Here is a 144,179-nt window from a genome sequence, read left to right on the forward strand (position 1 = left end):
GGAACTACTGATACACTGAACCCCCCCCCCAACACGGTAACTATGTTACACTGAACCCCTCAACACGGTAACTAGTACACTGAACCTAAAATAACGAAAAAAAATGTTAAGAACCCCACCCCAACACGGTAACTACTTTATACTGAACCCTCTCACTCAACACGTAACTATGTTAACGAAACCCCCTCACCTCAACAGGTAACTAGTTACACTGAACCCTCCTCACCTCAACACGGTAACTATGTTACACTGAACCCTCCTCACCTCAACACGAACTATGTTAACTGAACCCTCTCACTCAACACGGTAACTATTTACACTGAACCCTCCCCTCAACACGGAATATGTTACAGAACCCAACAGGATTACACGAACTCCTCTCACCTCAACACGGTAACTATGTACACTGAACCCCTCACTCAACACGGAACTACTGTTACACTGAACCCTCTCATCAACACGGTAACTACTGTTAAGAACCCTCCACAACAGAACTAACACTCGAACCTCACTCAACACGGTAACTACTGTTACACTGAACCCTCTCACTCAACACGGTAACACGTTACACTGAACCCCCTCACTCAACACGGAACTACTGTTAACTGAACCCCCCTCACCTCAACACAGTAACTACGGTTACACTGAACCCCCCACCTCAACACTAACTACGTTACACTGAACCCCTCCACCTCAACACGGTAACTACGTTACACTGAACCCTCCACTCAACACGGTAACTACTGTTACACGAACCCCCTCACCTCAACACGGTAAAGTACACTGAACCCTCTCACCAACAAGTAACATGTTACACGAACCCTCCACTCAACACAGAAACTACGTTACACTGAACCTCCTCTCACCAACACTAACTACGGTTACACTGAACCCCTCACTCAACACGGTAACTACTGTTACACTGAACCCCCTCACCTCAACACGGTAACTACTGTTACACGAATCCCTCCTCACTCAAAGGCAACATGTAATTGAACCCCACCAAAGAACCATGTTACACTGAACCCCTCAACACGCAACACTGTTACACTGAACCCCCTCCTCAACACGTAACTACTGTTACACGAACCCTCCTCAACACGTAAACTGTTACACTGAACCCTCTCACCTCAACACGGTAACTCATTTACACTGAACCCTCATCAACACGGAACAGTTACACTGAACCCTCCTCACTCAACACGGTAACTACGTTACACTGAACCCTCTCATCAACACGGTAACTACGGTTACACGAACCCTCTCACCTCAACACGGTAACTAGGTTACACTGAACCCCTCACCCAACACAGAACACGTTACACTGAACCCCTCACCTCAACACGTAACAGTACACTGAACCCCCTCAACACGGTAACACGTTACAGAACCCCACTCAACACGTAACTACCGTTACAGAACCCCCTCACCTCAACACGGTAACTACTGTTACACTGAACCCCTCCTCAACACGGTAACTACTTACACGAACCCTCCACTCAACAGGTAACAGTACACTGAACCCTCTCACCTCAACACGGTAACACGGTTACACTGAACCCTCAACACGGAACTATGTTACACGAACCCCATCAACAGAACTACTGTTACAGAACCCACTCAACACGGTAACACGTTACACTGAACCCCTCACTCAACACGGAACTACTGTTACACTGAACCCCCAACCTCAACACGGAAACTACAGAACCCTCTCACCTCAACACGGAAAATGACACTGAACCCCTCACTCAACACGGTAACTACGTTACACGAACCCCTCACCTCAACACGGTAACTACTGTTACACTGAACCCTCCTCACCTCAACACGGTAAATAAAAATGAACCCAACACAACATGTTACACTGAACCCCCACCTCAACACGGAACTACTGTTACACTGAACCCCCTCAACACGGTAACTACTGTTACACGAACCCCTCAACACGGTAACTACGGTTACACTGAACCCCTCACCTCAACACGGTAACTACTGTTACACTGAACCCTCTCACCTCAACAGGTAATATGTTACACGAACCCCCTCAACACGGAACTACGTTACACCGGAACCCTCTCAACACGGAACTACGTTACACTGAACTCTCACCAACACGAATACTGTTAACTGAAACCTCTCACTCAACACGGAACTACGTTACACTGAACCCTCTCACCAACAACCTGTACACTGAACCCCTCCACTCAACACCAACTATGTTACACGAACCCCCCTCACCTCAACACGGTAACTACTGTTACACTGAACCCCCCCTCACTCAACACGGAATACTGTTACACTGAACCCCCAATCAACACGGTAACTACTGTTACACTGAACCCTCTCACTCAACACGGTAACCACTGTTACACTGAACCCTCCACTCAACACGAACTACTGTTACACGAACCCCTCACTCAACACGTAACTACTGTTACACTGAACCCCTCACTCAACACGGTAAATACGGTTACACTGAATCCCTCTCACCTCAACACGGTAACTACTGTTACACTGAACCCCCTCACCTCAACACGGTAAACGTTACACTGAACCCCCTCACTCAACACGGTAACTACTGTTACACTGAACCCCTCCTCAACAGGAACTACCGTTACACGAACACAACAGAATACTGTTACACTGAACCCTCACCCAACACGAACTATGTTACACTGAACCCTCACACTCAACACGGTAACTACTGTTACACTGAACCCCCCTCAACACGGTAATTACGGTTACACGAACCCCCCTCACACAGGAACTACTGTTAAGAACCCCCACCTCAACACGGAACTACGTTACACTGAACCCTCTCACTCAACACGGTAACTACTGTTACACTGAACCCTCTCACCTCAACACGGTAACACCGTTACACGAACCCCTCTCACCTCAACACGGTAACTACTGTTACACGAACCCCTCTCACCTCAACACGGAACTACTGTTACACTGAACCCTCTCACCAACACGGAAACACTGTACACTGAACCCTCACCTCAACACGGTAACTACTGTTACACTGAACCCTCCTCACCTCAACACGGTAATACGGTTACACGAACCCCCTCACCTCAACACGGTAACTACTGTTACACTGAACCCCTCACCTCAACACGGTAACTACCGTTACACTGAACCCTCCTCAACACGGTAACTACGGTTACACTGAACCCTCTCACTCAACAGGTAACTACTGTTACACTGAACCCCCTCACCTCAACACGGAACTACGGTTACACTGAACCCTCTCACCTCAACACGGAACTACGTTACACTGAACCCTCAACACAGTAACTACTGTTACACTGAACCCCTCACTCAACACGGTAACTACTGTTACACTGAACCCCCTCAACACGGTAACTATGTTACACTGAACCCCTCACCGCAACACGGTAATACTGTTACACTGGAACCCTCCTCACCTCAACACGGTAACTACCGTTACACTGAACCCTCACTCAACACGGTAACTACTGTTACACTGAACCCCTCACCTCAACACGAATAGTTACACTGAACCCCCTCACTCAACACGGTAAATGTTACACGAACCCTCACCTCAACACGGTAACTACTGTTACACTGAACCCCCTCAACACGGTAACTACTGTTACACTGAACCCCCCACCTCAACACGGTAATACGTTACACTGAACCCCTCCTCACCTCAACACGGTAACTAGGTTACACTGAACCCTCTCACTCAACACGGTAACTACTGTTACACTGAACCCCTCACTCAACACGGCAACTACGTTACACTGAACCCCCCTCACCAACACGGTAACTATGTTACACTGAACCCCTCATCAACACGGTAACTACTGTTACACTGAACCCCCTCACCTCAACACGGTAAAGTTACACTGAACCCCCTCAACACGGTAACTACGTTACACTGAACCCCTCACCTCAACACGGTAACTACTGTTACACTGAACCCCTCCTCCTCAACACGGTAACTACGGTTACACTGAACCCTCTCACTCAACACGGTAACTACTGTTACACTGAACCCTCTACTCAACACGGTAACTACGGTTACACGAACCCCATCAACACGAATTACTGTTACACTGAACTCCCCCTCACCTCAACACGGAACTATGTTACACTGAACCCCTCACCTCAACACGGAACACTGTTACATGAACCCCCTCACCCAACACGGCAGTGTTACACGAACCCCCCTCACCTCAACACGGTAACTACTGTTACACTGGAACCCTCACAACACGGTAACTACTGTTACACTGAACCCTCCTCACCTCAACACGGTAACTACTGTTACACTGAACCCTCTCACAACAGGTAACTACTTTACACGAACCCCCTCACCTCAACACGGAACAGTTACACTGAACCCCCACCTCAACACGGAACCAGGTTACACGAACCCTCCAACAGGAACTACTGTTACACTGAACCCTCTCCTCAACACGGAACTACTGTTACACTGAACCCTCCACTCAACACAGTAACTACTGTTACACGAACCCCATCAACACGGTAACTACTGTTACACTGAACCCCGCACCAACACGGCAACTACTGTTACACTGAACCCCCACCTCAACACAGTAACTACTGTTACACTGAACCCTCTCACCTCAACACGGTAACTACGGTTACACTGAACCCTCTCACCTCAACACGGTAACTACTGTTACACTGAACCCCTCACCTCAACACGGTAACTACGGTTACACTGAACCCTCTCACCCCAACACGGTAACTACGTTACACTGAACCCCCTCAACACGGTAACTACTGTTACACTGAACCCCTCTCACCTCAACACGGTAACTACTGTTACACTGAACCCCTCACTCAACACGGTAACTAGTTACACTGAACCCCTCTCACCTCAACACGGTAACTACCGTTACACTGAACCCTCTCACTCAACACGGTAACTACTGTTACACTGAAACCCTCCTCACTCAACACGTAACTACGTTACATGAACCCCTCACTCAACACGGTAACTACAGTTACACGAACCCCCATCAACACGGTAACTACTGTTAAGAACCCCACTCAACACGGTAACTACTGTTACACTGAACCCCTCACCAACACGGTAACTACGGTTACACTGAACCCCTCTCACCTCAACACGGTAACTACGTTACACTGAACCCTCTCACCTCAACACGGTAACTACTGTTACACTGAACCCCTCACCTCAACACGGTAACACTGTTACACTGAACCCTCTCACCAACACGGTAACTACTGTTACACTGAACCCCCTCACCAACACGGAAACTACTGTTACACTGAACCCTCTCACTCAACACGGTAACTATGTTACACGAACCCTCCTCACCTCAACACGGTAACTACTGTTACACGAACCCTCTCATCAACACGGTAATACGTTACACTAACCCTCTCACTCAACACAAAACTACTGTTACACTGAACCCTCCTCACCTCAACACGGAACACTGTTACACTGAACCCTCCTCACCTCAACACGGAACTAGTTACAGAAGCCCCACTCAACACGGTAACCACGGTTACACTGAACCCCCACCTCAACACGGTAACACTGTTACACTGAACCCCTCACTCAACACGGTAACTATGTTACACTGAACCCCTCACCTCAACACGGTAACTACTGTTACACTGAACCCTCCACCAACACGGTAACTACTGTTACACTGAACCCCTCACTCAACACGGTAACTACTGTTACACTGAACCCTCACCTCAACACGGTAACTACGTTACACTGAACCCTCTCACTCAACACGGTAACTACTGTTACACTGAACCCTCTCCAACACGGAAACTACGGTTACACTGAACCCTCACTCAACACGGTAACTACTGTTACACTGAACCCTCTCACCTCAACACGGTAACTACTGTTACACTGAACCCCTCACTCAACACGGTAACAGTTACACTGAACCCCTCACCTCAACACGGTAACTACTGTTACACTGAACCCTCATCAACACGGTAACTACGTTACACTGAACCCCTCTCACCTCAACACGGTAACTACTGTTACACTGAACCCCTCTCACCCAACACGGTAACTACTGTTACACTGAACCCCTCTCACTCAACACGGTAATACTGTTACACTGAACCCCTCTCAACACGGTAACTACTGTTACACTGAACCCTCTCACTCAACACGGTAACTACTGTTACACTGAACCCCTCACCTCAACACGGTAACTACTGTTACACTGAACCCCCTCACCCAACACGGTAACTACTGTTACACGAACCCCTCACCTCAACACGGTAACTACGTTACACTGAACCCCTCTCACCTCAACACGGTAACTACTGTTACACTGAACCCTCCTCACCTCAACACGGTAACTACTGTTACACTGAACCCCTCTCACTCTCAACACGGTAACTACTGTTACACTGAACCCCCTCACTCAACACGGTAACTACTGTTACACTGAACCCCTCACCTCAACACGGTAACACTGTTACACTGAACCCTCTCTCAACACAGTAACTACTGTTACACTGAACCCCCCTCACCTCAACACGGTAACTACTGTTACACGAACCCCTCTCACCTCAACACGGTAACACTGTTACACTGAACCCTCCACCTCAACACGGTAACTACTGTTACACTGAACCCCCCTCACCTCAACACGATAACTACTGTTACACTGAACCCCCCTCAACACGTAACTACGGTTACACTGAACCCCCCTCACCTCAACACGGTAACTACTGTTACACTGAACCCCTCACTCAACACGGTAACTACGTTACACTAGAACCCCCCAACTCAACACGGTAACTACTGTTACACTGAACCCCTCTCAACACGGTAACTACTGTTACACTGAACCCCTCCACTCAACACGGTAACTACTGTTACACTGAACCCCTCACCTCAACACGGTAACTACTGTTACACTGAACCCCCTCACCTCAACAGGAAAGCAACAACCCTCACCCAACACGGAACTACTGTTACACTGAACCCCCCCCTCAACACGGTAACTACTGTTACACTGAACCCTCTCACCTCAACACGGTAACTATGTTACACTGAACCCCTCACCCAACACGGAACCACTGTTACACTGAACCCCCCTCACCCAACACGGTAACACTGTTACACGAACCCTCTCACTCAACACGGTAACTACTGTTACACTGAACCCCTCTCACCTCAACACGGTAACTACTGTTACACTGAACCCCTCACCTCAACACGGTAACTACTGTTACACTGAACCCCTCTCACCTCAACAGGTAACTACTGTTACATGAACCCTCTCACCTCAACACGGTAACTACTGTTACACTGAACCCTCCTCAACACGGTAACACTGTACACTGAACCCTCCAACACGGAACACTGTTACACTGAACCCCTCTCACCTCAACACGGTAATACGGTTACACTGAACCCCTCCTCACCTCAACACGGTAACTACTATTACACTGAACCCCTCATCAACACGGTAACTACTGTTACACTGAACCCCCTCACTCTCAACACGGTAACTACTGTTACACTGAACCCCTCACCTCAACACGGTAAACTACCGTTACACTGAACCCTACCCAACACGGTAACTACTGTTACACTGAACCCTCCTCACCACAACACGGTAACTACTGTTACACTGAACCCCCTCACCTCAACACGGTAAACTACTGTTACACGAACCCTCTCTCAACACGGAACTACTGTTACACTGAACCCCCTCACCTCAACACGGTAACTACTGTTACACTGAACCCTCCTCACTCAACACGGTAACTACTGTTACACGAACCCTCAACACGGTAACAGACACTGAACCCCTCACCTCAACACGGTAACTACTGTTACACTGAACCCCACTCAACACGGTAACTACTGTTACACTGAACCTCTCATCAACACGGTAACTACTGTTACACTGAACCCCCCTCACTCAACACGGTAACTACTGTTACACTGAACCCCTCACCTCAACACGGTAACTACGGTTACACTGAACCCCCTCACTCAACACGGTAACTACTGTTACACTGAACCCTCTCACCCAACACGGTAACTACTGTTACACTGAACCCCTCACCCTCAACACGGAAACTACGGTTACACTGAACCCCTCTCTCAACACGGTAACTACTGTTACACTGAACCCCTCCCTCAACACGAACTACGTTACACTGAACCCTCTCACTCAACACGGTAAACTACGGTTACACTGAACCCTCTCACTCTCAACACGGTAACTACTGTTACACTGAACCCTCATCAACACGGTAACTACTGTTACACTGAACCCTCTCACCTCAACACGGCAACTACTGTTACACTGAACCCCCTCACCCAACACGGTAACTACTGTTACACTGAACCCCTCACCTCAACACGGTAACTATGTTACACTGAACCCTCACCTCAACACGGTAACTACTGTTACACGAACCTCTCACTCAACACGGTAACTACTGTTACACTGAACCCCTCTCACCTCAACACGGTAACTACTGTTACACTGAACCCCCTCACCTCAACACGGTAACTACTGTTACACTGAACCCCTCACTCAACACGGCACACGTTACACTGAACCCTCTCACTCAACACGGTAACTATGTTACACTGAACCCCCCACTCTCAACACGGTAACTACTGTTACACTGAACCCTCATCAACACGGTAACTACTGTTACACTGAACCCCTCTCACCTCAACACAGTAACTACTGTTACACTGAACCCTCTCACCTCAACACGGAACCACTGTTACACTGAACCCCCCACTCAACACGGTAACTACTGTTACACTGAACCCTCCTCACTCAACACGGTAACTACTGTTACACTGAACCCTCTCACTCAACAGTAACTAGTTACACTGAACCGCCTTCAACACGGTAACTACGGTTACACTGAACCCTCCTCAACACGGTAACTACGTTACACTGAACCCCCCCACTCAACACGGTAACTACTGTTACACTGAACCCCCACCTCAACACGGTAACTACTGTTACACTGAACCCCTCACCTCAACACGGTAACTACTGTTACACTGAACCCCCTCACCTCAACACGGTAACTACTGTTACACTGAACCCTCCTCACCTCAACACGGCAACTATGTTACACTGAACCCTCACCAACACAACTACTGTTACACTGAACCCCTCACCTCAACACGGTAAACGTACACGAACCCCTCACTCAACACGGTAACTACTGTTACACTGAACTCACCTCAACACGGTAACTACTGTTACACGAACCCCTCACCTCAACACGGTAACTACGTTACACTGAACCCTCTCACTCAACACAGTAACTACTGTTACACGAACCCTCTCACCTCAACACGGTAACCACTGTTACACTGAACCCCCTCACCTCAACACGGTAACTACTGTTACACTGAACCCCTCACTCAACACGGTAACTACTGTTACACGAACCCTCTCACTCAACACGGTAACTACTGTTACACTGAACCCTCTCACCTCAACACGGTAACTACAGTTACACTGAACCCTCCTCACTCAACACGGTAACTACTGTTACACTGAACCTCCTCCCTCAACACGGTAACTACGTTACACTGAACCCCTCTCACTCAACACGGTAACTACTGTTACACTGAACCCCTCTCACTCAACACGGTAACTACTGTTACACTGAACCCTCCTCACCTCAACACGGTAACTACGGTTACACGAACCCCCCTCACCTCAACACGGAACTACTGTTACACTGAACCCCTCACTCAACACGGTAACTACTGTTACACTGAACCCTCTCACCTCAACACGGTAACTACTGTTACACTGAACTCCTCAACACGGTAACTACTGTTACACTGAACCCCTCAACACGGAACAACGTTACACTGAACCCTCCTCACCTCAACACGGTAACTACTGTTACACTGAACCCTCTCACCTCAACACGGTAACTACTGTTACACTGAACCCTCTCACCAACACGGCAACTACTGTTACACTGAACCCCTCACCTCAACACGGTAACTACTGTTACACTGAACCCCCTCACCTCAACACGGTAACTACTGTTACACTGAACCCCCACCCAACACGGTAACTACGTTACACTGGAACCCCTCTCACTCAACACGGTAACTACTGTTACACTGAACCCTCATCAACACGGTAACTACTGTTACACTGAACCCCCTATCAACACGGTAACTATGTTACACTGAACCCCTCACCTCAACACAACTACGGTTACACTGAAACCCCCCTCACCTCAACACGAATACGTTACACTGAACCCTCTCACCTCAACACGGTAACTACTATTACACCGAACTCCTCACTCAACACGGTAACTACTGTTACACTGAACCCTCCTCACCTCAACACGGTAACTACTGTTACACTGAACCCCCTCACTCAACACGGTAACTACTGTTACACTGAACCCCCCTCACTCAACACGGTAACTACTGTTACACTGAACCCCTCACCTCAACACGGAACTACGGTTACACGGAACCCCCCTCACCTCAACACGGTAACTACGTTACACTGAACCCTCCTCACCTCAACACGGTAACTACTGTTACACTGAACCCCTCACCTCAACACGGTAACTACTGTTACACTGAACCCCTCATCAACACGGTAACTATGTTACACTGAACCCCCTCACCTCAACACGGTAACTACTGTTACACTGAACCCCCTCACCCAACACGGAAACACGTTACACTGAACCCCCATCAACACGGTAACTACTGTTACACTGAACCCCCTCACCTCAACACGGTAACTACTGTTACACTGAACCCCCTCACCTCAACACGGTAACTACTGTTACACTGAACCCCTCCCACCTCAACACGGTAACTACGGTTACACTGAACCCCCTCACCTCAACACGGTAACTACTGTTACACTGAACCCTCCTCCCTCAACACGGTAACTACGGTTACACTGAACCCCCCTCACCTCAACACGGTAACTACTGTTACACTGAACCCCCCTCAACACGGTAACTACTGTTACACTGAACCCCCCCTCACCTCAACACGGTAACTACTGTTACACTGAACCCCCCCACCTCAACACGGTAACTACGGTTACACGAACCCCTCACTCAACACGGTAACTACTGTTACACTGAACCCCCCTCACTCAACACGGTAACTACTGTTACACTGAACCCCCTCACTCAACACGGTAAACTACTGTTACACTGAACCCCCTCACCTCAACACGGTAACATTGTTACACTGAACCCCCTCACCTCAACACGGTAACTACTGTTACAAGAACCCCTCACTCAACACGGTAACTACTGTTACACTGAACCCTCACCTCAACACGGTAACTACTGTTACACTGAACCCCCTCACCTCAACACGGTAACTAGGTTACACTGAACCCTCTCACCTCAACACGGTAACTACGGTTACACTGAACCCCCACCAACACGGCTACGTTACACGAACCCCCACCTCAACACGGAACTACGTTACACTGAACCCCTCATCAACACGGTAACTACGTTACACTGAACCCTCCTCACCTCAACACGGTAACTACTGTTACACTGAACCCCTCACCTCAACACGGTAACTACTGTTACACTGAACCCTCCTCACTCAACACGGTAACTACTGTTACACTGAACCACCTCAACACGGTAACTACGGTTACACTGAACCCTCTCACTCAACACGGTAACTACTGTTACACTGAACCCTCTCACCCAACACGGTAACTACTGTTACACTGAACCCTCTCACTCAACACGTAACTACTGTTACACTGAACCCTCCTACTCAACACGGTAACTACTGTTACACTGAACCCCCATCAACACGGTAACTACGTTACACGAACCCCTCACCTCAACACGGTAACTACTGTTACACTGAACCCTCTCACCTCAACACGGTAAACTACTGTTACACTGAACCCCCTCACCTCAACACGGTAACTACTGTTACACTGAACCCCCTCAACACGGTAACTACTGTTACACTGAACCCCCACCTCAACACGGTAACTACTGTTACACTGAACCCTCTCACCTCAACACGGTAACTACTGTTACACTGAACCCTCTCACCTCAACACGGTAACTACTGTTACACTGAACCCCTCTCACCTCAACACGGTAACTACTGTTACACTGAACCCCTCTCACAACACGGTAACTACGTTACACTGAACCCCTCACTCAACACGGTAACTACTGTTACACTGAACCCCCACCTCAACACGGTAACTACTGTTACACTGAACCCTCTCACCTCAACACGGTAACTACTGTTACACTGAACCCCCACCTCAACACGGAACTACGGTTACACTGAACCCTCTCACCTCAACACGGTAACTACTGTTACACTGAACCCCTCTCACCTCAACACGGTAACTACTGTTACACTGAACCCTCCTCACCTCAACACGGTAACTACTGTTACACTGAACCCTCTCACTCAACACGGTAAACTACGGTTACACTGAACCCCTCCTCACCTCAACACGGTAACTACTGTTACACTGAACCTCCCAACACGGCACACTGTTACACTGAACCCTCATCAACACGGTAACTACTGTTACACTGAACCCCTATCAACACGAACTACGTTACACTGAACCCCCTCACTCAACACGGTAACTACGTTACACTGAACCCCCCTCACCTCAACACGGTAACTACTGTTACACTGAACCCTCCTCACCTCAACACGGTAACTAGTTACACGAACCCCTCACTCAACACGGAACTACGTTACACTGAACCCTCTCACTCAACACGGTAACTACTGTTACACTGAACCCCCTCACCTCAACACGGAAACCACGCTACACTGAACCCTCTCACCACAACACGGTAACTATGTTACACTGAACCCTCCTCACCTCAACACGGTAACTAGGTTACACTGAACCCTCATCAACACGGTAACTACTGTTACACTGAACCCCCCTCACTCAACACGGTAACTACTGTTACACTGAACCCCCACCTCAACACGGTAACTACTGTTACACGAACCCTCCTCACCTCAACACGGTAACTACTGTTACACTGAACCCTCCTCACCTCAACACGGTAACTACTGTTACACTGAACCCCCCTCACCTCAACACGGTAACTACTGTTACACGAACCCTCTCACCTCAACACGGTAACTATGTTACACTGAACCCCTCACTCAACACGGTAACTACTGTTACACTGAACCCCCTCACCTCAACACGGTAACTACGTTACACTAACCCTCACTCAACACGGTAACTACTGTTACACTGAACCCTCCTCACCTCAACACGGTAACTACTGTTACACTGAACCCCCCTCACCTCAACACGGTAATACTGTTACACTGAACCCCCACCAACACGGCAACTACGTTACACTGAACCCCCCTCACCTCAACACGGTAACTATGTTACACTGAACCCCCTCTCACCTCAACACGGTAACACTGTTACACTGAACCCCTCTCACCTCAACACGGTAACTACTGTTACACTGAACCCCCCCACCTCAACACGGCAACTACTGTTACACTGAACCCTCTCACTCAACACGGTAACTACTGTTACACTGAACCCTCTCACCTCAACACGGTAACTACTGTTACACTGAACCCCTCACCTCAACACGGTAAACTACTGTTACACTGAACCCTCATCAACACGGTAACTACTGTTACACTGAACCCCCCATCAACACGGTAAACTACGTTACACGAACCCCTCACCTCAACACGGTAACTACTGTTACACTGAACCCCCTCACCTCAACACGGAACTACTGTTACACTGAACCCTCCACCAACACGGTAACTACTGTTACACTGAACCCCTCTCACTCAACACGGTAACTACGTTACCGAACCCTCACTCAACACGGTAACTACTGTTACACTGAACCCCTCTCACCTCAACACGGTAACTACGGTTACACTGAACCCCCTCACCTCAACACGGTAACTACTGTTACACTGGAACCCTCTCACCTCAACACGGAAACTACTGTTACACTGAACCCCTCTCACCTCAACACGGTAACTACTGTTACACTGAACCCCCCACCTCAACACGGTAACTACGTTACACTGAACCCTCCTCACCTCAACACGGGTAACTACTGTTACACTGAACCCCCCTCACTCAACACGGTAACTACAGTTACACTGAACCCTCCTCAACACGGCAACACGTTACACTGAACCCCTCTCACTCAACACGGTAACTACTGTTACACTGAACCCCTCACTCAACACGGTAACTATGTTACACTGAACCCCTCTCACCTCAACACGGTAACTACTGTTACACTGAACCCCTCCTCACCTCAACACGGTAACTACGGTTACACTGAACCCCCCCTCAACACGGTAACTACTGTTACACTGAACCCCTCACCTCAACACGGTAACTACTGTTACACTGAACCCCCTCATCAACACGGTAACTACTGTTACACTGAACCCTCTCACCCCAACACGGTAACTACTGTTACACTGAACCCCTCACCTCAACACGGTAACTATGTTACACTGAACCCTCTCACTCAACACGGTAACTACTGTTACACTGAACCCTCATCAACACGGTAACTACTGTTACACTGAACCCCCCAACACGAACTACTGTTACACTGAACCCCCCAACACGGTAACTACGTTACACTGAACCCTCTCACCTCAACACGGTAACTACTGTTACACGAACCCCCTCACTCAACACGGTAACTACGGTTACACTGAACCCTCTCACCTCAACACGGTAACTACTGTTACACTGAACCCCCCTCACTCAACACGGTAACTACTGTTACACTGAACCCTCTCACCTCAACACGGTAACTACTGTTACACTGAACCCCTCCTCACCTCAACACGGTAACTACTGTTACACTGAACCCTCTCACCTCAACACGGTAACTACGGTTACACTGAACCCTCCTCAACACGGTAATACGTTACACTGAACCCCCCCTCAACACGGTAACTACTGTTACACTGAACCCTCTCACCTCAACACGGTAACTACGTTACACTGAACCCTCCTCACCTCAACACGGTAACTACGGTTACACTGAACCCTCCTCACCTCAACACGGTAACTACCGTTACACTGAACCCCTCACCTCAACACGGTAACTACTGTTACACTGAACCCCCTCACCTCAACACGGTAACTACTGTTACACTGAACCCCCTCACCTCAACACGGTAACTACTGTTACACTGAACCCCCCTCACTCAACACGGTAACTACTGTTACACTGAACCCTCTCACTCAACACGGTAACTACTGTTACACTGAACCCTCTCACCTCAACACGGTAACTACTGTTACACGAACCCTCTCACCAACACGGTAACTACTGTTACACTGAACCCCCTCACCTCAACACGGCAACTACTGTTACACTGAACCCTCTCAACACGAACTACTGTTACACTGAACCCCCCCTCAACACGGTAACTACTGTTACACTGAACCCCCTCACCTCAACACAGTAACTACTGTTACACTGAACCCTCTCACCTCAACACGGTAACTACTGTTACACTGAACCCTCTCACCTCAACACGGTAACTACGGTTACACTGAACCCCTCTCACCTCAACACGGTAACTACTGTTACACTGAACCCCTCTCACCTCAACACGGTAACTACTGTTACACTGAACCCTCCTCAACACGGTAACTACTGTTACACGGAACCCCCCAACACGGTAACTACTGTTACACTGAACCCTCTCATCAACACGGTAACTACTGTTACACTGAACCCCTCTCACCTCAACACGGTAACTACCGTTACACTGAACCCTCTCACCTCAACACGGTAACTACCGTTACACTGAACCCCTCACTCAACACGGTAACTACTGTTACACTGAACCCTCTCACCTCAACACGGCAACTACTGTTACACCGAACCCTCACCAACACGGTAAACTAGTTACACTGAACCCTCTCACTCAACACGGTAACTACTGTTACACTGAACCCTCACTCAACACGGAAACTACTGTTACACTGAACCCCTCTCATCAACACGGTAACTACTGTTACACTGAATCCCTCCTCACCTCAACACGGTAACTACGGTTACACTGAACCCCCTCACCTCAACACGGTAACTACTGTTACACTGAACCCTCACCAACACGGAAACAGTTACATGAACCCCTCATCAACACGGTAACTACTGTTACACGAACCCTCCTCAACACGGTAACTACTGTTACACTGAACCCTCTCAACACGGTAACTACTGTTACACTGAACCCTCTCACCTCAACACGGTAAACTACGGTTACACTGAACCCCTCACCTCAACACGGTAACTACTGTTACACTGAACCCCTCACCTCAACACGGTAACTACTGTTACACTGAACCCCCCTCACCTCAACACGGTAACTACTGTTACACGAACCCTCCCACCTCAACACGGTAACTACGTTACACTGAACCCTCATCAACACGGTAACTACTGTTACACTGAACCCTCCTCACCTCAACACGGTAACTACGGTTACACTGAACCCCTCTCACTCAACACGGTAACTACTGTTACACTGAACCCTCTCACTCAACACGGTAACTACAGTTACACTGAACCCTCTCACCTCAACACGGTAACTACGTTACACTGAACCCTCCTCACCTCAACACGGTAACTACTGTTACACTGAACCCCTCACCTCAACACGGTAACTACTGTTACACTGAACCCCCTCACCTCAACACGGTAACTACTGTTACACTGAACCCCCCCTCACCTCAACACGGTAACTACTGTTACACTGAACCCCTCACCTCAACACGGCAACACAGTTACACGAAACCCCTCTCACTCAACACGGTAACTACCGTTACACTGAACCCCCTCCTCAACACGGTAACTACTGTTACACTGAACCCCTCTCACCTCAACACGGTAACTACTGTTACACTGAACCCCCTCACCTCAACACGAACTACTGTTACACTGAACCTCTCACCTCAACACGGTAACTACTGTTACACTGAACCCCTCTCACCTCAACACGGTAACTACTGTTACACTGAACCCCTCACTCAACACGGTAACTACTGTTACACTGAACCCTCTCCTCAACACGGTAACTACTGTTACACTGAACCCCTCTCACCAACACGGTAACTACTGTTACACTGAAACCCTCACTCAACACGGTAACTACTGTTACACTGAACCCCCTCACCTCAACACGGAAACTACTGTTACACTGAACCCCTCACCTCAACACGGTAACTACTGTTACACTGAACCCCCTCACCTCAACACGGTAACTACTGTTACACTGAACCCCCTCCCTCAACACGGTAACTACGGTTACACTGAACCCCTCTCACCTCAACACGGAACTACTGTTACACTGAACCCCTCACCTCAACACGGTAACTACTGTTACACTGAACCCCCTCACTCAACACGGTAACTACCGTTACACTGAACCCCTCCTCACCTCAACACGGTAACCACTGTTACACTGAACCCTCTCAACACGGTAACTACTGTTACACTGAACCCCCTCACTCAACACGGTAACTACTGTTACACTGAACCCCCTCACCTCAACACGGTAACTACGTTACACTGAACCCCTCACCTCAACACGGTAACTACTGTTACACTGAACCCTCTCACCTCAACACGGAAACTACTGTTACACTGAACCCTCTCACCTCAACACGGTAACTACTGTTACACTGAACCCTCTCACCTCAACACGGTAACTACTGTTACACTGAACCCTCCTCAACACGGTAACTACTGTTACACTGAACCCTCTCACCTCAACACGGTAACTACTGTTACACTGAACCCTCTCACCAACACGGTAACTACTGTTACACTGAACCCCCTCACTCAACACGGTAACTACTGTTACACTGAACCCTCCTCACCTCAACACGGTAACTACTGTTACACTGAACCCTCACTCAACACGGTAACTACTGTTACACTGAACCCCTCTCACTCAACACGGTAACTACTGTTACACTGAACCCTCCTCACTCAACACGGTAACACTACGGTTACACGAACCCCCTCCTCAACACGGTAACTACTGTTACACTGAACCCCTCCTCACCCTCAACACGGTAACTACTGTTACACTGAACCCCCTCACCTCAACACGGTAACTACGGTTACACTGAACCCTCTCACCTCAACACGGTAACCACTGTTACACTGAACCCCTCTCAACACGGTAACTACTGTTACACTGAACCCCCACTCAACACGGTAACTACGGTTACACTGAACCCCCCTCACCTCAACACGGTAACTACTGTTACACTGAACCCTCCTCACCTCAACACGGTAACTACTGTTACACTGAACCCCCCTCACCTCAACACGGTAACTACTGTTACACTGAACCCCTCTCACTCAACACGGTAACTACTGTTACACGAACCCCTCACCTCAACACGGTAACTACTGTTACACTGAACCCTCTACCAACACGGCAACTACTGTTACACTGAACCCTCCTCACCTCAACACGGTAACTATGTTACACTGAACCCCTCACCTCAACACGGTAACTACTGTTACACTGAACCCCTCACTCAACACGGTAACTACTGTTACACTGAACCCCTACCTCAACACGGTAACTACTGTTACACTGAACCCCCCTCACCTCAACACGGTAACTACTGTTACACTGAACCCCTCACCTCAACACGGTAACTACTGTTACACTGAACCCCCCCTCAACACGGTAACTACTGTTACACTGAACCCTCTCACTCAACACGGTAACTACGGTTACACTGAACCCCCCTCACCAACACGGTAACTACTGTTACACTGAACCCCCACCTCAACACGGTAACTACGGTTACACTGAACCCTCTCACTCAACACGGTAACAGTTACAGAACCCCTCACCCAACAGGAACTACTGTTACACTGAACCCCTCACTCAACACGGTAACTACTGTTACACTGAACCCTCTCACCTCAACACGGTAACTACTGTTACACTGAACCCTCTCACCTCAACACGGTAACTACTTACACTGAACCCTCTCACCTCAACACGGTAACTACTGTTACACTGAACCCTCCTCACCTCAACACGGTAACTACTGTTACACTGAACCCTCCTCACCTCAACACGGTAACTACGTTACAACTGAACCCCTCACCAACACGGTAACTACTGTTACACTGAACCCCTCCTCACCTCAACACGGTAACTACTGTTACACTGAACCCTCTCACCTCAACACGGTAACTACTGTTACACTGAACCCTCCTCACCTCAACACGGTAACTACTGTTACACTGAACCCTCTCACCCAACACGGTAACCACTGTTACACTGAACCCCTCTCAAACACCACGGTTACACTGAACCCCCTCACCTCAACACGGTAACTACTGTTACACTGAACCCCTCTCACCTCAACACGGTAACTACTGTTACACTGAACCCTCTCACCTCAACACGGAAACTACTGTTAACACTGAACCCCCTCACCTCAACACGGTAACTACTGTTACACTGAACCCCTCACCTCAACACGGTAACTACTGTTACACTGAACCCTCTCACCTCAACACGGTAACTACGGTTACACTGAACCCCTCACCTCAACACGGTAAACCGTTACACTGAACCCTCACCTCAACACGGTAACTACTGTTACACTGAACCCTCCACCTCAACACGGTAACTACTGTTACACTGAACCCCCAACAACACGTAACTACTGTTACACTGAACCCCTCACCTCAACACGGTAACTACTGTTACACTGAACCCTCTCACCTCAACACGGAAACTACTGTTACACTGAACCCCTCTCACCTCAACACGGAAACTACTGTTACACTGAACCCTCTCACAACACGGAACTACGTTACACTGAACCCTTCAACACGGTAAGTTACACTGAACCCCCTCACCTCAACACGGTAACTACTGTTACACTGAACCCCTCACCTCAACACGGTAACTACTGTTACACTGAACCCCTCACCTCAACACGGTAACTACTGTTACACTGAACCCCTCTCACCTCAACACGGTAACTACGGTTACACTGAACCCCTCACCTCAACACGGTAACTACTGTTACACTGAACCCCTCACCTCAACACGGCAACACGTTACACTGAACCCACTCAACAGGTAACTACTGTTACACTGAACCCTCTCACCTCAACACGGTAAAACTACTGTTACACTGAACCTCCTCACCTCAACACGGTAACTACTGTTACACTGAACCCCTCACTCAACACGGTAACTACGTTACACTGAACCCTCTCACCCCAACACGGTAACTACTGTTACACTGAACCCCTCACCTCAACACGGTAACTACTGTTACACTGAACCCCCTCATCAACACGGTAACTACGTTACACTGAACCCCTCACCTCAACACGGTAACTACTGTTACACTGAACCCCCCTCACCTCAACACGGTAACTACTGTTACACTGAACCCCTCCTCAACACGGTAACTACCGTTACACTGAACCTCCTCATCAACACGGTAACTACTGTTACACTGAACCCCTCACCTCAACACGGTAACTACTGTTACACTGAACCCCTCACCTCAACACGGCAACTACTGTTACACTGAACCCCCCTCACCTCAACACGGTAACTACTGTTACACTGGAACCCCTCTCACTCAACACGGTAACTACTGTTACACTGAACCCTCCTCACTCAACACGGTAACTACTGTTACACTGAACCCCCCACCTCAACACGGTAACTACTGTTACACTGAACTCCCTCTCAACACGGTAACTACTGTTACACTGAACCCTCTCACCTCAACACGGAAACTACTGTTACACTGAACCCTCCTCACCTCAACACGGTAACTACTGTTACACTGAACCCCTCTCACCCTCAACACGGTAACTACTGTTACACTGAACCCCCCCCTCACCTCAACACGGTAACTACTGTTACACTGAACCCTCACCTCAACACGGTAACTACTGTTACACTGAACCCCTCTCACCTCAACACGGTAACTACTGTTACACTGAACCCCTCTCACCTCAACACGGTAACTACTGTTACACTGAACCCCCCTCAACACGGTAACTACTGTTACACGAACCCTCTCACCTCAACACGGTAACTACTGTTACACTGAACCCCTCTCACCTCAACACGGTAACTACTGTTACACTGAACCCCCTCACTCAACACGGTAACTACTGTTACACTGAACCCTCACTTCAACACGGTAACTACTGTTACACTGAACCCCCTCACCTCAACACGGTAACTACTGTTACACTGAACCCCCTCACCTCAACACGGTAACTACTGTTACACTGAACCCTCCTCACCTCAACACGGTAACTACGGTTACACTGAACCCTCCTCACCTCAACACGGTAACTACTGTTACACTGAACCCTCCCTCAACACGGTAACTACTGTTACACTGAACCCCTCTCACCTCAACACGGTAACTACTGTTACACTGAACCCCTCACCTCAACACGGTAACTACTGTTACACTGAACCCTCTCACCTCAACACGGTAACTACTGTTACACTGAACCCCCTCACCTCAACACGGTAACTACTGTTACACTGAACCCTCTCATCAACACGGAAACTACTGTTACACCGAACCCCCTCACCTCAACACGGTAACTACGGTTACACCGAACCCCTCACCTCAACACGGTAACTACTGTTACACTGAACCCCTCACCTCAACACGGTAACTACTGTTACACTGAACCCTCTCACTCAACACGGTAACTACTGTTACACTGAACCCCCCCCCTCTCAACACGGAACTACTGTTACACTGAACCCCTCTCACTCAACACGGTAAACTACGTTACACTGAACCCCTCTCAACACGGTAACTACTGTTACACTGAACCCCTCACCTCAACACGGTAACTACTGTTACACTGAACCCCCCCTCACCTCAACACGGTAACTACTGTTACACTGAACCCCTCCTCACCTCAACACGGCAACTACTGTTACACTGAACCCCCTCACCCAACACGGTAACTACTGTTACACTGAACCCCTCTCACCTCAACACGGTAACTACTGTTACACTGAACCCCCACTCAACACGGTAACTACCGTTACACTGAACCCTCTCACCTCAACACGGTAACTACGTTACACTGAACCCCCTCACCTCAACACGGTAACTACTGTTACACTGAACCCCCTCATCAACACGGTAACCACGGTTACACTGAACCCTCTCACCTCAACACGGTAACTACTGTTACACTGAACCCCCCCTCACCTCAACACGGTAACTACTGTTACACTGAACCCCTCTCACCTCAACACGGTAACTACTGTTACACTGAACCCTCTCACTCAACACGGTAACTACGGTTACACTGAACCCTCTCATCAACACGGTAACTACTGTTACACTGAACCCCCCTCACCTCAACACGGTAACTACCGTTACACTGAACCCCTCCTCAACACGGTAACTACGGTTACACTGAACCCCCCTCACCTCAACACGGTAACTACTGTTACACTGAACCCTCTCACCCAACACGGTAACTACTGTTACACTGAACCCTCTCACCTCAACACGGTAACTACTGTTACACTGAACCCCCTCACCAACACGGAAACTACGGTTACACTGAACCCCTCTCACCTCAACACGGTAACTACTGTTACACTGAACCCCCCTCAACACGGAAACTACTGTTACACTGAACCCCCCAACACGTAAACTACTGTTACACTGAACCCCCTCACCTCAACACGGTAACTACTGTTACACTGAACCCCCTCACAGTAAACATTACACTAAACCCCCTCACCTCAACACGGTAACTACTGTTAACGAACCCTCCTCACCAACACGGTAACTACTGTTACACTGAACCCCCTCACTCTCAACACGGTAACTACTGTTACACCGAACCCTCTCACTCAACACGGTAACTACTGTTACACTGAACCCCCTCCCCTCAACACGGTAACTACTGTTACACTGAACCCCCTCCTCAACACGGTAACTACTGTTACACTGAACCCCTCTCACCTCAACACGGTAACTACTGTTACACTGAACCCTCCTCACCTCAACACGGTAACTACTGTTACACTGAACCCCCTCACCTCAACACGGTAACTACTGTTACACTGAACCCTCTCACCTCAACACGGTAACTACTGTTACACTGAACCCCTCACCTCAACACGGTAACTACTGTTACACTGAACCCTCCTCACCTCAACACGGTAACTACTGTTACACTGAACCCTCACCTCAACACGGTAACTACTGTTACACTGAACCCCTCTCACTCAACACGGTAACTACTGTTACACTGAACCCCCTCACCTCAACACGGTAACCACTGTTACACTGAACCCTCTCACCTCAACACGGTAACTACTGTTACACTGAACCCTCCACTCAACACGGTAAACTACGGTTACACTGAACCCCTCATCAACACGGTAACTACTGTTACACTGAACCCTCCTCACCTCAACACGGTAACTACGGTTACACTGAACCCTCACCAACACGGACCCGTTACACGAACCCCTCACTCAACACGGTAACTACTGTTACACTGAACCCCTCACCTCAACACGGTAACTACTGTTACACTGAACCCCTCTCACCTCAACACGGTAACTACTGTTACACTGAACTCCTCCTCAACACGGTAACTACTGTTACACTGAACCCCTCACCTCAACACGGTAACTACTGTTACACTGAACCCCTCTCACCTCAACACGGTAACTACGGTTACACTGAACCCCTCCTCACCTCAACACGGTAACTACTGTTACACTGAACCCCCCTCACCTCAACACGGCAACTACTGTTACACTGAACCCCTCACCTCAACACGGTAACCACGGTTACACTGAACCCCTCTCACCTCAACACGGTAACTACTGTTACACTGAACCCTCTCACTCAACACGGGTAACTACGTTACACTGAACCCCCCTCACCTCAACACGGTAACTACCGTTACACTGAACCCTCTCACCTCAACACAGTAACTACTGTTACACTGAACCCCCCTCATCAACACGGTAACTACTGTTACACTGAACCCCCCTCAACACGGTAACTATGTTACACTGAACCCTCATCAACACGGTAACTACTGTTACACTGAACCCCCCCTCACCTCAACACGGCAACTACGGTTACACTGAACCCCCTCACCTCAACACGGTAACTACTGTTACACTGAACCCCTCTCACTCAACACGACAACTACTGTTACACTGAACCCTCCTCACCTCAACACGGTAACTACTGTTACACTGAACCCCCCCACCTCAACACGGTAACTACTGTTACACTGAACCCTCTCACAACACGGTAACTACTGTTACACTGAACCCTCCTCACCTCAACACGGTAACCACTGTTACACTGAACCCCTCTCACCTCAACACGGTAACTACTGTTACACGAACCCTCCTCACCTCAACACGGTAACTACTGTTACACTGAACCCCTCACTCAACACGGTAACTACTGTTACACTGAACCCCTCCTCAACACGGTAACTACTGTTACACTGAACCCCTCTCACCTCAACACGGTAACTACTGTTACACTGAACCCTCTCACCTCAACACGGTAACTACTGTTACACTGAACCCCTCACCTCAACACGGTAACTACTGTTACACTGAACCCTCCTCACCTCAACACGGTAACTACTGTTACACTGAACCCCTCACCTCAACACGGTAACTACTGTTACACTGAACCCCTCTCACCTCAACACGGTAACTACTGTTACACTGAACCCCCTCACCTCAACACGGTAACTACTGTTACACTGAACCCCTCACCTCAACACGTGAAACTACTGTTACACTGAACCCTCTCACCTCAACACGGAAACTACTGTTACACTGAACCCCCCCTCACTCAACACGGTAACTACTGTTACACTGAACCCCTCTCACCTCAACACGGTAACTACTGTTACATGAACCCCCCTCACCTCAACACGGTAACTACTGTTACACTGAACCCCTCCTCAACACGGTAACTACTGTTACACTGAACCCCCACCTCAACACGGTAACTACTGTTACACTGAACCCCTCCCTCAACACGGTAACTACTGTTACACTGAACCCCCTCACTCAACACGGTAACTACTGTTACACTGAACCCCCTCACCTCAACACGGTAACTACGTTACACTGAACCCCTCTCACCTCAACACGGTAACTACGGTTACACTGAACCCCTCTCACTCAACACGGTAACTACTGTTACACTGAACCCTCTCACCTCAACACGGTAACTACTGTTACACTGAACCCCTCACCTCAACACGGTAACTACCGTTACACTGAACCCTCTCACCTCAACACGGTAACTACTGTTACACTGAACCCCTCCTCACCTCAACACGGTAACTACTGTTACACTGAACCCCTCTCACCTCAACACGGTAACTACTGTTACACTGAACCCTCACTCAACACGGTAACTACTGTTACACTGAACCCCTCTCACCTCAACACGGTAACTACTGTTACACTGAACCCCTCCTCACCTCAACACGGTAACTACTGTTACACTGAACCCTCCTCACCTCAACACGGTAACTACGGTTACACTGAACCCTCTCACCTCAACACGGTAACTACTGTTACACTGAACCCCCCCTCCTCAACACGGTAACTACTGTTACACTGAACCCCCCTCACCCAACACGGTAACTACTGTTACACTGAACCCCTCTCACCTCAACACGGTAACTACTGTTACACTGAACCCCTCACCTCAACACGGTAACTACTGTTACACTGAACCCCCCTCACCTCAACACGGTAACTACTGTTACACTGAACCCCTCTCACCAACACGGTAACTACTGTTACACTGAACCCCTCTCACCCCAACACGGTAACTACTGTTACATGAACCCCCTCACCTCAACACGGTAACTACTGTTACACTGAACCCTCTCAACACGGTAACTACTGTTACACTGAACCCTCACCCTCAACACGGTAACTACTGTTACACTGAACCCCCCTCACCTCAACACGGTAACTACTGTTACACTGAACCCCTCCTCACCTCAACACGGTAACTACTGTTACACTGAACCCTCTCACCTCAACACGGTAACTACTGTTACACTGAACCCCTCACCCAACACGGTAACTACTGTTACACTGAACCCCCTCACCTCAACACGGTAACTACTGTTACACTGAACCCTCACTCAACACGGTAACTACTGTTACACTGAACCCACCTCAACACGGTAACACTGTTACACTGAACCCCTCCTCACCTCAACACGGTAACTACTGTTACACTGAACCCCTCCTCAACACGAAACACGTTACACTGAACCCCCTCCTCAACACGGTAACTACTGTTACACTGAACCCCTCTCACCTCAACACGGTAACTACTGTTACACTGAACCCTCCTCACCTCAACACGGTAACTACTGTTACACTGAACCCCCTCACCCAACACGGTAACTACTGTTACACTGAACCCCCTCACCTCAACACGGTAACTACAGTTACACTGAACCCTCTCACCCAACACGGAAACTACTGTTACACTGAACCCCCCTCAACACGGTAACTACCGTTACACTGAACCCCTCACTCAACACGGTAACTACTGTTACACTGAACCCCTCCTCACCTCAACACGGTAACTACTGTTACACTGAACCCCCCTCACCTCAACACGGTAACTACTGTTACACTGAACCCCTCCTCACCTCAACACGGTAACTACTGTTACACTGAACCCTCCTCACCTCAACACGGTAACTACTGTTACACTGAACCCTCCTCACCTCAACACGGTAACTACTGTTACACTGAACCTCTCACCTCAACACGGTAACTACTGTTACACTGAACCCCCCTCACCTCAACACGGTAACTACTGTTACACTGAACCCTCTCACCTCAACACGGTAACTACTGTTACACTGAACCCCCTCCTCACCTCAACACGGTAACTACGGTTACACTGAACCCTCTCACCTCAACACGGTAACTACTGTTACACTGAACCCCTCTCACCTCAACACGGTAACTACGGTTACACTGAACCCTCTCACTCAACACGGTAACTACTGTTACACTGGAACCCTCTCACCTCAACACGGTAACTACTGTTACACTGAACCCTCTCACCTCAACACGGTAACTACTGTTACACTGAACCCCTCTCACCTCAACACGGTAACTACTGTTACACTGAACCCCTCTCACCTCAACACGGTAACTACTGTTACACTGAACCCCCCTCACCCAACACGGTAACTACTGTTACACTGAACCCCTCCTCACCTCAACACGGTAACTACTGTTACACTGAACCCCCCTCACCTCAACACGGTAACTACTGTTACACTGAACCCCTCCTCACCTCAACACGGTAACTACTGTTACACTGAACCCCCTCACCTCAACACGGTAACTACTGTTACACTGAACCCCTCTCACCTCAACACGGTAACTACTGTTACACTGAACCCCCTCACTCAACACGGTAACTACTGTTACACTGAACCCCTCTCACCTCAACACGGTAACTACTGTTACACTGAACCCCCTCACCTCAACACGGTAACTACGGTTACACTGAACCCTCCTCACCTCAACACGGTAACTACTGTTACACTGAACCCCTCATTCAACACGGTAACTACTGTTACACTGAACCCCTCTCACCTCAACACGGTAACTACTGTTACACTGAACCCCCCTCACTCAACACGGTAACTACTGTTACACTGAACCCCTCCTCACCTCAACACGGTAACTACTGTTACACTGAACCCCCTCACCTCAACACGGTAACTACGGTTACACTGAACCCCCCTCACAACACGGTAACTACCGTTACACTGAACCCCCTCACCTCAACACGGTAACTACTGTTACACTGAACCCCCCTCACCTCAACACGGTAACTACTGTTACACTGAACCCCCCTCACCTCAACACGGTAACTACTGTTACACTGAACCCCCCTCACCTCAACACGGTAACTACTGTTACACTGAACCCTCTCACCTCAACACGGTAACTACGGTTACACTGAACCCCCTCACCTCAACACGGTAACTACTGTTACACTGAACCCCTCTCACCTCAACACGGTAACTACTGTTACACTGAACCCTCCTCACCTCAACACGGTAACTACTGTTACACTGAACCCCCTCACTCAACACGGTAACTACTGTTACACTGAACCCTCCTCACCTCAACACGGTAACTACTGTTACACTGAACCCCCCTCACCTCAACACGGCAACTACTGTTACACTGAACCCCTCCTCACCTCAACACGGTAACTACGGTTACACTGAACCCTCTCACCTCAACACGGTAACTACTGTTACACTGAACCCCTCTCACCTCAACACGGTAACTACTGTTACACTGAACCCCCTCACCTCAACACGGTAACTACTGTTACACTGAACCCTCCTCACCTCAACACGGTAACTACTGTTACACTGAACCCTCCTCACCTCAACACGGTAACTACTGTTACACTGAACCCCTCTCACCTCAACACGGTAACTACTGTTACACTGAACCCCTCTCACCTCAACACGGTAACTACGGTTACACTGAACCCTCCTCACCTCAACACGGTAACTACTGTTACACTGAACCCCCTCACCTCAACACGGTAACTACTGTTACACTGAACCCTCCTCACCTCAACACGGTAACTACTGTTACACTGAACCCCTCTCACCTCAACACGGTAACTACTGTTACACTGAACCCCTCACCTCAACACGGTAACTACTGTTACACTGAACCCCTCCTCACCTCAACACGGTAACTACTGTTACACTGAACCCCTCCTCACCTCAACACGGTAACTACTGTTACACTGAACCCCTCTCACCTCAACACGGTAACTACTGTTACACTGAACCCCTCTCACCTCAACACGGTAACTACTGTTACACTGAACCCCTCCTCACTCAACACGGTAACTACTGTTACACTGAACCCCCCCTCACCTCAACACGGTAACTACTGTTACACTGAACCCCCCCTCACCTCAACACGGTAACTACTGTTACACTGAACCCTCCTCACCTCAACACGGTAACTACGGTTACACTGAACCCCTCCTCACCTCAACACGGTAACTACTGTTACACTGAACCCTCTCACCTCAACACGGTAACTACTGTTACACTGAACCCCTCCTCACCTCAACACGGTAACTACTGTTACACTGAACCCCTCTCACCTCAACACGGTAACTACCGTTACACTGAACCCCCTCACCTCAACACGGTAACTACTGTTACACTGAACCCCTCCTCACCTCAACACGGTAACTACTGTTACACTGAACCCTCCTCACCTCAACACGGTAACTACTGTTACACTGAACCCCCTCACCTCAACACGGTAACTACTGTTACACTGAACCCCTCCTCACCTCAACACGGTAACTACTGTTACACTGAACCCCTCTCACCTCAACACGGTAACTACCGTTACACTGAACCCCCCTCACCTCAACACGGTAACTACTGTTACACTGAACCCCTCCTCACCTCAACACGGTAACTACTGTTACACTGAACCCCTCCTCACCTCAACACGGTAACTACTGTTACACTGAACCCTCCTCACCTCAACACGGTAACTACTGTTACACTGAACCCCCTCACCTCAACACGGTAACTACTGTTACACTGAACCCCTCCTCACCTCAACACGGTAACTACTGTTACACTGAACCCCTCCTCACCTCAACACGGTAACTACTGTTACACTGAACCCCCCTCACCTCAACACGGTAACTACTGTTACACTGAACCCCCCTCACCTCAACACGGTAACTACTGTTACACTGAACCCCTCCTCACCTCAACACGGTAACTACTGTTACACTGAACCCCCCTCACCTCAACACGGTAACTACTGTTACACTGAACCCCCCACCTCAACACGGTAACTACTGTTACACTGAACCCCCTCACCTCAACACGGTAACTACCGTTACACTGAACCCTCCTCACCTCAACACGGTAACTACTGTTACACTGAACCCCTCTCACCTCAACACGGTAACTACTGTTACACTGAACCCCCTCACCTCAACACGGTAACTACTGTTACACTGAACCCCCTCACCTCAACACGGTAACTACTGTTACACTGAACCCCCTCACCTCAACACGGTAACTACTGTTACACTGAACCCCTCCTCACCTCAACACGGTAACTACTGTTACACTGAACCCCTCTCACCTCAACACGGTAACTACTGTTACACTGAACCCCTCCTCACCTCAACACGGTAACTACTGTTACACTGAACCCCTCCTCAACACGGTAACTACTGTTACACTGAACCCCCTCAACACGGTAACTACTGTTACACTGAACCCCTCCTCACCTCAACACGGTAACTACTGTTACACTGAACCCCTCCTCAACACGGTAACTACTGTTACACTGAACCCCTCCTCAACACGGTAACTACTGTTACACTGAACCCCCCTCACCTCAACACGGTAACTACTGTTACACTGAACCCCCCTCACCTCAACACGGTAACTACTGTTACACTGAACCCCCCCTCACCTCAACACGGTAACTACTGTTACACTGAACCCCTCTCACCTCAACACGGTAACTACTGTTACACTGAACCCCCTCACCTCAACACGGTAACTACCGTTACACTGAACCCCTCCTCACCTCAACACGGTAACTACTGTTACACTGAACCCTCTCACCTCAACACGGTAACTACGGTTACACTGAACCCTCTCACCTCAACACGGTAACTACTGTTACACTGAACCCCACCTCAACACGGTAACTACGGTTACACTGAACCCCTCCTCACCTCAACACGGTAACTACTGTTACACTGAACCCCTCCTCACCTCAACACGGTAACTACTGTTACACTGAACCCCTCCTCACCTCAACACGGTAACTACTGTTACACTGAACCCCTCCTCACCTCAACACGGTAACTACTGTTACACTGAACCCTCCTCACCTCAACACGGTAACTACTGTTACACTGAACCCCCTCACCTCAACACGGTAACTACTGTTACACTGAACCCCCTCACCTCAACACGGTAACTACTGTTACACTGAACCCCCCCTCACCTCAACACGGTAACTACTGTTACACTGAACCCCCTCACCTCAACACGGTAACTACTGTTACACTGAACCCTCCTCACCTCAACACGGTAACTACTGTTACACTGAACCCCCCTCACCTCAACACGGTAACTACTGTTACACTGAACCCCTCCTCACCTCAACACGGTAACTACTGTTACACTGAACCCCTCCTCACCTCAACACGGTAACTACTGTTACACTGAACCCCCTCACCTCAACACGGTAACTACTGTTACACTGAACCCCTCCTCACCTCAACACGGTAACTACTGTTACACTGAACCCCCTCACCTCAACACGGTAACTACTGTTACACTGAACCCTCCTCACCTCAACACGGTAACTACTGTTACACTGAACCCCTCCTCACCTCAACACGGTAACTACGGTTACACTGAACCCCTCACCTCAACACGGTAACTACTGTTACACTGAACCCCTCCTCACCTCAACACGGTAACTACTGTTACACTGAACCCTCCTCACCTCAACACGGTAACTACCGTTACACTGAACCCCTCCTCACCTCAACACGGTAACTACTGTTACACTGAACCCCTCCTCAACACGGTAACTACGGTTACACTGAACCCCTCCTCAACACGGTAACTACTGTTACACTGAACCCCTCCTCACCTCAACACGGTAACTACTGTTACACTGAACCCCTCATCAACACGGTAAATACTGTTACACTGAACCCCTCCTCACCTCAACACGGTAACTACGGTTACACTGAACCCCTCACCTCAACACGGTAACTACTGTTACACTGAACCCCTCCTCACCTCAACACGGTAACTACTGTTACACTGAACCCCTCCTCACCTCAACACGGTAACTACTGTTACACTGAACCCCTCCACCTCAACACGGTAACTACTGTTACACTGAACCCCTCCTCACCTCAACACGGTAACTACTGTTACACTGAACCCCCCTCACCTCAACACGGTAACTACTGTTACACTGAACCCCTCCTCACCTCAACACGGTAACTACTGTTACACTGAACCCCTCCTCACCTCAACACGGTAACTACGGTTACACTGAACCCCTCCTCACCTCAACACGGTAACTACTGTTACACTGAACCCCTCCTCACCTCAACACGGTAACTACTGTTACACTGAACCCTCCTCACCTCAACACGGTAACTACTGTTACACTGAACCCCCCTCACCTCAACACGGTAACTACTGTTACACTGAACCCCTCCTCACCTCAACACGGTAACTACTGTTACACTGAACCCTCCTCACCTCAACACGGTAACTACTGTTACACTGAACCCTCCTCACCTCAACACGGTAACTACTGTTACACTGAACCCCCCTCACCTCAACACGGTAACTACTGTTACACTGAACCCCCCTCACCTCAACACGGTAACTACTGTTACACTGAACCCTCTCACCTCAACACGGTAACTACTGTTACACTGAACCCCTCCTCACCTCAACACGGTAACTACTGTTACACTGAACCCTCCTCACCTCAACACGGTAACTACTGTTACACTGAACCCCTCCTCACCTCAACACGGTAACTACTGTTACACTGAACCCCTCTCACCTCAACACGGTAACTACGGTTACACTGAACCCCCTCACCTCAACACGGTAACTACTGTTACACTGAACCCCCTCACCTCAACACGGTAACTACCGTTACACTGAACCCCTCCTCACCTCAACACGGTAACTACTGTTACACTGAACCCCCTCACCTCAACACGGTAACTACTGTTACACTGAACCCTCCTCACCTCAACACGGTAACTACGGTTACACTGAACCCCTCCTCACCTCAACACGGTAACTACGGTTACACTGAACCCCCTCACCTCAACACGGTAACTACTGTTACACTGAACCCCTCCTCACCTCAACACGGTAACTACTGTTACACTGAACCCCCTCACCTCAACACGGTAACTACTGTTACACTGAACCCCTCCTCACCTCAACACGGTAACTACTGTTACACTGAACCCCTCCTCACCTCAACACGGTAACTACTGTTACACTGAACCCCTCCTCACCTCAACACGGTAACTACTGTTACACTGAACCCCTCCTCACCTCAACACGGTAACTACGGTTACACTGAACCCCCCTCACCTCAACACGGTAACTACTGTTACACTGAACCCCCTCACCTCAACACGGTAACTACTGTTACACTGAACCCCCCCTCACCTCAACACGGTAACTACTGTTACACTGAACCCCCTCACCTCAACACGGTAACTACTGTTACACTGAACCCCTCCTCACCTCAACACGGTAACTACGGTTACACTGAACCCCCCTCACCTCAACACGGTAACTACGGTTACACTGAACCCCTCACCTCAACACGGTAACTACGGTTACACTGAACCCCTCACTCTCAACACGGTAACTACTGTTACACTGAACCCCTCCTCACCTCAACACGGTAACTACTGTTACACTGAACCCTCACCTCAACACGGTAACTACTGTTACACTGAACCCCTCACCTCAACACGGTAACTACTGTTACACTGAACCCCTCCTCACCTCAACACGGTAACTACTGTTACACTGAACCCCTCCTCACCTCAACACGGTAACTACTGTTACACTGAACCCCCCTCACCTCAACACGGTAACTACTGTTACACTGAACCCCTCCTCACCTCAACACGGTAACTACTGTTACACTGAACCCCCCCTCACCTCAACACGGTAACTACTGTTACACTGAACCCCTCCTCACCTCAACACGGTAACTACGGTTACACTGAACCCCCTCACCTCAACACGGTAACTACTGTTACACTGAACCCCTCCTCACCTCAACACGGTAACTACTGTTACACTGAACCCTCCTCACCTCAACACGGTAACTACTGTTACACTGAACCCTCCTCACCTCAACACGGTAACTACTGTTACACTGAACCCCCCCTCACCTCAACACGGTAACTACTGTTACACTGAACCCCTCACCTCAACACGGTAACTACTGTTACACTGAACCCTCCTCACCTCAACACGGTAACTACTGTTACACTGAACCCCTCCTCACCTCAACACGGTAACTACTGTTACACTGAACCCTCCTCACCTCAACACGGTAACTACTGTTACACTGAACCCTCCTCACCTCAACACGGTAACTACTGTTACACTGAACCCCTCCTCACCTCAACACGGTAACTACTGTTACACTGAACCCCTCTCACCTCAACACGGTAACTACTGTTACACTGAACCCTCTCACCTCAACACGGTAACTACTGTTACACTGAACCCCCTCACCTCAACACGGTAACTACTGTTACACTGAACCCCCTCACCTCAACACGGTAACTACGGTTACACTGAACCCCTCTCACCTCAACACGGTAACTACTGTTACACTGAACCCCTCCTCACCTCAACACGGTAACTACTGTTACACTGAACCCTCCTCACCTCAACACGGTAACTACTGTTACACTGAACCCCTCCTCACCTCAACACGGTAACTACTGTTACACTGAACCCCTCTCACCTCAACACGGTAACTACTGTTACACTGAACCCCCCTCACCTCAACACGGTAACTACTGTTACACTGAACCCCCCTCACCTCAACACGGTAACTACTGTTACACTGAACCCCTCCTCACCTCAACACGGTAACTACTGTTACACTGAACCCCTCCTCACCTCAACACGGTAACTACGGTTACACTGAACCCCTCCTCACCTCAACACGGTAACTACTGTTACACTGAACCCCTCCTCACCTCAACACGGTAACTACGGTTACACTGAACCCCTCCTCACCTCAACACGGTAACTACTGTTACACTGAACCCCTCCTCACCTCAACACGGTAACTACTGTTACACTGAACCCCTCCTCACCTCAACACGGTAACTACTGTTACACTGAACCCTCCTCACCTCAACACGGTAACTACTGTTACACTGAACCCCTCCTCACCTCAACACGGTAACTACTGTTACACTGAACCCCTCCTCACCTCAACACGGTAACTACTGTTACACTGAACCCCTCCTCACCTCAACACGGTAACTACTGTTACACTGAACCCCTCCTCACCTCAACACGGTAACTACTGTTACACTGAACCCCTCCTCACCTCAACACGGTAACTACTGTTACACTGAACCCCTCCTCACCTCAACACGGTAACTACTGTTACACTGAACCCTCCTCACCTCAACACGGTAACTACTGTTACACTGAACCCTCCTCACCTCAACACGGTAACTACTGTTACACTGAACCCCTCCTCACCTCAACACGGTAACTACTGTTACACTGAACCCCTCCTCACCTCAACACGGTAACTACTGTTACACTGAACCCCTCCTCACCTCAACACGGTAACTACTGTTACACTGAACCCCTCTCACCTCAACACGGTAACTACTGTTACACTGAACCCCCTCACCTCAACACGGTAACTACTGTTACACTGAACCCCTCCTCACCTCAACACGGTAACTACTGTTACACTGAACCCCTCCTCACCTCAACACGGTAACTACGGTTACACTGAACCCCTCCTCACCTCAACACGGTAACTACTGTTACACTGAACCCCCTCACCTCAACACGGTAACTACTGTTACACTGAACCCCCCTCACCTCAACACGGTAACTACTGTTACACTGAACCCCTCCTCACCTCAACACGGTAACTACTGTTACACTGAACCCCTCCTCACCTCAACACGGTAACTACTGTTACACTGAACCCCTCCTCACCTCAACACGGTAACTACTGTTACACTGAACCCTCCTCACCTCAACACGGTAACTACTGTTACACTGAACCCCCCTCACCTCAACACGGTAACTACTGTTACACTGAACCCCTCCTCACCTCAACACGGTAACTACTGTTACACTGAACCCCCTCACCTCAACACGGTAACTACTGTTACACTGAACCCCTCCTCACCTCAACACGGTAACTACTGTTACACTGAACCCCTCACCTCAACACGGTAACTACTGTTACACTGAACCCCTCCTCACCTCAACACGGTAACTACTGTTACACTGAACCCCTCCTCACCTCAACACGGTAACTACTGTTACACTGAACCCCTCCTCACCTCAACACGGTAACTACTGTTACACTGAACCCCTCCTCACCTCAACACGGTAACTACTGTTACACTGAACCCCTCCTCACCTCAACACGGTAACTACTGTTACACTGAACCCTCCTCACCTCAACACGGTAACTACTGTTACACTGAACCCCTCCTCACCTCAACACGGTAACTACTGTTACACTGAACCCCTCCTCACCTCAACACGGTAACTACTGTTACACTGAACCCTCCTCACCTCAACACGGTAACTACTGTTACACTGAACCCCTCCTCACCTCAACACGGTAACTACTGTTACACTGAACCCCCCACCTCAACACGGTAACTACTGTTACACTGAACCCCTCCTCACCTCAACACGGTAACTACTGTTACACTGAACCCCTCCTCACCTCAACACGGTAACTACTGTTACACTGAACCCCTCCTCACCTCAACACGGTAACTACTGTTACACTGAACCCCTCCTCACCTCAACACGGTAACTACTGTTACACTGAACCCTCCTCACCTCAACACGGTAACTACTGTTACACTGAACCCCTCCTCACCTCAACACGGTAACTACTGTTACACTGAACCCCCTCACCTCAACACGGTAACTACTGTTACACTGAACCCCTCCTCACCTCAACACGGTAACTACTGTTACACTGAACCCCTCCTCACCTCAACACGGTAACTACGGTTACACTGAACCCCTCCTCACCTCAACACGGTAACTACTGTTACACTGAACCCCTCCTCACCTCAACACGGTAACTACGGTTACACTGAACCCTCCTCACCTCAACACGGTAACTACTGTTACACTGAACCCCTCCTCAACACGGTAACTACTGTTACACTGAACCCCTCCTCACCTCAACACGGTAACTACTGTTACACTGAACCCCTCCTCACCTCAACACGGTAACTACGGTTACACTGAACCCCTCCTCACCTCAACACGGTAACTACTGTTACACTGAACCCCTCCTCCCTCAACACGGTAACTACTGTTACACTGAACCCCTCCTCAACACGGTAACTACTGTTACACTGAACCCCTCCTCACCTCAACACGGTAACTACTGTTACACTGAACCCCTCCTCACCTCAACACAGTAACTACTGTTACACTGAACCCCTCCTCACCTCAACACGGTAACTACGGTTACACTGAACCCCTCCTCACCTCAACACGGTAACTACTGTTACACTGAACCCCTCCTCACCTCAACACGGTAACTACTGTTACACTGAACCCCTCCTCACCTCAACACGGTAACTACTGTTACACTGAACCCCTCCTCACCTCAACACGGTAACTACTGTTACACTGAACCCCTCCTCACCTCAACACGGTAACTACGGTTACACTGAACCCCTCCTCACCTCAACACGGTAACTACTGTTACACTGAACCCCTCCTCACCTCAACACGGTAACTACTGTTACACTGAACCCCTCCTCACCTCAACACGGTAACTACTGTTACACTGAACCCCTCCTCACCGCAACACGGTAACTACTGTTACACTGAACCCCTCCTCACCTCAACACGGTAACTACTGTTACACTGAACCCCTCCTCACCTCAACACGGTAACTACTGTTACACTGAACCCCTCCTCACCTCAACACGGTAACTACTGTTACACTGAACCCCTCCCTCAACACGGTAACTACTGTTACACTGAACCCCCTCACCTCAACACGGTAACTACTGTTACACTGAACCCCTCACTCAACACGGTAACTACTGTTACACTGAACCCCTCCTCACCTCAACACGGTAACTACTGTTACACTGAACCCCTCCTCAACACGGTAACTACTGTTACACTGAACCCCTCCTCACCTCAACACGGTAACTACTGTTACACTGAACCCCTCATCAACACGGTAACTACTGTTACACTGAACCCCTCCTCACCTCAACACGGTAACTACTGTTACACTGAACCCCTCCTCACCTCAACACGGTAACTACTGTTACACTGAACCCCTCCTCACCTCAACACGGTAACTACTGTTACACTGAACCCCTCCTCACCTCAACACGGTAACTACGGTTACACTGTCTATGGTCCATGTGAAACTGTCATCTCCTACGTGAATTCATCTGATTGCTACAGTGTCAGACAGACAGCTAAACAGACAGACAGCTAAACAGACAGACAGAGAGAGACAAACAGACCGACAGTCAGTATGTCAGCCAGCCAGTATGCCAGTCAGTCAGCTAGACAGCCAGTTAGCCAGACAGTCAGTCAGTCAGTTAGATAGAAAGTCAGTCAGCCAGGCAGCTAGACAGACAGTCAGACAGCTAGTCAGTCAGACAGACAGAAATACAGACAGCTAGACAGACAGTCAGACAGCTAGTCAGTCAGCCAGACAGACAGAAATACAGACAGCTAGTCAGTCAGTCAGACAGACAGCTAGTCAGTCAGCCAGACAGACAGAAATACAGAAAGCTAGACAGCCAGAGAGAAATACAGACAGCTAGACAGACAGTCAGACAGCTAGTCAGTCAGCCAGACAGACAGAAATACAGACAGCTAGACAGCAATACAGACAGCTAGACAGACAGTCAGACAGCTAGTCAGTCAGCCAGACAGACAGAAATACAGACAGCTAGACAGACAGCTAGTCAGTCAAACAGAGTTTGTGTTGTGTGTCTCTGTGTGTGGATCACCAAGAGATGATGCAACAGTCTGTAGGAGTTGTTCTAGGATCAGACACAGGGCTGATCAAACACACGTCTCCATAACACTACCCTCCCCTGCCTCTCTGCTCTGACACTCAGAAGATAATAATTGGTGTGACGAGGGCGAGTGGCAGATCAGCGAGAGAGAGAGAGAGAGAGAGAGAGAGAGAGAGAGAGAGAGAGAGAGAGAACGAGAGAGCGACAGAGAGATAACGAGAGAGCGACAGAGAGAGAACGAGAGAGCGACAGAGAGAGAGAACGAGAGAGCGACAGAGAGAGAGAGAACGAGAGAGCGACAGAGACAGGGACTGTGTGTGAGCGTGATAGAGTGAAAGGGGAGCTACTACTGAGAGAATCCCCCATTTCTCCTTTCTTTAAAGTCCACCAAAGAAACTGTCCTCATCTTCCTTTTAATGACAGGTTTAGATGTCAGTGGGAAGAACATCAAATGAAGAGACAGAGAGAGAATGAGAGAGAGAGAGAGGAGGAGTGGAGTTCAGCCCCTGGTCTCTTCCTCTATTCATACAGAATGGAAATCCCCCTGGTCTATTCCTCTATTCATCCAGAATGGTAATCCCCCTGGTCTATTCCTCTATTCATCCAGAATGGTAATCCCCCTGGTCTATTCCTCTATCCATCCAGAATGGTAATCCCCCTGGTCTCTTCCACTATTCATCCAGAATGGTAATCCCCCTGGTCTCTTCCTCTCTTCATCCAGAATGGTAATCCCCCTGGTCTATTCCTCTATCCATCCATAATGGTAATCCCCCTGATCTATTCCTCTATTCATCCAGAATGGTAATCCCCCTGGTCTCTTCCTCTATTCATCCAGAATGGTAATCCCCTGGTCTATTCCTCTATTCATCCAGAATGGTAATCCCCCTGGTCTCTTCCTCCATTCATCCAGAATGGTAATCCCCCTGGTCTATTCCTCTATTCATCCAGAATGGTGATCCCCTGGTCTCTTCCTCCATTCATCCAGAATGGTAATCCCCCTGGTCTATTCCTCTATTCATCCAGAATGGTGATCCCCCTGGTCTCTTCCTCTATTCATCCAGCATGGTAATCCCCCTGGTCTCTTCCTCTATTCATCCAGAATGGTAATCCCCTGGGCAGAGCAGCAGAGCACCGGGCCAGCAGAGGCCTGGATAGGGGGTCCCTAGCTGGGCTACAGGAGGGCTGCCAAAGGGCCCAAGGCTGAGGCAACACCGGGGTGCAGGGTGGGTGAGAATGTTTAACATGCCTGATTGTGTGGGAGTTGGATCAGGACCTAAAGTATAATAGATATATTACACATTGCCCTCTATGTAGCTACATTGCCCCCTATGTAGACATATCACATTGCCCTCTATGTAGCTACATTGCCCCCTATGTAGACATATCACATTGCCCTCTACGTAGCTACATTGCCCCCTATGTAGACATATCACATTGCCCTCTATGTAGCTACTAGCTAACCATCTGTAGAAATATCACATTGCCCTCTATGTAGCTACTAGCTAACTATCTGTAGACATATCACATTGCCCTCTATGTAGCTACTAGCTAACCATCTGTAGACATATCACATTGCCCTCTATGTAGCTACTAGCTAACTATCTGTAGACATATCACATTGCCCTCTATGCAGCTACTAGCTAACCATCTGTAGACATATGACAGTGTCCTCTATGTAGCTACTAGCTAACCATCTGTAGACATATCACATTGCCCTCTATGTAGCTAATAGCTAACCATCTGTAGAAATATCACATTGCCCTCTATGTAGCTACTAGCTAACCATCTGTAGACATATCACATTGCCCTCTATGTAGCTACTAGCTAACCATCTGTAGACATATCACATTGCCCTCTATGTAGCTACTAGCTAACTATCTGTAGACATATCACATTGCCCTCTATGTAGCTAATAGCTAACCATCTGTAGACATATAACATTACCCTCTATGTAGCTACTAGTTAACCATCTGTAGACATATCACATTGCCCTCTATGTAGCTACTAGTTAACCATCTGTAGACATATCACATTGCCCTCTATGTAGCTACTAGCTAACCATCTGTAGACAATGAGGGCAATGTGCTAGTAAGATTTACTGCCTGTCTGTTCTTCTGTTTCCCTACACTATCAGAAATAGGGTCTTCTAGTAGATCAAAAAAAGAGAAAGAGAGAGGGAGAGAGAGAGAGACACACAGAGAGAGAGAGAGAGAGACAGAGAAAGGGAGAGAGAGAGAAAGAGAGAGAGACAGAGAGAGAGAGACAGATAGAGAGACAGAGAGAGAGAGAGACAGAGAGAGAGAGAGAGAGACAGATAGAGAGACAGAGAGACAGAGAGAGAGAGAGAAAGAGAGAGAGAGAGACAGATAGAGAGACAGAGAGACAGAGAGAGAGAGAGAAAGAGAGAGAGAGACAGGAGCCTCCAGTAGATGAATAGAGACTCACCTTTTGGTCCAGGAACATTTAACACACTATGCTACATGACATATGTCTGTTGTCCAGACTATAAACTCTTTCTGCTGATGAAATAACTTTTTGAGGATATAGTATAGAATAGATAATGGATAGAAATGAAACTATTCCCACCTGCAGTTTGGAGAAATGTTATTATGAGTGAGATGTGGAAGATATTTCATATGGCCTAAATGACTTCCCTACTGTAGGAACACTGACTTCAGTATTTGAGTCGTCAGTCACCCACAGTGTGCCGTACACAGTCACTAAATGAGACAGGAAACTGTAATCTCAGCACACCTCAGTATCAGGCGTGGGATGAAATAGAATTTGGCTCTGATAAAGGTTGTGAGGACATAACCACTGAAAAGGTTAGAGACAAACCTGATACTGACAACCAAGACGTTGGATTTACATTTGAGTCAATTAACAGACGCTGCGCTGCAGAGAGATTTACATATTCCTCTAAATGTAGAGAGGTAATACAATCACACACGAGTCACAGTCAGTCAAATGTTCTCCTCAATAAAAACCCCTGTCAGTCAGTTTTACTAACACCACCCTGAATATAGAGCCAGGTACGTCAGATAACACCACCCTGAATACAGAGTCAGGTAGGTCAGATAACACCACCCTGAATATAGAGCCAGGTACGTCAGATAACACCACCCTGAATACAGAGTCAGGTAGGTCAGATAACACCACCCTGAATACAGAGTCAGGTAGGTCAGATAACACCACCCTGAATACAGAGTCAGGTAGGTCAGATAACACCACCCTGAATACAGAGTCAGGTAGGTCAGATAACACCACCCTGAATATAGAGCCAGGTACGTCAGATAACACCACCCTGAATACAGAGTCAGGTAGGTCAGATAACACCACCCTGAATACAGAGTCAGGTAGGTCAGATAACACCACCCTGAATACAGAGTCAGGTAGGTCAGATAACACCACCCTGAATACAGAGTCAGGTAGGTCAGATAACACCACCCTGAATAGAGAGTCAGGCACGTCAGATAACACCACCCTGAATACAGAGTCAGGTAGGTCAGATAACACCACCCTGAATACAGTCAGGTAGGTCAGATAACACCACCCTGAATACAGAGCCATGTAGGTCAGATAACACCACCCTGAATACAGAGTCAGGTAGGTTAGATAACACCACCCTGAATACAGAATCAGGTAGGTCAGATAACACCACCCTGAATACAGAGTCAGGTAGGTTAGATAACATGACCCAGAGAGACTCCTCAGTGAAACTATAGGACGGAGATTACAGAGAGACTCCTCAGTGAAACTATAGGATGGAGATTACAGAGAGACTCCTCAGTGAAACTATAGGATGGAGATTACAGAGAGACTCCTCGGTGAAACTATAGGACGGAGATTACAGAGAGACTCCTCAGTGAAACTATAGGATGGAGATTACAGAGAGACTCCTCAGTGAAACTATAGGATGGAGATTACAGAGAGACTCCTCAGTGAAACTATAGGATGGAGATTACAGAGAGACTCCTCAGTGAAACTATAGGATGGAGCTTACAGAGAGACTCCTCAGTGAAACTATAGGACGGAGATTACAGAGAGACTCCTCAGTGAAACTATAGGACGGAGATTACAGAGAGACTCCTCAGTGAAACTATAGGACGGAGATTACAGAGAGACTCCTCAGTGAAACTATAGGACGGAGATTACAGAGAGACTCCTCAGTGAAACTATAGGATGGAGATTACAGAGAGACTCCTCAGTGAAACTATAGGATGGAGATTACAGAGAGACTCCTCAGTGAAACTATAGGATGGAGATTACAGAGAGACTCCTCAGTGAAACTATAGGACGGAGATTACAGAGAGACTCCTCAGTGAAACTATAGGACGGAGATTACAGAGAGACTCCTCAGTGTATGACGGGGTAATGTACTACTGTCCTCTGGGGAGTGTGTAATGGGGTAATGTACTACTGTCCTCTGGGAAGTGTGTGATGGGGTAATGTACTACTGTCCTCTGGGGAGTGTGTGACGGGGTAATGTACTACTGTCCTCTGGGGAGTGTGTGACGGGGTAATGTACTACTGTCCTCTGGGGAGTGTGTGACGGGGTAATGTACTACTGTCCTCTGGGGAGTGTGTGACGGGGTAATGTACTACTGTCCTCTGGGGAGTGTGTGACGGGGTAATGTACTACTGTCCTCTGGGGAGTGTGTGACGGGGGTAATGTACTACTGTCCTCTGGGGAGTGTGTGACGGGGTAATGTACTACTGTCCTCTGGGGAGTGTGTGACGGGGGTAATGTACTACTGTCCTCTGGGGAGTGTGTGATGGGGTAATGTAACTCACTTCTGGAAGATCTTGGATCGTTTGTCGCTGGAGAAGTTCTCAAGCTGCAAGGACTCCTGGGTAAGATACGCCACGGCAAGGTGGAAGTAGTTGTTCCACAGCTGAGAGGAGAGAGAGAGGAGAGAAGAGAGGAGAGAGGGAGGAGAGAAGGGTGAAGGGAGGAGAGAGGGAAGAGGGAGGGAGGAGAGGAGAGAGGGAAGAGTGAGGAGAGGAGAGAGGGAAGAGTGAGGATGAAAAGGGAGGAGATGAAAGACGGGAGGAGAGAGGGAAGAGAAGGGAGGAGAGAGGGAAGACATGAGAAGAGAAGGGAGGAGAGAGAGAGATGTCCATATTACCAGGTTCTCACAGCCATAACAACCTTATCCTGAAGAGATCTACAAACGATCAGACCATTCTATATCTAAAGCAGATACCTAGAGGCACCAACACACAGACTACAACATGACTTAGATTCAGAAATGAATATTCATTCTATTAAGAGATGGCGTAGCCAGACAAATGATCCATGTGCCCTTTAGTTGTTGATGAAGATATTTAAAATAACAGAATTCAGCAGATCGTTTCAGTGTTATTAGGAGACACGTGAACTTTATCATAATGAAGACATGCCCCGAAGGCTTTAAAAAGCTGCCAGGACCCTCGTCTGCAGTTAAATACTTACCAGCGTTAAAATTCTTCCATATGTGACAGATTTGAAACGTAGGGAAAAGGAGCATCGACGCCATGAAGAGACGAGATAAAATATTCTGAAATGGCTTTTTAAATCACAGCTCATTATACAGTCATTTAAGCGTACCACTGTCAAACGATTTTATGCTAATCTCGTTTTAGTGCTGTAGAGTTCAACCCCTTTGTTAAGAGCATTCAAATGACCCGCAAGTCCCAAATGGCACCCTATTCTCTATTCAGTGCACTACTTCTGACCAGAGCCCTAGTCAAAAGTAGTGCACTACATAGGGGATAAGTTGTCATTTGGGACATATTCCCAACTACTACAAAGCCTTCAGAAAGTATTCATACCTGGACTTATTCCACATGTTGTTGTGTTACAGTCTGAATTCAACATGGATTAAATGAATGTCTTTTCTCACCCATCTACACACCATACCCCACAATACCCCACCATACCCCCACAATAACACACAACACCCCACCATACTCCACAATAACACACCCCACAATACCCCACAATACCCCACCATACCCCACAATAACACACAATACCCCACCATACCCCCACAATACCCCCACAATAACACACCATACCCCACAATACCCCACAATACCCCACAATAACACCCAATACCCCACAATAACACACCATACCCCACAATACCCCACAATAACACACCATACCCCACAATACCCCACAATAACACACCATACCACACAATAACACACCATACCACACAATAACCCACAATAACACACCATACCCCACAATACCCCACCATACCCCACAATACCCCACAATAACATACAATACCCCACAATGACAAGTGAAAACACCTTTTTAAATTCAGCAACAAAAAAGAAACGTCCCTTTTTCAGAACCCTGTCTTTTAAAGATAATTCATAAAAATCCAAATAACTTCACAGAGCTTCATTGTAAAGGGTTTAAACACTGTTTCCCATGCTTGTTCAATGAACCATAAACAATTAATAAACATGCCCCTGTGGAACGGTCGTTAAGACACTAACAGCTTACAGACAGTAAGCAATTAAGGTCACAGTAATGAAAACTTAGGACACTAAAGAGGCCTTTCTACTGACTCTGAAAGACACCAAAAGAAAGATGCCCAGGGTCCCTGCTCATCTGCGTGAACGTGCCTTAGGCATGCTGCAAGGAGGCATGAGGACTGCAGATGTGGCCAGGGCAATAAATTGCAATGTCCGTACTGTGAGACGCCTAAGACTGCGCTACAGGGAGATAGGACGGACAGCTGATCGTCCTCGCAGTGGCAGACCACTTGTAACAACACCTGCACAGGATCGGTACATCCGAACATCACACCTGCGGGACAGGTACAGGATGGCAACAACAACTGCTCGAGTTACACCAGGAACGCACAATCCCTCCATCAGTGCTCAGACTGTCCGCAATAGGCTGAGAGAGGCTGGACTGAGGGCTTGTAGGCCTGTTGTAAGGCAGGTCCTCACCAGACGTAACCAGCAACAACGTCGTCTATGGGCACAAACCCACCGTCGCTGGACCAGACAGGACTGACAGAAAGTGCTCTTCACTGACGAGTCGAGGTTTTGTTTTACCAGGGGTGATGGTCGGATTCGCATGTATTGTAGAAGGAATGAGTGTTACACCGAGGCCTGTACTCTGGAGCGGGATCGATTTGGAGATGGAAGGTCCGTCATGGTCTGGGGTGGTGTGTCACAGCATCATCGGACTGAGCTTGTTGTCATTGCAGGCAATCTCAATTCTGTGCGTTACAGGGAAGACATCCTTCTCCCTCATGTGGTACCCTTCCTGCAGGCTCATCCTGACATGACCCTCTAGCAAGACAATGCCACCAGCCATACTGCTCGTTCTGTGCATGATTTCCTGCAAGACAGGAATGTCAGTGTTCTGCCATGGCCAGTGAAGAGCCCGAATCTCAATCCCATTGAGCACGTCTGGGACCTGTTGGATCGGAGGGTGAGGGCCAGGGCCATTCCCCCCAGAAATGTCCAGGAACTTGCAGGTGCCTTGGTGGAAGAGTGGGGTAACATCTCACAGCAAGAACTGGCAAATCTGGTGCAGTCCATGAGAAGAAGATGCACTGCAGTACTTAATGCAGCTGGTGGCCACACCAGATACTGACTGTGACTTTTGATTTTCACCCCTCCTTTGTTCAGGGACAAATTATTCAATTTCTGTTAGTCACATGTCTGTGGAACTTGTTCAGTTTATGTCTTAGTTGCTGAATCTTGTTATGTTCATACAAATATTTACACATGTTAAGTTTGCTGAAAATAAACGCAGTTGACAGCGAGAGGACGTTTCTTTTTTTGCTGAGATTAGAAATGTATTGAAAATCAAATATAGAAATATCAAAAGTTTGGACACCTACTCATTCCAGGATTTTTATATATTTTTACTATTTTCTTGTAGAATAATAGTGAAGACATCAAAACTATGAAATAACACATATGAAATAATGTAGTACCCAAAAAAGTGTTAAACAAATCAAAATATATTTTATATTTGAGATTCTTCAAAGTAGCCACCCATTGCATTGATGACAGCTTTGCACACTCTTGGCATTTTCTCAACCAGCTTCATGAGGTAGTCACCTGAAATGCATTTGAATTAACAAGCTAATTTGTGGAATTTCTTTCCTTCTTAATGTGTTTGAGCCAATCAGTTGTGTTGTGACAAGGTAGGCTTGGTATAGCCCTATTTGGTAAAAGACCAATTCCTGAACAAGGTAGTTAACCCACTGTTCCTAGGCCGGCATTGAAAATAAGAATTTGTTCTTAACTGACTTGCCTAGTTAATTAAAGGTAAAAAAATAATATTATGGCAAGAACAGCTCAAATAAGCAAAGATAAATGACAGTCCATCATTACTTTAAACATGAAGGTCAGTCAATCCGGAAAATGTCAATAACTTTGAATGTTTCTTCAAGTGCAGTCGCAAAAACCATCAAGCGCTATGATGAAACTGGCTCTCATGAGGACCGCCACAGGAAAGGAAGACCAGGAGTTACCTCTGCTGCAGAGGGTAAGTTCATTAGAGTTACCAGCCTCAGGAATTGCGGCCCAAATATATGCTTCACAGAGTTCAAGTAACATACATCTCAACATCAACTGTTCTGAGGAGACTGTGTGAATCAGGCCTTCATGGTCGAATTGCTGCAAAGAAACCACCACTAAAGGACAACAGTAAGAAGAAGAGACTTGCTTGGGCCAAGAAACATGAGCAATTAGACTGGTGGAAATCTGCCCTTTGGTCTGATGAGTCCAAATTTGAGATTTGTGGTTCCAACTGCCGTGTCTTTGTGAGACGCAGAGTAGGTGATCAGATGATCTCCGCATGTGTGGTTCCCACCGTGAAGCATGGAGGAGGAAGTGTTATGGTGTCAGGGTGCTTTGATGGTGACACTGTCAGTGATTTATTTTAGAATTCAAGGCACAGTTAACCAGCATTGCTACCACAGCATTCTGCAACGATACACCATCCCATCTGGTTTGTGCTTCGTGGGATTATCATTTGTTTTTCAACAGGACAATGACCCAATGCACCTCCAGGATGTGTAAGGGCTATTTGACCAAGGAGAGTGATGGAGTGCTGCATCAGATGACCTGGCCTCCACAATCACCCGACCTCAACCCAATTGAGATGGTTTGGGATGAGTTGGACCGCAGAGTGAAGGATAAGCAGCCAACAAGTGCTCAGCATATGTGGGAACTCCTTCAAGACTGTTGGAAAAGCATTCCAGGTGAAACTGGTGGGGAGAATGCCAAGAGTGTGCAAAGCTGTCATCAAGGAAAAGGGTGGCTACTTTGAAGAATCTCAAATATAAAACATGCATACATTTACAAGGTTATATGCGAAGGACTAATACCAGGATCATGGGGGTAGCTGAGGACCAGGGCTCAAGTCCTACTTCATTGGTCTCAAAGTTATTGAAGGAAGCCCTCAAATTAGATGAAGACGTCCCTGTAGACCGCTCACATCGGGGATCTCATGCAAGGAATCCTGGTGGATAACCTTGCGTCATTGTGGCTAAACTACACCACTGCCAGGATTGTATTGATGTAACGTAACTTACTTTCCTTACTTGACACCTTTGTTGAGAACTTAGATATTCCTACAGTTGAACGCGAGAAAGCTGCTGAATTAGAAGAACAGTTCTCTGTAGAAGAGATTGTGTTGGCAATTAAATCTACGCAGTAAATCCCCCTGGACCCGACGGATTTCTGAGCTAATTCTTATAAAAAACATTCTCAAATCTATTCTCTCCTCTCTTGCTTTCCGTATTTGAGGAATCATTCTCAGATCTATTCTCTCCTCTCTTGCTTTCCGTATTTGAGGAACCATTCTCCTCAAACTCTTTAACCCTCAACAATGAGTCAGGCATGTATTTTTACTTATTCTGATAAAAACAACCTCTTGAGTGTGGTTCATACAGGCCTTCCATTTCTTTACTGAATTACGTTGTAAGGATTCTTTCTAAGATGATTGCCTGCCGTTTTGAGTCAGTCCTTCCCGACATTATCTCTACAGATCAAACTGGTTTCATTAAAAATCGTCATTATTTTTTCAACATCAGACATCTGTATATTATACTTTATAATCCCTCTTCATCTGACAATCCAGAGATAATGTTATCACTTGATGCTGAGAAGGCGTTTGATCGGATGGAGTGGGATTATCTATTTTATACTCTCAAACAATTTGGATTCAGTCCCAATTTTATGTTCTGGATCAACGTCCTTTATTCCTCCCCTGTGGCTGCAGTACGCACAAATAATAACCTTATTTACAACTTTAACGTGGAACATGACAGGGTTGTACTCTATCCCCTCAGCTGTTTGCCATCACAATTGAGCCTTTAGCCATTGCAAATACATAATAACACCACTATTAAAGGTATTCGAAGAGGGGGCTTAGAGCACTCTATGCAGATGACTTGCTATTTTATATGTCTGACCCTTTAACTGGTCTTCCAATATCAAATAAAATAAAATTTTATTAGTCACATGTATAGCAGATGTTATTGTAGCAAAATGTTTGTTCCAGAGATCCAGGTTCTACTAAAGACAGTTGTTAAAATATCCGGGTATAAGATTCATCTACAAAAAAGTGAATTGATGCCTATTTATCCTTCTGCCATGCAAACTTATTTTAGTCATGTGCCCTTCAGGGTGACAACACAGAAATGTAAATATATGGGAATTTGGGTCACACACAATTTCAAAGATGTCTATAAAGCCAATTTCCCTCCTTGATACTCCGCCTGAAACAGGATTTTGAATGCTGGGATTTACTTTTTCTTTGAGCGGAATAATTAACACTGTTAAAATGAATGTATTACCTAAGTTTTTATACTTATTTCAATGCATTCCTATCTTTATGACAAAATATTTTTTTATTTCCATAGATAAACTGATATCAAGAAAAACCCTTGGATATGTAGGAGCGTATTGCAGAGATCTCGTCCCCAGGGTGGTATGAATGCCTAACTTCTGCTGAGGCCATTCTTGCCCTGACTTCTGCTTATTATCGTAAATACTGCATGGCCAAAGCAGACATCGGATTGACCATGCACCTTCTCTCTCCAATTTAGTCATTGTCTTTTGTTTGGAGCGCTCCTGTCAATGTTGAGTAAGGACGCGCACGCATAGAAGTAGGCCTATAGGCTACCTGGCCTGATTTACACACAGAAGTAGGCCTATAGGCTACCTGGCCTGATTTACACATAGAAGTAGGCCTATAGGCTACCTGGCCTGATTTACACATAGAAGTAGGCCTGTAGGCTACTTAGCCTGCACGCAAATGTAGCCATATAAATGTGCTCATTTGTGGATCCAAGAGTGTGCAAAGCTGTCATCGAGGCAAAGGGTGTCTACTTTGAAGAATCTTAATTATAAAATATATTTTGATTTGCTTAACACTTTTTTGGTTACTACATGATTCCATATGTGTTATTTCATAGTTTTGATGTCTTCACTATTATTCTACAATGTAGAAAATAGTAAAAATAAAGAAAAGCCCTTGCGTTTTGAGTAGGTGTGTCCAAACTTTGACTGGTACTGTATATATCTTTTTTTGAATCCAAATATTTTCTTCCTGCAGGCTGCAATGTTTTAATTTGTTGGATTTATGTAGGCTATTTTAACATATTTTGCAATGGCAATAGAACTAACTTTTTAGGTTTGTATCATTTTCATTTAGATTTGGATAGAATTTAGATTAAACACATGGCAATGATTTTGAGATATGAAGACAATATTATAAATTCAAGTAAAATGTTTCACGAAAATGTGCATATGAAAACCATAACTGGCAGGCAGATTGGTAGAAATGGTAAGATAAATTGACATTCCACATGAGAAATGTTGCCGATTCCTCATGTAGCCTATTACCGGAAATTTCAGGAGAGTAATGGCAGAATCTGCGAAATCCAGCAGGAGCAGGAGGAGACTAGTTGGGTAAGGTTAAGGTTGGTTTATTCTGGTTATCTAGATCTCTGGCTCCCTCTTGAGGCATTTGTCTTATTTAAACAAACCATAAGCTTAAAACATCAGACAAGCTCAATACATATAGTTGATTTTATTAAAACACATTGGGTGTGTCTATATATGGAAAAAATACACATTTAAAACATTCTAGCAATCGATTGGTCGAAAGAACAGACGACTTTCGGTCGACCAAGATTTTTAGGGGTCGGGGACAGCCCTAAAATAACCATACAAGTTACAGTTCATTAACAGAATTCAACCAGTGTTTTTGATGAAAGAGCTTGCTCCGCAAAGTGTCAGCAATAAATACCATTGAAGGCAATCAAGTCACCATTCTGAACCGTCTTTAAGGATTTCACTATTCAACCAGTCTCGTTAAGTTCTCCTAATGCAGTGCAAGACTAATGAAAGGAAACTTTACATAAACATAGATTTGACATTAGATTGACATAATTCAACCAGTCTTCAAGTCTGGCCTGATGGAGTAACAGTATTTTGTTTTTAACAAACTGAGGCTTTATAGAGTGGTGAGCTTACCTGAAGCTCAAAGTTGGTCTGATCCAGGAACTTCTTGTTTAACACGGCTGCATACTGATTAATGGCCCTCAGGAACACTCTGAAAGAAATCAGAGAGACATCTGGTTTAGATCCATACTGATTAATGGCCCTCGGGAACACTCTGAAAGAAATCAGAGAGACATCTGGTTTAGATCCATACTGATTAATGGCCCTCAGGAACACTCAATGAAATCAGAGAGACATCTGGTTTAGATCCATACTGATTAACGGCCTTCGGAAACACTCTGAAATAGATCAGAGAGACATCTAGTTTAGATCCACCCCCACCCTACATATCCCCCCATCATTACTACGCTCCGCCCCCACCCTACATATCACCATATCATTACTATGCTCCGCCCCCACCCTACATATCACCATATCATGACTATGTTCCACCCCCACCCTACATATCACCATATCATGACTATGTTCCACCCCCACCCTACATATCACCATATCATTACTATGCTCCACCCTACATATCACCCCATCATTTCTACACTCCGCCCCCACCCTACATATCACCCCATCATTACTATGTTCCACCCCACCCTACATATCACCCCATCATTACTATGTTCCACCCTACATATCACCATATCATTACTATGTTCCACCCCCACCCTACATATCACCCCATCATTACTATGTTCCACCCTACATATCACCATATCATTACTATGTTCCACCCCCACCCTACATATCACCATATCATTACTATGTTCCACCCTACATATCACCCCATCATTACTATGTTCCACCCTACATATCACCCCATCATTACTATGTTCCACCCCCACCCTACATATCACCCCATCATTACTATGCTCCGCCCCACCATACATATCACCATATCATTACTATGTTCCACCCTACATATCACCCCATCATTACGATGTTCCACCCTACATATCACCCCATCATTACTATGTTCCACCCTACATATCACCCCATCATTACTATGTTCCACCCCCACCCTACAGTACATCAGGATATGTGTTCAGCCTATAGGCTACTACCTGCTACAGTATGGACTGGGTCTGTTTGATCTCCCACCAAACTTGTCCATTTTCTACAATGTTGTCTATTTTAACGGTTCAATCCAAAGGATTAGTGTGTTTGATGTAAGGGATTCATATTTCAGTTTGACCTGTGAATTACAAAATCACCAGTACAAAAAGACTGAGAGAGTACAAATGCCACAGATGAATTAAGTGCTGACAAGTAATATCCCTTTAATCTCATGTAATGGGTTGTTTTTCTGTTTTTCTCCTTCAGCGTGAAACATAAATCTCTAGCGGCATGACCTGTTGTTCCGCTGTAAGACAGACAGATAATGGGACTGAACTGTCATCTGGGCTCACAGAAGACCTGGTTCCCAAAGGTCAAGCCAGTGGGGGGGGGGTTTAGATAACCACTGAGAATACTGTGTGTGTGTGTTGTTAGAGAAAACCAGTCTGGATCAAACTGTGAGAAAGTGATTGAGAGAGACTGTGTTCACTCACATACTGTAATACAACGCACATCCAGGAAGTAGGCTAGAGAACACAGAATAAAGCCATTTTCAGATCTCTTTGATGATGCCGCGTTTGACCTTCAATGTGAATTTGCGCGACCTCAGCTCAGCCTATTAAAAAAGGGGGGCCGCCGTTGCCCACTGATCAGCTGGATGCTCATTATAGTTTATCATGACAACAGAGACATCTGAACAGGCCCCGGCAGCGTCACTTATTTATTTTTTGTCAACGTTTCTTTTGTGTGTACCAATTTTGACCAGCTTAACCAACTAAAAGATGATTCTGGCCCATCTGGCATTTGCCAGAATTGCCAGATGGCTAATCTGGATTTCCAGCAGGTTTTAGGAGTATAACTCTGTTTATCCACCTCAGGGAACATACACTTGTTCTTCCTTTAAACGTTTTGAGCTTTATGCCGTGACGGTTTTGTGGTAGATGGTGGCAGATTGTGGTAAATGACGTTATTCTGGCAACAATGGCTGACACTTAAATAACTGTCATAGAATTCCTACGGCCCCCCCAAAAAAGCTGTGCTGCAGTACGCCACAACTCTTAAAGGAAGAATAACTGTAGTACAGTAGCCAAGGGGAATCTAAATCAGAAATAAAGCTGAAAAAAGGTTGGATAATAACTTTGAGGCTCGTCCTAGATTCCCTCCACTATTCTGTACAATCAGTCTTACAGAGAGATCCTTGATGAAAACCTGCTCCAGAGCGCTCAGGACCTCAGATTGGGGTGAAGGTTCACCTTCCAACAGGACAAAGACCCTAAGCACACAACCAACGTAGGAGTGGCTTTGGGACATGTCTCTGAATGTCCTTGAGTGGCCCAGCCAGAACCCGATCGAACATCTCTGGAGAGACCTGAAAATAGCTTGACAGAGCTTGAGAGGATCTGCAGAGAAGAATGGGAGAAACTCCTCAAATACAGGTGTGCTAAGCTTGTAGTGTCATACCCAAGAAGACTCGAGGCTGTAATCGCTGCCAAAGGTGCTTCAACAAAGTACTGAGTTCTAGGGTCTAAATACTTATGTAAATGTGACATTTCAGTATTTTTTTTTACATAAACTTGCATACATTTCTAAAAACCTGTTTTTGCTTTGTCAAAAGTAACAAAAGTAACAGCAGGGGTTGTAACGGTAAATAGGTTGTGTGTAGATTGACGAGGGGGATAAAAACTATTTTATCCATTTTAGAATAAGGCTGTAACTTAAGAAAATGTGGAAAAGTCAAGGGGTCTGTATACTTTCTGAATGCAGTGTATCAGCATGGGTGTTACGCCCGAGATGAAGTATGATAGACATATTTTCTTAAATAACTTTATGTTGATGAATTTATTCATATTATTTCATCCTTCCACAAGATATAGTCCCAACACAAATGTAGGGTTGTTACAGAAGCAGGCTGGTCGTTCGTTCTATTAATTTGTTTGCCGGAGACGTGACCCAGTCGTTCAGTCTTTTTGTTCTGTATCTATGGACCCAGTCGTTCAGTCTTTTTGTTCTGTATCTATGGACCCAGTCGTTTAGTCTTTTTGTTCTGTATCTATGGACGCGACCCAGTCGTTCAGTCTTTTGTTCTGTATCTGTGGACGCGACCCAGTCGTTCAGTCTTTTGTTCTGTATCTATGGACGTGACCCAGTCGTTTAGTCTTTTTGTTCTGTATCTATGGACGCGACCCAGTCGTTCAGTCTTTTGTTCTGTATCTATGAACGCGACCCAGTCGTTCAGTCTTTTTGTTCTGTATCTATGGACGCGACCCAGTCGTTCAGTCTTTTGTTCTGTATCTATGGACGCGACCCAGTCGTTCAGTCTTTTTGTTCTGTATCTGTGGATGCGACCCAGTCGTTCATTCTAAATGTTCCATTGCCATACGGGCTGGCAACGTTCTTATCCCTTGCTTGCTAGCTAGCCAACTATGGCTAACTTACAGTCACGTCTAAAAGTACAGCCAGAATAACAGCAAAGTAGATGCATTTGCATTAGCTGTTTTCTAGTGACATTTCTTTGTATACATCCATAACAATGAGCTAATGAGGAGTGATTTCGCCTGGCATAGAAAATGTGCTCTCTCGCCAGGACACTGTTGTTCAGAGGAGCTAGCCAACAACACAGCTAAACACAATCACTTCAAACTGAAGCTGGAAAGACTGCAAACTAGCTGCACTTCGTTTCGTTTCGTTCATTTCTTTGTATATATCCATAACAATGATGCCAGCTGATTTATCATTTCGACTGGCTGAGAAACGCTGCCTGCCTGTCTGTCTCGTCCCGACTAACCGACACGTTCATTACTATTGGACAGCTGAAGATCAAATTTGAATATTGAAACAATGTTGCAAATGTCGGAAAGACAGACAAAATGGTTTATATAAAACCGCTGTTGAAAACTAAATGTTAGTCTTAAAGAAATGTGAGATAATGTCTAGATGCTTTTTATAGTGGAGATCAAGTTTATAAATTGCCTGGCTGGGCTGATGAGACAGTGGATTGCAGCAGTCAGATGGAACAGAGTAATATCTTTGTAGATTTAGCCGGTGGTATCTTGTGGAATAGACACCAGCTGGAATGCGGTTTTAACCAATCAGCATTTAGGATTAGACCCACCCGTTGTATAATCATCCACACACACTCACACACACATTCTACACACCCACACACACACACATTCATTCTACACACACATCACACTGCTACCATATGATTGCTAAATACTACTCAATGTAAACACTGGACCCCAATCCCCCCTTTCCCCTAAAACATGCGTAAATATCAAACTATAAATTGTGCCAGCCTGTATTATACTGATGCTAAAATGTTTATTCTATTCTACTGAGACATTTACTTTATGTTCCTATTGTTATATTTTACAATTTCTTATTGTTGTTGCATTGTCCAGATGGAACCTGCAAGTTAGCATCTCGATGTACAGTGTGTGTACCATGTTTCTCCTGTCCACATCACTAATACAACTTGTTTCTCCTGTACACGTCACTAATACAACATGTTTCTCATGTACACATCACTAATACAACTTGTTTCTCCTGTACACATCACTAATACAACTTGTTTCTCCTGTACACGTCACTAATACAACATGTTTCTCATGTACACATCACTAATACAACTTGTTTCTCCTGTACACATCACTAATACAACTTGTTTCTCCTGTACACATCACTAATACAACTTGAAACACCACCTCTGTCACGCGGTAGTCAAGGCTCCAAGGCATTTTCCATTCATGCAATATTCATGTTATCCAGGGCTAACCTGAATGGTATCCAGGGCTAACCTGAATGTTATCCAAGGCTAACCTGAATGTTATCCAGGGCTAACCTGAATGTTATCCAAGGCTAACCTGAATGTTATCCAGGGCTAACCTGCATGTTATCCAGGGCTAATTTGAATGTTATCCAGGGCTAACCTGAATGTTATCCAGGGCTAACCTGAATGATATCCAAGGCTAACCTGAATGTTATCCAGGACTAACCTGAATGTTATCCAGGGCTAACCTGAATGATATCCAAGGCTAACCTGAATGTTATCCAGGGCTAACCTGAATGTTATCCAAGGCTAACCTGAATGTTATCCAAGGCTAACCTGAATGTTATCCAGGGCTAACCTGAATGTTATCCAGGGCTAACCTGCATGTTATCCAGGGCTAATTTGAATGTTATCCAGGGCTAACCTGAATGTTATCCAGGGCTAACCTGAATGTTATCCAAGGCTAACCTGAATGTTATCCAGGGCTAACCTGCATGTTATCCAGGGCTAATTTGAATGTTATCCAGGGCTAACCTGAATGTTATCCAGGGCTAACCTGAATGATATCCAAGGCTAACCTGAATGTTATCCAGGACTAACCTGAATGTTATCCAGGGCTAACCTGAATGATATCCAAGGCTAACCTGAATGTTATCCAGGGCTAACCTGAATGTTATCCAAGGCTAACCTGAATGTTATCCAAGGCTAACCTGAATGTTATCCAGGGCTAACCTGAATGTTATCCAGGGCTAACCTGCATGTTATCCAGGGCTAATTTGAATGTTATCCAGGGCTAACCTGAATGTTATCCAGGGCTAACCTGAATGATATCCAAGGCTAACCTGAATGTTATCCAGGACTAACCTGAATGTTATCCAAGGCTAACTTGAATGTTATCCAGGGCTAACCCGCATGTTATCCAGGGCTAATCTGAATGTTATCCAGGGCTAACCTGAATGTTATCCAGGGCTAACCTGAATGGTATCCAGGGCTAACCTGAATGTGATCCAGGGCTAACCTGGATGTTATCCAGGGCTAACCTGAATGGTATCCAGGGCTAACCTGAATGTTATCCAGGGCTAACCTGAATGTTATCCAAGGCTAATCTGAATGTTATCCAGGGCTAACCTGAATGTTATCCAGGGCTAACCTGAATGTTATCCAGGACTAACCTGAATGTTATCCAGGACTAACCTGAATGTTATCCAGGGCTAACAATGAATGTTGTCCAGGGCTAACCTGAATGTTATCCAGGGTTAACAATGAATGTTATCCAGGGCTAACCTAAATGTTATCCAGGACGAACCTGAATGTTATCCAAGGCTAACCTGAATGTTATCCAAGGCTAATCTGAATGTTATCCAAGGCTAATCTGAATGTTATCCAAGGCTAACCTGAATGTTATCCAAGGCTAATCTGAATGTTATCCAAGGCTAATCTGAATGTTATCCAAGGCTAACCTGAGCGTGCTACATATCAGGAGTCCCCTTAGTCATTAAGCACAAAGGTGAAGTGTTTCAGAGCCCCTCCAGAAACCCTTGAGATGTTCATGTCTCTATCTTTACCCTCGGTGGTGGAGACTCCTGAAACACCCCCAACCTCCCCATGTCTCTATCTTTACCCTCGGTGGTGGAGACTCCTGAAACACTCCCCTCTAGCACTCACCCAGCAGCAGCCCGTGACCACATTACTAAAGCCCAGTCTGCCTGAGCTGAGTCTCCCTCTCTCCTCTTCCCTCACTCAATTTTCTGCAGCTGTGAACATGCCAATATAGATGATAGGCTCAGCGCCAGCCGGGGTAAATGGTAAAGTATGTTTCCATCCATTGCACCTGTCCACTGAGAAATATTACTGCTTTATATTGGATGTCTACCTGGATGGACGCCCACAGCAGCAGTCCCCTGGACTGGACTGGCCAGGTCAACTAAACGGTGCAGTTTACACTTAGTCAGCATGTCCAAATCAAATCACACTTTATTCTTCTGATATATTCACTGCACTGTTGAGGGGAGCGCTCCCAAGTATTCATTTCATTGTAGCCGGGTATAAACGGTACAATGACATAATTATTGGTGAGCTCTCCTCTCAACAGTGCAGGGAACATATCATCATCATAATAATAGTAACAATAAGGCAAAACATTTTTAAAACAGAGATGTAAATGTTTAGCTGTTGTGATGTCATCATGACCCTGATGTTAATGTTGTGATGTCATCATGACCCTGATGTTAATGTTGTGATATCATCATGACCCTGATGTTAATGTTGTGATGTCATCATGACCCTGATGTTAATGTTGTGATATCATCATGACCCTGATGTTAATGTTGTGATGTCATCATGACCCTGATGTTAATGTTGTGATATCATCATGACCCTGATGTTAACCTCTACGGGATCGGAGTCCCTGAACCGTGACGGTTGTTGCTCAAAATTCAATAATGTGACTAGAAAACACTGTAGACTACAGAGAGAAACAGTCTCTCTGCAGTAGGTCTATAATAATGACTGAACATAACACTGTAGACTACAGAGAGAAACAGTCTCTCTGCAGTAGGTCTATAATAATGACTGAACACAACACTGTAGACTACAGAGAGAAACAGTCTCTCTGCAGTAGGTCTATAATAATGACTGAACATAACACTGTAGACTACAGAGAGAAACAGTCTCTCTGCAGTAGGTCTATAATAATGACTGAACACAACACTGTAGACTACAGAGAGAAACAGTCTCTCTGCAGTAGGTCTATAATAATGACTGAACACAACACTGTAGACTACAGAGAGAAACAGTCTCTCTGCAGTAGGTCTATAATAATGACTGAACACAACACTGTAGACTACAGAGAGAAACAGTCTCTCTGCAGTAGGTCTATAATAATGACTGAACACAACACTGTAGACTACAGAGATAAACAGTCTCTCTGCAGTAGGTCTATAATAATGACTGAACATAACACTGTAGACTACAGAGAGAAACAGTCTCTCTGCAGTAGGTCTATAATAATGACTGAACACAACACTGTAGACTACAGAGAGAAACAGTCTCTCTGCAGTAGGTCTATAATAATGACTGAACATAACACTGTAGACTACAGAGAGAAACAGTCTCTCTGCAGTAGGTCTATAATAATGACTGAACACAACACTGTAGACTACAGAGAGAAACAGTCTCTCTGCAGTAGGTCTATAATAATGACTGAACATAACACTGTAGACTACAGAGAGAAACAGTCTCTCTGCAGTAGGTCTATAATAATGACTGAACACAACACTGTAGACTACAGAGAGAAACAGTCTCTCTGCAGTAGGTCTATAATAATGACTGAACACAACACTGTAGACTACAGAGAGAAACAGTCTCTCTGCAGTAGGTCTATAATAATGACTGAACATAACACTGTAGACTACAGAGATAAACAGTCTCTCTGCAGTAGGTCTATAATAATGACTGAACACAACACTGTAGACTACAGAGAGAAACAGTCTCTCTGCAGTAGGTCTATAATAATGACTGAACATAACACTGTAGACTACAGAGATAAACAGTCTCTCTGCAATAGGTCTATAATAATGACTGAACACAACACTGTAGACACAGAGAGAAACAGTCTCTCTGCAGTAATTAGTAAATAATGGAGTCCAGACATTTATCAGATGATGTACAGAAAGACATACCGTTCCACTGCTTGATTGATAAACCATTAAAGAAATGTAATAAAACACAGCAAACATTGTTTATCCAGCAAAGTCCCGTCTATCACAATAACAGTCTCCTTATGCAGTAAATGATCCTGTCATTTCCAGGAGAAGACCTATTTATATTGTCTTGGAATGACTAACGAGAATACAATACAAGAGTACACACGCGTGCACAAAACACACACACACACACACACACACACACACACACACACACACACACACACACACACACACACACACACACACACAGTTAAGGGATATATGTATCTAGCTTCAATGCTCTCTCCAGCTTGCATTATTAAACATGGAAATCTGCTGAGGGGAATCAGCTCTAACCCTCTGCTGCATTCCTTCATCTGCTGAGGGGAATCAGCTCTAATCCTCTACTGCATTCCTTCATCTGCTGAGGGGAATCAGCTCTAATCCTCTGCTGCATTCCTTCATCTGCTGAGGGGAATCAGCTCTAATCCTCTGCTGCATTCCTTCATCTGCTGAGGGGAATCAGCTCTAATCCTCTGCTGCATTCCTTCATCTGCTGAGGGGAATCAGCTCTAATCCTCTACTGCATTCCTTCATCTGCTGAGGGGAATCAGCTCTAATCCTCTGCTGCATTCCTTCATCTGCTGAGGGGAATCAGCTCTAATCCTCTGCTGCATTCCCACATCTGCTGACGGGAATCAGCTCTAATCCTCTGCTGCATTCCTTCATCTGCTGAAGGGAATCAGCTCTAATCCTCTACTGCATTCCTTCATCTGCTGAGGGGAATCAGCTCTAATCCTCTGCTGCATTCCTTCATCTGCTGAGGGGAATCAGCTCTAATCCTCTGCTGCATTCCCACATCTACTGACGGGAATCAGCTCTAATCCTCTGCTGCATTCCTTCATCTGCTGAGGGGAATCAGCTCTAATCCTCTACTGCATTCCTTCATCTGCTGAGGGGAATCAGCTCTAATCCTCTGCTGGCTTCCTACATCTGCTGAGGGGAATCAGCTCTAATCCTCTGCTGCATTTCTTCATCTGCTGAGGGGAATCAGCTCTAATCCTCTGCTGCATTCCTTCATCTGCTGAGGGGAATCAGCTCTAATCCTCTGCTGCATTCCCACATCTGCTGAGGGGAATCAGCTCTAATCCTCTGCTGCATTCCTTCATCTGCTGAGGGGAATCAGCTCTAATCCTCTGCTGCATTCCTACATCTGCTGAGGGGAATCAGCTCTAACCCTCTGCTGCATTCCTTCATCTGCTGAGGGGAATCAGCTCTAATCCTCTGCTGGCTTCCTACATCTGCTGAGGGGAATCAGCTCTAATCCTCTGCTGCATTCCTTCATCTGCTGAGGGGAATCAGCTCTAATCCCCTGCTGCATTCTTTCATCTGCTGAGGGCCGGCAGGTAGCCTAGTGGTTAGAGTGTTGGGCCAGTAACCGAAAGGGTTGCTAGATCGAATCCCCGAGCTGACAAGGTAAAAATCTGTTGTTCTGCCCCTGAACAAGGCAGTTAACCCCACTGTTCCTAGGCCGTCATTGTAAATAAGAATTTGTTCTTAACTGACTTGCCTAGTTAAATAAAAAATAAATAAGGGGAAGCAGCTCTGCTGCTCTGCTGGCTTCCTACACCTGTCAGGGGGAAGCAACATCTGATGCTCTGCTGGCTTCCTACACCTGTCAAGGGGAAGCAGCTCTGCTGCTCTGCTGGCTTCCTACATCTGTCAAGGGGAAGCAGCTCTGCTGCTCTGCTGGCTTCCTACATCTGTCAAGGGGAAGCAGCTCTGCTGCTCTGCTGGCTTCCTACATCTGTCAAGGGGAAGCAGCTCTGCTGCTCTGCTGGCTTCCTACATCTGTCAAGGGGAAGCAGCTCTGATGCTCTGCTGGCTTCCTACATCTGTCAAGGGGAAGCAGCTCTGATGCTCTGCTGGCTTCCTACATCTGTCAAGGGGAAGCAACATCTGCTGCTCTGCTGGCTTCCTACATCTGTACTGGCCTTGCTAGCTCCATTATGATATATAGTGCCCTCTGTAATTATTGGGAAAGGGATTTTTTTTTAATTATATTGGTTCTATACTCCAAAAGTTAGACGCACAAATATCATACCCTACAAAAATGCTAACCTCCCCTGTTATTGTAATGGTGAGAGGTTAGCATGTCTTGGGGGTATGATATAAAATGCTAACCTCTGTTATTGTAATGGTGAGAGGTTAGCATGTCCTTGGGGTTATGATATAAAATGCTGACCTCCCCTGTTACTTTAATGGTGAGAGGTTAGCATGTCTTGGGGGTATGATATAAAATGCTAACCTCCCCTGTTATTGTAATGGTGAGAGGTTAGCATGTTTTAGAGGTATGATATAAAATGCTAACATCCCTTGTTATTGTAATGGTGAGAGGTTAGCATGTGTTAGGGGGTACGATATTTGTGCATCTGTAATTTTCTCTCTCATCATTATTCACGATTCAATCAGGATTATCTGTAACCATGATAGCATCCACACTCATGTAGAAGTGTTTAGAAACATGTTCTATTCTTATTTACAATAAAACTGACTACAAAATGACATAATAGATTATTTACCATTAATTTCTAATAGGCACAAAATAATCTAAAACACACCCAAAACAAACAGCAAATGCAACTAACATATGTACAGTCAAAATCTTGATATTAATATATATATATATATATATATATATATATATATATATATATATATATATATATATTAATATGGGACCAAATACTTCAATTTTTACTCCTTTAATACACAAGTGAATTTTTCCCAATACTTCAGGTGCCCTAAAATGGGGAGACTACGCACAGGAAGTGCTGTAATTTAAAACGGTTCACCCGGTATGGATGAAAAACACCATGAAATTAAAGCCGACAGTCTGCACTCATAATCCTGGTTTGATTTAAAATCCAAACTGTTGGAGTATAGAGCCATAAGAAGAGAAAAGTATGTCTCAACAATTACAGAGGACACTGTAACTAAGATAATCAAACAGCAGAGAGACCACTGCTTTACAATATCCGAGCAACAAAATACGACTACAAAAGTTAATGACTGGTAGATTTAATAGGGATCTCTAAACAAAACAACAGTAAAGTAGTGTTTGTCAACTTCAGAGGCTGTTTACTCCATCAGCATGTCTTAGACGTTCAGGAAACCTCACAGAAGGCAGTCTAATCAGAATATATTTTGACTTCCTATAGTCATTAAAGATCACACTATATGGATAGCTCACTGTCAACAAACTACCTGTTGATAAGCAACTACTTGCTAAGGTCACGGTTAGGGTTAGAATAAGGGTTAGGTTAGGGTTAGGTCAAGGGTTAATAGATATATAGGGTTAGGTTAGGGTTAATAGATAGATAGGGTTAGGTTAGGGTTAATAGATAGGGTGAGGGTTAATAGATAGATAGGGTTAGGGTTAATAGATAGGGTTAGGTTAGGGTTAATAGATAGGGTTAGGGTTAATAGATAGATAGGGTTAGGTTAGGGTTAATAGATAGATAGGGTTAAGTTAGGGTTAATAGATAGATAGGGTTAGGGTTAATAGATAGATAGGGTTAGGTTAGGGTTAATAGATAGATAGGGTTAGGTTAGGGTTAATAGATAGGGTTAGGGTTAATAGATAGATAGGGTTAGGTTAGGGTTAATAGATAGATAGGGTTAGGGTTAATAGATAGATAGGGTTAGGGTTAATAGATAGATAGGGTTAGGGTTAATATATAGATAGGGTTAGGTTAGGGTTAATAGATAGATAGGGTTAGGTTAGGGTTAATAGATAGATAGGGTTAGGTTAGGGTTAATAGATAGATAGGGTTAGGGTTAATAGATAGATAGGGTTAGGGTTAATAGATAGATAGGGTTAGGTTAGGGTTAATAGATAGATAGGGTTAGGTTAGGGTTAGGTCTAGGGTTAATACATAGTTTGGGTTAGGTCTAGGGTTAATACATAGTTTGGGTTAGGTTAGGGTTAGGTCTAGGGTTAATACATAGTTTGGGTTAGGTTAGGGTTAGGTCTAGGGTTAATACATAGTTTGGGTTAGGTTAGGGTTAGGTCTAGGGTTAATACATAGTTTGGGTTAGGTTAGGGTTAGGTCTAGGGTTAATACATAGTTTGGGTTAGGTTAGGGTTAGGTCTAGGGTTAATACATAGTTTGGGTTAGGTTAGGGTTAATAGATAGATAGCTGTAATGTTACTAATAGTCAGGTGAGCATGGACAAATGGACTATCCAAATAAAGAGTTAACTCATTTTATAGCATTCCGTTTGGGAAAAACAAATAACTAAATTAAATATAAAGTTGGCTTCTGCAAGCAGTGAGAAACCAAAATATCCATTATGCATTTTTATCTTCAACTTCTTAACGAAGTACAGAAAATACCTCCACTTCCTATGAATGTGTGTTGATGAGGTACATTGATATGTATCATTGAGATGTCTATTAGTATATGATCCATCAAATTGTCAGAGTATTCACCTCATTACTACAGATTGATGGGGATACTAGTGCACATTTCCCTGAGCTACGGGCTACTACAGAGAACACAGAGAGGATGTTACCTTGTATAGGAAACCTCTTCTACATACCGTCTACGCTTCAACAGCCCCCAACTTCAGCGCAAAGTTGTTTTTGGGTGATACACACACAAACAAACAAACAAACACACACAAACACACACTAGCATGAATGCTAATGACATGGAGTTATCAGTGCATCGTATTTCTAACTAATTGGGTTCAGAGAGCGTTCCCTGATGATAATCTGGATTATGCTAGCTGCTAGCACGGATAGGTGCCTGCCATATTGCTCTGAGGCTCAGAGCCAAGGTCACAATCCTTCATTACCAATTTAGAGTGATGTTTATTTTCCACAGGGTCTGTTATGGATGGGTAATTGATTTAGTTCTCATCAACTTGTTTGTTGCCCAAATCCTTTTCCACGTCTCAGCAACTGCCTTCTCTTTTTGGATACTACTACCGCTGTTTACCAAGTCTAATAAATAATTCAAGACTACCACTGTTTACCTAGTCCAGTAAATCATTAAAGACTACTACCACTGTTTACCTAGTCCAGTAAATCATTAAAGACTACTACCACTGTTTACCTAGTCCAGTAAATCATTAAAGACTACTACCACTGTTTACCTAGTCCAGTAAATCATTAAAGACTACTACCACTGTTTACCTAGTCCAGTAAATCATTAAAGACTACTACCACTGTTTACCTAGTCCAGTAAATCATTAAAGACTACTACCACTGTTTACCTAGTCCAGTAAATCATTAAAGACTACTACCACTGTTTACCTAGTCCAGTAAATCATTAAAGACTACTACCACTGCTTATCTAGTCCAGTAAATCATTAAAGACTACTACCACTGTTTACCTAGTCCAGTAAATCATTAAAGACTAATACCACTGTTTACCTAGTCCAGAAAATCATTACATCATTAAAGACTACTATCTCTGTTTACCTAGTCCAGTAAATCATTAAAGACTACTACCACTGTTTACCAAGTCCAGTAATCATTACATCATTAAAGACTACTATCTCTGTTTACCTAGTCCAGTAAAACCTTGAGGCTAAACCTCTTAAGCTTTGGCCCCATGCAGCTCTTTAAGATTCACATGTGAGCCCATGTACTAAACAACCAAAGATTTCAAGACTAAAGGCTGATTTATACTATGGGTGTGTTCATAAATTCAATCTGGAGAGATAAAGTGTGCTCAGGGCATTCGTAAATTCAGGGGGCGTTGTCAGATTGTCCGTTTGTAAATTCAGAGAGTTGTCAGATTGTCCGTAAGTAAATTCAGGGCGTTGTCCAATCGGGACATTCAGAGCGCACACTGGACACTCTGGCCGAGGAGTAGGGTTGATCCGAGCGTTCTGACCTAACAGCAGTCAAGCACCCAAGCTAACTGGCTAACGGTGGTTAGCTTGCTAGCTACTTCCAGACACATAATGAGAGAACAACTCACTCTGACCATTTTACTCCCCCTAGCAGAGCTGGTTAGGCTAATTTCATGTTAGCCAGAGTGTTGGTGACTGTAACTGTACTGCTGGCAACAATTACATTTTTTTGCAAACGTTTATTGACACCAGCCATATTCAACGGGTGCTGCGCGTTTGTAAACTTGTCAGTTATTCTGCGCTCCTGGCACACTCAGATGAGTGCTCTGAAATCGGAGCAGATAGCCAGAGCAAATTTACCAGCTACATCTATTGACAGTTGTCACAGTGACATCATGAAAATTCTATTGAAATGGTTACTTGCATAGTGTAGTCTTTTGTTTAGATATGTAGCTAGCTAGCTAGGTAAATAATTAACCAGAACCCCGACTCATAACTTTACTACCATACATGAATCTGCAGGTAGCTAACCAACCAGGTTTAATCTTAGCTACCTAGCTAACATTAGGCTAATAACTAGCAATGCAAATGGCTCTGAGATACGAATAATATTACTACACAGATCATACACATAATGTTAGCTAGCTAGCTAACAGTACGCTTTAACTTGAAATGAAAGCGACTTTGACAACATTAGAAATGTGTGATATCTGAAAATGTAGCTAGCTAGACTATTTTACGTGTATACATGGATATACACTTCTCCCTCTGTCTCAGATGCCATGGTAGCCCTTAGTTTAAATACGTAATCCGGAGACAGGTGTTTTATACAACAGCCTCCATCTGCATTTTCGCAATCAAAAGCCATAATTTTCTCCATCTCCTTAGCGATCATACTCTAATTCCACCGTACATTTCACTGATTTCAAAACTCAGTCCTCCAGAAAGTGGAGAGCAACACCTTTGCACTTCTACTACGTGATATATCTTTTAAAAAGCAGCGTTAGAAAGGATGACCTAGACATACTGAGCAGCTCATGTTATAGACAGAAGCTTGCTACACGACAGACCAATCCTAACTCATCTCTCGGCATGTCCAGACCACCCATTATCTCAGCCAATCATGGCTAGCGGGGAAGGTCCCTGCCTTTTTCTGTGACTAAACAAACTTGGCTGTTAATTTAACAATTTTATTGTATTTACAGATGGCATACAAGTTTGTTATTAAGGCAAATGACAGTTCACATGATCCAGAATGCATTTCTGCCCAAAAAAACGCATTTAGATTTTTATTAATGTTTACATTCAAATGGCTCTCCTGTGAAGTAGTGACGCGCGACATAAGCCTAGTTTCCTGAAATGAGTCACATTTTACATTGTGATTTCCGATTGGAATAGCAGAAGTAGACCACGATATCATACACTACGTTTTTATTGAAGTTGTTGGGAAGGTGGTCAAAATGTCAGTTGCTTTTCAAAGTTGAGATAAAATGTAGTTGATGTTACATTGTTTCCACTAACTAGAATGTTGGAAGTCATGGGAGTTTTTAAACAATGGGAGCATTAGAATGTTAATGTTGGAAGTCATGGCAGTTTTTAAACAATGGGAGCATTAGAATGTTAATGTTGGAAGTCATGGCAGTTTTTAAACAATGGGAGCATTAGAATGTTAATGTTGGAAGTCATGGCAGTTTTTAAACAATGGGAGCATTAGAATGTTAATGTTGGAAGTCATGGCAGTTTTTAAACAATGGGAGCATTAGAATGTTAATGTTGGAAGTCATGGCAGTTTTTAAACAATGGGAGCATTAGAATGTTAATGTTGGAAGTCATGGCAGTTTTTAAACAATGGGAGCATTAGAATGTTAATGTTGGAAGTCATGGCAGTTTTTAAACAATGGGAGCATTAGAATGTTAATGTTGGAAGTCATGGCAGTTTTTAAACAATGGGAGCATTAGAATGTTAATGTTGGAAGTCATGGCAGTTTTTAAACAATGGGAGCATTAGAATGTTAATGTTGGAAGTCATGGCAGTTTTTAAACAATGGGAGCATTAGAATGTTAATGTTGGAAGTCATGGCAGTTTTTAAACAATGGGAGCATTAGAATGTTAATGTTGGAAGTCATGGCAGTTTTTAAACAATGGGAGCATTAGAATGTTAATGCAATTCCATTAAAGTCGAGTTGTTTTTAGGACAAAGAGTTTAAAATATATATTTTTTCAAAAAGTTAAATAATAGCAGACTATTCCAGAATGGTAAGCACATTTTAAAGTTTGAATGGCGTTTCTAGATTAAAATGGTGTAAGAGGAGTAGCTTTGCAAAGACAAAGTCAGAAATAAATTGTACATTATTTAAAGTGGAACTTTTGCAAGTCCAACTAATGAATCTCATATCATCACAGAAGAAGATTGATATCGGCTTCTGAGGCTGACAAACTGTTCATCTTAACCGTTTATTAATTGGCTGATCAAAGTGAGGGAGTGTTTCTGCAATATGTTCTGATTACCATGAGAAGCCCATGTCACTTATCACAATAGGGGAGGGAGAGAGAAACATGCAAATCAGAGTTGCCACATGCAGTGCTAGAGAACAAAGTGATTCCTGTGATCATCTAGCCCTCTGAGGTCTTCTATGCAAGGTGTCTCCCAAGGTCATCAACTTTATCAGTCATCACCAGGCCTCATACAGCAGATTTCTACAGCATGTACACACCTACCTGGAATCACAGCATGGCCCTGCAGTGATGTCTGTAATACTATATCACTATTCCCAGTTCTCTGTCCAGCTACCTCCCCTCCTTAGGTCTCTTCTGTCTCTACCCAAAGCTCCCTGCTAATCATGTTACCATAGAATTAACACTCAACCTTCAGCATGTACACACACACTGCCTTCGGGGGAAATATTCAGACCCATTGACTTTTTCCACATTTTGATATGCTTGCCTTATTCTAAAAGAATCCTCAGCAATCTACACACAATACTCCATAATGACAAAGCAAAAAACAGGTTTAGAATTATTTGCTTATTTATTAAAAATTAAAAACAGAAATAACTTATTTACATAAGTATTCAGACCCTTTGCTATGAGACTCGAAATGGAGCTTAGGTGCATCCTGTTTCCATTGATCATCCTTGAGATGTTTCTACAACTTGATTGGGGTCCACCTGTGGTAAAATCAATTGATTGGACATGATTTGGAAAGGCACACATCTGTCTATATAAGGTCCCACAGTTGATAGTGCATGTCAGAGTAAAAACCAAGCCATGAGGTCGAAGGAATTGTCTGTAGAGCTCGGAGACAGGATTGTGTCGAGGCACATATCTGGGGAAGGGTACCAACACATTTCTGCAGCATTGAAGTTCCCCAAAACACAGTGGCCTCCTTCATTCTTAAATGGAAGATGTTTGGAACCATCAAGACTCTTCCTAGCGCTGGCCGCCCGGCCAAACTGAGCAATCGAGGGAGAAGGGCATTGGTCACTAACAGAGCTCCAGAGTTCCTCTGTGGAGATGGGAGAACCTTCCAGAAGGACAACCATCTCTGCAGCACCCAACCAATCAGGCCTTTATGGTAGAGTGGCCAGACGGAAGCCACTCCTCAGTAAAAGGCACATGACAGCCCGCTTGGAGTTTGCCAAAAGGTACCTAAAGACCCTCAGAACATGAGAAACAAGATTCTATGGTCTGATGAAAGCAAGATTGAACTCTTTGGCCTGAATGCCAAGCGTCACGTCTGGAGGAAACCTGGAAACATCCCTACATCGGCAGGGAGACTAGTCAGGATCGAAGCAAAGATGAACGGAGCAAAGTACAGAGAGATCTTTAACGAAAACATCCTGTGCTCTAAAAACAACAGACTTTACACCCTGTATTTACAGTACCAGTCAAAAGACACCTACTCATGCCAGGGTTTTTCTTTTTTTGACAATTTTCTACATTGTAGAATAAGGAGTGGTTTCGGGACAAGTCTCTGAATGTCTTTGAGTGGCCCAGCCAGAGCCCGGACTTGAACCCGATTGAACATCTCTGGAGAGACCTGAAAATGCTGTGCAGAGACGCTTCCCATCCAACCTGACAGAGCTTGAGAGGATCTGCAGAGAAGAATGGGAGAAACTCCCCAAATACAGGTGTGCCAAGCTTGTAGCGTCATACCCAAGAAGACTCAATGCTGTAATCGCTGCCAAAGGTGCTTCAAGAAAGTACTGAGTAAAGGGTCTGAATACTTATGTAAATGTAATATTTCCGTTAAAAAAAATAAAAAAAATAAATAAAAATAAAACAGCAGAAACTGCAAACATTTCTAAGGCTGAAACATAACAAAATGTGGAAAAGAGGTCTGAATACTTTCCGAAGGCACTGTATATACAGTAGCAAGAAAAAGTATGTGAACCCTTTGGAAATACCTGTATTTCTGCATAAATTGGTCATCAAATTTGATCTGATCTTCATCTAAGTCACAACAATAGACAAACAGTCTGTTTAAACTAATAACACACACATTATTGTATTTTTCTTGTCTATATTGAATACATCATTTAAACATTCACAGTGTAGGTTGGAACAAGTATGTGAACCCCTAGGCTAATGACTTCTCTAAAAGCTAATTGGAGTCAGGACTCAGCTAACCTGGTGTCCAATCAATGAGATGAGATTGGAGATGTTGGTTACAGCTGCCCTGCCCTATAAAAACACTCTCAAAATGTTAGTTTGCTATTCACAAGAAGCATTGCCTGATGTGAACCATGCCTCGAACAAAAGAGATCCCAGAAGACCTAAGATGAAGAATTGTTGACTTGCATAAAGCTGGAAAGGGTTACAAAAGTATCTCTAAAAGCCTTGACGTTCATCAGTCCACGGTAAGACAAATTGTGGCCGTCCTGCAAAGATGACTGCAAGAGCACAGCGCAGAATGCTCAATGAGGTTAAGAAGAATCCTAGAGTGTCAGCTAAAAACTTACAGAAATCTCTGGAACATGCTAACATCTCTGTTGACTAGTCTATGATACGTAAAACACTAAACAAGAATGGTGTTCATGGGAGGACACCACAGAAGAAGCCACTGCTGTCCAAAAAACATCTGAAGTTTACAAAAGAGCACCTGGATGTTCCACAGCACTACTGACTAAATATTGTGTGGACAGATGAAACTACAGTTGAGTTGTTTGGAAGGAACACAACACCATGTGGAGAGAAAAAGGCACAGCACACCAACATCAAAACCTCATCCCAACTGTAAAGTATGGTGGAGGGAGCATCATGGTTTGGGGCTGCTTTGCTGCCTCAGGGCCCAGACAGCTTGCTATCATCAACAGAAAAATGAATTCCCAAGTTTATCAAGATATTTTGCAGGAGAATGTTAGGCTCTATGTCCGCCAATTGAAGCTCAACAGAAGTTGGGTGATGCAACAGGACAACAACACAGAAGTAAATCAACAACAGAATGGCTTCAACAGAAGAAAATACACCTTCTGGAGTGGCCCAGTCAGAGTCCTGACCTCAACCTGATTGAGATGCTGTGGCATGAACTCAAGAGAGCAGTTCACATCAGACATCCCAAGACTATTGCTGAACTGAAACAGTTTTATAAAGAGCAATGGTCCAAAATTCCTCCTGACCGTTGTGCAGGTCTGATCTGCAACTACAGAAAATGTCTCCTCCTCCTATCAGAGTGAGTCCTCTCCTCCTCCTCCTCCTATCAGAGTGAGTCCTCTCCTCCTCCTATCAGAGTGAGTCCTCTCCTCCTCCTATCAGAGTGAGTCCTCTCCTCCTCCTATCAAAGTGAGTCCTCTCCTCCTCCTATCAAAGTGAGTCCTCTCCTCCTCCTATCAAAGTGAGTCCTCTCCTCCTATCAGAGAGAGAGCTCTAGTCCGCATCTCAAATGGCCCTCTGTTCCCTACCCAGTACCCTACTACTGACCAGAGGTTCTATAAAGTAGTGCACTATAAAGGGAACAAGGTGGCCAGTCCAGGTGCTTCCGTATTAGTCACCAACGTAGCGGAACAGACAGCCGCCACTTACACAGGTAACGAGTCTGTGTGAGAGTGATGGTGTGTGTGTGTGTGTGTGTGGTGGGATTGACGGCGAGGGCCAGAGTTAAAGAGCCGTGTCTCCAGCTGCCTGGACTCCCTCATCTCTTCATCTGACCGGCTCCACTCTTTAAGAACATCCATTCATCTCCTCCTGCACCACTCTCACCAGTAATTAACGAGCCACAAAGCATTCATTATAGACCACCACTGACCTCCTCTTGGAGAAGAGGTCATTTAATATCAGCTCACTCCATCTAACATTGGACAGGATATCATGTTCACAGTTACAGTGTGAAAGGCTCAGTGATGAAGGCTGGAGAGAGTTGCGGGGACTGCTATTATGAAGCTGGGCACTTTGAAAGGATTCTTTTACAGGATTGTGTCTAGAGTGGTATATATATATATATTATATTTCAAGGAAGATGTGAAAGCTTTGACTGAATTCCCTAACAGAGGAAGGATTAGGATTACAGGTAGAATCCAATAAGGATTCAGCAGACTGGACACTTTTAAACACACCATAACATCTATTATACCCCTATTAAACACACCATAACATCTATTACACCCCTATTAAACACACCATAACATATATTATACCCCTATAAAACACACCATACCATCTATTATACCCCTACTAAACACACCATAACATCTATTATACCCCTATTAAACACACATAACATCTATTAAACACACCATAACATCTATTATACCCCTATTAAACACACCATAACATCTATTATACCCCTATTAAACACACCATAACATCTATTATACCCCTATTAAACACACCATAACATCTATTATACCCCTATTAAACACACCATAACATCTATTATACCCCTATTAAAACCTGTCTGGGCTAGAGGGCAGTATTTTCACGGCCGGATGAAAAACGTACCAAATTTAAACAGGTTACTACTCTGGCCCAGAAACTAGAATGTGCATATTATTAGTAGATTTGAATAGAAAACACTCTGAAGTTTCTAAAACTGTTTGAATGGTGTCTGTGAGTATAACATAACTCATATGGCAGGCAAAAACCAGAGAAAAATCCAAGCAGGAAGTGAAAAGTCTGAGAATTGTAGTTCTTTTGATTCTCTATCGAAGCTACAGTGTCTGTGGGGTGACGTTGCACTTCCTAAGGCTTCCATTGGCTGTCTAAAGCCTTCAGAAAGTGGTTTGAGCATTTTCCTGTCACCGGGCAGAAAATAGGAGCTCAGTTACTGAGTGGTCTGCCTGGCAACAAAGGGATTGGATATGCGCGGTCACATGAGCGCGCCATTCCTTCTTTTTCTTCTTGAATGAATATGCTATTGTCCGGTTGGAATATTATCGCAATTTTACGTTAAAAATACCATAAAGATTGATTTTAAACAGCGTTTGACATGCTTCTAAGTATGGTAATGGCACATTTTGACTTTTTGTCTCTCGTTCGCGCTCGCGCATTATGCCTTTGGATAAGAGATCTGTACACACGAACAAAACTGAGGTATTTGTACATAAATATGGATTATTTCAAACAAAAACAACATTTCTTGTGGAAGTAGCAGTCCTGGGAGTGCATTCTGACGAAGATCAGCAAAGGTAAGAGAATATTTCTAATACTAATTCTGAGTTTAGGTTGCCCCGAACTTGGCGGGTGTCTGAATAACTCACCGTGATGGCTGAGCTATGTACTCAGAATATTGAAAAATGTGCTTTCTCCGTAAAGCTATTTTAAAATCTGACACAGCGGTTGCATCCAGTGGTAGTCTATCTATAATTCTTAAAATAATTATATATTTTGTCAACGTTTATGATGAGTATTTTTGTAAATTGATGTGCACATTCACCGGACGTTTTGGTGGGAATACATTTTCTGATCATCACGCGCCAATGTAAAATGCTGTTTTTTAATATAAATATGAACTTTATAGAACAAAACATACATGTATTGTGTAACATAATATCCTAGGAGTATCATCTGATGAAGATCGTCAAAGGTTAGTGCTTCATTTAGCTGTGTTTTGGGTTTTATTGACATGTCCTTGCTTGGAAAATGGCTGTGTGATTATTTTTGTCTATGTACTCTCCTAACATAATCTAATGTTTTGCTTTCGCTGTAAAGTCTTTTGAAATCGGACAATGTGGTTAGATTAACGAGAAGTTTATCTTTAAAATTGTGTAAAATAGTTGTATGTTTGAGAAAGTTGAATTATGACATTTTGTTGTTTTTGAATTTGCCGCCCTGATATTTCACTGGCTGTGTCCCGCTAGCGTCCCGCTAGCGTCCCACCTAGCCCATAGAAGTTAACCCCTGTGCGGCCCGTATGCGGGACGGACATCCAGCGAAAAAATCATATCGCCATTAGCATAACAACATTTTATTTAAAAAAAAATCTATTTTTTTAAAAATTATATCGTTTTATAGATACACCTCTCCTGAATCGAACCACGTTGTCCGATTTCAAAAAGGCTTTACAGCAAAAGCAAAAGCAAAACATTAGATTATGTTAGAGGAGTATATCGTAAAAGTAGCCACATAGCCATTTTCCGACCAACCACATGCATCACAAATAACCAAAAAACAGCTAAATGCAGCACTAACCTTTGACAATTTTCATCAGATGACACACCTAGGACATCATGTTACACAATACATGCATTCTTTTGTTCGATAAAGTTCATATTTATATATAAAAACAGCATTTTACATTGGTGCGTAACGTTGACTAACTATTTTCCCTCAAATGCATCCGATGAAACAGAGCTACAATTTACTAAATTACTATTCGAAAACATTTTTAAAATGTAATATTGTCATTCTAAGATTTATAGATGAATATCTCTTGAAAGCACCTGTAATGCCAGATTTAAAATTAACTTTACTGGGTAATCATACTTTGCGATGAAAGGGGATGCGATACTCTGAAAAATAGGCTAACGTTACAGGTCAGCGCCATCTTGGAACAATCGCATATCACATCTAGTCTTGTATACTATTGTCAATAATCCCTTACCTTTGGTTGTCTTCATCAGAAAGCACTTCCAGGAATCCCAGGTCCACAACAAATGTATTTTCGTTCGAAAAAATTACTCCTTTATGTTCCAAGAGCTTGTTCTTGTTAGCGCGTCTGAAAGCTGATCCAAATGCTCCGTCGGCCACGGGACAGCCATTTCGAGAAAATGCATTTTTTTCCCATTTAGGTTCGTTCAAACATGTCAAACGTTGTATAACATAAATCTTCAGGGCGTTTTTCAACAAGAGAGCCAATAATATTCAAGGAGGATGATTGCATTGTGTTTCAAAACGTTTCGAAAGGGGAGGGTAACCAGGGGCGCCGGCGTCATAATGGTGATGGCCCTCTCCGTGTGACCACGTTCCACTGCGTCTCATTCATTCAGTTTTCACAGTAGGAGTCTCAAATCACTTTGTAAAGACTGGGGACATCTAGTGGAAGCAATAGGAAGTGCTCAATGAACCATAGCTCACGGTGTGATTAATAGGCAACGTGATGAAGTTGAGTTCGCAATTCAGAATTCCACTTCCTGTTTCGATCTGTTTCGGGGTTTTGACTGCCATATGAGTTCTGTTATACTCACAGACACCATTCAAACAGTTTTAGAAACTTTAGGGTGTTTTCTATCCACAAGTATTAATTATATGCATATCCTAGCTTCTGAGTTTGAGTAGTAGGCACAAATTTTTTTCAAAATGCGCTGTGGTAATCCCCCTATCCTAAGCGACCATCAAGAGGTTAAACACACCATAACATCTATTATACCCCTATTAAACACACCATAACATCTATTACTGCAGACCTCTCTCTTTGGCTGGTCTTCCACTATCTAGGAGATAGCCAGGCCAGGAGGAAGAAGACAGCAGACAGACATATGTTCTCCTAGCCAGGCCAGGAGGAAGGAGACAGACATACATATGTTCTCCTAGCCAGGCCAGGAGGAAGGAGACAGACAGACATATGTTCTCCTAGCCAGGCCAGGAGGAAGGAGACAGACAGACATATGTTCTCCTAGCCAGGCCAGGAGGAAGGATACAGACATATGTTCTCCTAGCCAGGCCAGGAGGAAGGAGACAGACATATGTTCTCCGAGCCAGCCCAGGAGGAAGGAGACAGACAGACATATGTTCTCCTAGCCAGGCCAGGAGGAAGGAGACAGACATATGTTCTCCTAGCCAGGCAAGGAGGAAGGAGACAGACATATGTTCTCCTAGCCAGGCCAGGAGGAAGGAGACAGACATATGTTCTCCTAGCCAGGCCAGGAGGAAGGAGACAGACATATGTTCTCCTAGCCAGGCCAGGAGGAAGGAGACAGACATATGTTCTCCTAGCCAGGCCAGGAGGAAGGAGACAGACATATGTTCTCCTAGCCAGGCCAGGAGGAAGGAGACAGACATATGTTCTCCTAGCCAGGCCAGGAGGAAGGAGACAGACATATGTTCTCCTAGCCAGACCAGGAGGAAGGAGACAGACATATGTTCTCCTAGCCAGGCCAGGAGGAAGGAGACAGACATATGTTCTCCTAGCCAGGCCAGGAGGAAGGAGACAGACATATGTTCTCCTAGCCAGGCCAGGAGGAAGGAGACAGACATATGTTCTCCTAGCCAGGCCAGGAGGAAGGAGTAAGACATATGTTCTCCTAGCCAGGCCAGGAGGAAGGAGACAGACAGACATATGTTCTCCTAGCCAGGCCAGGAGGAAGGAGACAGACAGACATATGTTCTCCTAGCCAGGCCAGGAGGAAGGAGACAGACAGACATATGTTCTCCTAGCCAGGCCAGGAGGAAGGAGACAGACATATGTTCTCCTAGCCAGGCCAGGAGGAAGGAGACAGCAGACAGACATATGTTCTCCTAGCCAGACCAGGAGGAAGGAGACATACATATGTTCTCCTAGCCAGGCCAGGAGGAAGGAGACAGACATATGTTCTCCTAGCCAGACCAGGAGGAAGGAGACAGACATATGTTCTCCTAGCCAGGCCAGGAGGAAGGAGATAGACATATGTTCTCCTAGCCAGGCCAGGAGGAAGGAGGCAGACAGACATATGTTCTCCTAGCCAGGCCAGGAGGAAGGAGACAGACAGACATATGTTCTCCTAGCCAGGCCAGAAGGAAGGAGACAGACAGACATATGTTCTCCTAGCCAGGCCAGGAGGAAGGATACAGACAGACATATGTTCTCCTAGCCAGGCCAGGAGGAAGGAGACAGACATATGTTCTCCTAGCCAGGCCAGGAGGAAGGAGACAGCAGACAGACATATGTTCTCCTAGCCAGACCAGGAGGAAGGAGACAGACAGACATATGTTCTCCTAGCCAGGCCAGGAGGAAGGAGACAGACAGACATATGTTCTCCTAGCCAGGTCAGGAGGAAGGAGACAGCAGACAGAAATATGTTCTCCTTGCCAGGCCAGGTGGAAGGATACAGACATATGTTCTCCTAGCCAGGCCAGGAGGAAGGAGACAGACATATGTTCTCCTAGTCAGGCCAGGAGGAAGGAGACAGACATATGTTCTCCTAGCCAGGCCAGGAGGAAGGACACAGACATATGTTCTCCTAGCCAGGCAAGGAGGAAGGAGACAGACATATGTTCTCCTAGCCAGGCCAGGAGGAAGGAGACAGACATATGTTCTCCTAGCCAGGCCAGGAGGAAGGAGACAGACATATGTTCTCCTAGCCAGGCCAGGAGGAAGGAGACAGACATATGTTCTCCTAGCCAGGCCAGGAGGAAGGAGACAGACATATGTTCTCCTAGCCAGACCAGGAGGAAGGAGACAGACATATGTTCTCCTAGCCAGGCCAGGAGGAAGGAGACAGACATATGTTCTCCTAGCCAGGCCAGGAGGAAGGAGACAGACATATGTTCTCCTAGCCAGGCCAGGAGGAAGGAGACAGACATATGTTCTCCTAGCCAGGCCAGGAGGAAGGAGACAGACATATGTTCTCCTAGCCAGGCCAGGAGGAAGGAGACAGACAGACATATGTTCTCCTAGCCAGGCCAGGAGGAAGGAGACAGACAGACATATGTTCTCCTAGCCAGGCCAGGAGGAAGGAGACAGCAGACATATGTTCTCCTAGCCAGACCAGGAGGAAGGAGACATACATATGTTCTCCTAGCCAGGCCAGGAGGAAGGAGACAGACATATGTTCTCCTAGCCAGGCCAGGAGGAAGGAGACAGACATATGTTCTCCTAGCCAGACCAGGAGGAAGGAGACAGACATATGTTCTCCTAGCCAGGCCAGGAGGAAGGAGATAGACATATGTTCTCCTAGCCAGGCCAGGAGGAAGGAGGCAGACAGACATATGTTCTCCTAGCCAGGCCAGGAGGAAGAAGACAGACAGACATATGTTCTCCTAGCCAGGCCAGAAGGAAGGAGACAGACAGACATATGTTCTCCTAGCCAGGCCAGGAGGAAGGAGACAGACAGACATATGTTCTCCTAGCCAGGCCAGGAGGAAGGAGACAGACATATGTTCTCCTAGCCAGGCCAGGAGGAAGGAGACAGCAGACAGACATATGTTCTCCTAGCCAGACCAGGAGGAAGGAGACAGACAGACATATGTTCTCCTAGCCAGGCCAGGAGGAAGGAGACAGACAGACATATGTTCTCCTAGCCAGGCAAGGAGGAAGGAGACAGACATATGTTCTCCTAGCCAGGCCAGGAGGAAGGAGACAGCAGACAGACATATGTTCTCCTAGCCAGGCCAGGAGGAAGGAGACAGACATATGTTCTCCTAGCCAGGCCAGGAGGAAGGAGACAGACAGACATATGTTCTCCTAGCCAGGCCAGGAGGAAGGAGACAGACATATGTTCTCCTAGCCAGGCCAGGAGGAAGGAGACAGCAGACAGACATATGTTCTCCTAGCCAGACCAGGAGGAAGGAGACAGACAGACATATGTTCTCCTAGCCAGGCCAGGAGGAAGGAGACAGACAGACATATGTTCTCCTAGCCAGACCAGGAGGAAGGAGACAGACATATGTTCTCCTAGCCAGGCCAGGAGGAAGGAGACAGACAGACATATGTTCTCCTAGCCAGACCAGGAGGAAGGAGACAGACATATGTTCTCCTAGCCAGACCACGAGGAAGGAGACAGACAGACATATGTTCTCCTAGCCAGACCAGGAGGAAGGAGACAGACAGACATATGTTCTCCTAGCCAGACCAGGAGGAAGGAGACAGACATATGTTCTCCTAGCCAGACCACGAGGAAGGAGACAGACATATGTTCTCCTAGCCAGGCCAGGAGGAGAGCCAGGGAGAGCTGTTGAATACGGCAGGCAGCAGACGGATGAATGCACATCTCATTAGTAGTGGCATCACAAAGGCCTGGCCAGCTGTATCTGGGGCTTTTTGGTTGGCGTGAGTGTCCACAGAGTCTACAAACAGACACATGACATGAAAGACTAGAGAGCGCTCTGCTTAGCCCTGCACTGGGCCCGTGGGTGGTGTCTGGTACTCTGCTCAGCCCTGCACTGGGCCCGTGGGTGGAGTGTGGTACTCTGCTCAGCCCTGCACTGGGCCCGTGGGTGGAGTGTGGTACTCTGCTCAGCCCTGCACTGGGCCCGTGGGTGGTGTGTGGTACTCTGCTCAGCCCTGGGCCCGTGGGTGGTGTGTGGTACTCTGCTCAGCCCTGGGCCCGTGGGTGGAGTGTGGTACAAACACATGACCAAGTCTGCGTCTTAAATGGCATCATATTCCCTATATAGGGCCATGTCCTAAAGTAGTGCACTACATATGGAATAGGGTGCCATAGGGCTCTGGTCTAAAGTAGTGCACTATATATGGAATATGGTGCCATAGGGCCCTGTCCTAAAGTAGTGCACTATATATGAAATAGGGTGCTATTTGGGACACTACCCGACACACTGCTGTAGTGGACAGGAAGGAAGAGGACAATATTTCTATGCAAAACAGGCTTTTAAAAGGAGCCTTTGATCACTGCTGATCAACGTGATATTAATAATGCTGTGGAAATCACTTGGTTTCCTGCTCATTGTGAAGGACCTTTTTGTTTTTGTGTGGAGGGACCACTTTTAGGACATCACTCTTCCATCAACAAACCTTTCAGCTTTCTGGTCAGAGCTTTTAGCTTGGTACAGAACATGTTTTTACACACCGTTATGACAGAAATAAATAGGTTTTTACAAGCAAAAGGTTCGTTGACCACGGACCAGACATTTGAAAACAGACTCCAACTTTAGAATCAGAGAACTGGTCTGAGACTGGGGCATGGAGTTTTCCCACTGGCTACTGTCATCCTTCTGAGACTGGGACATGGAGTTTTCCCACTGGCTACTGTCATCCTTCTGAGACTGGGACATGGAATTTTCCCACTGGCTACTGTCATCCTTCTGAGACTGGGACATGGAGTTTTCCCACTGGCTACTGTCATCCTTCTGAGACTGGGACATGGAGTTTTCCCACTGGCTACTGTCATCCTTCTGAGACTGGGACATGGAGTTTTCCCACTGGCTACTGTCATCCTTCTGAGACTGGGGCATGGAGTTTTCCCACTGGCTACTGTCATCCTTCCGAGACTGGGACATGGAGTTTTCCCACTGGCTGCTGTCATCCTTCTGAGACTGGGGCATGGAGTTTTCCCACTGGCTACTGTCATCCTTCTGAGACTGGGACATGGAGTTTTCCCACTGGCTACTGTCATCCTTCTGAGTCTGGGGCATGGAGTTTTCCTACTGGCTGCTGTCATCCTTCTGAGACTGGGGCATGGAGTTTTCCCACTGGCTACTGTCATCCTTCTGAGACTGGGACATGGAGTTTTCCCACTGGCTACTGTCATCCTTCTGAGTCTGGGGCATGGAGTTTTCCTACTGGCTACTGTCATCCTTCTGAGACTGGGGCATGTAGTTTTCCCACTGGCTACTGTCATCCTTCTGAGTCTGGGGCATGGAGTTTTCCTACTGGCTACTGTCATCCTTCTGAGACTGGGGCATGGAGTTTTCCCACTGCCTACTGTCATCCTTTCACCTCAGACCTTGAAGTCTGACTCAAGAGAGAGGCTGGTGTGAACTCAATCACACCTTCAGTTCTCTCACACAGCCCTGATTAAAGACTGCATGTCGCAGCAACACTGAGCTGGCAGAGCAGAGCGGGGCAGAGCAGAGTAGAGCAGAGCATGTGGTCCCCACATGAACCTGCTTTTAGGCAGCATCTACAATGTACACTGCTCAAAAAAATAAAGGGAACACTTAAACAACACAATGTAACTCCAAGTCAATCACACTTCTGTGAAATCAAACTGTCCACTTAGGAAGCAACACTGATTGACAATAAATTCCACATGCTGTTGTGCAAATGGAATAGACAACAGGTGGAAATTATAGGCAATTAGCAAGACACCCCCAATAAAGGAGTGGTTCTGCAGGCAGGGACCACAGACCACTTCTCAGTTCCTATGCTTCCTGGCTGATGTTTTGGTCACTTTTGAATGCTGGCGGTGCTTTCACTCTAGTGGTAGCATGAGACAGAGTCTACAACCCACACAAGTGGCTCAGGTAGTGCAGCTCATCCAGGATGGCACATCAATGCGAGCTATGGCAAGAAGCTTTGCTGTGTCTGTCAGCGTAGTGTCCAGAGCATGGAGGCGCTACCAGGAGACAGGCCAGTACATCAGTAGACGTGGAGGAGGCCGTAGGAGGGCAACAACCCAGCAGCAGGACCGCTACCTCCGCCTTTGTGCAAGGAGGAGCAGGAGAAGCACTGCCAGAGCCCTGCAAAATGACCTCCAGCAGGCCACAAATGTGCATGTGTCTGCTCAAACGGTCAGAAACAGACTCCATGAGGGTGGTAAGAGGGCCCGACGTCCACAGGTGGGGGTTGTGCTTACAGCCCAACACCGTGCAGGACATTTGGCATTTGCCAGAGAACACCAAGATTGGCAAATTCGCCACTGGCGCCCTGTGCTCTTCACAGATGAAAGCAGGTTCACACTGAGCATGTGACAGACGTGACAGAGTCTGGAGACGCCCGTGGAGAACGTTCTGCTGCCTGCAACATCCTCCAGCATGACCGGTTTGGCGGTGGGTCAGTCATGGTGTGGGGTGGCATTTCTTTGGGGGGGCCGCACAGCCCTCCATGTGCTCACCAGAGGTAGCCTGACTGCCATTAGGTACCGAGATGAGATCCTCAGACCCCTTGTGAGACCATATGCTGGTGCGGTTGGCCCTGGGTTCCTCCTAATGCAAGACAATGCTAGACCTCATGTGGCTGGAGTGTGTCAGCAGTTCCTGCAAGAGCAAGGCATTGATGCTATGGACTGGCCCGCCCGTTCCCCAGACCTGAATCCAATTGAGCACATCTGGGACATCATGCCTCGCTCCATCCACCAACGTCACGTTGCACCACAGACTGTCCAGGAGTTGGCGGATGCTTTAGTCCAGGTCTGGGAGGAGATCCCTCAGGAGACCATCCGCCACCTCATCAGGAGCATGCCCAGGCGTTGTAGGGAGGTCATACAGGCACGTGGAGGCCACACACACTACTGAGCCTCATTTTGACTTGTTTTAAGGACATTACATCAAAGTTGGATCAGCCTGTAGTGTGGTTTTCCACTTTAAATTTGAGTGTGACTCCAAATCCAGACCTCCATGGGTTGATAAATTGGATTTCCATTGATTATTTTTGTGTGATTTTGTTGTCAGCACATTCAACTATGTAAAGAAAAAAGTATTTAATAAGATTATTTCTTTCATTCAGATCTAGGATGTGTTGTTTAAGTGTTCCCTTTATTTTTTTGAGCAGTATATATTCCCTATAATCTCTGAAGCTGGAGACTCATATCTCCCTCACTAGCTTTAAGCACCAGCTGTCAGAGCAGCTCACAGATCACTGCACCTGTACATAGCCCATCTATAATTTAGCCCAAACAACTACCCCTTCCCCTACTGTATTTATTTATTTATTTATTTTGCTTCTTTGCACCCCATTATTTATATTTCTACTTTGCACTTTCTTCCACTACAAATCTACCATTCCAGTGTTTTACTTGCTATATTGTATTTACTTCGCCACCATGGCCTTTTTTGCCTTTTCCTCCCTTATCTCACCTCATTTGCTCACATTGTATATAGACTTATTTTTCTACTGTTTTATTGACTGTATGTTTGTTTTACTCCATGTGTAACTCTGTGTTGTTGTTTGTGTCAAACTGCTTTGCTTTATCTTGGCCAGGTCGCAGTTGTAAATGAGAACTTGTTCTCAACTGGCCTACCTGGTTAAATAAAGGTTGAATGAAAAAGGAAACCGCACACTGCTCTTGATAGTATCACTGATATTTAATAAGCTTACGTATCGACCTAACGGCCTTCGTCAGAGCTTTTTATAAATAAAGGTGAAATAAAATAAATATAGTGCACTACTTTAGACCAGGACCCTATGGCACCCTATTCCCTATATAGTGCACTACTTTAGACCAGGGCCCTATGGATGCAGATTCAAAAGTAAAGGATAATATGACACTGCCCTATTGGCCCTGCACTATATAGGGAATAGGGTGCCATAGGGCCCTGGTCTAAAGTAGTGCACTCTATAGGGAATAGGGTGCCATTTCAAATAAAACATACTATTATTAATGGAAGGTACATGGAAACAGAACTGGCTGGATTAAACAGAACAGTACCTCTCTCTGTCTCGTAAGGACAGAGAATGAATGGAACAGAACTGGCTGGATTAAACAGAACAGTACCTCTCTCTGTCTTGTAAGGACAGAGAATGAATGGAACAGAACTGGCTGGATTAAACAGAACAGTACCTCTCTCTGTCTCGTAAGGACAAAGAATGAATGGAACAGAACTGGCTGGATTAAACAGAACAGTACCTCTCTCTGTCTCGTAAGGACAAAGAATGAATGGAACAGAACTGGCTGGATTAAACAGAACAGTACCTCTCTCTGTCTCGTAAGGACAAAGAATGAATGGAACAGAACTGGCTGGATTAAACAGAACAGTACCTCTCTCTGTCTCGTAAGGACAGAGAATGAATGGAACAGAACTGGCTGGAATAAACAGAACAGTACCTCTCTCTGTCTCGTAAGGACAGAGAATGAATGGAACAGAACTGGCTGGATTAAACAGAACAGTACCTCTCTCTGTCTCGTAAGGACAGAGAATGAATGGAACAGAACTGGCTGGATTAAACAGAACAGTACCTCTCTCTGTCTCGTAAGGACAGAGAATGAATGGTTGTGGCACCTTGGATACAGAATGAGGGGAGGGGAAACTGGTGGGACAACAGAAACAAACTGAAAATGTTTGTTAATTTGTCAGCCAAACGACAGGTGCATTATTCAGAAGTAGCTAAAGATATAAACACAATGAGTCAGACGAGAAGTTTAACAGAATGAAACAACACTATAACAACCTGCAAACTGCTGACCACCTGAAATACAGAACAAAATACAATACGTCTCTGTCACAAAGCAAAAGGAGAGAACAGGAGTGGAACAGAGAGAAATGGTGTTGTGATGTGTAGGACTGGTGCTACTGCACTGACAAGGCAGATACACAATGATTGACTGTAATGATACGGGCCTTGAGGATACTTCTCCAACGGGCCAAACAACCCAAAGTCAACCACATCTTACACTTCACAACGAGCTGAAGTTAGTCTGACACATTGGGTAGTAACGACTGAGAAGAGCCACACTGACCGTTCCTATCCGGATAGAAGGACCACATCGTAAGGACAGAGACTGAGAAGAGCCACACTGACCGTTCCTATCCGGATAGAAGGACCACATCGTAAGGACAGAGACTGAGAAGAGCCACACTGACCGTTCCTATCCGGATAGAAGGACCACGTCGTAAGGACAGAGACTGAGAAGAGCCATGCTGACCGTTCCTATCCGGATAGAAGGACCACATCATAAGGACAGAGACTGAGAAGAGCCACACTGACCGTTCCTATCCGGATAGAAGGACCACATCGTAAGGACAGAGACTGAGAAGAGCCACACTGACCGTTCCTATCCGGATAGAAGGACCACATGGTAAGGATTGTATGAGGGTCTGTGTAACAGGCTCACAAGGTTTAATATACTGCTAAAAAAAATAAAGGGAACACTAAAATAACACATCCTAGATCTGAATGAATGAAATAATCTTATTAAATACTTTTTTCTTTACATAGTTGAATGTGCTGACAACAAAATCACACAAAAATAATCAATGGAAATCCAATTTATCAACCCATGGAGGTCTGGATTTGGAGTCACACTCAAATTTAAAGTGGAAAACCACACTACAGGCTGATCCAACTTTGATGTAATGTCCTTAAAACAAGTCAAAATGAGAATCAGTAGTGTGTGTGGCCTCCACGTGCCTGTATGACCTCCCTACAACGCCTGGGCATGCTCCTGATGAGGTGGCGGATGGTCTCCTGAGGGATCTCCTCCCAGACCTGGACTAAAGCATCCGCCAACTCCTGGACAGTCTGTGGTGCAACGTGACGTTGGTGGATGGAGCGAGACATGATGTCCCAGATGTGCTCAATTGGATTCAGGTCTGGGGAACGGGCGGGCCAGTCCATAGCATCAATGCCTTCCTCTTGCAGGAACTGCTGACACACTCCAGCCACATGAGGTCTAGCATTGTCTTGTATTAGGAGGAACCCAGGGCCAACCACACCAGCATATGGTCTCACAAGGGGTCTGAGGATCTCATCTGGGTACCTAATGGCAGTCAGGCTACCTCTGGCGAGCACATGGAGGGCTGTGCGGCCCCCAAAGAAATGCCACCCCACACCATGACTGACCCACCGCCAAACCGGTCATGCTGGAGGATGTTGCAGGCAGCAGAATGTTCTCCATGGCGTCTCCAGACTCTGTCACATGTGCTCAGTGTGAACCTGCTTCATCTGTGAAGAGCACAGGGCGCCAGTGGCGAATTTGCCAATCTTGGTGTTCTCTGGCAAATGCCAAACGTCCTGCACGGTGTTGGGCTGTAAGCACAACCCCCCACCTGTGGACGTCGGGCCCTCATACCACCCTCATGGAGTCTGTTTCTGACCGTTTGAGCAGACACATGCACATTTGTGGCCTGCTGGAGGTCATTTTGCAGGGCTCTGGCAGTGCTCCTCCTGCTCCTCCTTGCACAAAGGCGGAGGTAGCGGTCCTGCTGCTGGGTTGTTGTCCTCCTATGGCCTCCTCCACGTCTCCTGATGTACTGGCCTGTCTCCTGGTAGCGCCTCCACGCTCTGGACACTACGCTGACAGACACAGCAAACCTTCTTGCCACAGCTCGCATTGATGTGCCATCCTGGATGAGCTGCACTACCTGAGCCACTTGTGTGTGTTGTAGACTCCGTCTCATGCTACCACTAGAGTGAAAGCACCGCCAGCATTCAAAAGTGACCAAAACATCAGCCAGGAAGCATAGGAACTGAGAAGTGGTCTGTGGTCACCACCTGCAGAACCACTCCTTTATTGGGGGTGTCTTGCTAATTGCCTATAATTTCCACCTGATGTCTATTCCATTTTCACAACAGCATGTGAAATTTATTGTCAATCAGTGTTGCTTCCTAAGTGGACAGTTTGATTTCACAGAAGTGTGATTGACTTGGAGTTACATTGTGTTGTTTAAGTGTTCCCTTTATTTCTTTGAGCAGTGTACATTACCAGATATAAACATTATATCAGATTGAAACAAAAGGTCAGCCAGACTGTCAGGCTTCCTAGTGTTAAATCCACACTGACATGATTTATAATGTTAACCCCTTAGAGTCTGCACCCCCTTGGAAATCTAATCAGCATAATAAAATAATCCACAGAAAAATGTGTGAAAGCTGACAGCGCTAGAACGCCGTTTGTCAGACCATGAGACCTCCTGAAAATCAGGTCTTCTCACAAAATCCTCTGTAGCGTCCAAACGGTCTGGCCAACAAACTATTACGACCCCCATGGAAAGATGGGAGTCTCACGAACACAATGTTGTTCCCCGTTTTGCTCTACGACCCCCACAAGCCGATCTGCTAACTTCAGTCTGTGGCGTCCTAACAGTGTTAGGTAACACACTAATACGACCCCCACAAGCCGATCTGCTAACTTCAGTCTGTAGAGTCCGAACAGTGTTAGGTAACACACTAATATGACCCCCACAAGCCGATCTGTTAACTTCAGTCTGTAGCGTCCTAACAGTGTTAGGCAACACACTAATATGACCCCCACAAGCCAATCTGCTAACTTCAGTCTGTAGAGTCCTAACAGTGTTAGGTAACACACTAATATGACCCCCACAAGCCAATCTGCTAACTTCAGTCTGTAGAGTCCTAACAGTGTTAGGTAACACACTAATATGACCCCCACAAGCCGATCTGCTAACTTCAGTCTGTGGCGTCCTAACAGTGTTAGGCAACACACTAATAGGACCCCCACAAGCCGATCTGCTAACTTCAGTCTGCGGCGTCCTAACAGTGTTAGGCAACACACTAATACGACCCCAAAGGAGCCTCGAACAAACACAAACATGTCAGTTGATTGGCTCTAGGAAGCTGAGGGCCTCACAAGACTCATCTGAAGATACCCCGGTAACAGTTGGAAAAAACAAATGGAAGTACATATGGAGACTGTTTAGTGTAGAAAATAAGAGGTTAAATACAAATATATATGTTGCCTGATCATTCGTGTATATATATATATATATATATATATATATATATATATATATATATATATATATATATATATATATATATATATATCACAGATATAGAATATACACTTCAGAACAAACCTCCTTTAGATGTTTGGGAGGGACTATCTGTTATTCAATGTGTTTCTATTGGCTAACAGCAGTAAGGACTATCTGTTATTCAATGTGTTTCTATTGGCTAATAGCAGTAAGGACTATCTGTTATTCAATGTGTTTCTATTGGCTAATAGCAGTAAGGACTATCTGTTATTCAATGGGTTTCTATTGGCTAATAGCAGTAAGGACGATCTGTTATTCAATGTGTTTCTATTGGCTAATAGCAGTAAGGACGATCTGTTATTCAATGTGTTTCTATTGGCTAATAGCAGTAAGGACTATCTGTTATTGAATGGGTTTCTATTGGCTAATAGCAGTAAGGACTATCTGTTATTCAATGTGTTTCTATTGGCTAATAGCAGTAAGGACTATCTGTTATTCAATGGGTTTCTATTGGCTAATAGCAGTAAGGACTATCTGTTGTTCAATGTGTTTCTATGAGCTAATAGCATATCCCTCCCACTGTAGTCTAGTGGTATGTTATGATCTATAGACAGACTGTAGTCTAGTGGTATGTTATGAATCTATAGACAGACTATAGTCTAGTGGTATGTTATGGATCTATAGACAGACTGTAGTCTAGTGGTATGTTATGATCTATAGACAGACTGTAGTCTAGTGGTATGTTATGATCTATAGACAGACTGTAGTCTAGTGGTATGTTATGGATCTATAGACAGACTATAGTCTAGTGGTATGTTATGATCTATAGACAGACTGTAGTCTAGTGGTATGTTATGATCTATAGACAGACTGTAGTCTAGTGGTATGTTATGGATCTACAGTGGGGCAAAAAAGTATTTAGTCAGCCACCAATTGTGCAAGTTCTCCCACTTAAAAAGATGAGAGCGGCCTGTAATTTTCATCATAGGTACACGTCAACTATGACAGACAAAATGAGAAAAAAAATCCAGAAAATCACATTGTAGGGTTTTTAATGAATTTATTTGCAAATTATGGTAGAAAATAAGTATTTGGTCACCTACAAACAAGCAAGATTTCTGGCTCTCACAGACCTGTAACTTCTTCTTTGAGAGGCTCCTCTGTCCTCCACTCGTTACCTGTATTAATGGCACCTGTTTGAACTTGTTATCAGTATAAAAGACACCTGTCCACAACCTCAAACAGTCACACTCCAAACTCCACTATGGCCAAGACCAAAGAGCTGTCAAAGGACACCAGAAACAAAATTGTAGACCTGCACCAGGCTGGGAAGACTGAATCTGCAATAGGTAAGCAGCTTGGTTTGAAGAAATCAACTGTGGGAGCAATTATTAGGAAATGGAAGACATACAAGACCACTGGTAATCTCCCTTGATCTGGGGCTCCAAGCAAGATCTCACCCCGTGGGGTCAAAATGATCACAAGAACGGCGAGCAAAAATCCCAGAACCACACGGGGGGACCTAGTGAATGACCTGCAGAGAGCTGGGACCAAAGTAACAAAGCCTACCATCAGTAACACACTACACCGCCAGGGACTCAAATCCTGCAGTGCCAGACGTGTCCCCCTGCTTAAGCCAGTACATGTCCAGGCCCGTCTGAAGTTTGCTAGAGAGCATTTGGATGATCCAGAAGAGGATTGGGAGAATGTCATATGGTCAGATGAAACCAAAATAGAACTTTTTGGTAAAAACTCAACTCGTCGTGTTTGGAGGACAAAGAATGCTGAGTTGCATCCAAAGAACACCATACCTACTGTGAAGCATGGGGGTGGAAACATCATGCTTTGGGGCTGTTTTTCTGCAAAGGGACCAGGACGACTGATCCGTGTAAAGGAAATAATGAATGGGGCCATGTATCGTGAGATTTTGAGTGAAAACCTCCTTCCATCAGCAAGGGCATTGAAGATGAAACGTGGCTGGGTCTTTCAGCATGACAATGATCCCAAACACACCGCCCGGGTAACGAAGGAGTGGCTTCGTAAGAAGCATTTCAAGGTCCTGGAGTGGCCTAGCCAGTCTCCAGATCTCAACCCCATAGAAAATCTTTGGAGGGAGTTGAAAGTCCGTGTTGCCCAGCGACAGCCCCAAAACATCACTGCTCTAGAGGAGATCTGCATGGAGGAATGGGCCAAAATACCATCAACAGTGTGTGAAAACCTTGTGAAGACTTACAGAAACGTTTGACCTGTGTCATTGCCAACAAAGGGTATATAACAAAGTATTGAGATAAACTTTTGTTATTGACCAAATACTTATTTTCCACCATAATTTGTAAATAAATTCATTAAAAATCCTACAATGTGATTTTCTGGAATTCTTTTTCTCATTTTGTCTGTCATAGTTGAAGTGTACCTATGATGAAAATTACAGGCCTCTCTCATCTTTTTAAGTGGGAGAACTTGCACAATTGGTGGCTGACTAAATACTTTTTTGCCCCACTGTATAGACAGACTGTAGTCTAGTGGTATGTTGTGATCTATAGACAGACTGTAGTCTAGTGGTATGTTATGGATCTATAGACAGACTATAGTCTAGTGGTATGTTATGATCTATAGACAGACTGTAGTCTAGTGGTATGGTATGATCTATAGACAGACTGTAGTCTAGTGGTATGTTATGGATCTATAGACAGACTGTAGTCTAGTGGTATGTTATGATCTATAGACAGACTGTAGTCTAGTGGTATGTTATGGATCTATAGACAGACTGTAGTCTAGTGGTATGTTATGCTCTATAGACAGACTGTAGTCTAGTGGTATGTTATGATCTATAGACAGACTGTAGTCTAGTGGTATGTTATGGATCTATAGACAGACTGTAGTCTAGTGGTATGTTATGATCTATAGACAGACTATAGTCTAGTGGTATGTTATGATCTATAGACAGACTGTAGTCTAGTGGTATGTTATGATCTACAGACAGACACTGAACATACTGTACATACTGACACATAGGCAAAGTGGGAGTGTATTGTCAAGGTTTTGTTTTTTAATTGGATATACGTGAGCATTTTTTGTAAAACAATTGCTAACTCCACAGATGAACATGTAAAAGTCCTAAAACTGTTTCATACTTCTTTCTCTTCGATCTGACAACTACATCAAAACAGACTCTCGTCTCAAACAAAACCTCCACTGTGACTCAGAACTTAACTTCAAAACCACACTTAATTCCAGTATTTATTTTCTTTACCAGACACACGTGGGAGATAGTTGGTGAAGGGGAGTGAAGCACCTAAATAAAATACAATAGTTACGAGCAGCAACAAAGTAAAGAGATGAGGACGATCAGATGAGGACCGTCACTGAGGAGATTAGCCAACTGTTATAAACCCCCAAACAAACCCAGACTCTCTATCATTCATGTTATTGTTTTACTCATCCGTCCCTCCCTCTTCTGTTTGCAGTGTGGACGCCGAGGCCCGTGTGGACGCCGAGGCCCGTGTGGACCCCCGAGGCCCGTGTGGACCCCCCGAGACCCATGTGGACGCCGAGGCCCGTGTGGACGCCGAGGCCCGTGTGGACTCCCGAGGCCCGTGTGGACCCCCCGAGACCCGTGTGGACGCCGAGGCCCGTGTGGTTTCGTGACAGAGATAAAAATACTTCCCTTCCTCACTCCTGATTCAGACTGCCGTTCCTAGGCAACAACGGCACGGCGAGATGTGTGTTTGTGTGTGTGTGTACAGCCACCCAGTCCCTGTACAGTACTCACTTATTCTGCATCATGTTCATGATGACCCAGTCACCAGGGTAGACATTCTTCCCAATGAGGTCCTTGAACATGATAAATGTTTCCATCAGGAAATCCTATGAGAGAGAGAGAGAGAGAGAGAGAGAGAGAGAGAGAGAGAGAGAGAGAGAGAGAGAGAGAGAGCATTAGCGATGAAGCCTGCGATTCTCAGGCCCAGGAAAAAATCAGAAGAACAATCTGGAATGAACCGTGATGATGGTTAAGGTTATAAACCCAGAGGAAAAGAGAAGCAGGGCATCAGATTGGTTCTGTCAGGTTAGGGTGCTTATAGACCGAGAGGTCTGAGTAGGGAGAGGAAAACTGAAAACTAGCTGTCATTGGCAGAGAGGTTTGGAACTCTTTCTTATTGGTCTATTAACTATGTCACCAGGCAGGCCAAAACTCCATCCCACCAAAACAGGCTGATATTTCAGGCGATCTTTTCAAACAGCTCTTCCACTAAAAGGGCATTATCATTATTTTCACAGTAGCATTCCAACCTCATAGTGCAAAAATATATATATAGTGCCTTTGGAAAGTATTCAGACCCCTTGCCTTTTTCCAAATGTTGTTACGTTACAGCCTTATTCTAAAATGTATTAAATCGTTTTTTCCCCCTCAATCTCATTGTATTTCTCACATGCTCCGAATACAGGTGTAGACATTACATTGAAATGCTTACTTACAAGCCCTTAACCAACAATACTTTAAGAAGATAATTTAAAAAAATTAAGTGTTAAAACCTCTCTTGGGTAGGGGGCAGTATTTTCATGGCCGGATGAAAAACGTACCCAAATTAAACTGCCTTCTACTCGGGCCCAGAAATGCATATTATTGGTAGATTTGGGTAGAAAACACTCTGAAGTTTCTAAAACTGTTTGAATGATGTCTGTGAGTATAACAGAACTCATATGGCAGGCAAAAACATGAGAAAAATCCAACCAGGAAGTGGGAAATCTGAGACTTGTAGTCTTTCAAACCATTGCCTATTGAAACTACAGTGTCTGTGGGGTCATTTTGCACTTCCTACGGCTTCCACTAGATGTCAACAGTCTTTAGAAAGTTGTTTGAGTCTTCTATGGTGAATTTTGAGGGAATAACAGCCGGTTCAAGCAGTGGACTGTCTGAGGTCATGTAGTTACTTCCTGCGCGTTCACGCATGGCTAGCATTTTTATTTTTCTTCTGTAATGAATACGCTATTGTCCGGTTGGAATATTATTGATTATTTATGTTAAAAACACCCTAAGGACTGATTGTAATCATCGTTTGACATGTTTCTACAAACGGTAATGGAACTTTTGAGCTTTTCGTCTATTGATTTGCACTCCTTCATCGTGCCTTTGGATTAGTGTTCTGGACGCGCCAACAAAACAGAGGTATTTGGACATAAATTATGGACTTTATCGAACAAATGAACAATTCTTGTGGAAGTGGGAGTCCTGCAAGCGCATTCCGCCGAGGATCAGCAAAGGTAAGGAAAGATTTATAACACTAATTTAGAGTTTTGTTGATGCCATGACTTGGCGGGTAGCTGTATAGCTTGCATTGATGGCTGAGCTCTGTTCTCAGAATATTGAACAATGTGCTTTCTCCGTAAAGTTATTTTGAAATCTGACACAGCGGTTGTATTAAGAAGTAGTGTATCTATAAATCTTTAAATAATTGTTGTATATTTTGTCAACGTTTATGATGAGTATTTCTGTAAATTAATGTGCACATTCACCGGAGGTTTTGGGAGGCAAACATTTTCTGAACAACACGCGCCAATGTAAAATGCTGTTTTTGGATATAAATATGAACTTGATCGAACAAAACATACATGTATTGTGTAACATGATGTCCTATGAGTGTCATCTGATGAAGATCGTCAAAGGTTAATGCTTCATTTTAGCTGTATTTCTGGTTTTTGTGCGCCTCTCCTTGCTAGGAAAATGGCTGTGTGGCTTTTCTTGTTTAGGTGGTTTCCTAACATAATCTAATGTTTTGCTTTCGCTGTAAAGCCTTTTTGAAATCGGACAATGTGGTTGCATTAACCTGTTTTGGCTAGGGGGCAGTATTTTCACAGCTGGATAAAAAACGTACCCGATTTAATCTGGTTACTACTCCTGCCCAGTAACTAGAATATGCATATAATTATTGGCTTTGGATAGAAAACACTCCAAAGTTTCTAAAACTGTTTGAATGGTGTCTGTGAGTATAACAGAACTCAAATGGCAGGTCAAAACCTGAGAGATTCCTTTACAGGAAGTGGCCTGTCTGACCATTTCTTGAACTTCTTTGCCATCTCTATCTTTTACAAAGGATCTCTGCTCTAACGTGACACTTCCTACGTCTTCCATGGGCGCTCAGAGCCCGGGAAAAACCTGAATGTCGTCATCACAGCCCCAGGCTGAAACACATTATCGCCTTTCTCAAGTGGCCGATCAAGGGACTCTGGGCTTAGGCGCGTGCCCTGGCCGCCCCCGTCTTTGTGATTTTTCCTCTGTTTGCCGGAAAGGAGATTCCCGGTCGGAATATTTTAAACAGCGGTTGACATGCTTCGAAGTACGGTAATGGAATATTTAGAATTTTTTGGTCACGAATTGCGCCATGCGCACGACCCTGATTTACCATTTCGGATAGTGTCTGGGACGCACGAACAAAACGCCGCTATTCGGATATAACGATGGATTATTTTGGACCAAACCAACATTTGTTATTGAAGTAGCAGTCCTGGGAGTGCATTCTGACGAAGACAACAAAAGGTAATCAAACTTTTATAATAGTAAATCTGATTTTGGTGAAGGCTAACCTTGCCGGGTGTCTAAATAGCTAGCCCGTGATGGCTGGGCTATGTACTTAGAATATTGTAAAATGTGCTTTCACCAAAAAGCTATTTTAAAATCGGACATATCGAGTGCATAGAGGAGTTCTGTATCTATAATTCTTAAAATAATTGTTATGCTTTTTGTGAACGTTTATCGTGAGTAATTTAGTAAATTGTTAGTAAATTCCCCGGAAGTTTGCGGGGGGTATGCTAGTTCTGAACGTCACATGCTAATGTAAAAAGCTGTTTTTTTATATAAATATGAACTTGATTGAACAAAGCATGCATGTATTGTATAACATAATGTCCTAGGTGTGTCATCTGATGAAGATCATCAAAGGTTAGTGCTGCAATTAGCTGTCTTCTGGGTTTTTGTGACATTATATGCTATCTTGAAAAATGGGTAGTCTGATTATTTCTGGCTGGGTACTCTGCTGACATAATCTAATGTTTTGCTTTCGCTGTAAAGCCTTTTTGAAATCGGACAGTGTGGTTAGATAAAGGAGAGTCTTGTCTTTAAAATGCTGTGAAATAGTCATATGTTTGAAAAATTGAAGTTTTTGTATTTTTGAGGAATTTGTAATTCGCGCCACGCCTATCATTGGATATTGGAGCAGGTGTTCCGCTAGCGGAACGTCTAGATGTAAGAGGTTAAGGAGAAGTGTATCTTTAAAATGGTGTAAAATAGTCGTATGTTTGAGAAATCTGAATTATGAGATTTTGGTTGTTTTGAATTTGCCGCCCTGCTATTTCACTGGCTGTTGGGAGTGTGTCCGCAGGTGGGACGGTCACGTCCCACATACCCAAGAGAGGTTAACTAAAAAATAGATAACAAAACATTTGAAAATAGAAGTAACAAATAATTAAACAGCAGCAGTAAAATAACAAGCAAGGCTATATACAGGGTGTTACGGTACAGAGTCAATGTGGAGGCTATATACAGGGTGTTACGGTACATTGCGGGTTTACTGATTTGCCAGTCGTGCTGCACTTCGCTCCGCAGGTAATATTAAATTTCATTACATTACAACGGTTTGATTTGTTTGATCTGAGCAATTTTTTAGCTAGCTACATAGCTGTCTTTGTATCAAAGATAATTGTGTAGTTTAGAGTAATTATCGAGGTTAGCTAGCCAGCTATTTTCGTCCGTCGCAAAGCCGTTCCTAGCTAGCCAACCTTTACCGACTAGCAGCACTGTAGAAACTTATACATTGCAACGGAACGATTTGAGTAGTGTAGTGTTAGCTAGCTACATAGTTGTCTTTGTCATAGTTTGATAATTGTGTAGTTTAGAGTAATTATCGAGGTTAGCTAGCCAGCTATTTTCGTCCCCGCGACGCCATTTTTCCAAACCTAGCCAACTATTACCGACGAGCAGCATCGTAGAAACTAAATACATTACAAAGGAACGTCTTGATTAGTGTTATGTTAGCTAGCTACATAGTTGCCTTTGTATCATGATAAGGTGTAGTACTGAAACTATCGAGGTTACCTAGCCAGCTACACTTTCAAACAAAGTCAACAACGCAGCCACTGCTAGCTAGCCTACTTCACCAGCCAGCAGTACTGTTTCATTTTAGTCATTTTAGTCAATAAGATTTTTGCAACGTAAGCTTAACTTTCTGAACATTTGAGACGTGTAGTCCACTTGTCATTCCAATCTCCTTTGCATTAGCGTAGCCTCTTCTGTAGCCTGTCAACTATGTGTCTGTCTATCCCTGTTCTCTCCCCTCTGCACAGGCCATACAAACGCTTCACACCGCGTGGCCGCTGCCACTCTAACCTGGTGGTCCCAGCGCGCACGACCCACGTGGAGTTCCAGGTGGAACTGCCGGTCTGCTGCCAACAAGGCAGAGTTCATCTCAGCCTATGCTACCCTCCAGTCCCTCGACTTCTTGGCGCTGACGGAAACATGGATTACCACAGATAACACTGCTACTCCTACTGCTCTCTCCTCGTCTGCCCACGTGTTCTCGCATACCCCGAGAGCATCTGGCCAGCGGGGTGGTGGCACTGGAATCCTCATCTCTCCCAAGTGGACATTCTCTCTTTCTCCCCTGACCCATCTGTCTATCGCCTCCTTTGAATTCCATGCTGTCACAGTTACCAGCCATTTCAAGCTTAACATCCTTATCATTTATCGCCCTCCAGGTTCCCTTGGAGAGTTCATCAATGAGCTTGACGCCTTGATAAGTTCCTTTCCTGAGGATGGCTCACCTCTCACAGTTCTGGGTGACTTTAACCTCCCCACGTCTACCTTTGACTCATTCCTCTCTGCCTCCTTCTTTCCACTCCTCTCCTCTTTTGACCTCACCCTCTCACCTTACCCCCCTACTCACAAGGCAGGCAATACGCTTGACCTCATCTTTACTAGATGCTGTTCTTCCACTAATCTCATTGCAACTCCCCTCCAAGTCTCCGACCACTACCTTGTATCCTTTTCCCTCTCGCTCTCATCCAACACTTCTCACTCTGCCCCTACTCGGATGGTATTGCGCCGTCGCAACCTTCGCTCTCTCTCTCCAGCTACTCTCTCCTCTTCCATCCTATCATCTCTTCCCTCTGCTCAAACCTTCTCCAACCTATCTCCTGATTCTGCCTCCTCAACCCTCCTCTCCTCCCTTTCTGCATCCTTTGACACTCTATGTCCCCTATCCTCCAGGCCGGCTTGGTCCTCCCCTCCTGCTCCGTGGCTCGACGACTCATTGCGAGCTCACAGAACAGGGCTCCGGGCAGCCGAGCGGAAATGGAGGAAAACTCGCCTCCCTGCGGACCTGGCATCCTCTCTACATTTTCCTCTTCTGTCACTGCTGCTAAAGCCACTTTCTAACACTCTAAATTCCAAGCATCTGCCTCTAACCCTAGGAAGCTCTTTGCCACCTTCTCCTCCCTCTTGAATCCTCCTCCCACTCCCCCCCTCCTCCCTCTCTGCGGATGACTTCGTCAACCATTTTGAAAAGAAGGTCGACGACATCCGATCCTCGTTTGCTAAGTCAAACGACACCGCTGGTCCTGTTCACACTGCCCTACCCTGTGCTTTGACCTCTTTCTCCTCTCTCTCTCCAGATGAAATCTCGCGTCTTGTGACGGCTGGCCGCCCAACAACCTGCCCGCTTGACCCTATCCCCTTCCTCTCTTCTCCAGACCATTTCCGGAGACCTTCTCCCTTACCTCACCTCGCTCATCAACTCATCCTTGACCGCTGGCTACGTCCCTTCTGTCTTCAAGAGAGCGAGAGTTGCACCCCTTCTGAAAAAACCTACACTCGATCCCTCCGATGTCAACAACTACAGACCAGTATCCCTTCTTTCTTTTCTCTCCAAAACTCTTGAATGTGCCGTCCTTGGCCAGCTCTCCTGCTATCTCTCTCAGAATGACCTTCTTGATCCAAATCAGTCAGGTTTCAAGACTGGTCATTCAAATGAGACTGCTCTTCTCTGTGTCACGGAGGCTCTCCGCACTGCTAAAGCTAACTCTCCTCTGCTCTCATCCTTCTAGACCTATCTGCTGCCTTTGATACTGTGAACCATCAGATCCTCCTCTCCACCCTCTCCGAGTTGGGCATCTCCGGCGTGGCCCACGCTTGGATTGCGTCCTACATGACAGGTCGCTCCTACCAGGTGGCGTGGCGAGAATCTGTCTCCGCACCACGTGCTCTCACCACTGGTGTCACCCAGGGCTCTGTTCTAGGCCCTCTCCTATTCTCGCTATACACCAAGTCACTTGGCTCTGTCATATCCTCACATGGCATCTCCTATCATTGCTATGCAGACGACACACAATTAATCTTCTCATTTCCCCCTTCTGATAACCAGGTGGCGAATCGCATCTCTGCATGTCTGGCAGACATATCAGTGTGGATGACGGATCACCACCTCAAGCTGAACCTCGGCAAGACGGAGATGCTCTTCCTCCCGGGGAAGGACTGCCCGTTCCATGATCTCGCCATCACGGTTGACAACTCCAATGTGTCCTCCTCCCAGAGTGCTAAGAACCTTGGCGTGACCCTGGACAACACCCTGTCGTTCTCCACTAACATCAAGGCGGTGACCTGATCCTGTAGGTTCATGCTCTACAACATTCGCAGAGTATGACCCTGCCTCACACAGGAAGCGGCGCAGGTCCTAATCCAGGCACTTGTCATCTCCCGTCTGGATTACTGCAACTCGCTGTTGGCTGGGCTCCCTGCCTGTGCCATTAAACCCCTACAACTCATCCAGAACGCCGCAGCCCGTCTGGTGTTCAACCTTCCCAAGTTCTCTCACGTCATCCCGCTCCTCCGCTCTCTCCACTGGCTTCCAGTTGAAGCTCGCATCCGCTACAAGACCATGGTGCTTGCCTACGGAGCCGTGAGGGGAACGGCACCTCCGTACCTTCAGGCTCTGATCAGGCCCTACACCCAAACAAGGACACTGCGTTCAACCACCTCTGGCCTGCTGGCCCCCTACCTCTGAGGAAGCACAGTTCCCGCTCAGCCCAGTCAAAACTGTTCGCTGCTCTGGCACCCCTATGGTGGAACAAGCTCCCTCACGACGCCAGGACAGCGGAGTCAATCACCACCTTCCGGAGACACCTGAAACCCCACCTCTTTAAGGAATACATAGGATAGGATAAAGTAATCCTTCTAACCTCCCCCCCCCAAAAAAAAGATATAGATGTACTATTGTAAAGTGGTTGTTCCACTGGATATCATAAGGTGAATGCACCAATTTGTAAGTCGCTCTGGATAAGAGCTTAAATGTAAATGTACAGAGTCAATGTGGAGGTTATATACAGGGGGTACCAGTACAGAGTCAACGTGGAGGTTATCTATAGGGGGTACCGGTACAGAGTCAATGTGGAGGCTATATACAGGGGGTACCGGTACAGAGTCAATGTGGAGGCTATATACAGGGTGTTACGGTACAATGTGGAGGATATATACAGAGTGTTACGGTACAGAGTCAATGTGGAGGCTATATACAGGGTGTTACGGTACAGAGTCAATGTGGAGGCTATATACAGGGGGTACAGTACAGAGTCAATGTGGAGGCTATATACAGGGGGTACCGCTACAGAGTCAATGTGGAGGCTATATACAGGGGTACCGGTACAGAGTCAATGTGGAGGCTATATACAGGGGGTACCGCTACAGAGTCAAAGTGGAGGCTATATACAGGGGGTACCGCTACAGAGTCAATGTGGAGGCTATATACAGGGGGTACCGGTACAGAGTCAATGTGGAGGCTATATACAGGGGGGTACCGGTACAGAGTCAATGTGGAGGCTATATACAGGAGGTACCGGTACAGAGTCAATGTGGAGGCTATATACAGGGTGTTACGGTACAGAGTCAATGTGGAGGCTATATACAGGGGTACCGGTACAGAGTCAATGTGGAAGCTATATACAGGGGGTACCGCTACAGAGTCAATGTGGAGGCTATATACAGGGTGTTACGGTACAATGTGGAGGATATATACAGAGTGTTACGGTACAGAGTCAATGTGGAGGCTATATACAGGGTGTTACGGTACAGAGTCAATGTGGAGGCTAAATACAGGAGGTACCGGTACAGAGTCAATGTGGAGGCTATATACAGGGGGTACCGGTACAGAGTCAATGTGGAGGCTTTATACAGGGTGTTACGGTACAATGTGGAGGATATATACAGAGTGTTACGGTACAGAGTCAATGTGGAGGCTATATACAGGGTGTTACGGTACAGAGTCAAATGTGGAGGCTATATACAGGGTGTACCGGTACAGAGTCAATGTGGAGGATATATACAGGGGGTACCGCTACAGAGTCAACGTGGAGGTTATCTATAGGGGGTACCGGTACAGAGTCAATGTGGAGGCTATATACAGGGGGTACCGCTACAGAGTCAATGTGGAGGCTATATACAGGGGGTACCGGTACAGAGTCAATGTGGAGGCTATATATAGGGGGTACCGGTACATAGTCAATGTGGAGGCTATATACAGGGTGTTACGGTACAATGTGGAGGATATATACAGAGTGTTACGGAACAGAGTCAATGTGGAGGCTATATACAGGGTGTTACGGTACAGAGTCAATGTGGAGGCTATATACAGGGGGTACCGGTACAGAGTCAATGTGGAGGCTATATACAGGGGGTACCGGTACAGAGTCAATGTGGAGGCTATATACAGGGTGTTACGTACAATGTGGAGGATATATACAGAGTGTTACGGAACAGAGTCAATGTGGAGGCTATATACAGGGTGTTACGGTACAGAGTCAATGTGGAGGCTATATACAGGGGGTACCGCTACAGAGTCAATGTGGAGGCTATATACAGGGGGTACCGCTACAGAGTCAATGTGGAGGCTATATACAGGGGGGTACCGCTACAGAGTCAATGTGGAGGCTATATACAGGGGGTACCGGTACAGAGTCAATGTGGAGGCTATATACAGGGGGTACCGGTACAGAGTCAATGTGGAGGCTATATACAGGGGGGTACCGGTACAGAGTCAATGTGGAGGCTATATACAGGGTGTTACGGTACAATGTGGAGGATATATACAGGGTGTTACGGTACAGAGTCAATGTGGAGGATATATACAGGGTGTTACGGTACAGAGTCAATGTGGAGGCTATATACAGGGGGTACCGCTACAGAGTCAATGTGGAGGCTATATACAGGGGGTACCGCTACAGAGTCAATGTGGAGGCTATATACAGGGGGTACCGCTACAGAGTCAATGTGGAGGCTATATACAGGGGTACCGGTACAGAGTCAATGTGGAGGCTATATACAGGGGGTACCGGTACAGAGTCAATGTGGAGGCTATATACAGGGTGTTACGTACAATGTGGAGGATATATACAGAGTGTTACGGAACAGAGTCAATGTGGAGGCTATATACAGGGTGTTACGGTACAGAGTCAATGTGGAGGCTATATACAGGGGGTACCGCTACAGAGTCAATGTGGAGGCTATATACAGGGGTACCGCTACAGAGTCAATGTGGAGGCTATATACAGGGGGTACCGCTACAGAGTCAATGTGGAGGCTATATACAGGGGGTACCGGTACAGAGTCAATGTGGAGGCTATATACAGGGGGTACCGGTACAGAGTCAATGTGGAGGCTATATACAGGGGGTACCGGTACAGAGTCAATGTGGAGGCTATATACAGGGTGTTACGGTACAATGTGGAGGATATATACAGGGTGTTACGGTACAGAGTCAATGTGGAGGCTATATACAGGGGGTACCGCTACAGAGTCAATGTGGAGGCTATATACAGGGGGTACCGCTACAGAGTCAATGTGGAGGCTATATACAGGGGTACCGCTACAGAGTCAATGTGGAGGCTATATACAGGGGGTACCGGTACAGAGTCAATGTGGAGGCTATATACAGGGGGTACCGGTACAGAGTCAATGTGGAGGCTATATACAGGGGGTACCGGTACAGAGTCAATGTGGAGACTATATACAGGGTGTTACGGTACAGAGTCAATGTGGAGGCTTTATACAGGGGGTACCTGTACAGAGTCAATGTGCTGGGGTACAGGTTAGTGGATGTAATTGAGGTAATATGTACATGTAGGTAGAGTTAAAGTGATTATGCAGAGATAATAACAGAGAGTAGCAGGAGTGTAAAAGAGGGGTCTGGGTAGCCATTTGATTAGCTGTTCAGGAGTCTTATGGCTTGAGGGTAGAAGATGTTTAGAAACCTCTTGGCTTCTAGTGGTATGAGATGTGGCTGGTTCTCTGTCTGGTACCAGTCGACCCAGTAGGGATGTGAGATGTGGCTGGTTCTCTGTCTGGTACCAGTCGACCCAGTAGGGATGTGAGATGTGGCTGGTTCTCTGTCTGGTACCAGTCGACCCAGTAGGGATGTGAGATGTGGCTGGTTCTGTCTGGTACCAGTCGACCCAGTAGGGATGTGAGATGTGGCTGGTTCTGTCTGGTACCAGTCGACTCAGTAGGGATGTGAGATGTGGCTGGTTCTGTCTGGTACCAGTCGACCCAGTAGGGATGTGAGATGTGGCTGGTTCTGTCTGGTACCAGTCAACCCAGTAGGGATGTGAGATGTGGCTGGTTCTGTCTGGTACCAGTCGACCCAGTAAGGGATGTGAGATGTTGCTGGTTCTCTGTCTGGTACCAGTCGACCCAGTAGGGGATGTGAGATGTGGCTGGTTCTGTCTGGTACCAGTCTACCCAGTAGGGATGTGAGATGTTGCTGGTTCTCTGTCTGGTACCAGTCGACCCAGTAGGGATGTGAGATGTGGCTGGTTCTGTCTGGTACCAGTCGACCCAGTAGGGATGTGAGATGTGGCTGGTTCTGTCTGGTACCAGTCGACTCAATAGGGATGTGAGATGTGGCTGGTTCTGTCTGGTACCAGTCAACCCAGTAGGGATGTGAGATGTGCCTGGATCTCTGTCTGGTACCAGTCAACCCAGTAGGAATGTGAGATGTGGCTGGTTCTGTCTGGTACCAGTCGACCCAGTAGGGATGTGAGATGTGGCTGGTTCTCTGTCTGGTACCAGTCGACCCAGTAGGGATGTGAGATGTGGCTGGTTCTGTCTGGTACCAGTCGACCCAGTAGGAATGTGAGATGTGGCTGGTTCTGTCTGGTACCAGTCGACCCAGTAGGGATGTGAGATGTGGCTGGTTCTCTGTCTGGTACCAGTCGACCCAGTAGGGATGTGAGATGTGGCTGGTTCTCTGTCTGGTACTAGTCTACCCAGTAGGGATGTGAGATGTGGCTGGTTCTGTCTGGTACCAGTCGACCCAGTAGGGATGTGAGATGTGGCTGGTTCTCTGTCTGGTACCAGTCGACCCAGTAGGGGATGTGAGATGTGGCTGGTTCTGTCTGGTACCAGTCAACCCAGTAGGGATGTGAGATGTGGCTGGTTCTGTCTGGTACTAGTCGACCCAGTAGGGATGTGAGATGTTGCTGGTTCTCTGTCTGGTACCAGTCGACCCAGTAGGGATGTGAGATGTTGCTAGTTCTCTGTCTGGTACCAGTCGACCCAGTAGGGATGTGAGATGTGGCTGGTTCTGTCTGGTACTAGTCGACCCAGTAGGGATGTGAGATGTGGCTGGTTCTGTCTGGTACCAGTCGACTCAGTAGGGATGTGAGATGTGGCTGGTTCTGTCTGGTACCAGTCAACCCAGTAGGGATGTGAGATGTGCCTGGATCTCTGTCTGGTACCAGTCAACCCAGTAGGGATGTGAGATGTGGCTGGTTCTGTCTGGTACCAGTCGACCCAGTAGGGATGTGAGATGTGGCTGGTTCTCTGTCTGGTACCAGTCGACCCAGTAGGGATGTGAGATGTTGCTGGTTCTGTCTGGTACCAGTCGACCCAGTAGGGATGTGAGATGTGGCTGGTTCTGTCTGGTACCAGTCGACCCAGTAGGGATGTGAGATGTGGCTGGTTCTCTGTCTGGTACCAGTCGACCCAGTAGGGATGTGAGATGTGACTGGATCTCTGTCTGGTACCAGTCTACCCAGTAGGGATGTGAGATGTGGCTGGTTCGGTCTGGTACCAGTCGACCCAGTAGGGATGTGAGATGTGGCTGGTTCTCTGTCTGGTACCAGTCGACCCAGTAGGGATGTGAGATGTGGCTGGTTCTGTCTGGTACCAGTCAACCCAGTAGGGATGTGAGATGTGGCTGGTTCTCTGTCTGGTACCAGTTGACCCAGTAGGGATGTGAGATGTGACTGGTTCTGTGTCTGGTACCAGTTGACCCAGTAGGGATGTGAGATGTGGCTGGTTCTGTGTCTGGTACCAGTCAACCGAGTAGGGATGTGAGATGTTGCTGGTTCTCTGTCTGGTACCAGTTGACCCAGTAGGGATGTGAGATGTTGCTGTGGTCCAAGTCACCTTCACTCACTATAAATCTCAGAGAAAGGCCTGTCTTAATCAACGTGATTTCTTGCCGTACCAGGGACTGAAGCAGAGTCCTGGAGACAGGCTCTGTATATTTTGTCACATATTGTTACGGGGAGCGACGTAGGAGATGAGAAGAAGTTACGGAGAGGTGAAGGTTTATTAACTGACGGACAGGAACACATAACAAACACAATACGGAACAATGAGGACACAGGGAACACAACCAGGGAACAGACAGATAAACAGGGGGTAATCACAGGAAACACAACCAGGGAACATATAGATAAACAGGGAATCACAGGAAACACAACCAGGGAACAGACAGATAAACAGGGGGTAATCACAAGGTACACAACCAGGGAACGGACAGATAAACATGGTAATCACAGGGAACACAACCAGGGAACGGACAGATAAACAGGGGGTAATCACAAGGTACACAACCAGGGAACATATAGATAAACAGGGAATCACAGGAAACACAACCAGGGAACAGACAGATAAACAGGGGGTAATCACAAGGTACACAACCAGGGAACGGACAGATAAACATGGTAATCACAGGGAACACAACCAGGGAACGGACAGATAAACAGGGGGTAATCACAAGGTACACAACCAGGGAACGGACAGATAAACATGGTAATCACAGGGAACACAACCAGGGAACGGACAGATAAACAGGGGGTAATCACAAGGTACACAACCAGGGAAAGGACAGATAAACATGGTAATCACAGGGAACACAACCAGGGAACAGACAGATAAACAGGGGGTAATCACAGGGAACACAACCAGGGAACAGACAAACAGGGGGTAATCACAGGGAACACAACCAGGGAACAGACAGATAAACAGGGGGTAATCACAGGGAACAGACAAACAGGGGGTAATCACAGGGAACACAACCAGGGAACAGACAGATAAACAGGGGGGTAATCACAGGGAACACAACCAGGGAACAGACAAACAGGGGGTAATCACAGGGAACACAACCAGGGAACAGACAGATAAACAGGGGGGTAATCACAGGGAACACAACCAGGGAACAGACAAACAGGGGGTAATCACAGGGAACACAACCAGGGAACAGACAAACAGGGGGTGTTCACAGGGAACACAACCAGGGGAACAGACAGATAAACAGGGGGTAATCACAGGGAACAGACAAACAGGGGGTAATCACAGGGAACACAACCAGGGAACAGACAGATAAACAGGGGGTAATCACAGGGAACACAACCAGGGAACAGTCATGTTTTGCAGAGGGGTCAAATACTTATTTCCCTCATTAAAATGCAAACATACAAAATCAGCAGGGGATCAAATACTTTTTCAACCCACTGTAACAACATAAAATGAAAGTGTGATATTGTGGTATCCCCACTTCGATAACGGAGACTGAACAGGTTGACATTGTGATACATGATTCAGATCTAGTAGGATTGTGATAATGATTCAGATCTAGTAGGATTGTGATAATGATTCAGATCTAGTAGGATTGTGATAATGATTCAGATCTAGTAGGATTGTGATAATGATTCAGATCTAGTAGGATTGTGATACATGATTCAGATCTAGTAGGATTGTGATAATGATTCAGATCTAGTAGGATTGTGATAATGATTCAGATCTAGTAGGATTGTGATAATGATTCAGATCTAGTAGGATTGTGATACATGATTCAGATCTAGTAGGATTGTGATAATGATTCAGATCTAGTAGGATTGTGATAATGATTCACATCTAGTAGGATTGTGACAATGATTCACATCTAGTAGGATTGTGATAATGATTCAGATCTAGTAGGATTGTGATAATGATTCAGATCTAGTAGGATTGTGATAATGATCCAGATCTAGTAGGATTGTGATAATGATTCAGATCTAGTAGGATTGTGATAATGATTCAGATCTAGTAGGATTGTGATAGAATAGTGATGACAGGAGATCTTGACAAGTAGAACAGGCTGAATGGGCTTCTTGAATTGGCATGGTCAGGCAGAGAGGCCATACAACTAGCCTAGATTGACATGGACTTTACAAGGGGATGGTCATTCTATAGCCTATATCTCTATAACAGAAATGGGAGCTTCACCACAAAGGATAAACATAACAAAACAGTGCAGTCTGATTGGCTGATTGACTAGGTATAGTCAGGAAGTGAGGCGTTGAACTCACCACAACGTCGGTCCTCATCTTGCCGAAGGTGTTGATCAGGTGAGTGTAGTGGTAGTCGTCCATCTGTCTCAGAGTAGCAGTCATGCTGGCCACGAAGCTGCCCTGTACAGAGAGGGGGAGATGGATTGAGAGAGGGGGGAGAGATGGAGAGAGGGGGAGATGGAGAGAGAGAGAGGGGGGAGAGAGAGAGATGGAGAGAGAGAGCGAGTGAGAGAGGGAGAGAGAGATGGAGGGAGAGATAGAGAGGGGGAGAGAGATGGAGGGAGAGAGCGAGAGATAGAGAGGGGGAGGGAGAGGAGAGAGAGAGCGAGAGAGGGGGAGGGAGAGGAGAGGGAGAGAGAGAGAGAGAGAGAGTGAGAGAGGGTGGAGGGAGAGGAGAGATGGAGAGCGAGAGAGAGGGGGAGAGGAGAGATGGAGAGAGAGAGAGAAAGAGAGAGAGAGAGAGAGAGGGGGAGAGATGGAGAGAGAGATACAGAGAGGGGAGAGAGAGAGATGGGGTACAGAGGGAAAGAGAGAGAGAGAGCGAGGGGGGGAGAGATGGAGAGAGAGATACAGAGAGGGGGGAGAGAGAGAGATGGGGTAGAGAGGGAAAGAGAGAGAGGGGGAGAGGGAAACATTCAATACACAATACAAAACACATAGTTCATACTGTAATTAGAGTCCAGTAAAAGCAAAAGCTCAATGATTGTTGTTTGTCTTGAGAAGCAGAAGGAGCAGATGGAGAGGAGGAAAATGAGCTCAATTATCAAGTCAGAGTCAAAGCTGGGCAAGCTAATAGCCCTGTTGAGCTGAGACTGGGAGACGGGCCTGGAATGGGTCCTACAGCCAGGCTGGGCTGAGACTGGGAGACGGGCCTGGAATGGGTCCTACAGCCAGGCTGGGCTGAGACTGGGAGACGGGCCTGGAATGGGTCCTATAGCCAGCCAGGCTGGGCTAGCTAATAGCCCTGTTGAGCTGAGACTGGGAAACGGGCCTGGAATGGGTCCTACAGCCAGGCTGGGCTGAGACTGGGAGACAGGCCTGGAATGGGTCCTACAGCCAGGCTGGGCTAGCTAATAGCCCTGTTGAGCTGAGACTGGGAGACGGGCCTGGAATGGGTCCTACAGCCAGGCTGGCTGGGCTGAGACTGGGAGACAGGCCTGGAATGGGTCCTACAGCCAGGCTGGGCTGAGACTGGGAGGCAGGCCTGGAATGGGTCCCACAGCCAGGCTGGCTGGGCTGAGACTGGGAGACAGGCCTGGAATGGGTCCTACAGCCAGGCTGGGCTGAGACTGGGAGACAGGCCTGGAATGGGTCCTACAGCCAGGCTGGGCTGAGACTGGGAGACAGGCCTGGAATGGGTCCTATAGCAGGCTGGGCTGAGACTGGGAGACAGGCCTGGAATGGGTCCTACAGCCAGGCTGGGCTGAGACTGGGAGACAGGCCTGGAATGGGTCCTATAGCAGGCTGGGCTGAGACTGGGAGACAGGCCTGGAATGGGACCTACAGCCAGGCTGGGCTGAGACTGGGAGACAGGCCTGGAATGGGTCCTACAGCCAGGCTGGCTGGGCTGAGACTGATAGACAGGCCTGGAATGGGTCCTACAGCCAGGCTGGGCTGAGACTGGGAGGCAGTCCTGGAATGGGTCCTACAGCCAGGCTGGGCTGAGACTGGGAGACAGGCCTGGAATGGGTCCTACAGCCAGGCTGGCTGGGCTGAGACTGATAGACAGGCCTGGAATGGGTCCTACAGCCAGGCTGGGCTGAGACAGGGAGAGAGGCCCAGTCAGAAGCCTGAGCTGAGACAGGGAGAGAGGCCCAGTCAGAAGCCTGAGCTGAGACGGGGAGAGAGGCCCAGCCAGAAGCCTGAGCTGAGACGGGGGAGAGAGGCCCAGCCAGAAGCCTGAGCTGAGACAGGGAGAGAGGCCCAGCCAGAAGCCTGAGCTGAGACAGGGAGAGAGGCCCAGCCAGAAGCCTGAGCTGAGACAGGGAGAGAGGCCCAGCCAGAAGGAGCTGAGAGAGGGAGAGAGGCCCAGCCAGAAGCCTGAGCTGAGACAGGGAGAGAGGCCCAGCCAGAAGCCTGAGCTGAGACAGGGAGAGAGGCCCAGCCAGAAGCCTGAGCTGAGACAGGGAGAGAGGCCCAGCCAGAAGGGCGAGAGAGGGAGAGAGGCCCAGCCAGAAGCCTGAGCTGAGACAGGGAGAGAGGCCCAGCCAGAAGGGCGAGAGAGGGAGAGAGGCCCAGCCAGAAGCCTGAGCTGAGACAGGGAGAAAGGCCCAACCAGAAGCCTGAGCTGAGACAGGGAGAGAGGCCCAGCCAGAAGCCTGAGCTGAGACAGGGAGAGAGGCCCAGCCAGAAGCCTGAGCTGAGACAGGGAGAGAGGCCCAGCCAGAAGCCTGAGCTGAGACAGGGAGAGAGGCCCAGCCAGTCTCAGACATTGAAGGATAACTGGACTGAGAGAAGAGTTAGAGTAGAGTGTTTGAGATATTGGCACAGTGTGATAAAAATGATTGGTGTTGAAGTGTCCGGGAGGGGTCAAGAGAGAGATGGATTGGACAAAGGATAAAGTGGAGTGAAAAATGAACATCTCTCTCTCTCTGAGGGAAGAGTTATAGAGACTGCAAGAGGGAATGGTTATAGAGACTACAAGAGGGAAGGGGTGTGGAGACTACAAGAGGGAAGGGGTGTGGAGACTACAAGAGGGAAGGGGTGTGGAGACTAGAAGAGGGAAGGGTGTGGAGACTACAAGAGGGAAGGGGTGTGGAGACTACAAGAGGGAAGGGGTGTGGAGACTAGAAGAGGGAAGGGGTGTGGAGACTACAAGAGGGAAGGGGTGTGGAGACTAGAAGAGGGAAGGGGTGTGGAGACTACAAGAGGGAAGGGTTATGGAGACTACAAGAGGGAAGGGGTGTGGAGACTACAAGAGGGAAGGGTTATGGAGACTACAAGAGGGAAGGGGTGTGGAGACTACAAGAAGGAAGGTTTATAACGACTACAAGAGGGAAGGGTTATAGAGACTACAAGAGGGGAAGGGTTATAGAGACTACACGAGGGAAGGGTTATAGAGACTACAAGAGGGAAGGGGTGTGGAGACTACAAGAGGGAAGGGTGTGGAGACTACAAGAGGGAAGGGTTATGGAGACTACAAGAGGGAAGGGTGTGGAGACTACAAGAGGGAAGGGGTGTGGAGACTACAAGAGGGAAGGGGTGTGGAGACTACAAGGCTGACTGAAGATGTCTTACTAGAGGGAAGGGTTATAGAGACTACAAGAGGAAGAGGAGTGGAGACTACAAGAGGGAAGGGTTATAGAGACTACAAGGCTGACTGAAGATGTCTCACAAGAGGGACTGCAATGTGTTAGACTGGAGGAGGATTAACAGTCTGAACGAAGGTGTTCATGAATAACTACTGTATTATCAACCCATTCATTTGATTGGCTGCACCAACTAACTTACCTGATCTACAACTATACAACGGTAAACCAATACCTAGAAACCAACGTTCAATAATCACAATACATTTGGGAAATTCCACAAGTGTTTTTTCTTAGAGAAGTCCCCCTCCCCTCGTATAAATGCTGACATCTCAAACACAGCTTGAAAAAGAAAAGTTAATTAAAGGTGAAACTGAATCAACACAATATGCATGAGAAGACATTAGCATGATGAAGTGTTGAGGATAAACGTTCAGACAGACATGATGTTACAGCTGGCTGGAGTGTAGCCTGACCTCAGAGACACGGTCTGTCACCAGTCAACATTTAACCACTTAGTACAGGTCAGAATGAACACACTTCACCTTTCTGGTGACACAAATACATCCTTCATAAATATATTGTTCTCTGAATTAAATACATGAACTACTGTTTTTTTTGTTGTTGACATGATTAAGTCCCAAATGGCACCCTCCTTCCCTATGTAGTGCACTACATTTGACCAGAACCCTATGGGACGCCGGTCAAAAGTAGTGCACCGTGTAGGGAATAGGGTGCCATTTGGGACATATTCCAGAATATTAATATTCAGAGATCATAACAGTCAAGAGAGAACATGTCATGAGGCAACTTCAGAGGCAGAGCTTCATTTTAGACATTTTTAATTTGATTTTTAATTTAACCTTTATTTAACTAGGCAAGTCAGATAAGAACTAATTCTTATTTACAATGATGACCTACCGGGGAACAGTGGGGTTAACTGTCTTGTTCAGGGGCAGAACGACAGATTTTGTTACTGTCAGCTCTGGGATTCGATCTTTCAACCTTTCGGTTACTGGCCCAACGCTCTAACCACTAGGCTACCCGCCTCTAACCACTAGGCTACCCGCCTCTAACCACTAGGCTACCTGCTCTAACCACTAGGCTACCCGCCTCTAACCACTAGGCTACCCGCCTCTAACCACTAGGCTACCCGCCTCTAACCACTAGGCTACCCGCCTCTAACCACTAGGCTACCTGCTCTAACCACTAGGCTACCCGCCTCTAACCACTAGGCTACCCGCCTCTAACCACTAGGCTACCCGCCTCTAACCACTAGGCTACCTGCTCTAACCACTAGGCTACCTGCCTCTAACCACTAGGCTACCTGCCTCTAACCACTAGGCTACCTGCCTCTAACCACTAGGCTACCTGCTCTAACCACTAGGCTACCCGCCTCTAACCACTAGTCTACCCGCCTCTAACCACTAGGCTACCTGCTCTAACCACTAGGCTACCTGCCTCTAACCACTAGGCTACCTGCCTCTAACCACTAGGCTACCTGCTCTAACCACTAGGCTACCCGCCTCCTAACCACTAGTCTACCTGCCTCTAACCACTAGTCTACCTGCCTCTAACCACTTGGCTACCTGCCTCTAACCACTAGGCTCCCTGCCTCTAACCACTAGGCTACCTGCCTCTAACCACTAGGCTCCCTGCCTCTAACCACTAGGCTACCCGCCTCTAACCACTAGGCTACCCGCCTCTAACCACTAGGCTACCCGCCTCTAACCACTAGGCTACCCACCTCTAACCACTAGGCTACCCGCCTCTAACCACTAGGCTACCTGCCTCTAACCACTAGGCTACCTGCCTCTAACCACTTGGCTACCTGCCACCCCTATTTTCACAAGCCTGGAGAGATAACACTTTATACGGGTCAGATGTACCTCCCTGGTCTCCCATCACTACAGCCTGAGAACGGAGAACAATTAGACTAGGCTTGATTAGAAAGGAGGAGGCTTCTCATTCCATTCCTTCCTTTCCTAACCGCTGAACAAAGGATCCAATTACTTGATAGCAGGGGCAGATTAAGGAAGAGAGGGGGGGTACAGAGGGAGAAAACAGGAGGAGGAAACGAAAGAGGGAACTCCTTAAATAAATAGTAATAGCCCAGCTGTCTCTCTTTCTAAATTGCTGTGCTACAACAGAACAGTGTAGAGTAGATTATTCCCCATGGGAATAGAGCAGATTAATCTAGCACAGATTAGAGATGATTCCCCAAGGTAATAAAACAGATTAATCTAGCACAGATTAGATATGATTACCCAAAGTAATAAAACAGATTAATCTAGCACAGATTAGATATGATTCCCCAAGGTAATAAAACAGATTAATCTATCACAGATTAGATATGATTCCCCAAGGTAATAAAACAGATTAATCTATCACAGATTAGAGATGATTCCCCAAGGTAATAAAACAGATTAACCTATTACAGATTAGAGATGATTCACCAAGGTAATAAAACAGATTAATCTATCACAGATTAGAGATGATTCACCAAGGTAATAAAACAGATTAATCTATCACAGATTAGATATGATTCACCAAGGTAATAAAACAGATTAATCTATCACAGATTAGAGATGATTCACCAAGGTAATAAAACAGATTAATCTTTCACAGATTAGAGATGATTCACCAAGGTAATAAAACAGATTAATCTATCACAGATTAGAGATGATTCCCCAAGGTAATAAAACAGATGAATCTAGCACAGATTAGATTATAATATTGCCTAAGGGAATAAAGCAGATTAATCCCTCATTACATGAATATACTGGTGGACATATTTGAATGATCCTTAAAGGCCAATCTGCAGTTGCTAAATCCATCCATAATTGAATGATAAATATCCATTGATTGTTGAAGAATATAATTGATGAATCCCTCATTACATGAATATACTGGTGGACATATTTGAATGATCCTTAAAGGCCAATCTGCAGTTGCTAAATCCATCCATAATTGAATGATAAATATCCATTGATTGTTGAAGAATATAATTGATGAATCCCTCATGAGTTCAGTTCAACTGTCACTCTCCATCAGAACCCAAATATCAGCTTGTTTTTACTGCAATATTTATAAACATCGTAAACAAAACACTGTATAGACTCAAAACATGGTTAAAACTATCATTTGGGTTGTCAGTCGTTCCATATCTCTGTCTGTGAATTTGAGTGTGTCTACATTTCTCCATGTCCGTCCCTTAGCTTTTTACCAAAACAGAGGCGGGCAGGTACGCTGTTAATGTTTCAACTACGTATTGCCCCTTTTAGCCTCGTTCCAAAACAATGTAATTGCTGCTTTGGCCACCGGGGCTGGTAATGGAGGTAAAAATCCATGATGGCAAATTAAATCCAAATGGCACCCTATTCCCTATATAGTGCACTACTATTGACCAGGGCCCACACTATTCCCTATATAGTGCACTACTATAGACCAGATGGCACCCTATGCCCTATATAGTGCACTACTATAGACCAGATGGCACCCTATTCCCTATATAGTGCACTACTATAGACCAGATGGCACCCTATTCCCTTTATAGTGCACTACTATAGACCAGATGGCACCCTATTCCCTATATAGTACACTACTTCAGACCAGAGCCCATAGGGAATAGGGAGCCATTTGGGAAGAAAGCCATATAATCTATTCTCCACATCTCTCTCTGTTGATATGTTCAAGTGCAGAGTAATGTGTGTATAACACTTCCTCACCGAAAAAGGGAGCGAGACCTCTGAACAACAATTAGTCTACAATTAAATGTAAAAATGATTTGAGAACGTAGTGTACCTGTTTTTGCAGTAAACAAGGCAGAAACAAGACATCAATGGGGCACTAATGGAAAAGTTATGTCCGGAGTGCAGACTAGAGGTATTGACTTGTAAGTTTGCCAGGAACTTGATGAGTACCTCTATACAGTCTCAACCCTCTGTGTGCTTCTAACTCCTCTGGTCTGTCTCCAGTGAGAACTAAAGAGGTGCCCACATGCCCACACAGACTCAAGCAAGCTAGGGCTGACCCCGTTTGGTTGATAGGCTGTTGGTCGACCCAGATATCTACAGTCCAGCAGTAGCAAATATATATATATATATACACATATATATATATATATATATATATATATATATATACATACATATATATATATACATACATACATACATACATGCATACATACATACATACATACATACATACATATATATATATATACACATACATGCATACATACATACATACATACATATATATATATACACATACATGCATACATACATACATACATACATACATACATACATACATACATATATACATACACGCATATATACACACACACACACACACACACACACACACACACACACCATATATATACAGTGGGAAGAACAAGTATTTGATAACCTGCATAATCGGCAGTGTTTCCTACTTACAAAGCATGTAGTGGTCTGTAGTTTTTATCATAGGTACACTTCAACTGTGAGAGACGGAATCTAAAACAAAAATCCAGAAAATCACATTGTATGATTTTTAAGTAATTCATTTGCATTTTATTGCATGACATAAGTATTTGATCGCCTACCAACCAGTAAGAATTCCGGCTCTCACAGACCTGTTAGTTTTTCTTTAAGAAGCCCTCCTGTTCTCCACTCATTACCTGTATTAACTGCACCTGTTTGAACACCTGTCCACACACTCAATCAAACAGACTCCAACCTCTCCACAATGGCCAAGACCAGAGAGTTGTGTAAGGACATCAGGGATAAAATTGTAGACCTGCACAAGGCTGGGATGGGCTACAGGACAATAGGCAAGCAGCTTGGTGAGAAGGCAACAACTGTTGGTGCAATTATTAGAAAATGGAAGAAGTTCAAGATGACGGTCAATCACCCTCGGTCTGGGGCTCCATGCAAGATCTCACCTCGTGGGGCATCAATGATCATGAGGAAGGTGAGGGATCAGCCCAGAACTACACGGCAGGACCTGGTCAATGACCTGAAGAGAGCTGGGAACACAGTCTCAAAGAAAACCATTAGTAATACACTATGCCGTCATGGATTAAAATCATGCAGCGCACGCAAGGTCCCCCTGCTCAAGCCAGCGCATGTCCAGGCCCGTCTGAAGTTTGCCAATGACCATCTGGATGATCCAGAGGAGGAATGGGAGAAGGTCATGTGGTCTGATGAGACAAAAATAGAGCTTTTTGGTCTAAACTCCACTTGCCGTGTTTGGAGGAAGAAGAAGTATGAGTACAACCCCAAGAACACCATCCCAACCGTGAAGCATGGAGGTGGAAACATCATTCTTTGGGGATGCCTTTCTGCAAAGGGGACAGGACGACTGCACCGTATTGAGGGGAGGATGGATGGGGCCATGTATCGCAAGATCTTGGCCAACAACCTCCTTTCCTCAGTCAGAGCATTGAAGATGGGTTGTGGCTGGGTCTTCCAGCATGACAACGACCCAAAACACACAGCCAGGGCAACTAAGGAGTGGCTCCGTAAGAAGCATCTCAAGGTCCTGGAGTGGCCTAGCCAGTCTCCAGACCTGAACCCAATAGAAAATCTTTGGAGGGAGCTGAAAGTCCGTATTGCCCAGCAACAACCCACGAAACCTGAAGGATCTGGAGAAGGTTTGTATGGAGGAGTGGGCCAAAATCCTTGCTGCAGTGTGTGCAAACCTGGTCAAGACCTACAGGAAACGTATTATCTCTGTAATTGCAAACAAAGGTTTCTGTACCAAATACTAAGTTCTGCTTTTCTGATGTATCAAATACTTATGTCATGCAATAAAATGCTAATGATTTACTTAAAAATCATACAATGTGATTTTCTGGATTTAAAAAAATTACAGACCTCTGCATGCTTTGTAAGTAGGAAAACTGCAAAATCGGCAGTGTATCAAATAGTTGTTCTCCCCACTGTATATATATATATATATATATATAAATGTTACGGCACACGAGACACCTGTCTGAATGGACTAATCCATTGTGGAGGCCTGTCTGAATGGACTAATCCATTGTGGAGGCCTGTCTGAGTGGACTAATCCATTGTGGAGGCCTGTCTGAGTGGACTAATCCATTGTGGAGGTCTGTCTGAGTGGACTAATCCATTGTGGAGGCCTGTCTGAGTGGACTAATCCATTGTGGAGGCCTGTCTGAGTGGACTAATCCATTGTGGAGGCCTGTCTGAGTGGACTAATCCATTGTGGAGGCCTGTCTGAATGGACTAATCCATTGTGGAGGCCTGTCTGAGTGGACTAATCCATTGTGGAGGTCTGTCTGAGTGAACTAATCCATTGTGGAGGCCTGTCTCAGTGGACTAATCCATTGTGGAGGCCTGTCTGAATGGACTAATCCATTATGGAGGCCTGTCTCAGTGGACTGATCCATTGTGGAGGCCTGTCTGAGTGGACTAATCCATTGTGGAGGCCTGTCTCAGTGGACTAATCCATTGTGGAGGCCTGTCTGAGTGGACTAATCCATTGTGGAGGCCTGTCTGAGTGGACTAATCCATTGTGGAGGTCTGTCTGAGTGAACTAATCCATTGTGGAGGCCTGTCTCAGTGGACTAATCCATTGTGGAGGCCTGTCTGAATGGACTAATCCATTATGGAGGCCTGTCTCAGTGGACTGATCCATTGTGGAGGCCTGTCTGAGTGGACTAATCCATTGTGGAGGCCTGTCTCAGTGGACTAATCCATTGTGGAGGCCTGTCTGAGTGGACTAATCCATTGTGGAGGCCTGTCTGAGTGGACTAATCCATTGTGGAGGCCTGTCTGAGTGGACTAATCCATTGTGGAGGTCTGTCTCAGTGGACTAATCCATTGTGGAGGCCTGTCTGAGTGGACTAATCCATTGTGGAGGCCTGTCTGAATGGACTAATCCATTGTGGAGGTCTGTCTCAGTGGACTAATCCATTGTGGAGGCCTGTCTCAGTGGACTAATCCATTGTGGAGGCCTGTCTCAGTGGACTAATCCATTGTGGAGGCCTGTCTGAATGGACTAATCCATTGTGGAGGCCTGTCTGAATGGACTAATCCATTGTGGAGGCCTGTCTCAGTGGACTAATCCATTGTGGAGGCCTGTCTCAGTGGACTGATCCATTGTGGAGGTCTGTCTCAGTGGACTAATCCATTGTGGAGGCCTGTCTGAGTGGACTAATCCATTGTGGAGGCCTGTCTGAGTGGACTAATCCATTGTGGAGGCCTGTCTGAGTGGACTAATCCATTGTGGAGGCCTTGCTGAATGGACTAATCCATTGTGGAGGTCAGTCTCAGTGGACTAATCCATTGTGGAGGCCTGTCTGAATGGACTAATCCATTGTGGAGGCCTGTCTGAGTGGACTAATCCATTGTGGAGGTCTGTCTCAGTGGACTAATCCATTGTGGAGGCCTGTCTCAGTGGACTAATCCATTGTGGAGGCCTGTCTGAATGGACTAATCCATTGTGGAGGCCTGTCTGAATGGACTAATCCATTTTGGAGGCTTGTCTGAATGGACTAATCCATTGTGGAGGCCTGTCTCAGTGGACTAATCCATTGTGGAGGCCTGTCTCAGTGGACTGATCCATTGTGGAGGTCTGTCTGAGTGGACTAATCCATTGTGGAGGCCTGTCTGAGTGGACTAATCCATTGTGGAGGCCTGTCTGAGTGGACTGATCCATTGTGGGGTCCTTTAAATGGAGGCCTGTAAATGGAGGCCTGTAAATGGAGGCCTGTAAATGGAGGCCTGTAAATGGAGGCCTGTAAATGGAGGCCTGTAAATGGAGGCCTGTAAATGTGTCCATCTGGGGATCTGATACGGTTTCTGATTGTCTTAAGTCATCATCACTGTGGAACTTCTCCAAGTCGCCCCAAACAGCGAGTAAACAAGTCTGTTTTTTTACATCCCATTGAGAATGACAATAGTTCCTCAACGTGGCCTATGAGAAATCTTTCCATCTCTCTCCCTTTCAATAACCACTCAGCATGAAAGGAGGGAAAATATGTCACGCTCTGATCCGGTGGAAATGCCATAAAATAGGCCAACCTGATTACTTCTTAACCCTTGAACAAATAGTCTACAGCTGTGTCTGTCTGACCGGAGCTCAATGACGCAGGAAACGCTGAGGGCCCACAATATTTTATACAAGTTTGCAAGTTTGCTAGCACGATGAGGCTGGATCAAGTTAATAGTTGATACAATGTTTCAAGTTCCTTGCAGACAGGCCATCCGTAGCCAATGTGATTTATAGGATATTTATTTTTAAAATCAGGATATTTTCTACCTACAGGCTGCAAATGTTTTTATTTGTTGGTTTATGTACAGTGGGGGGAAAAAGTATTTGATCCCCTGCTGATTTTGTACGTTTGCCCACTGACAAAGAAATGATCAGTCTATAATTTTAATGGTAGGTTTATTTGAACAGTGAGAGACAGAATAACAACAAAAATATCCAGAAAAACGCATGTCAAAAACGTTAGAAAATGATTTGCATTTTAATGAGGGAAATACGTATTTGACCCCCTCTCAATCAGAAAGATTTCTGGCTACCAGGTGTATTTTATACAGGTAACGAGCTGAGATTAGGAGCACACTCTTAAAGGGAGTGCTCCTAACCACAGCTTGTTACCTATATAAAAGCACCTGTCCACAGAAGCAATCAATCAATCCGATTCCAAACTCTCCACTATGGCCAAGACCAAAGAGCTCTTCAAGGATGTCAGGGACAAGATTGTAGACCTACACAAGGCTGGAATGGGCTACAAGACCATCGCCAAGCAGCTTGGTGAGAAGGTGACAACATTTGGTGCGATTATTCGCAAATGGAAGAAACACAAAAGAACAGTCAATATCCCTCGGCCTGGGGCTCCATGCAAGATCTCACCTCGTGGAGTTGCAATGATCATGAGAACGGTGAGGAATCAGCCCAGAACTACACGGGAGGAGCTTGTCAATGATCTCAAGGCAGCTGGGACCATAGTCACCAAGAAAACAATTGGTAACACACTACGCCGTGAAGGACTGAAATCCTGCAGCGCCCGCAAGGGCCCCTGCTCAAGAATACATGCCCGTCTGAAGTTTGCCAATGAACATCTGAATGACTCAGAGGACAACTGGTGAAAGTGTTGTGGTCAGATGAGACCAAAATGGATCTCTTTGACTTCAACTCAACTCGCCGTGTTTGGAGGAGGAGAAATGCTGCCTATGACCCCAAGAACACCATCTCCACCGTCAAACATGGAGGTGGAAACATGATGCTTTGGGGTGTTTTTCTGCTAAGGGGACAGGACAACTTCACCGCATCAAAGGGACGATGGACGGGGCCATGTACCATCAAATCTTGGGTGAGAACCTCCTTCCCTCAGCCAGGGCATTGAAAATGGGTTGTGGATGGGTATTCCAGCATGACAATGACCCAAAACACACGGCCAAGGCAACAAAGGAGTGGCTCAAGAAGAAGCACATTAAGGTCCTGGAGTGGCCTAGCCATTCTCCAGACCTTAATCCCATAGAAAATATGTGGAGGGGAGCTGAAGGTTCGAGTTGCCAAACGTCAGCCTCGAAACCTTAATGACTTGGAGAAGATCTGCAAAGAGGAGTGGGACAAAATCCCTCCTGAGATGTGTGCAAACCTGGTGGCCAACTACAAGAAACGTCTGACCTCTGATTGCCAAGGGTTTTGCCACCAAGTACCAAGTCATGTTTTGCAGAGGGGTCAAATACTTATTTCCCTCATTAAAATACATATCATTTTATAACATTTTTGACATGCGTTTTCTGGATTTTTTGTTGTTATTCTGTCTCTCTCTGTTCAAATAAACCTACTATTAAAATTATAGACTGATCATTTCTTTGTAAGTGGGCAAATGTACAAAATCAGCAGGGGATCAAATACTTTTTCCCCCCCACTGTAGACTATTTTTACATATTGCCAATAGAAGTTACTTTTAAATTTGTATCATTTTAATTAACCACATGACATTGATTTTGAGATATGAAGACTTCATTATAAATTAAATAAAACTCTTCCACGAAAATGTGCATATAAAGATCATAACTGGCATGCAGATTGGTAGAAATGGTTATGATTTGACCCTCCAACAGGAAATGGTTATGATTTGACCCTCCAACAGGAAATGGTTATGATTTGACCCTCCAAATGGAAATTATATGATAACCATTTCCTGTTGGAGGGCCAAGTTATGAGATACTCTGAATGATCGGCTATGAAAAGCCAACTGACATTTACTCTTGAGGTGCTGACCTGTCGCACCCTCGACAACTACTGGGATTATTATTATCTGACCCTGCTGGTCATTTATGAACATTTGAACATCTTGGACATGTGCTGTTATAATCTCCACCTGGCACAGCCAGAAGAGGACTGGCCACCCCTCATAGCCTGGTTCCTCTCTAGGTTTCTTCCTAGGTTTTGGCCTTTCTAGGGAGTTTTTCCTAGCCATCGTGCTTCTACACCTGCATTACTTGCTGTTTGGGGTTTTAGGCTGGGTTTCTGTACAGCACTTTGAGATATCAGCTGATGTAAGAATGGCTATATAAATACATTTGATTTGATTTGTCCCTCCAACAGGAAATGGTTGCTGACTGCTGGTGTAGCCTATTACCAGTAACTTCAGGTGTGTAACGTCCAAATCTGGAAGGCCAGCAGCAGCGGGCAGCATGAGGAAGGGGGTCAGGAACAGGTTTATTTCTTCTGGTTAGACTATATTGATCTCTGGCTCCCTCTTCAGTAATTTGTGTCATTATTTTTAATCACAGTGCTTAAAGCATCAGACAAGCTCAGTAGCCTACATATAGTTAATTTGATTCAAACATAGGGTGTGTCTACGTATGGAAAAATACACCTTTAAACATTTCAACCAATTGTTGGAACGAAAGGAAAGACGACTTCTCGGTCGACCATGCTTTTTAATTAGTAGGGGACACTCTCTTAGGTGGTGTTTTTTAGTCAGGGACGGCCCTAACACACCCTCTTAGGTGGTGTTTTTAGTAGGGGACGGCCCTAACACGCCCTCTTAGGTGTTGTTTTTAGTCCGGGACAGCCCTAACACACCCTCTTAGGTGGTGTTTTTAGTCGGGGACAGCCCTAACACACCCTCTTAGGTGGAGTTTTTAGTCGGGGACGGCCCTAACACACCCTCTTAGGTGGTGTTTTTAGTCGGGGACAGCCCTAACACACCCTCTTAGGTGGAGTTTTTAGTCGGGACGGCCCTAACACACCCTCTTAGGTGGTGTTTTTAGTCGGGGACAGCCCTAACACACCCTCTTAGGTGGTGTTTTTAGTCAGGGACGGGCCTAACACACCCTCTTAGGTGGTGTTTTTAGTAGCGGAGGCCCTAACACACCCTCTTAGGTGGTGTTTTTAGTAGCGGAGGCCCTAACACACCCTCTTAGGTGGTGTTTTTAGTCGGGGACGGCCCTAACACACCCTCTTAGGTGGTGTTTTTAGTAGCGGAGGCCCTAACATACCCTCTTAGGTGGTATTTTTAGTAGCGGAGGCCCTAACACACCCTCTTAGGTGGTGTTTTTAGTCAGGGACGGCCCTAACACACCCTCTTAGGTGGTGTTTTTAGTCGGGGACGGCCTAACAAACCCTCTTAGGTGGTGTTTTTAGTCAGGGACGGCCCTAACACACCCTCTTAGGTGGTGTTTTTAGTAGTGGAGGCCCTAAAACACCCTCTTAGGTGGTGTTTTTAGTAGTGGAGGCCCTAACACACCCTCTTCGGTGGTGTTTTTAGTAGGGGACAGCCCTAACACGCCCTCTTAGGTGGTGTTTTTAGTCGGGGACAGCCCTAACACACCCTCTTAGGAGGTGTTTTTTAGTCAGGGACGGCCCTAACACACCCTCTTAGGTGGTGTTTTTAGTAGTGGAGGCCCTAACACACCCTCTTAGGTGGTGTTTTTAGTCAGGGACGGCCCTAACACCCTCTTAGGCGGTGTTTTTAGTCAGGGACGGCCCTAACACACCCTCTTAGGTGGTGTTTTTAGTAGTGGAGGCCCTAACACACCCTCTTAGGTGGTGTTTTTAGTCGGGGACGGCCCTAACACACCCTCTTAGGTGGTGTTTTTAGTCGGGGACAGCCCTAACACACCCTCTTAGGTGGTGTTTTTAGTCAGGGGACGGGCCTAACACACCCTCTTAGGTGGTGTTTTTAGTAGCGGAGGCCCTAACACACCCTCTTAGGTGGTGTTTTTAGTAGCGGAGGCCCTAACACACCCTCTTAGGTGGTGTTTTTAGTCGGGGACGGCCCTAACACACCCTCTTAGGTGGTGTTTTTAGTAGCGGAGGCCCTAACACACCCTCTTAGGTGGTATTTTTAGTAGCGGAGGCCCTAACACACCCTCTTAGGTGGTGTTTTTAGTCAGGGACGGCCCTAACACACCCTCTTAGGTGGTGTTTTTAGTCGGGGACGGCCCTAACAAACCCTCTTAGGTGGTGTTTTTAGTCAGGGACGGCCCTAACACACCCTCTTAGGTGGTGTTTTTAGTAGTGGAGGCCCTAAAACACCCTCTTAGGTGGTGTTTTTAGTAGTGGAGGCCCTAACACACCCTCTTCGGTGGTGTTTTTAGTAGGGGACAGCCCTAACACGCCCTCTTAGGTGGTGTTTTTAGTCAGGGACAGCCCTAACACACCCTCTTAGGTGGTGTTTTTAGTCAGGGACGGCCCTAACACACCCTCTTAGGTGGTGTTTTTAGTAGTGGAGGCCCTAACACACCCTCTTAGGTGGTGTTTTTAGTAGTGGAGGCCCTAACACACCCTCTTCGGTGGTGTTTTTAGTAGGGGACAGCCCTAACACGCCCTCTTAGGTGGTGTTTTTAGTCGGGGACAGCCCTAACACACCCTCTTAGGAGGTGTTTTTAGTCAGGGACGGCCCTAACACACCCTCTTAGGTGGTGTTTTTAGTAGTGGAGGCCCTAACACACCCTCTTAGGTGGTGTTTTTAGTCAGGGACGGCCCTAACACCCTCTTAGGCGGTGTTTTTAGTCAGGGACGGCCCTAACACACCCTCTTAGGTGGTGTTTTTAGTAGTGGAGGCCCTAACACACCCTCTTAGGTGGTGTTTTTAGTCGGGGACGGCCCTAACACACCCTCTTAGGTGGTGTTTTTAGTCAGGGATGGCCCTAACACACCCTCTTAGGTGGTGTTTTTAGTCGGGGACGGCCCTAACACACCCTCTTAGGTGTTGATCTCTCAACTTCATCTTCGTGATGAACTATAGCTGGTTTCTATGGCAACAGCTTTTTTCGAGAAAGAGGGGGAATCAAATAAAACATTCAGATAAGACTCTCTCCTCACGTCTCTATACCGCATCATTATCAATTCTGCTCTCCTCACGACTCTATACTGCAGCATTATCAATTATCCTCTCCTCACGTCTCTATACTGCAGCATTATCCTCTCCTCACGACTCTATACTGCAGCATTATCAATTATCCTCTCCTCACATCTCTATACTGCATCATTATCAATTATCCTCTCCTCATGACTCTATACTGCAGCATTATCAATTATCCTCTCCTCACGTCTCTATACTGCTGCATTATCCTCTCCTCACGACTCTATACTGCAGCATTATCAATTATCCTCTCCTCACAACTCTATACTGCAGCATTATCAATTATCCTCTCCTCACGACTCTATACTGCAGCATTATCAATTATCCTCTCCTGACGACTCTATACTGCAGCATTATCCTCTCCTCACGTCTCTATACTGCATCATTATCAATTATCCTCTCCTCACAACTCTATACTGCAGCATTATCAATGATCCTCTCCTCACGACTCTATACTGCAGCATTATCAATTATCCTCTCCTGACGACTCTATACTGCAGCATTATCCTCTCCTCACGTCTCTATACTGCATCATTATCAATTATCCTCTCCTCACGACTCTATAATGATGGCATTATCAATTATGATCTCCTCATGACTCTATACCACATCATTATCAATTCTGATCTCCCCACAACCCTATACCACAGCATTACCAAATCCGCTCTCCTCACGACTCTATACTGCAGCATTATCAATTATCCTCTCCTCACGACTCTATACTGCAGCATTATCAATTCTGCTCTCCTCGTGACTCTATACTGCAACATTATCAATTCTGCTCTCCTCAACACTATACTGCAGCATTATCAATTCTGCTCTCCTCACGACTCTACTGCAGCATGATCAATTCTAATGTTCTCACCACTACACTGCAACATTATCAATTCTGCAGCATACAGAGTTCCTCTGTCCAGTGTCTGTGTTCTTTTGCCCATCTTAATCTTTTATTTTTATTGGCCAGTCTGAGATATGGCTTTTTCTTAGCGACTCTGCCTAGAAGGCCAGCATCCCAGAGTCGCCTCTTCACTGTTGACGTTGAGACTGGTGTTTTGCGGGTACTATTTAATGAAGCTGCCAGTTGAGGATTTGTGAGGCGTGGGTTTCTCAAACTAGACACTCTAATGTACTTTTCCTCTTGCTCAGTTGTGCACCGGGGCCTCCCACTCTTTCTATTCTGGTTAGAGCCAGCAAGCGCTGTTCTGTGAAGGGAGTAGAACATAGCGTTGTACGATATCTTTAGTTTCTTGGCAATTTCTCTCATGGAAAAGCCTTCATTTCTCAGAACAAGAATAGACTGACGAGTTTCAGAAGAAAGGTCTTTGTGTCTGGACATTTTGAGCCTGTAATCGAACCCACAAATGCTGATGCTCCAGATACTCAACTAGTCTAAAGAAGGCCAGTTTTATGGCTTCTTTAATCAGAAGAACAGTTTTCAGCTGTGTTAACATAATTGCAAAAGGGTTTTCTAATGATCAATTAGCCTTTTCAAATTATAAACTTGGATTAGCTAACACATGCCATTGGAACACATGAGTGATGGTTGCTGATAATGGACCTCTGTACGCCTACGTAGATATTCCATAACAAATCTGCCGTTTCCAGCTACAATAGTCATTTACAACATTAACAATGTCTACACTGTATTTCTGATCAATTTGATGTTATTTTAAATGGACAAAACATTTGCTTTTCTTTCAAAAACAAGGACATTTCTAAGTGACCCCAAAATGTTGAATGGTAGTGTATACTAAATAATATATGTGTGAGAAATTAGTTTTGATTTAGAATGGACCATTATCATGCAACTGACTTGGAACGGGGGCAGGGGGAAAATACATGTTATTTATGCACTTAAATAGCGAATGGAGGACGCTTTTCCCATGGTTCATTTTCATGCCAGCCAGGTAGGCTATACTCCTGTTCTAAAGATAAGCAATGTGCTTAATATTAGGAAAGTTGAGAAATAAATATAGTAGGCCTAACCTATAGAAAGCTGATCCTCCTCTTTTTAGTAGAGGCCATCAAAACACTTTTTTCACACAATTACATAGCCTATAGAAATGTTGTGCAACATAAATAAGCTTAGGCATAAGCTACGGACAATGAACACAACTGCATTTTATCGATGGCAATTTGAATTCAGGGATACCGTGATGAGATCCTGAGGCCCATTTCAGTTGCTGCTATTGGACCAGGTCTCTCTTGGAAAAGAGATGTTATCTCAATGAGAAAAACATGTATAAATAAAAGTTAAAAAAATTTAAAAAAGTAAAAAATTAGTAAGACCTTTAAACAGGTCAACATTCAAGCAACACTGAAGCATCAATGAGAGCACCAGCTGTTCTGGACGACTGTGTTAAAACTCTTCGTAGCCGGATGTGATCAAGACCTTTAAACATAAACATAACCTGATGAAATTTCTACCTACGTCTGTAGCCATGTAATGCTTTGAAAGGCTGATCATGGCTCACATCAACAACATTATCCCAGAAACCCTAGACCCACTCCAATTTGCATACCGCACCAACAGATCCACATATGATGCAATCTCTATTGCACTCCACACTGCCCTTTCACACCTGGACAAAAGGAACACCTATGTGACTACAGCTCAGTGTTCAACATCATAGCGCCCTCTAAGCTAATGACCCTGGGACTAAACACCTCCCTCTGTAACTGGATCCTGGACTTCCAGACGGCTCGCCCCTAGGTGGTAAGGGTAGGTAACAACACATCCACCACATTGATCCTCAACACGGGGGCCCCTCAGGGGTGCGTGCTCAGTCCCCTCCTGTACTCCCTGTTCACTCATAACTGCACAGCCAGGCACGACTCCAACACAATCATTACGTTTGCTGATGACAACAGTGGTAGGCCTGATCACTGACAATGATGAGACAGCCTATAGGGAGGTGATCAGAGACCTGACCGTGTGGTTCAATGAAAACAACCTGTCCCTCAACGTGACCAAGACAAAGGAGATGATTGTGGACTGCAGGAAAAGGAGGGCCGAGCACGCCCCCATTCTCATCGATGGGGCTGTAGTGGAACAGGTTGAGAGCTTCAAGTTCCTTGGTGTCCACATCACCAACAAACTAACATGGTCCAAGCACACCAAGACAGTCGTGAAGAGGGTACGACAAAACCTATTCCCTCTCAGGAGACTCAGAACCTCAAAATGTTCTACAGTTGCACCATCGAGAGCATCCTGACGGGTTGCATCACTGCCTGGTATGGCAACTGTTCGGCCTCTGACCACAAGGCACTATAGAGGGTATTGCGTACAGCCCAGTACATCACCGGGGCCAAGCTTCCTGCCATCCAGAACCTCTAGACTCTCAGACCATGAGAAACAAGATTCCCTGGTCGGATGAAACCAAGATTGAACTCTTTGGCCTGAATGCCAAGTGTCACGTCTGAAGGAAACCTGCAACCATCCCTACGATGAAGCATGGTGGTGGCAGCATCATACTGTGGGGATGTTTTTCAGCGGTAGGGACTTGGAGAATAGTCAGGATAGAGGGAAAGATGAACAGAGCAAAGTACAGAGAGATCCTTGATGAAAACCTACTCCAGAGCGCTCAGGATCTCAGACTGGGGTGAAGGTTCACCGTTCAACAGGACAACGAACCCTAAGTACACAGCCAAGACAACACATGAGTGGCTTCGGGACAAGTCTCTGAATGTCCCTGAGTGGCCCAGCCAGAGCTCAGACTTGAACCCGATCTAACATCTCTGGAAAGACCTGAAAATAGCTGTGCAGCGACGCTCCCCATCCAACCTGACAGAAGTTGAGAGGATCTGCAGAGAAGAATGGGAGAAACTCCCCAAATGCAGGTGTGCCAAGCTTGTAGCGTCATACCCAAGAAGACTCGAGGCTGTAATCGCTGCCAAAGGTGCTTCAACAAAGTACTGAGTAAAGGGTCTGAATACTTATGTAAACGTGATTTTTTTTTTTTACCATTGAACAAAAATTCTAAAAACCAGCTTTTGATTTGTCATTATGGGGTATTGTGAGTAGATGGATTGAATATTATTTTTTTCTCTGTCATGTATTTTTTTGTTGTTGAAAAAGTGAAGGTGTCTGAATACTTTGCGAATGCACTGTATATAACATATATTTTAATGCTGAAATCCTCATATTAAACACCAATGGTATTCACTATGGGGATGGTTTGTATTTAGGATATTGTTTTACAGCTTTGTCATAAAATTATTTTAACAAATTATATATATATATGGCCACACCGAGGGCCAGAGATAATTACAGACATCTGTGATAATCTGAAGTACCCCCAAAATACCACTAGATTTAATCTGATAACTTTTTGTACCAGTAATATAACGTCCCTTTGCAACCCTATGAGCAGCTAACAACTTTTTTTTTAAATGACTGCCGACTACGCCAAAATCAAAATCAAATGTCATATTGTCTTCAATAATACCAACTTAGGCTGGAAGCGACATTATTGGCTTCATTCATGTCATATTGACCCGGACATAAATTTCAACAAACACAATTCATCCAATCAACATCCATCTCAATGTGACTGTGTGTGTGAGGGCAGAAATGAGCCAGAGATCTGTATGGAAATGAAAAACGAGGATTAGGAGCTGGTCCAATCCATCATCCTCCTCTCTCTCACACCGTGGGCCAAATCATCCGTCTCACTCTAACTCCTGACAGCAGGGGAGAATAATTGATGTTTGCTCTCATACCAAATGGGAGTCCCCATAAACAAAGCAATGTTTTAAGGCTTTAATTGGGCCGACAGGGACGGCAAGCTCGCTCCGCTAGAGAATTCTGAGAGACAAGAGAGGCATAGAGGGATCCAGGAGGGACCCAGGAGGAGTGAAGCAGTGGAGAGGAGAGGAGGAGGAGAAGGGCAAGAGTTAGAGGTGGCAGAGGTAAAGGGACAGGGAGAGAGGGCTGGGACAGAGGGTGAGAAGCAGGGGACTGTAACATCTCTCTTGCCTCATGTCTTGGTTAGAGGCCAGACTATAAGAGATAAGGCTGCTGGATTCATTTAAAAGAAAGACCCAATTCAGAAAATGTATTAAATGGTGATGATGGAGGGCTGTTTTATCTGTGATTGATGGAAAAAGCTCAACTTGTCTCCTGTATAAAGAACGTACCATCAGTACTGCTGAGGCCTTTTCGAGATCTCAAAATACTAATGCAGAGAGAGGAAGGGAGAAGTGTTATAAGAGCTTTACAACAGGCATGAGTACAGTATGCTGGGCAGAGAGACATCAACTGAAGAGATGGAACAGAGATATCTCCATTTACAGTGAGTACAGTATGCTGGACAGAAAGACATCAACTGAAGAGATGGAACAGGGATATCTCCATTTACAGTGAGTACAGTATGCTGGACAGAGGGATATAAACTGAAGAGATGGAACAGAGATATCTCCATTTACAGTGAGTACAGTATGCTGGACAGAAAGACATCAACTGAAGAGATGGAACAGGGATATCTCCATTTACAGTGAGTACAGTATGCTGGGCAGAGGGATATAAACTGAAGAGATGGAACAGGGATATCTCCATTTACAGTGAGTACAGTATGCTGGGCAGAAATATATTAACTGAAGAGATGGAACAGCGATATCTCCATTTACAGTGAGTACAGTATGCTGGGCAGAAATATATTAACTGAAGAGAGGGAACAGCGATATCTCCATTTACAGTGAGTACAGTATGCTGGGCAGAAATATATTAACTGAAGAGATGGAACAGCGATATCTCCATTTACAGTGAGTACAGTATGCTGGGCAGAAATATATTAACTGAAGAGATGGAACAGCGATATCTCCATTTACAGTGAGTAACACCTGTAGTTATATGTTAATAGTATACGTCTCAGAAACAATTAAAGAAATACACAATTCCAGTTATGTAGCTGCTTTGATCTCTCTGTCTCTCAGCCAACATGACATGTGACCCTCAGAGATGGACAGAGAGGACCCGATCATATCTCCTCATCTCACTAGCTAAGCTAACATGACATGTGACCCTCAGAGATGGACAGAGAGGACCCGATCATATCTCCTCATCTCACTAGCTAAGCTAACATGACCTGTGACCCTCAGAGACAGAAATGATAAATACCCACACAGAGACAGGAACTGGAAAGGAATACTGGAGATTCTACAAGTCATTGTGCTTCTGATTGGCTGCAGTGAAAACAGTATGTGTGAGTGTTTCTTTCTGTGTGTGAGGTTCATTATGAGTATTGCACCGTCCTCAATCTCAATTTCCTCAACTCCTCCTGGCTGTGTTCAGTGTGAGTGAGAGATTTTTTCCCATTATTTTATTAGTTGAGGAGAGAAATGCTTGTTTGTCTCAAGTCCTCTCCACCCTCACCCATGTGTCAGGAGCTTGCTTGTTAAACTACACTGACTGCTCAGTTTGGCCGGGCGGCCAGCTCTAGGAAGAATCTTAGTGGTTCCAAACTTCTTCCATTTAAGAATGATGGAGGCCACTGTGTTCTTGGGGACCTTCAACGCTGCAGAAATGTTTCCGTACCCTTCACCAGATCTGTGCCTCGACACAATCCTGTCTCAGAGCTCTACGGACAATTCCTTTGACCTCATGGCTTGGTTTTAGCTCTGACATGTACTGTCAACTGTGGGACCTTATATAGGCAGGTGTGTGCCTTTCCAAATCATGTCCAATCAATTGAATTTACCACAGGTGGACTCCAATCAAGTTGTAGAAACATCTCAAGGATGATCAATGGAAACAAGATGCACCTGAGCTCAATTTGGAGTCTCATAGAAAAGGGTCTGAATACTTATGTAAATAAGGTACTTATGTATTGTTTCTAATATACATTAGCAAACATTTATAAAAAGCTGTTTTCACTTGGTCATTCTGGGGTATTGTGATGTCATTACGGGGTATTGTGATGTCATTATGGGGTATTGTGATGTCATTATGGGGTATTGTGATGTCTTTATGGGGTATTGTGATGTCATTATGGGGTATTGTGATGTCATTATGGGGTATTGTGTGTAGGTTGGTAAGGTAAAACATTGATTTAATCCATTTTAGAATAAGGCTGTAACGTAACAAAATGTGGAAAGTGAAGGGGTCTGAATACTTTGTGAAGACACTGTAGGATGTGTCTACATGGTGGTTGTGCTCCAATGGATCTTCTTGTGGCAACCATCTCTCTCTCTCTCTCTCTGCGTGTCTCTCTCTCTCTCTGCGCGTCTCTCTCTCTCTGCGCGTCTCTCTCTCTCTGCGCGTCTCACTCTCTCTCTGCGCGTCTCTCTCTCTCTCTCTGCGCGTCTCTCTCTCTCTCTGCGCGTCTCTCTCTCTCTGCGCGTCTCTCTCTCTCTCTGCGCGTCTCTCTCTCTCTCGCGTCTCTCTCTCTCGCGTCTCTCTCTCTCTCTGCGCGTTCTCTCTCTCTCTCTGCGCGTCTCTCTCTCTCTCTCCGCGTCTCTCTCTCTCTCTGCGCGTCTCTCTCTCTCTCTGCGCGTCTCTCTCTCTCTCTCTCTGCGTCTCTCTCTCTCTCTCTGCGTGTCTCTCTCTCTCTCTGTGCGTCTCTCTCTCTCTCTCTGCGTCTCTCACTCTCTCTCTGCGCGTCTCTCTCTCTCTCTGCGCGTCTCTCTCTCTCTGCGCGTCTCTCTCTCTCTCTGCGCGTCTCTCTCTCTCTCTGCGCGTCTCTCTCTCTCTCTGCGCGTCTCTCTCTCTCTCTGCGCGTCTCTCTCTCTCTCTGCGCGTCTCTCTCTCTCTCTGCGCGTCTCTCTCTCTCTCTGCGTGTCTCTCTCTCTCTCTGCGTGTCTCTCTCTGTGCCTCTCTCTCTCTCTCGTGTCTCTCTCTCTGTCGTCTTTCTCTCTCTCTGCGCGTGTCTCTCTCTGCGCTGCTCTCTCTGCGCGCGTCTCTCTCTCTCGCTCTCTCTCTGCGCGTCTCCCTCTCTGCGCATCTCTCTCTCTCTGCGTCTCTCTCTCTCTGCGTCTCTCTCTCTCTGTGCGTCTCTCTGCGCCTCTGTCTCTCTCTGTCTCTCTCTCTGACTCTCTCTCAGCACACCTCCTCCCTCTCTCTCCCCCTCCTCTTCCCTATTCTCTCTCCTCATCCCCATCTCGTGCTCTCTCTCTCTCTCTCTCTCTCTCTCTCTCTCTCTCCCTCTCTCCTCTCTCTCTCTCTCTCTCTCTCTCTCTCTCTCTCTCTCTCTCTCTCCCTCCCTCCCTCCCTCCCTCCCTCCCTCTCCTCTCTCTACACACACAGATTTAGAGGGAGAGAATATCTGCAGTAAAGGAGATAGTCTGCATGTGCTGAGCGTCTGCTATCTGAGCGCCCCGGACTTTCAGTGTATGTCTGTCGGTGAGCCAGCGAGTGCCCCGGACTTTCAGTGTGTGTGTGTATCTGCTGAGCCAGCGAGCGCCCCGGACTTTCAGTGTGTGTCTGTCGGTGAGCCAGCGAGCGCCCCGGACTTTCAGTGTGTGTCTGTCGGTGAGCCAGCGAGCGTCCCGGACTTTCAGTGTGTGTCTGTCGGTGAGCCAGCGAGCGTCCCGGACTTTCAGTGTGTGTCTGTCGGTGAGCCAGCGAGCGTCCCGGACTTTCAGTGTGTGTCTGTCGGTGAGCCAGCGAGCGCCCCGGACTTTCAGTGTGTGTCTGTCGGTGAGCCAGCGAGCGTCCCGGACTTTCAGTGTGTGTCTGTCGGTGAGCCAGCGAGCGTCCCGGACTTTCAGTGTGTGTGAGCTGCTCTCTGCTTTACTGAGAGAGGAGGAGAGGAAGAGAGAAGGAGAAAAGGGGGAGTGCCTGATTCCAGTCTTGCTCGCTGTGGGTTTAAAGGAAAAGGGAACATTTCTCTCTCTACTGGTACGAAGGCAGCAAACAGCCAATGTGCCTCAACTATAGGAACTATACAACGACTGCCCTGCTGGGGACTCTGGCCCTGGTTACTTCTACCATGGCATAGCCTGCTCTTCTCCCAGGGAGACTAACCCACTAAGGGAACAGACATGCACGGTGGGCACCACCAGGGATCTATGCTGCTGTCAGGTCCTGTTCATCAGTGATTTAACACGGAGGTGAGTCGCCCGGGCTCTTTTCATATCTCATTCAAACCTGGTCGTGCAGAAAGAAAGGATTGTTCAGATATTTCTGGGTGGAAGGGCTTGGTTCTGAAATTAGTGTTAGGTAGAGAATAAGCTACGGGCAACTACATAGAATAAGCTACAGGGAACTACAGAGAATAAGCTATGGGGAACTACAGAGAATAAGCTATAGGGAACTACAGAGAATAAGCTATGGGGAACTACAGAGAATAAGCTAATAAGCTATGGGGAACTACAGAGAATAAGCTATGGGGAACTACAGAGAATAAGCTATGGGGAACTACAGAGAATAAGCTATGGGGAACTACAGAGAATAAGCTATGGGGAACTACAGAGAATAAACTATGGGGAACTACAGAGAATAAGCTATGGGGAACTACAGAGAATAAACTATAGGGAACTACAGAGAATAAGCTATGGGGAACTACAGAGAATAAACCATGGGGAACTACAGAGAATAATCTATGGGGAACTACAGAGAATAAGCCATGGGGAACTACAGAGAATAAGCCATGGGGAGCTACAGTATAACAGTAATATTTTGACTACAGATTCCTGTCATTGATCAAACATGAAACATGGAGCAGTAGAGGGATTATTTGGTGGTATGTATGATTAGTCGCTGTTAATAAATCCTCTTAGGGCTAGGGGGCAGTATTTTCACGGCCGGATGAAAAACGTACCCAATTTAAACAGGTTACGACTCTGTCCCAGAAACTAGAATGTGCATATTATTAGTAGATTTGGATAGAAAACACTCTGAAGTTTCTAAAACTGTTTGAATGGTGTCGGTGAGTATAACAGAACTCATATGGCAGGCAAAAACCTGAGAAAAAGTCAAGCAGGAAGTGGGAAGTCTGGTGCTTGTAGTCCTTTCAAGTGATTGCCTTGACTGTATACAGTGACTTAGGGTTCATTTTGCACTTCCTAAAGCTTCCACTAGATGTCAGCAGTCTTTAGAACGGTGTTTGAAGATTCTATGGTGAATTTGAAGGGAATACCAGCTGTGGTAAACTGGTGTCCCATTATAAGGCATGGGCTCAAGTCACGCGCAATGACTTGGGAGCGAGCTGAGTTCATATTCACTCCTAAAGAGAACGGATAGGTCCGGTTGGAATTTTATTCAAGGTATATGATAAAAACAACCTAAAGATTGATTCTATACATCGTTTGACATGTTTCTACCAACTGTAGTATAACGTTTTTGACCTTTCGTCTGGACTAAGTAAGCACGCGCGTAGTGGATTTGGAGAGTGAACCTAACGCGCAAACAAAATTGATTATTTGGAAATAAATATGAACTTTATCGAACATTTATTGTGTAGCTGGGATTCCTGGGAGTGCCTTCTGATGAAGATAATCAAAGGTAAGTGAATATTTATAATGTAATTTCTTAGTTTTATTGACTCCAAGATGGTGGGATTCTGTTTGCTAGTTGTTAGTGTCATCTGGGTTGTACTCAGATTATTGCAAATAGTGCTCTCGCCGTGAACCTTTTTTGAAATCTGACAAAGCGATTACATTTAGGAGAAGTGTATCTATAATTCTGTGCATAACACTTCTATATTGATCAATGTTTACGATTGAATTTACGTACTATGTGCGCTCATTGTGCTGATTCACCGTGTGGTTTGGAGGGAAAGCATTCCTCAACATTACGCGCCAATGTAAAATGCTGTTTTTTTATATAAATATGAACTTTATCGAGCAAAACATACATGTATTGTGTAACATAATATCCTAGGAGTGTCATCTGATGAAGATTGTCAAAGGTTAGTGCTTCATTTAGCTGTGTTTTGGGTTTTTGTGATGCATCTAGTTGCTTGGAAAATGGCTGTGTGGTGTTTCTTGTGAAGTTTATGTCCTAACATAATCTAATTTGATGCTTTCGCCGTAAAGCCTTTTTGAAATCGGACAATGTGGTTAAATTAACGAGAAGTTTATCTTTAAAATGGTGTAAAATAGTTGATTGTTTGAGAAAATGGAATTATGAGATTTTAGCTGTTTTAAATTTGACGCTCTCTTTTTCCACTGGCTGTTGTCAAAATCAATCCCTTTAACGGGATGAGAACGGGAAGGGGTCCCATAGAGGTTAACAAGGGTAGGGAGAGAATTCAGTCAGTCAGTTTCTGTCAGAGGAATTGATGGTCAGTTTCTCTGACAAGGTAGAGGAAAATAAAAGTTTAAAATATGAATAAAATGCTTATTTCAGGAGCATGTAACCACAACGCAAAAAACATGTCTTTGTGATCAAATGTTTCTCTTCACATGACCGTGTGTCTCTTCATTCAAATGTAACAGTTCCCATCATCCAACACCACTACAGCATCCCTCTACAGAGATCTAGAGTGATGCTGTTCTCAAACACCACTACAGCATCCCTCTACAGAGATCTAGAGTGATGCTGTTCTCAAACACCACTACAGCATCCCTCTACAGAGATCTAGAGTGATGCTGTTCTCAAACACCACTACAGCATCCCTCTACAGAGATCTAGTGATGCTGTTCTCAAACACCACTACAGCATCCCTCTACAGAGATATAGAGTGATGCTGTTCTCCAACACCACTACAGCATCCCTCTACAGAGATCTAAAGTGATGCTGTTCTCCAACACCACTACAGCATCCCTCTACAGAGATCTAAAGTGATGCTGTTCTCCAACACCACTACAGCATCCCTCTACAGATATATAGAATGATGCTGTTCTCCAACACCACTACAGCATCCCTCTACAGATATCTAAAGTGATGCTGTTCTCCAACACCACTACAGCATCCCTCTACAGAGATCTAGAGTGATGATGCGGTTCTCCAACACCACTACAACATCCCTCTACAGAGATCTAGAGTCATGATGCTGTTCTCCAACACAACTACAGCATCCCTCAACAGAGATCTAGAGTGATGATGCTGTTCTCCAACACAACTACAGCATCCCTCAACAGAGATCTAGAGTCATGATGCTGTTCTCCAACACCACTACAGCATCCCTCAACAGAGATCTAGAGTCATGATGCTGTTCTCCAACACCACTACAGCATCCCTCAACAGAGATCTAGAGTCATGATGCTGTTCTCCAACACCGCTACAGCATCCCTCTACAGAGATCTAGAGTGATGATGCTGTTCTCCAACACCACTACAGCATCCCTCAACAGAGATCTAGAGTCATGATGCTGTTCTCCAACACCACTACAGCATCCCTCTACAGAGACATAGAGTCATGATGCTGTTCTCCAACACCACTACAGCATCCCTCTACAGAGATCTAGAGTCATGATGCTGTTCTCCAACACCACTACAGCATCCCTCTACAGAGATCTAGAGTGATGATGCTGTTCTCCAACACCACTACAGCATCCCTCTACAGAGATATAGAGTCATGATGCTGTTCTCCAACACCACTACAGCATCCCTCTACAGAGACATAGAGTCATGATGCTGTTCTCCAACACCACTACAGCATCCCTCTACAGAGATCTAGAGTGATGATGCTGTTCTCCAACACCACTACAACATCCCTCAACAGAGATCTAGAGTCATGATGCTGTTCTCTAACACCACTACAGCATCCCTCTACAGAGACATAGAGTCATGATGCTGTCCTCTTGGTAACTGAGGAGTGGATGTAACATAACATTGTTAACAATGTATTTCCAAACCAGAGAGGACAGTCTGGCTATAGAGACCGGTCGTCACAGACAAACCAGATATACAGCATCTAGAGGTGTTGGCTGTCCAGAGAGGACAGTCTGGCTATAGAGACCGGTCGTCACAGACAAACCAGATATACAGCATCTAGCGGTGTTGGCTGTCCAGAGAGGACAGTCTGGCTATAGAGACCGGTCGTCACAGACAAACCAAATATACAGTATGTTGTTTAGGTGTGGAGTTGTTGGCCACAGATTTGACTCACTATAGGAATGTATTGTTCTGGTATGCAGGAAGAACAGAGACGACTGTTTCTGGCAGGGGCTGAATACCTAATGAGAGCAGTGTGTGTGTGTCTGCGTGTGTGTGTGTGCTGTGATGTGTGTGTGTGTGTGTGTGCTGTGATGTGTGTCTGTGTGTGTGTGCTGTGTGTGTGTGTGCTGTGATGTGTGTCTGCGTGTGTGTGCGTGTGCTGTGATGTGTGTCTGCGTGTGCTGTGTGTGTGTGGGGGTGTGTGTGTGTGTGTGTGTGTGTGTGTGTGTGTGTGTGTGTGTGTGTGTGTGTGTGTGTGTGTGTGTGTGTGTGCGTGTGCGTGTCAGTCAGTTGACTGCTGCTCAGATGAAGCACCTTAACTGAAGACTAATGTAGATTAGTGAACATGGTGATCCCACCATCTCATTACTGAGCTCAGGGGCAGGGACCATTTAGACCTCACTGATTGTGATTTTCCTTCAGTTGCAACTCAAAGAGCATCTCTCCCTCCACCACCACCGCTCTACCCTTCAACTCAAAGAGCATCTCTCTCCCTCCACAACCGCTCTACCCTTCAACTCAAAGAGCATCTCTCCCTCCACCACCGCTCTACCCTTCAACTCACAGAGCATGTCTCTCCCTCTCTCCACACCCCTGCTCCACCCTTCAACTCAAAGAGTGTGTCTCTCCCTCTCCCCCACCACCACTCAACCCTTCAACTCAAAGAGCATGTCTCTCTCTCTCCCTCCACCACCGCTCCACCCTTCAACTCAAAGAGCATGTCTCTCTCTCTCCCTCCACCACCGCTCTACCCTTCAACTCAAAGAGCGTGTCTCTCCCTCTCCTCTAACCACCGCTCAACCCTTCAACTCAAAGAGCATGTCTCTCCCTCTCCCTCCACCACCGCTCCACCCTTCAACTCAAAGAGCATGTCTCTCTCTCCCTCCACCACCGCTCTACCCTTCAACTTAAAGAGCATGTGTCTCTCTCTCCCTCTAACCACCGCTCTACCCTTCAACTCAAAGAGCATGTCTCTCCCTCTCCCCCATCTCTCCCTCCACCACCACTCTACCCTTCAACTCAAAGAGCATGTCTCTCCCTCTCCCCCATTTCTCCCTCCACCAACACTCTACCCTTCAACTCAAAGAGCATGTCTCACCCTCTCCCCCATCTCTCCCTCCACCACCACTCTACCCTTCAACTCAAAGAGCATGTCTCTCCCTCTCCCCATTTCTCCCTCCACCAACACTCTACCCTTCAACTCAAAGAGCATGTCTCTCTCTCTCCCTCCACCACCACTCTACCCTTCAACTTAAAGAGCATGTGTCTCTCTCTCCCTCTAACCACCGCTCAACCCTTCAACTCAAAGAGCATGTCTATCTCTCCACCCCTTCAACTCAAAGAGCATGTCTCTCTCTCACCCTCTAACCACCGCTCTACCTTTCAACTCAAAGAGCATGTCTCTCCCTCTCCCTCCACCACCGCTCTACCTTTCAACTCAAAGAGCGTGTCTCTCCCTCTCCCCTCACCACCACTCTACCTTTCAACTCAAAGTGCATGTCTCTCCCTCTCCCCCACCACCGCTCTACCCTTCAACTCAAAGAGCATGTCTCTCCCTCTCCCCCATCTCTCCCTCCACCACCACTCTACCCTTCAACTCAAAGAGCATGTCTCTCCCTCTCCCCATCTCTCCCTCCACCACCACTCTACCCTTCAACTCAAAGAGCATGTCACTCGCTCTACCCCATCTCCCATATCACTCAGCCTGCCATCCCATCTCCCATCCAACCCTATCTCACCTCAGTTTCCACTGCTTTGTCACTTTCTTGAGAGAGGGGGAGAGAGACAGAGAGCAGCGAGAGAAAGTGTAAGAGAGAGAGAGACTAAATATCAGCAAAACATGACTGAGAATGAGCTGAGAGACAAAGTAAGAAGAGCATTCTATGCCATTAAAAGGAACATTAAAATCTAAATCCCAATTAAAATCTGTCTCAAAATGTTCCAATCAGTTACAGAACCAACTGCTCTATATGACAGTGAAGTATGAGGTTCGCTCTCTAATAATGAATTCATCAAAATGGGACACACATCCAATCGAAATACAGCATGCAGAGTTTTGCAAGACTGTATTGCAAGGGCAAAGAAAACCTCCAGATAACACATGTAGATCAGAATTGGGCCAAAACCCTCCTTATTCGAATAGAAAAAGAGCCAGCACATTTTACAACCATCTAAAAACAAGTGACCCCAAAACATTCCATCACACAGCTCTACAATGTCAAGACATGAAACCAGAGAAGAGTCCCCTCAGCCAGCTGGTTCTGAGGCTCAGTTCACTAACCCAAACCAACCCCATAGAGCCTCAGGACAGCAGTCAGCCAGCTGGTTCTGAGGCTCAGTTCACTAACCCAAACCAACCCCATAGAGCCTCAGGACAGCAGTCAGCCAGCTGGTTCTGAGGCTCAGTTCACTAACCCAAACCAACCCCATAGAGCCTCAGGACAGCAGTCAGAACATCTGGCCCAACCAAATCATCACAAAGCAAAAATATATCACCTATTGGAAAGACAACAAAAACCAAAGTAAACTTCAATGCTATTTGTCCCTAAACAGACAGTACTTGGTGGCAGACTATCTGACCACTGTGACTGATAGAAAACTGAGGAAAACACTGACTAGGTACAGACTCAGAGAACACAGTCTGGCTATAGAGACCGGTCGTTACAGACAAACCTGGCTGTCCAGAGAGGACAGTCTGGCTATAGAGACTGGTCGTTACAGACAAACCTGGCTGTCCAGAGAGGACAGTCTGGCTATAGAGACCGGTCGTTACAGACAAACCTGGCTGTCCAGAGAGGACAGTCTGGCTATAGAGACCGGTCGTTACAGACAAACCTGGCTGTCCAGAGAGGACAGTCTGGCTATAGAGACTGGTCGTTACAGACAAACCTGGCTGTCCAGAGAGGACAGTCTGGCTATAGAGACCGGTCGTTACAGACAAACCTGGCTGTCCAGAGAGGACAGTCTGGCTATAGAGACCGGTCGTTACAGACAAACCTGGCTGTCCAGAGAGGACAGTCTGGCTATAGAGACTGGTCGTTACAGACAAACCTGGCTGTCCAGAGAGGACAGTCTGGCTATAGAGACCGGTCGTCACAGACAAACCTGGCTGTCCAGAGAGGACAGTCTGGCTATAGAGACTGGTCGTTACAGACAAACCTGGCTGTCCAGAGAGGACAGTCTGGCTATAGAGACCGGTCGTCACAGACAAACCTGGCTGTCCAGAGAGGACAGTCTGGCTATAGAGACCGGTCGTCACAGACAAACCTGGCTGTCCAGAGAGGACAGTCTGGCTATAGAGACCGGTCGTCACAGACAAACCTGGCTGTCCAGAGAGGACAGTCTGGCTATAGAGACCGGTCGTTACAGACAAACCTGGCTGTCCAGAGAGGACTGTATGGCTCTATGTATATATCTCTCTCTCTGTCTGTCTGTCTCTCTGTATATATCTCTCTCTCTCTCTGTCTGTCTGTCTCTCTGTATATATCTCTCTCTGTCTGTCTGTCTCTCTGTATATCTCTCTCTCTGTCTGTCTGTCTCTCTGTATATCTCTCTCTCTGTCTGTCTGTCTCTCTGTATATCTCTCTCTCTGTCTGTCTGTCTCTATGTATATCTCTCTCTCGCTGTCTGTCTGTCTCTCTGTATATCTCTCTCTCTGTCTGTCTGTCTGTCTCTCTGTATATCTCTCTCTCTGTCTGTCTGTCTGTCTCTCTGTATATATCTCTCTCTGTCTGTCTGTCTCTCTGTATATCTCTCTCTCTGTCTGTCTGTCTCTCTGTATATATCTCTCTGTCTCTCTGTCTCTCTGTCTGTCTGTCTGTCTGTCTGTCTGTCTGTATATATCTCTCTGTCCGTCCGTCCGTCCGTCTGTGGGAAACAGAGAGGCTGGGAGAAGAAGATTGTATTGTGCATCTCCCCCTGGTTCTGCTGCTATAACTTGGCTAACCAGAAAATAGTTCTGGGAGAACCAAAACGTGACTGGGAGAGAGGAGGAGAGGCTGAAAGAGATTAGAGAAAACAATGTGTTTCTGCTTCACATGGCCACTACAAACACTCTAGTCTTCTCTGTGAAGAGATCAGACTAGAGGAGAGGGGAAGTGGTCTCTCTGTGAAGAGATCAGACTAGAGGAGAGGGGAAGTGGTCTCTCTCTGTGAAGAGATCAGACTAGAGGAGAGGGGAAGTGGTCTCTCTGTGAAGAGATCAGAGTAGAGGAGAGGGGAAGTGGTCTCTCTGTGAAGAGATCAGACTAGAGGAGAGGGGAAGTGGTCTCTCTGTGAAGGGATCAGACTAGAGGAGAGGGGAAGTGGTCTCTCTGTGAAGAGATCAGACTAGAGGAGAGGGGAAGTGGTCTCTCTGTGAAGAGATCAGACTAGAGGAGAGGGGAAGTGGTCTCTCTGTGAAGAGATCAGACTAGAGGAGAGCAGGGGGGAAGTGCCGACTGAGTTTCCAAAGGAGAGATGAAGTGTTACCTCCTCTCTACTGCCACGACCCCTAGGAGTGGTGCTCATTCATTCCAAAAACAAATTGCTCTGCTATGAAAGAATGAGTGTTTTTGGTGGAGGCCAGATGTTGTCTTTCATGTGGTAATTGGGTTATTTATTAGGAAACAGGATTTTGTCAGAGAACAAACACTAGACGACGTTGGTCTGTGTCTGGGGTGTGAGGCGAGAGGTAGAGAGTGCTGCATACAAGAGGACACATCACACACCTGATCCCACCTGGCTGGTGTGTGTGTGTGTGTGTGTGTGTGTGTGTGTGTGTGTGAGTGAGTGAGTGAGTGAGTGAGTGAGTGAGTGAGTGAGTGAGTGAGTGAGTGAGTGAGTGAGTGAGTGAGTGAGTGAGTGAGTGAGTGAGTGAGTGAGTGAGTGAGAGAGAGGGTTTCTGTTAGCCGGTAATAGCGAGCTTTTGGCCAATAGAAAAATATGAAAAGCCGATAAATAAAACTGCCCGAAAAAAAGTTAAAAAAAAATCACATAACAAAATACTGTGTTTGATCGTCTTCGTTGATGGATACACCAGTGGATGAAATACATTTGACTGGTCTTGTTTATCAGTCTATAGGTTCATTGGTGCGTTGTGTATTTTCATTAGCTGTTATGTATATGAAACTTGCACAGCATCCAGATACAGAGATGAAGGGAAGATCTGTCGGACAGAGAGAGAGCTACAGCTCCATGCTACAGCTTCTCAAACAGCTCGTTCACTGCTGCTGGATTGAAAGGTGGTGTTAGAAGCCCAGTCACTGGGAAATCATTCTAAATGCAAATCGCTTGTTAAAAACTGTTTTGATGGCCACCATTAAAAATATATACTATTTTTATTTGTAACTGGTAATTGAAGCTCGCTTCCCATTTGCTATTCACGTGCACAGACAACGGTAGACTTCAGAGTCTAACACCACTTTACAAGGAAGTATACATTTATGGAAAAAATATGCTTCATTGTTTGAAACCTGAACGTTTCACTTCATATTATGAGGCATGTCTTACCTTGATTCAAAGTAAAACCGACCATAGAAAGGCTAAATTAAATAAAATACAATTTTATTTGTCACGTATTGAATACAACTGGTTTAGACTTTACTGTGAAATACTTGCTAAGAGCCCTTCCCAAAGATGCAGAGTTAAAAAATTAAATGGAAACAAATAAAATACACAAGAATGGAGCTATATACAGGAAGTACCAGATCAATGTGGAGCTATATACAGGAAGTACCAGTACCAGATCAATGTGGAGCTATATACAGGAAGTACCAGATCAATGTGGAGCTATATACAGGAAGTACCAGTACCAGATCAATGTGGAGCTATATACAGGAAGTACCAGTACCAGATCAATGTGGAGCTATATACAAGAACTACCAGTACCAGATCAATGTGGAGCTATATACAGGAAGTACCAGATCAATGTGGAGCTATATACAGGAAGTACCAGATCAATGTAGAGTTATATACAGGAAGTACCAGATCAATGTAGAGTTATATACAGGAAGTACCAGATCAATGTAGAGTTATATACAGGAAGTACCAGATCAATGTAGAGTTATATACAGGAAGTACCAGATCAATGTAGAGCTATATACAGGAAGTACCAGATCAACGTAGAGCTATATACAGGAAGTACCAGATCAACGTAGAGCTATATACAGGAAGTACCATTACCAGATCAATGTGGAGCTATATACAGGAAGTACCAGATCAATGTGGAGCTATATACAGGAAGTACCAGATCAATGTGGAGCTATATACAGGGAGTACCAGATCAATGTGGAGCTATATACAGGAAGTACCAGTTCAATGTGGAGCTATATACAGGAAGTACCAGATCAATGTGGAGCTATATACAGGAAGTACCAGTACCAGATCAATATGGAGCTATATACAGGAAGTACCAGATCAATGTGGAGCTATATACAGGAAGTACCAGTACCAGATCAATGTGGAGCTATATACAGGAAGTACCAGATCAATGTGGAGCTATATACAGGAAGTACCAGATCAATGTAGAGTTATATACAGGACGTACCAGATCAATGTAGAGCTATATACAGGAAGTACCAGATCAACGTGAGAGCTATATACAGGAAGTACCAGTACCAGATCAATGTGGAGCTATATACAGGAAGTACCAGATCAATGTGGGGCTATATACAGGAAGTACCAGATCAATGTGGAGCTATATACAGGAAGTACCAGATCAATGTAGAGCTATATACAGGAAGTACCAGATCAATGTAGAGTTATATACAGGAAGTACCAGTACCTAGATCACCGTGGAGCTATATACAGGAAGTACCAAAAGTTGGTGTGTATGTGTGTTTGTGTGGTGTCGGTATGTGCATGTGTGTTATGTGTGTGTTTTGTGTGGGAGTGTGATTGTAGCATGTGTGAGTGAGTCTGGGGGTGTATATAGTATGAGACCTAGTCTCCCTCATGTTATCTTGGTTTTCTAAGGATGTTTTTGTCCAGCAGCCAAAGGCACAATAGCAACTCATGCTAGTTGTTGCATCTTTAGATCTCCCCTAGCAACCCATGCTAGTTTTTGCATCTTTAGATCACCCCCTAACAACCCATGCTAGTTGTTGCATCTTTAGATCTCCCCTAGCAACCCATGCTAGTTGTTGCATCTTTGGATCTTTCCTAGCAACCCATGCTAGTTGTTGCATCTTTAGATCACCCCTAACAACCCATGCTAGTTGTTGCATCTTTAGATCTCCCCTAGCAACCCATGTTAGTTGTTGCATCTTTAGACCTTCCTAGCAACCCATGTTAGTTGTTGCATCTTTAGATCTCTCCTAGCAACCCATGCTAGTTTTTGCATCTTTAGATCACCCCTAGCAACCCATGCTAGTTGTTGCATCTTTAGATCACCCCTAACAACCCATGCTAGTTGCTGCATCTTTAGATCTCACCTAGCAACCCATGCTAGTTGTTGCATCTTTAGATCTCACCTAGCAACCCATGTTAGTTGTTGCATCTTTAGATCTCCCTTAGCAACCCATGCTAGTTGTTGCATCTTTAGATCTCCCTTAGCAACTCATGCTAGTTGTTGCATCTTTAGATCTCCCCTCTTTGTACAAGACAGCCCCCCTGCACCTCTATGATTCAGAGGGGTTGGGTTAAATGCAGGAAGACACATTTCAGTTGAATGCATTCAGTTGTGCGATTGACTAGGTATCCCCCTTTCCCTTTCCTAAACGTTCTGATGTGTTGCATCAGCCTCATTGCTTTTTTAAAGTTTGTTTTTGAAGTAGCCTAAGGCCTACTGGTTGTATGAGTTGGTGATTCATCGTCCCACAACTGTCCCAGAGTCTGTTTGGAACAGGCTATTTCTTTCTCGCACAGAACGACCAGCTGACCAATAGAATATGTCATCTTCTCTACAGTAGGGGATATTAGACTGACAGTGATGTTGCCGTTTGTTTCTCGTCCTGTTGTCTGAGGAAAGGTAAACGTTGGACAGTTCCTCTAACATCTTCACAGTGCTCGTCGTAATTCAGTAAGAAGGACCCACGTTGTGAACGACCATCAGGTAAACGGGATGTCTGTCATTCTGAACACTGTGGGAGAACGTCGTAGTCAGGTTACCCACCCAAAGCATATGGGTCTGGTACATCTCTCAACATGTCCCTTAAATTAAACATGCTGCCGGTCCTGGACGGAAACCCTGGTGTGTGTGTGTGTGTGTCTGTATGGGTGTGTGTGTGTGTGTGTGTGTGTGTGTGTGTACAGAGGCTCCTACTACTTCCAGTAGTGACTGTGGCAGAGCAGCAGACAGGACCACAGACATACCAACAGGGGGCTGAGTGGGTGGATACATGTGGCAGGTGTGTGTGGAATCA

General features: G+C 45.9%; 1 protein-coding gene across 1 annotated transcript; it reads right to left on the minus strand.

The window, feature by feature from the left end:
• Nucleotides 1-43,373: 43,373 nt before the first annotated feature.
• Nucleotides 43,374-106,310, minus strand: LOC106592782 (dedicator of cytokinesis protein 1). The gene is made up of 4 exons (XM_045713043.1): nt 106,213-106,310; nt 91,349-91,443; nt 51,534-51,612; nt 43,374-43,915 (listed from the first exon to the last, which is right to left on the minus strand). Exons 1-4 carry the CDS (start codon nt 106,294-106,296, stop codon nt 43,811-43,813), a joined length of 363 nt encoding a protein of 120 aa, XP_045568999.1. The 5' UTR covers nt 106,297-106,310; the 3' UTR covers nt 43,374-43,810.
• Nucleotides 106,311-144,179: the final 37,869 nt, after the last annotated feature.

The sequence above is a fragment of the Salmo salar genome, unplaced genomic scaffold (assembly GCF_905237065.1).
Source record: "Salmo salar unplaced genomic scaffold, Ssal_v3.1, whole genome shotgun sequence".
Taxonomy (NCBI): domain Eukaryota; kingdom Metazoa; phylum Chordata; class Actinopteri; order Salmoniformes; family Salmonidae; genus Salmo; species Salmo salar.

What these genes read in the sequence shown, in the direction of transcription:
- LOC106592782 (XM_045713043.1), bottom strand. Translation starts at nt 106,296, where the DNA reads ATGACTGCTACTCTGAGACAGATGGACGACTACCACTACACTCACCTG. An exon ending in ATGAACATGATGCAGAATAA is followed by an intron (nt 51,613 to 91,348) that starts GTGAGTACTGTA and finishes GATTTCTTTCAG; the next exon opens with AGTGTTCCTGAGGGCCATTA. An exon ending in AGACCAACTTTGAGCTTCAG is followed by an intron (nt 43,916 to 51,533) that starts GTAAGCTCACCA and finishes CTCTCCTCTCAG; the next exon opens with CTGTGGAACAACTACTTCCA.